The following is a 144,179-nucleotide window of genomic DNA, read 5'->3' on the forward strand; positions in this document are numbered from 1 at the left end:
TCTCCGCTGCGATACGCGGGTATATATATACAGTGGTGTGCAAAACTATTTGCCCCCTTCCTGATTTCTTATTCTTTTGCATGTTTGTCACACAAAATGTTTCTGATCATCAAACACATTTAACCATTAGTCAAATATAACACAAGTAAACACAAAATGCAGTTTTTAAATGATGGTTTTTATTATTTAGGGAGAAAAAAAATCCAAACCTACATGGCCCTGTGTGAAAAGTAATTGCCCCCTTGTTCAAAAATCACCTAACTGTGGTGTATCACACCTGAGTTCAATTTCCGTAGCCACCCCCAGGCCTGATTACTGCCACACCTGTTTCAATCAAGAAATCACTTAAATAGGAGCTGCCTGACACAGAGAAGTAGACCAAAAGCACCTCAAAAGCTAGACATCATGCCAAGATCCAAAGAAATTCAGGAACAAATGAGAACAGAAGTAATTGAGATCTATCAGCCTGGTAAAGGTTATAAAGCCATTTCTAAAGCTTTGGGACTCCAGCGAACCACAGTGAGAGCCATTATTCACAAATGGCAAAAACATGGAACAGTGGTGAACCTTCCCAGGAGTGGCCGGCTGACCAAAATTACCCCAAGAGCGCAGAGACGACTCATCCGAGAGGACACAAAAGACCCCAGGACGTCATCTAAAGAACTGCAGGCCTCACTTGCCTCAATTAAGGTCAGTGTTCACGACTCCACCATAAGAAAGAGACTGGGCAAAAACAGCCTGCATGGCAGATTTCCAAGACACAAACCACTGTTAAGCAAAAAGAACATTAGGGCTCGTCTCAATTTTGCTAAGAAACATCTCAATGATTGCCAAGACTTTTGGGAAAATACCTTGTGGACTGATGAGACAAAAGTTGAACTTTTTGGAAGGCAAATGTCCCGTTACATCTGGCGTAAAAGGAACACAGCATTTCAGAAAAAGAACAGTAAAATATGGTGGTGGTAGTGTGATGGTCTGGGGTTGTTTTGCTGCTTCAGGACCTGGAAGGCTTGCTGTGATAGATGGAACCATGAATTCTACTGTCTACCAAAAATCCTGAAGGAGAATGTCCGGCCATCGGTTCGTCAACTCAAGCTGAAGCGATCTTGGTGCTGCAACAGGACAATGACCCAAAACACACCAGCAAATCCACCTCTGAATGGCTGAAGAAAAACAAAATGAAGACTTTGGAGTGGCCTAGTCAAAGTCCTGACCTGAATCCAATTGAGATGCTATGGCATGACCTTAAAAAGGCAGTTCATGCTAGAAAACCCTCAAATAAAGCTGAATTACAACAATTCTGCAAAGATGAGTGGGCCAAAATTCCTCCAGAGCGCTGTAAAAGACTCACTGCAAGTTAGCGCAAACGCTTGATTGCAGTTATTGCTGCTAAGGGTGGCCCAACCAGTTATTAGGTTCAGGGGGCAATTACTTTTTCACACAGGGCCATGTAGGTTTGGATTTTTTTTTTCTCCCTAAATAATAAAAACCATAATTTAAAAACTGCATTTTGTGTTTACTTGTGTTATATTTGACTAATGGTTAAATGTGTTTGATGATCAGAAACATTTTGTGTGACAAACATGCAAAAGAATAAGAAATCACGAAGGGGGCAAATAGTTTTTCACACCACTGTATGTATATATATATATCCCGATCTACATATTTGAATAATTGATACTTTATTCGCCATCAATGATTGTTTTCGTAAAGCCATACTCAGTGTATTCATTAGATGAACGGTAAAAAAGTAAGAGCGAGGGGAGGATGACTTATTGAGGCATGCAGGCTGTAGTGCGCGTCGACTCTATCTGAATTGCGCGATCACATTTGAAAAAATATATCTTTTGAAGTTCTAATTAGTCCATATGTGTCAAACTCAAGGGCCGCGGGCCACATCCGGCCCGGCGTGTAATTATATCCGGCCCGCAAGATCATTTTATATACTGTATTATTGTTATTAATGGCCCGGTATATGAAGCGCTGGTAACACAATAAACTACAGATCCCATAATGCAGCGCTTCAGCTGCCTTGCCGAACACTTACCGCGTTAATCAAGTCTAGCTTATGATGCTGCAAGTTATTGCGAAGCTAGCTCACACGATGCTGGAGAGAAAAGTTGATTCTGAAAATAGAGCCTTTAAAAACCGATGGGAGGCTGAGTATATGCTTACTGAACCCGTGTGCCTCATTTGTGGAGCTAATGTGGCTGTAATTACAGAATTTAATCTAAGACGGCACTATGAGACAAAACATCAGGGTAACCTGAATGCAATGCACAAGATACAGAAAGCAGAATAATTAAATAAGAATCCGACACTTCAGCGGACGTTTTACCCGTGCACAATCACAAAGTGATTTCAAGTGAAGCTGCTTTTATGGGAGACACAAATGCACCAGTGCACCTTGCCCCACTTTCCCTGTTGCCAAGTAATGTTAAACCAAGTCGTCACTACGGTGTTCCCAAATACGCACTTTGCTGATAAACTGAGCGCACTGCGCACTGAGTTTGCACGGCGCTTTGGTGACTTTGAAGAACAAAAAAAGTCCGTCTACATGCGGCTCGAACCTTGTGCATGTTTGGTACCACATATCTGTGTGAGAAGCACTTCTCAGTGATGAAGACTAACAAAACAGCACACAGGAGTTGCCTCACTGATGAGCACCTGCAATCCATCCTGAGAATCTCCACAACACAGAACCTCACACCAAACATAAACGAACCTGTTGCCAAAAATAGATGCCAGGCGTCCAGCTCTAAAATGACATATGAGCAAAGACAACTGAATGATTTGATTTGTTATTGCTGAAAGGAACACATTTTATTTATATTTCCAGGTTTTGTTATGCAGCATGTTCATATTTGAATTTGTATAATTTTGACAGGATATATTTTTATGGAGAGCAAAATCTTTTGGGATATTTAAAATCTAAGTTTATTTTTTATATAAAATTACATAAGAGTAAAGAAATTTGAATGTTTGTTCTTTTAACGTTTACTTTATTTCTAACTTGTATAATTTAGACAGGATATATTTTTATGGAGAGCAAAATATTATAAGTTGTTTAAGGTTTGAGTTGATTTATTCACAAATAATATTCCTGTCTGTTTTTACCATTCCTATCAAAGATATTTCTGTTGACTAAATAAAAATTCCTTCTATTTAAAATTTAAATAGAACTTGAACAAATACGATAGTTCATAATATCCACGCAGACTTGCACGTAAGAGTGGGAGTCATCCGTTTTAACAAGCAGCGTATTGCACTGATACGAAATAGCTGTGTGTGTATATATGTAAATATGTATGTATATGTATATATATGTTTATATATGTGTGTGTGTATGTATGTATATATATATATGTATTTGTGTGTATATATGTGTGTGTATGTATGTATGTGTGTATGCATATGTATGTGTATATATGTAGATATATATATATGTATGTATATATGTATATATATATGTGTATATGTATAGATATGTATATATATGTTTATGTGTGTGTGTGTAAATATATATATGACAACAACACTCATCACTCACAACAGTGACAAAACAATTACATTGACAATCATGTTACGTTATTTTCAAAATGTTTCCTTTTCTTTTTCATTGCTTCTTTAACACACTACTCCGCTGCGAAGCGGGTATTTTGCTAGTTACAGATAAAATAAAATTGTCTGCATCCTTGCCATTACTACCAATTCAAGGGTAAGATCCTGCTTTTTGCTTTTTAAAGCATAAATTAGGTAAGAAATTGTTATTTTGTAATGAGTAACACCCATTAATAAATTTCAAGACACTTTTTGAGGCTAACACATGTAGGTTTTAATTGTTATCTGAAGTGCATTAGGATATATATTTGGAAATTGTGAGTGAAAATGGACTTACCATGGGTCAGATTGAAAGACTCTGGGTCAGTACCAGATTTAGACTGTAACTTTAGCAGCCTATTTACTGTGGTTTTTGTAAAGGGAGCAAAAATTATGAATTGTTCTTCTGTTTCATAGCTACAGTATTTAATGTTTTTTATATTACAATGCTTATTATGTTAGACACATATAGTCATTAAAAAACTGAAAATAAATACAGATTTTAGTTAAATGAATTATAAAAGTACAGCATTGTTAGAATAAGAAGCTATTTGATGATTCAACCATTTCAACTATCTTTTAGAAGAATGGTGACTGGCACTGTTAAGCTGAATATTGAGAAATGAAAGAATTATTTATCCTTTCCTTATATATTGTTTTATTTGGGTGTAAAATAATGTGAAAAAGTGTAAAAGTGCTCCAGGCAGCCAATAAAAAAACTAAAAAGCAGTCTAAATTAGGTTTAATGGAGTCACTGTGTACCAGACTGCTGTACTTCAATCAAGTGCTGATTAATATATCCCATCTTAATACAGCCTTTTCATGTCAGAAGCTTTTGATGAAAGCCTTAGAGAGGAAAATTAGTTTAAAAGCAGAAATTAAAATCAGAAATCACATTTACCCATACTGTTTCCTTGAAAGGCCTGTGAGCAGTTTCACTTTCTTACTTTCATTTGTAAGATCTGCTGTCGGTTTATTTTGAAAAACAAAACACTCGATCAATGGCATTTAATGGCAATTAAGTCTGAAAAGTTACAAACAATCTTGATTTAAATGAATACTTTTTTGTCAGAGTAATACAGTATTATCCTAGTTATGATAATCTGCCATTGGACATTCTTTTAAGTATTCTTTGTATGTGTTCACTATATACATTAGTAAAAGAGAACTGAAATTATATAGATTTGACAAATCTTATCTTTTCTTTGGGTGCACAATTCCAGTTTTATGCATTCATATTTATATATGTGTGTGTAAGGTTTTTCCAAGTGATTCCCTCACTTTTGAATTAAATTCAGTTTATTTTTCTGTAGCACAAATGGCAGAGGCTGAGAGCGCTTAAGAAGTTCACAGGTAAAATACAAACTTTATAACTTACTGATTACATAATATATACACATAAAGATACAGGTTTGTTTAAACTTTTAGTAAAACAAAGCAGTTCCAAACTGATTAACATATGAATCGAAGACAGCAGTACCTGTCTGTTAACATAATTATTAAGCTATGGCAGATAACAAAAGAAGACAGGAAAACACCAACTCCAGGCAACAGCACCTCTAGAGAACGATAACCCCCAGTCAGCTATAACACAAAGTCCAAAGACAAAAACACTGTCACAGTCCTGAAGAACTAGGCCAACTGGTCACCCACTCCATCTTGGGCACTCTAATATGAAGACGGAAACTTTATATCCTTTTCCGAGGCTCACGGTATTTCAGTTGTCTTTCCATTTGCAGGAAAACAAGTAGAGCAGTGGCCCCAACAGCCACAGCAGGACACTGAGACGTGGTACAGAGTAGAGAGGTGTTAGTAACAGTCCATAATTACTTATATTGTTATACTAATCACTAACAAAGATGCAATATATACAGCCAATCAGCAGCTGTAATCTGGGTATGATAGACTAAAGCAGTGTGTCTTCAGCCTAGATTTAAAAGCTGAGATAGAAGGGTCCTCTCTTACATAAGCAAGCAGTTATTCTATGGCTATGGGTCTCTGAAGCTAAGAGAAATCTTTAGTAGGCTGGCATCTTGAGCTCTTAATGTGTGCTCTGGTTTGTAAGTAATGATATGTTGAGACACGTAAGCAGTGCCTTAGCCATTTAATGTAGGAAGGTGGGTTTTGAAATCAGCCCTAAGCTGATCTGAAACAATTTAAGAACAAGAGAAACAAGGCTGTACTTTCTAGTTCTTGTGAGGATTCTTACAGCAGCATTTAAAATTAGCTGAAAGTTGCATGTAAACCTTTATTTGACATGTTAGGTTAACACATTGACTGTTGTACCATTTATTACCAGGACACTGCAGTATATGCTAAGCAGTGGACTCTATAAAAATTTGGGGAAAATTAAAAGAAATGTGTTATAAAGCAAAGTTTTATTATCAACAGTATATCTGCCAAAAATTTAAAGAAACTGTTAATTACTTTATTTTGACCAGCAACACAACCAAAAGTCTCATTTTAAATGAGAGTCCTAGAATGATGGCATCACACAGAGTGCAGCCTTAGAAGCACATGTGCTTTAAATATGTGTTTCTTTGCATTGTTTACACTTGTTTCACACAACATACTGTATTTGGTAGGTGGTGACTGTTTGCATTGAGTCCATGTAGCATTGTCCTGACAGTCGCTATCCAGATCAGTGTCAGAGCCTACAGGTTCCACATCCTCCAATTGACTGTCACTATCTTGAACACTATTATTAGCATCAAAAAATTAATCCAGCAACAAATCTAACAAGCTGGCTGCTTCTACATTGGCTGGATACTGACACACAACTTAACTCGTACCTCTTGTTCAAAATGTCAAGTTAGGTAGAATTTTAGTATCCCAGAGGGAAATTTTTATTTAGCAATAAAGTATAAAATATAAGACATTATCACACAGATGCAAGAAAATAAATCAAAAGAAAGCATTGACAGTCATTCTTATAATCACTACACAAACCCACATTATTCCCACAAGTAAAAAAAATTTGAATGTGAGCGTCAGTAGGCTTTGTGCCCTAGGAACCAAGTTACCTGAACTATTTTATAACATTTCAGTAATTATTTACCAATCTGATGCTGATCTTTCTGATCATGAAATAGTCCATTATGATAGCAATTGACAAGAAGTATTCATAATTAATTGCAGAATTATGGTATTTGAGAGTTCCTCTGGAGTGACTCTTTCTCTTGCATTATTTGGCTCAAAAACTAATCAACACATCGTCATCTCATAAAAGGCTTAAGTTTTGAGTTTGGTATTTTTCTGTCCATCCGTTTTAAAAACATATATGTACTGTATACAAAACTTCATTTGCCGAATGAGATAAGTACAATGAAATTCTTACATAAAAATCTGCTCTGTAGATTACAAAAAAAACCCAAAAAGTTCTACTTTCTTAGTCTAATTCTATGACGGAATGATATTTTTAGAATTGCATTTTTTTAAAATCCTAATTCTTTCAAGTGTATTATGGTATAGAGCTTCGGTTAAAATGCTAAACAGATAGCAATGAATTTATAAAAAGGTCAGAATTTTGTTGTTTGTATGCTAGAGTTTAGAATAATTCCAAACTTAGAAACAGCTTAAACATACTGTACACTTTCATTAAAGTACTTGCAAGTACACAGACAACATTCAGAGCTGACCATATGTGTCTCTTTATATCTGCTAAGAACTATTCCATTACATTTTTCCACAAAAGAAAAAGTAAGCCACTGAGTGTGCCAAATAGGCACACATAAATACAAAAAGAATGTAATTTTCCCTTTAAAAAATGTGCTATTAGAAATTAAATGTGGACTAAATAAAATATATTATATGCAGCCTATGCTACTGTTATGTCTGGATCTGTATTTTATCCATCCATCCATCCTCTTACGCTTAACCGAGGCCGGGTCACAGGGGCAGAAGCTTTAGTAGAGATACCCAGACTTCCCTCTCCCCGACCACTTCTTCTAGCTCTTCCGGGGGAATTCCGAGGCGTTCCCAGGCCAGCCGAGAGACATAGTCCCTCCAGTGTGTCCTGGGTTGTCCCCGGGGCCTTCTCCTGGTTAGACATGCCCGGAACACCTCACCAGGGAGGCATCCTAATCAGATGCCTGAGCCACCTCATCTGACTCCTCTTGATGCGGAGGAGCACTATTTTATGTTTAGCAGTATTTTATATTTATCTGTATTTTATGTTTTTTTATTATTATTTTTCATATTTTACATATTTTCTGTTATGTTTGTATTTGTGTGCTGTCTTATACACTGTCTATCTGTCTAATTTACTATGTTTAAAACCAGAATTACCAAAGCTTACGAAAAAGCTCGTAAATCCGGCCCACCTTAAATCCTTGTAAATGTGTCAAGAAGCCCAAGCAGCAAGCAGCCTGCTGCACCATCCCCCACACTGCTTTAGAAACTGCAAAAAACTCTCCCAACTGAAGCTTTGTTTATCAGGGAGTCAGGTAGTACCTCAAGCTGTATAGGCTGAAAAAAAATTTCTTTATTTGGAATGCATGCATTTCAGGTGTGTTCCGTGTCTACAAAGATCTACTGTCTATGTAAGTGTAGGATGACAGAAAAGTTGAACACATACCTAAAAGACAAACTTTTTAACTTATTAACGACAAAATATCGACATGAAGTGTATAATGTGTGAAGACTGAAGTCCAAATATCAAATAAGCCCTTTCACAAAAGGTACAAGTATAGCAGAACAAATGTCTACTGTGCTGGAGGAGTTAAATTTACTATATCAAGTATCTTATTGAGTTCTGTCCATGGGGGAAACCATAGGAATATGTCATACATGTGTAACGGCTGACCCCTTACCCAGCCGGCAGCTACACCTCCAAGACCTGTGGCCTGGATAATTTACTGAGGTGAATCTAACTATCAAGCCGTACCTCTAACAAAGTACACTTTTTCCCACAATCGACGGTGTAAATATAAATTCACAAAAGCAGATATGTAAAATTATACTGATTAAATGTATTAAATGAAGCAACAAGACAAATGCAAAAATAGAAAGAGACTTAAATATAAATATCCCTCCACTACATCAACAACAAGACACCACCATATATAAATACAACAAAACCCTCCCTTGCCCCTGTAACATATAACAAACAACACAAATAACAAAAATGAATGAAATACGGAAATCATCATGAACTTGAGTCCGGTTATAAAAATTGTCCTGAATACGGTTGACTGAAATAATGGTAAACGAGTCGTTTGATTTTCCCGGAACAAAATAGAACAGCCTCACCGTGGATCCTCGGTGCGTGGTGGATGATGAAGTCCGACCCCGGGGTCTCTCGTGATGAGGATATTGAAGTCACTCCGGCGAATTGAAAAACAAACTGAATGAAATGCGCGAGGTGGAATATGGCAGGTATAGATGGCTCGTGGTCATGAAATGAAAAAGTCTCCTTCTCTTCTCTTCTCTCCTATCCCTCTTCTCTTCTCCCCCCTAATGGCTTAAGGATTGAGGCTGTGGTCTTCTTCCATCATCCATTTACTGATACACACACATAAACAGCAAACGGGACAATGGAAACGAGACGCACACAGTACTGACATTTGACAACACTACCTATGTAGCCCCGCTACACATGTAAGGCATAGATACTGTAGGCATACACAAATGCACATGTGGATGCTATTGGCATTCTGTTATAATGTTTTTGATTTTCTCTAGTTCAGGCAGTAATAATCCTTTACAGAATCTGTACTACTACTTATTATAGCCAGTGAGGGATTCCCCCATGGAGAATTTTGTTTTTCCTTGCTCTAAAACTTCTTCCTTCTGATTTGATGTTTGTTGATTTAAAAGTTGTATAATAGCTCCATTCTATTTTCAGTGACTTGGGGAAGATCCGATTCCACAATTAGAAGGTTCCCTTATCTTCAAACTAAAACTCTTAACATGCAATAATATCTTGTCATAATTCACACTGTATACATAGGGAGTATGAAGACAAGGGCAACAGAAACAAACATTTCCAAAAAACCCAGATAAAATGTTGCTTCCACCACTTCATATAAAGTTTGATTTACAGTAACAGTTTGTCAAAACTCTATCATCTTGTGGAGGCTGTTTTATGTATTTGTACTGAAGGTTTCTGGGTTTGTCTGAGGATAAAATTGATAGAGGGCATTTTTACCAGACCTGATATTAGAAACCTGATTTCTGATGCAAAATTTGATTTTGTGACGAATGACCTGGAATGAGAGACTTGGGTATCAATGAAAGAGGTTTTTAAGTAATAATAAAATCCAAATTATTAAGAAATTGTGGAAAATATACTGCTTAAGTTTAGTATGGACAAGTAGGATGGTGAACGACTACTGCTGAATGATTAGCAGGGATGCTGCAGAAAAAGGGTAAAAACTGTGGGCCACCAAACAAAGTTTTGGACCAAAAAACAAAGAAGTAACAAAAGCTAGAGAAGTTATATGTAACTTGATGAATATGTATTGGTGTTTTCTTTACATATAAGTTTAAAATTATTAGATTGTCTAAATATTTTCTTGTTAAACTGATTTAGAGCAATATTTTATACATGAATATATTGAGTAATTTTTTAAATTTTAATTAAATTTCTTTTCAGTTTTGTACTAAAAAGTGTTGTGATGGAAACATTCTAATTATATTTTGTACTGTGTTCATGAATGCAAATGAAATAACTATTCACTATTAAGACAATTTCTTATGAGTTTGATTTTGAAGACCCATGGTAATCATTACTGAAACAAATAACTGGTGTTAGCTTGGCAGTGACCTTTGGAGAGGGAATGAAACCTTAACCAGACTAGGCTTTCAACATATTTCACACACTGCTATCATTTTTTTGAGGCTGGTCACCTGCTATTAAATGCAAATGTACCTTAAATCACCTTCAATGCAGGATGGTAGAATATGAATTCATAGTCATGAATGAATAGTAAGGATTGTTGGTGATATTAGACATTTCAGAAAACCCTTTAATATCCTATGAAATAAGAGTGGGTGAGCTTCAACAGTTACCAAATGCTTTGCATTCTAGTGAAACTCTGGCAATCATATATACTATCACTCATAGTGGTTTTGAACATTGAAGGTAAATATTCTCTTCAGTTTCACTCACTCAGTAAAAATGGCTTATGGATAGTACACTGTGGTAAGCCCCCGTTGGAATTCCATATTTATGGTAAGACATCTTCATACCCCAAAGTATGGAAAGAGTACTTTGAGAGGCTTATGAATGAAGAGAACGAGAGAGAGAAGAGGTTGTATGATGTGGAGACAGGGAATCAGGAAGTGCAGTGCATTAGCAAGGAGGAAGTAAGGACAGCTATGAAGAGGATGAAGAATGGAAAAGCCGTTGGTCCAATTGACATACCTGTGGAAGCATGGAGGTGTTTAGGAGAGATGGCAGTGGAGCTTTTAACCAGATTGTTTAATAGAATCTTAGAAAGTGAGAGGATACCTGAGGAGTGGAGAAGTAGAGTACTGGTGTCGATATTTAAGAATAAGGGGGATGTGCAGGATTGTAGTAACTACAAAGGCATAAAATTGATGAGCCATAGCATAAAGTTATGGAAAATAGTAGTGGAATCTAGGTTAAGTAGTGAGGTGATGACTAGTGAGCAGCAGTATGGTTTCATGCCAAGAAAGAGCACCACAGATGTGATGTTTGCTCCAAGGGTGTTGATGGAGAAGTATAGAGAAGGCCAGAAGGAGTTGCATTGCGTCATTGTGGACCTGGAGAAAGCATTTGACAGGGTGCCTCGAGAGGAGTTGAGGTTTTGTATGAGGAAGTCAGGAGTTGCAGAGAAGTATATAAGAGTTGTATAGGATATGCACGAGGGAAGTGTGACAGTCTGCGGTAGGAGTGACAGATGCATTCAAAGTGGAGGTGGGATTACATCAGGAATTGGCTCTGAGCCCTTTCTAATTTGCAATGGTGATGGGCAGTTTGATGGACGAGATTAGACAGGAGTCCCCGTGGCCTATGATGTCTGCTGATGACATTGTGATGTGTAGCAATAGTAGGGAGCAGGCTGAGGAGACCCTGGAGAGGTGGAGATATGCTATATAGAGGAGAGGAATGAAGGACAGTAGGAACAAGACAGAATACATGTTTCTAAATGAGAGGGAAGTCAGTGGAATGGTGAGGATGCAAGAAGTAGAGTTGGTAAAGGTGGATGAGTTTAAATACTTGGGATCAACAGTACAGAGTAATGGGGATTGTGGAAGAGAGGTGAAAAAGAGAGTGCAGGCAGAGTGGAATGGGTGGAGAAGAGTGTCAGGAATGATTTGTCACAGATGGATATCAGCAAGAGTGAAAGGGAAGGTCTACAGGATGGTAGTGAGACCAGCTATGTTATATGGGTTGGAGACAGTGGCACTGACCAGAAAGCAGGAGACATGGCTGGAGGTGGCAGAGTTAAAGATGCTAAGATTTGCATTGGGTGTGATGAGGATGGACAGGATTAGAAATGAGTACATTAGAGGGTGAGCTCAGATTGAATGGTTGGGAGATAAAGTCAGAGGGGCGAGATTGCGTTGGTTTGGACATGTGCAGATGAGAGAGGCTGAGTATATTGGGAGAAGGATGCTAAGGATAGAGCTGCCAGGAAAGAGAAAAAGAGGAAGGCCTAAGAGAAGGTTTATGGATGTGGTGAGAGAGAACATACAGGTGACAGGTGTAACAGAACAAGTTGCAGAGAACAGAAAGATATGGAAGAAGATAATCCGCTGTGGCAACACCTAACGGGAGCAGCTGAAAGAAAAAGAAGATCTTCATACCCCAAAGTGCAGAACCCTATTGAAATGTATACACTTCAACTCCATGTGACAGGTAAAGATGCTATCTCTTGCAGTCTTAGGATTAATATTCAACCGCCGCCCCAATAGTTAGGCCTTCATCTAACTCAAAGTTAAGGGTCCTATGAGCTCAATGGCCAGTGTCACTCTTGGTGGTGACTTTAAATAATGTCAGACAGGTCTTTATATTGCTGTAGACAACATGGTAGATTGTTTGTGTATGTTCTGAGGATAGTTCTTGGATTGGTTCCTACATTGCAAAAAATGCTAAAAGTAAAATAGCTCAGTTGGATTTATATCCACAACTTTTTTTCTTATTTTTTATTAATTCAGCTAGTGCAAAGGAATCAGAGATGCAGGAAGGCAGAATGAATGAGGAGCAGTGGTGTTTTATCTTGCTGTACCTTGCCTGTCCTTTATCTCATTTAATTGTACCGTTGAAACTCCAGCAGTGAAAGGTTTAAATGGCACACAATTTTGCAACAATCTTAGTTCAAATTCAGGCCAAGACTCAGCAACAGTATTATCTGAAATTATGGAATACCTTTTAGATTTTTAATGATTTGAAATTGTTATTACTCTGTAGCATGTCAATGTAATGTGTACTTTTGAGGTTTACATCTTGTTGTGATGTGAGATTTTGCATATAAGTTGATAAATATTTTGTATGTCTTTATTTGTAATTTAGGCAAAGCAATTTAATACATACGTTACATTGCTGAGAAGTATTCATGTTTACCCATGCCTTATAGGAATGGGTCTCTTTGAATTTTATGACAGAGTTGGGGGGAGGTGCCTTAAACAAGTTTGGATAATGTTTCCCTGAAGTCTCTCAGTCAACCCCCATAGGAAAGTCAGGCTTCCTATCTGGCAAACTTTAGCTCAACAAATGGTTTTGGGGGATGGCAGGTGTGAAGATATTCTATCCCCCTATTGGTCTGAAGTATGGCTGTTTGGAACTGGCTTGTATCAGAAGCCTTTAAGTACTATGACCTCCTATTGGCTCTAGGGGTTGGACAGAGAATCTAAAAATTTGCTTGCTTAACCCCACTCTCTTTTTTACCAAACTGATGAACTGAAAAGGACAACACAATGAAGAGCGCAGTTCTGCAGCCATATTGAGACAGGCATGCGGCCTGTTCTGAAGAAAGCCGACCACAAATGAACTAGAGACATTTTTAAATAACTAACAAGTCTGTGTGCCGCCTGAAACTACACATCACCATTTATCAGGTCGTATGGTTGCCAATATTCATATGTACTTTGCATATTGTTATTATTTTTGAATATTACCAATAATACATTGTTTAAATTGTAACTTAACTCCTGCTTGTCTTTTACTATACCTAATTGCCTGAGGTTATAGATGTAGAAGGGAAGGTGGGGAGAAGTTATATATTATAATACCTTATAAACAGTGGTAAGTCTGGGAGATTTGAGACATTCTGACAAAGGCTACTTAATAATACAAAAGGGGAAAGTAGAGCAATATTGTACTCTACCAAGACAAAACACATCTTTAAAGAGAAGAGTAAATTTCTTTTCTAGAAAATGCAAACAATAATAGTACATTTTATTTAATTGTACTTTCAAACCAATACAGGGAACATTAAAAGATAAAACCATTAACATGTAACTACACTGTAGATAGCTATTAGATGAAAACGTATACAGTACAAGCAAATTCCATCTTTTTCATAAATATTGTATGCATCAGTATGTTATTGTATAATGTTTAATCCTTTTCTGATATACACTATACTGTACTAAGAACATAGTACTGTTAATGACAAAGAATGCACTGATTTATTCAACTTGATAGTAATATTAGTATACCTGTAAACCCCCGATTCTCTAAAGAATCGCAAATTCAAGAATGGCAATCACTTTCTGTTCCCTCTGATCTTTGGAGGGATGAAAAATCATGGAGGGTGGATGCGTCCTGGTAAAGTTTTCATTTAATTAAATAAATATATTTTTACTAAAATAAACCAATTTATTAAAACTAAAATTGAATTTTAATTGTTATATCATTTAAGTCCAAAATGTCTTTGAGTTGCTGCATTAATAAGTAAAAAAAATATCAAAGTGCAAAGGTTTAAATGAAGTAAATTGGAAACAAAAAAATTCATAAAATGGTAAATTCCAAATAGTTAATCAAAAATTTCCTGTCCTTGAATCAGCTCTCCCTGGTATGGAGTAGTTAAAACCTTTACTTTAATGTCACATGAACGCCGGACTCTTGAAAAGGCAACATAAAGTTGTTCATGTCCAAATACAGGCTCAGATAGGTAAATCCCTACTTTGTCCATTGTTTGTCCTTGGGATTTGTTGATCGTCATGTTTAAATATGTCACCATGGCAACTTGTTGGCGTGCACGCTTTACCTCAAGTTTACTTTACAGGTTGTGTTGTGTTGTTTGGGCGCCACCTACTGACTCCGGAAGCCGCTGGGTTTGACTCTTGGAGGCCGGTGGGTTTGACTCTGGGGCGCTGAGGCTCTGTGCGTGTGTGCTTTCAGTGCCACCTAGTTCCCTGATGGTGACGGCTGCAGATTCGTGTGCTGAGGTGACCATGGCCACGGGTCCCGGCTTGTTAGATTTACATTAGTAAATGAAGGTTGTATATGCGGTGGTGTGCATGTTTGTGTCCGGGCGGCGGTTGTATTGTGCATAGCTTACTTCTGGCCTCTGGCATCCGTGCATATATACAACCTTCTTTTAGTAATGTAGATAATTGTGCATCTAAGCAATTAAAATCTGTCACCAGTGATTGTTTGGAAAAACAATTTGACATTCTATTCCTCTTTTAAGAGCTTTATTGTCCTTATAGAAGTACCTACTAAGAGACTAAGACATTGCACCCAGGTGCTTCAAAAGAGCCCACAGCGTAGCACTCGCCACATGTCACTGGAGAGTGGCATTAGTCAAACATCCCTTCGGTGGATATTAGCTACTCACAAATGGCACCCTTACAAACACCAGCTACTGCAGCATCTCAACGAGGATGACCCAGATCAGCGCACTGAATTTGCAGAATGGGCAAAACAAAAATTGGAACAGGACCCTCAGTTTACGCAGAAGATTTTGTTCAGTGATGAGGCAAACTTTTATGTAAATGGTGAAGTTAACAAACAAAACCACCGCTATTAGTCTGACACTAACTCACATTGGATAGATCCCTCCAAGACTGTTGGAACAAAAAAATTGATGGTATGGTGTGGTATATGGGGTACAAAGAGAGTGGGGCCATTCTTCATCAATGGAAACCTCAAGGCCGCTGGATATGCGAAATTGCTACATGATGATGTGTTTCCCTCTTTATGCATTGAAGCTGGCACGTTCCCTGAGTTTTTCCAGCAAGATGGTGCAACCCCACATTATGGGTGTCAGGTCCGAGCATTCCTAGATGAACAGTTTCCTGGAAAGTGGATTGGTCGTCCTGGGCCAGTTGAATGCCCCCCAAGGTCTCCCGATCTGACCCCCTTAGACTTTTATCTTTGGGGTCATCTGAAGGCAATTGTCTATGCTGTGAAGATACGAGATGTGCAGCACCTGAAACTACGGATACTGGAAGCCTGTGCTAGCATTTCTCCTACGGTGTTGCTATCAGTGTGTGAAGAGTGGAAGAAGAGGGTTGCATTGACAATCCAACACAATGGGCAGCACATTGAACACATTTTATAAGTGGTCAGAAACTTGTAAATAACTCATGAAAGAATAAAGTTAAGTTAAAACCAAGCACACCATTGTTTTTCTTGTGAAATTCCCAATAAGTTTGATGTGTCACATGACCCTCTTCCTATTGAAAAAACAAAAGTTGGATCCAAAATGGCCGACTTCCAAATGGCCACCATGGTCACCACCCATCTTGAAAAGTTTCTGGGGTATTTAAAATGTTAAATCTTAAATTGAAAGAAACACAGAATTAAAGATTGAGTGCATAGGCTGATGAGGCATCTGTTTGAATAATTATTTTTTTTTTATTGTGATTATTACCTACCATTACAGTCAACAGGCATGTCAACGCAAACATCCGACACTTGTGGTGTGCATAGCACAAGATTCAGCAGTTATGACATATTAATGAAATTTATCCTTACTTAAACGTTTAAGTTGTATTATTCAAGTACATTCTCATTTTTCTGACTGCTAAAGAAAAAAAAGTCATAATGTGTTGTTAGCATATAATATTTACAGAGAAAAGGAAAATGAGACCCCGGTTTGGTGCATATTCACTTAATAATTCCTTCCATTCTATGAACGCCCCACTGTGCTGTGCTAGGCTTATCTCTATTACTATACTGACAGAAAAATATAATGTTATTGCAATTATAACAATTTTAGAAAAGCTATTAGATAGATCAACTGTTCTAAATTGTCCTTGTTTATGAGTGCTTATGTCTGGAGCATTTTTGGATATCTGTTACCTGTATTTTATTTAAGGTCACTTATTTAAATTAGCTACCAACTGCATTATTGGAACTATATAAATCTATTACTTTTCACTAATCTATCTTGATTATACAAAAAAATAACGAAAACAAATACAATCTCTGTGTCAAACTACTTTTGTATATATTTTAGCCTGAGTTTTCTTCTCAATTATTGCTTCCTGCTTTGTGTTCATGCTTGTCTAATGCTAAATAGAATTAGACATACTAGTGAGCAAAGGTTCAGTATGGTCTTCTCACATGGCAGGCTCATAATCTTTTATACACACATCAAATTGAATATTTCCTGCATTTTTTTCATCTTAAAGTATCATGTTTTAATAATTATATTAGACACTTGCAGTTACCATTGTCATCAATGAAATTGCATTCTTTTGATAATCTGAAGTAATTTTTGATGTCTTTACACTCCGTAAACCTAGAACAGGCATTTTGGTTGCTAGGGTGTCTAATTACCAGTTACGTAATTTGTCACATTATGACATCCCCTTCCTTATAAATAAAGTCTTCATAAATGTTTGGTAATTTGAATATAAATTTATGTTACATAAGAATCTATTCTGATATGGTATTATTGTAGTACAGTACAAATGATCTCCACAAATTATTTCAACTCTGGTTCATTCCTTTAAACCACTGTAGAAGTGGAGAAAATGTCTTTGGTGTCATAAAGACAAAATGTTTTTGCCATTCTTACTGTAAAAATGTTCAATGGTTGATCCTGTTTCATTGCTATGCTGTTACCATCCACATCTGCTAAAGCTGATATGCAGAAGGGCTGGAAGCAAATGAACAAGGGTTCATTCACAATTTAGATGAAAGCCCCATCTTATTTACAGAGATGCACACAATATTACTCATTATTACATTAGCTGGCTTGAAGACACCAATGAGAAACAGCTCTAGAAATACAAATTGTATTTGGTAGTTTGTGGGGCTGGCAGAGAAAAGGGAAAAATTTAAAACTATGTTCACTCTCCTTATGCAAAGCTAACGATGTTACTTTTTTGATGGGATCAAAACTGGCAAAAGCCTTTCTTAGATTCAGGTTACAGTTCCATCAATGTCTTGGCTATGTGAAGAAGAAGAAGATCTAGAAAATCGGCCAAGATATGTATGGCATAGTTGACAGCACAGATAGTGTTGGTTCTTGGCTTTTGAAAAAAGATGGTCTGCTTGGTGGCACTCAGTCTACTGCTTGCTTCTGTGTGAAATTATTAACTATTTTATCTGTGATTATTCATTTACCTCTGAAGAGCTTGTGAATTGTTCTAATTTATTATTTTGCAAAAAGCTGTGCAGCAAACCATTTTTGACTGTGGCCACAGAAATTATAAACAAAATTAGACTGTGTATGAACATTTGTGTCACTTTGTAGCTATTACTTCAAACAAAACATACAAAGACAAGAATACATCGAATTAAAGTATTCCGTCAAGATGTGAATAATAAAAAAACAAAATGTCCTATAGTATACTGTATAGGTACAAAGGTGCACTAATGCTTCCGCATGTTCATTTGACAGTAATGAGCCATCTAGGATGTCTAATCATTTTGTGAAGGCCTAATGAAAAAGAATTATGAACTCTACTAAATTATGACAGAAATTACATTTATCATACTTATTTTGTAAATTGATATTACTGACATCATTAAGTTTTCTTGTCTTGTGACATACTGCAATTTCTTTCAGACAAATGACTTGGATAAATGGTTTAGTCAAGATTGTTTCTTTTGTGGTGCCTACACAGAATGATTCAACAAACTGATATTCACCTTGCCTTGGTTGCATTAAAAGCAATTGCTATTCATTTATATTAAGGCTGATGTATGGATAGCAGCATAACCATAACCATATTTTGAGTTACAGTGGGTGGCATTTTTTTTCTTTTAAAAATGCAGACATTTGTCTAGGAAAGGTTAAGCTCCCCAGCTTTCCTAAATTGCTCTACAAGAGCAGGAATCCTTAAAAAAAGAGTTTGGTGTTATATTTGATTACACGTAATAGTTTGTGAACTTTCATCAAGAGCAAGGGAGCATTACATAATGATGCCAGAAGGCTTTATAAACAAAATAACATATGCATTAAAATTCATGTTTTGTTTAGAGGGTTCTAAAGCATTTACAGTATCTGTTATGTACTGCATTGGAATCTAATTGATGTTTGTATTGCAGTAACAATCCAGCAAACAGGTAAGTGATGTGTCCCGCACATAAAGCTTTAGTGTTATCTGTAAAGTATACTACAGGTTAATGTTTTATTATGTAGAACAATAACGAGGAATCACTGTCTTACTGAGGAAAAATATATTCTACATATTCTTGTCCCCAAACTGTGTTGCAGAATCGAAAGCAAAAATTATCCCCATAGAGCAAAATCTGTTATAGAACTTCTGATCAAACTCAATGGGCTTAAAGCATTTTACAATGCTAATAACAGTGTTGTGTTTCATTAAGATTGAGTGATTTGGATATTATCCAAACACCACTCGGGTTCAGATCGGGGGGGCCATTCCTCCCAATCACGCCCTTCCAGGTCTCACTGTCATTGCCCACATGAGCATTGAAGTCTCCCAGCAAAACGAGGGAATCCCCAGAAGGTATGCCCTCTAGCAACCCCTCCAGAGACTCCAAAAAGGGTGGATACTCCAAACTGCTGTTCGGTGCATACGCACAAACAACAGTCAGGACCCGTCCCCCCACCCGAAGGCGGAGGGAGGCCACCCTCTCGTTCACCGGGGTAAACCCCAATGCACAGGCTCCGAGTCGGAGGGCAATAAGTATGCCCACACCTGCTCGGCGCCTCTCACCGGGGGCAACTCCAGAGTGGTAGAGAGTCCAGCCCCTCTCAAGGAGATTGGTTCCAGAGTCCAAGCTGTGCGTCGAGGTGAGTCAGACTATATCTAGCCGGAACCTCTCGACCTCGCGCACTAGCTCAGTCTCCTTCCCCTTCAGAGAGGTGACATTCCATGTCCCAAGAGCCAGTTTCTGTAGCCGAGGATCAGACCGCCAAGGTCCCGCCTTCGGCCACCACCCAACTCACATTGCACCCAACCTCCTTGGCCCCTCCCATAGGTGGTGAGCCCATGGGGAGGAGGACCCACGTTACCTCTTCGGGCTGTGCCCGGCCGAGCTCCATGGGTGCAGGCCCGGCCACCAGGCGCTCGCCATCGAGCCCCACCTCCAGGCCTGGCTCCAGAGGGGGGCCCCGGTGACCCGCGTCCGGGTAAGGGAAAATGTTGTCCAGAGTTTTTATTTTTCATTGGAGGTTTATTGAACCGCTCTTTGTCTCATCCCTGCAGCCTCTTATCCTTGTGTAGAAAAGCATACACACATGCAAACACAAAGACATCACTCTCAAAATGACCAAACTATGTTCAAGGATACCTAAAACATGTTAAGCCATTTAATCCTTGGCCCTTTCACCATACCTTCCATATTTAAAGTATATAGTATTTGTAGAGAAACTTTCTTGTCGTGTTTGGGGTTAAGAGTTCCACAATAACTGGCAGAAAAGTCCTTTTAATCACACTTTATCCTTGAACTTGAAGAAACAATATCGGAGCATTTATTAAGCACACAGCAAAGATGACAACTATATCAGTTGTTTGACTCCAGTCAACAGTTCCTTGGAACTGAAACAATTTCATAGGCATCTTCCTCAGTGCTTGAAGAGCCGTTGAAACCCAAAACCAGCAGTTCCATACCCTGTCTGTAAAAGAGAAAAGCCAGACTGGGAGTACCTCAAGTTGTAGTTGGTATGTAAAGTTTCTTGACATAATTTTAGACAAAAGTACTTAATGAAATTGTGTCACAGCTAGAACGTGCAGCATTGTTCATAATGGCCATTATGATTCCACTGTTACCTCCAGTGGGTCCAGAGTGCATCCCATAACTAAGCATGCCTTCTTAATTAGCTTGTTGAAGTGATGTTACTAAACCAGCCATCACAGAGTTGTTGAATATACATTATAAAGGATGTCACTTTTCCTGTAGAAATGCAAATATCAATTGGCCACCCAGGAGTGACAAAATAAAATGTAGGAATAAGTATATATATATATATATATATATATATATATATATATATCTATGTATGTATATATCCATCCATCCATTCTATTCCGCATATCCGAGGTCGGGTCGGGGGCAGCAGCTTAAGCAGAGAGGCCCAGACTTCCCTCTCCCGGCCACTTCTTCCAGCTCTTCGGGAGAATCCCAAAGGCGTTCCCAGGCCAGCCGGAGACATAGTCCCTCCAGCGTGTCCTGGGTCTTCCCGGGGCCTCCTCCCGGTTGGGCGTGCCGGAACACCTCACCAGGGAGGCGTCCAGGAGGCATCCTGATCAGATGCCGAGCCACCTCATCTGACTCCTCTCGATGCGGAGGAGCAGCGGCTCTACTCTGAGCCCCTCCCGGATGACTGAGCTTCTCACCCTATCTTTAAGGGAAAGCCCAGACACCCTGCGGAGGAAACTCATTTCAGCCGCTTGTATTAGCGATCTCGTTCTTTGGTCACTACCCATAGCTCATGACCATAGGTGAGGGTAGGAGGTAGATCGACTGGTAAATTGAGAGCTTTGCCTTACGGCTCAGCTCCTTTTCACCACGACAGACCGATGCAGAGCCGCATCACTGCGGATGCCGCACCGATCCGCCTGTCGATCTCACGCTCCATTCTTCCCTCACTCGTGAACAAGACCCGAGATACTTGAACTCCTCCACTTGGGGCAGGATCTCTCCCCAACCCTGAGAGGGCACTCCACCCTTTTCCGGCTGAGGACCATGCTCGGATTTGGAGGTGCTGATTCTCATCCCAGCCGCTTCACACTCAGCTGCGAACCGATCCAGAGAGCTGAAGATCACGGCCTGATGAAGCAAACAGGACAACATCATCTGCAAAAGCAGTGACCCAATCCTGAGTCCACCAAACCGGACCCCTTCAACACCCTGGCTGCGCCTAGAAATTCTGTCCATAAAAGTTATGAACAGAATCGGTGACAAAGGGCAGCCCTGGCGAGTCCAACTCTCACTGGAAGCGGGCTCGACTTACTGCGGCAATGCGGACCAAGCTCTGACACGGTTGTACAGAGACCGAACAGCTCTTATCAGGGGTCCGGTACCCCATACTCCCGAGCACCCCCACAGGATTCCCGAGGGACACGGTCGAATGCCTTTTCCAAGTCCACAAAACACATGTAGACCAGTCGGGCAAACTCCCATGCACCCTCCAGGACTCTGCTAAGGGTGAAGAGCTGGTCCACTGTTCCGCGACCAGGGCCGAAAACCACACTGTTCCTCCTGAATCCGAGGTTGACTATCCGACGGACCCTCCTCTCCAGAACCCCGAATAGACTTTTCCAGGGAGGCTGAGGAGTGTGATCCCTCTATAGTTGGAACACACCCTCCGGTCCCCTTTTAAAGAGGGGACCACCACCCCGGTCTGCCAATCCAGAGGCACTGTCCCGATGTCCATGCGATGTTGCAGAGGCGTGTCAACCAAGACAGTCCTACAACATCCAGAGCCTTAAGGAACTCGGGTATCTCATCCACCCGGGGCCCTGCCACCAAGGAGTTTTTGACCACCTCGGTGACTTCAGTCCCAGAGATGGGAGAGCCCACCTCAGAGTCCCCAGGCTCTGCTTCCTCGTGGAAGGCATGTTAGTGGGATTGAGGAGGTCTTGAAGTACTCCTCCCACCGACCCTAGCGTCGAGTCAGGTCAGCAGCGCACCATCCCCACCATATACGGTGTTGACACTGCACTGCTTCCCCTCCTGAGGCGCGGACGGTGGACCAGAATCTCCTCGAAGCCGTCCAAAGTCGTTCTCCATGGCCTCTCCAAACTCCTCCCATGCCCGAGTTTTGCCTCAGCAACAACGAAGCAGCGTTCGCTTGGCCTGCGGTACCTATCAGCTGCCTCCAGAGACCCACAGGACAAAAAGTCCTATAGGACTCCTTCTTCAGCTTGACGGCATCCCTCACGCGGTGTCCACCAGCGGGTTGGGATTGCCGCCACGACAGGCACCGACCACCTTGCGGCCACAGCTCCGGTCAGCCGCCTCAACAATAGAGGCACGGAACATGGCCCATTGGACTCAATGTCCCCACCTCCCTCGGGGCGTGGTTGAAGTTCTGCGGAGGTGGGAGTTGAAGCTACTTCTGACAGGGGACTCTGCCAGCCGTTCCCAGCAGACCCTCACAACACGTTTGGGCCTACCAGGTCTGACCGGCATCTTCCCCCACCATCGAAGCCAACTCACCACCAGGTGGTGATCAGTTGACAGCTCCGCCCCTCTCTTCACCCGAGTGTCCAAGACATATGGCGCAAGTCCGGCGACACGACCACAAAGTCGATCATCGACCTGAGGCCTAGGGTGTCCTGGTGCCAAGTGCACATATGAACACCCTTATGCTTGAACATGGTGTTCGTTATGGACAATCCGTGGCGAGCACAGAAGTCCAATAACAAAACACCCTCGGGTTCAGATCGGGGCCATTCCTCCCAATCACGCCCTTCCAGGTCTCACTGTCATTGCCCACGTGAGCATTGAAGTCTCCCAGCAAAACGAGGGAATCCCAGAAGGTATGCCCTCTAGCAACCCCTCCAGAGACTCCAAAAAGGGTGGATACTCCAAACTGCTGTTTGGTGCATACGCACAAACAACAGTCAGGACCCTTCCCCCACCCGGCGGAGGGAGGCCACCCTCGTCCACGGGGTAAACCCCAATGCACAGGCTCCAGTGGGGGCAATAAGTATGCCCACACCTGCTCGGCCTCTCACGGGGCAACTCCAGAGTGGTAGAGAGTCCAGCCCCTCTCAAGGAGATTGGTTCCAGAGTCCAAGCTGTGCGTCGAGGTGAGTCCGACTATATCTAGCGGAACCTCTCGACCTCGCGCACTAGCTCAGGCTCCTTCCCTTCAGAGAGGTGACATTCCGTCCCAAGAGCCAGTTTCTGTAGCCGAGGATCAGACCGCCAAGGTCCCGCCGCCACCACCCAACTCACACTGCACCCAACCTCCTTGGCCCCTCCCATAGGTGGTGAGCCCATGGGGAGGAGGACCCACGTTACCTCTTGGGCTGTGCCCGGCCGAGCCCCATGGGTGCAGGCCCGGCCACCAGGCGCCGCCATCGAGCCCCACCTCCAGGCCTGGCTCCAGAGGGGCCCGGTGACCAGCGTCGGGCAAGGGAAAGCGTTGTCCAAGTTTTATTTTCATTAGAGGTTTATTGAACCGCTCTTTGTCTCATCCCTCACCTAGGACCAGTTTGCCTTGGGTGGCCCTACCAGGGGCATAAAGCCCCGGACAACATAGCTCCTAGGATCATTGGGACACGCAAACCCCTCCACCACGATAAGGTGACGGTTCAAGGAGGAGATATATATATATATATATATATATATATATATATATATATATATATATATATATATATATATATATATATATATATATATATATACACATTTAAACATATAAGACAGGACACAAGGCAGATTAGACATACATGTAACATATAAAAGGCTTCTAATTTATCTTGGCACAGATAAACAGTTTTATGATACCAAGAATGTTGTGTGGTGTTTTGAGAACATTAGAACACTCTAGACGAGAACAGGCCATTCAGCCCAACAAAGCTTGCCAGTACTATCCACTTATGTTTTCCAAAAAAACATCAAGTCGAGTTGTAAAAGTCCCTAACGTCTTACTGTCTACCACACTACTTGGTAGCTTATTCCAAGTGTCTATCGTTCTTTGTGTAAAGAAAAACTTCCTAATGTTTGTGTCAAATTTACCCTTCACAAGTTTCCAACTGTGTCCCTGTGTTCTTGATGAACTCATTTTAAAATAACAGTCTCGATCCACTGTACTAATTCCCTTCATAATTTTAAACACTTTAGTCATGTCACCTCTTAATCTTCTCTTGCTTAAACTGTATAGGCTCAGCTCTTTTAATCTTTCCTTATAATTTAACTCCTGTAGCCCTGGAGTCAGCCTATTCGCTCTTCTCTGGACCTTTGCTTAGCACGCAGTACTCAAGATGAAGCCTCACCAGTGCATTATAAAGGTTGAGCATAACCTCCTTTGACTTGTACTCCACACACGATGCTATATAACCTAACATTCTGTTAGCCTTCTTAATGGCTTCTGAACTTGTCACTGAAAAAGTCTTCAAGATTCTAGAAATGCTTCTATTAAATAGCATGTGTTTTAGCCAATTCCGCACCAATCTACAAATTACATCCTGAAGTCCCACCTCTTTCAGTCTGGTGTCCAACCTCTTATATACCACATAATCTATATCATATGCACATCCAGAAACTTGTATAATCAATTTTGAACAGTATATCTATATATAAATAAATACAGTATATACATGTATATGTAAAAAGAATCTAAGATTGGTAGATCAAAACATAGTAAACTATCAAAACATTCAAACAGGTATTTTGACTATCCCTCTTCAAAAGCTATGTATTTTATTATATTTTCTAACAACCAATTTACTTTGGGTGAAATTTTGTACTTTCTAGTCTAGCATTGTTGCTCTTGTTGCTCAAAGTTCAAGTGAAGGGTTCTTCTTGTGTTGGAATGTACTTTTTCCCTATGTGATGAGGTCCTTTATTCATTGTTTTCTATGCTTTTTTCAGTTAGGTTCTTTGCTGTATCCTCTGCGGTCTCATAAGGAAAAGAATAACTTTTTTTCTGGCACAGGAGATTAGATGCTGAAGTTAACTTCTTGAAGTAATGGCTGCTCCTCAGCTTCCTCAGGCTGGGATCAGTCATTGAAACAAAACTTGGCTTAGCTCAGCATTCAGGTCTACAAACAGGAGAGGTTGTCAGCTTTTAGGTCCTAAGGGAGGGATCGGCGCATCAGCTTTTTGGTTTCAGAAAGAGGTTGTTTAAGAGAAAGCATGCTGATTTAGAAATGAATGTAGGTTGTTTTAAATGAATATCTTATGATTGGATTAAAGTCAGTTTCAGTCATTTTCAAAAAATGTAATCCTCACAGTGCTGTCAGCTTTGTCCATATAACAATAAGCCATATGGAGCAGACAAATAATTGCATCTTTCACTCCAGTCTTTGTTTGATAGGTAGGAGGTTATTCACACTAGGGCTCATATAGTCCAGGACCAACTCCTCAAAGGTCTTAATAATGTGAGATGTAAAATCTTTCTGGTCTGTAGTCACTAGATAAAGAGGTGCCTGTCGTCTTCAGAACTGGGACAGTACACAATGTTTTCTGAAACAGCATTCTGGAGTCTCAGTGACAGACTGAACCTGGCATTACGTTCTCAAGGATTGACTCCCACAGCTTTTCCTGTATGTGGCCATCTCATAAGGGGGCTCAATTACAACAGGAAAAGTGATCCAGGAAAATCTGATCCTGAGTAGCATGTGAGAGGATATAAAATAGATACTGTGGTGGACGGCCGGGGCCCTTGCACGGCTGGGACGCCTCCATGCTGGAATGACCGGGGGAGCAAGCGTGGAGAGAGAGAGTTACCTCCCCTGGAGTGCTAGATGGCAGCCCCCCAAGGTTGCAGTGGTGCCTAGAAGTCCCGCAGGGCTTCATGGGACATGGAATTTGGTGCAGCCCTGTTGGGATCCATGGGTGCCACCAGGGGGTGCTGCAGCTGCTGCTGAGCCTTGGAGAGCAGCTCTTCCGCCACACCCGGAAGTGCTGCCGGAATTAGGTCAACGAGCACCTGGAGCACCATCCGGAATGAGGGAGATGAAGCTTGCCGAGGAGGAGTGGAGGAAAAGAGGGAGGAAACGAATATAAAGAGAAGACAAGAAAGAGAGTGTGGTGATTTTGGGACTGTGTTGTGCTTGTGCGAGACGGGGAAGATATTTCCCACAAGTGAAAAGAAAAATAAAATCTGTGTGCTTGGACTTATGCCTCCTGCTTCTGTCTGTGTCGGATTGGCGCAGTTGGAGCACCCTTTATCGACCACAGTACATATAAATGAAATTAACTTTTGGTTTTGCAAAATAATTAAGGAGAAGGAAAGGTTAAATCTTTATGCCAGTAATTTTAATAGAAAATTATTACTGTGAGGAAGGTGAAAAAATCTGCATAATTTAAGTATATTGTATTGTTTAATTAATTTTCCATATTTCAGTATGGCTACTACTTGTACAATAACTTTTATGATCTCCAACCACCTTCTTTCAACCTAAATTATATAAATTTTTAAAGACTTTATAGTATTGCACACAAGTGTTATTCTAAAAGCTGTCACAATGTTTTGTGTTATTGTGCAAAGTACACTATGCTGCTGTTACATATAATGCTATGGTAATGTTATATTATACTGATATTATGTCATATACCTGTATTATGCTGCTTATTATGTCAATGGCTATGACACCAACACTAATAACTAGAAACTACATATTATCTTAATTTTTCAGCATACTAGCTAAGCATTGAATCCACTGATCAATATTAAGACTGTGGAAAGGCATTGTCTGTACAGATTTGTACTTTCTTCAAGTCATTTGTCCATTCTAGAATGCGGACAGGACAGCATGGAGTATGGGGAGAAAAGAAGTTTGTGCTCTTTTGCTAGAGCAAATTTTATTTTTATGACTGAAGCCTGTTTCAGCAGAGAAGGAATGTGTGCAACTGAAGGCCTAGACAAAAAGGAAAACTGTGACTGCCTATCATGTCATGTCACTCTTAAGAAAGGCAGTGGTACAAACTAAAATGCAATTCAATTGGTGACTATACTTTATAACAACAGGGGTGATCATACTTAACTTTGTAAGCATGACAGACAGAAGGAGATCTAAACAGAAATAGGATAGTGCTTGGAATATTAGACAAAGAAAATTAAATCTTGTTTTGTAGTTTTGCCATGCAGATATAAACATGCAATGTTAGTTAGTCAGAAGAGTTTCAGAGATAAATTATTTTCTTATGATTAGAGTGAACTTGTTAAATCAGAAAACAAGGAGAACTATTTATTGAAAAAAGTATTATCCGTTTTGAGAGAATGCACATGAGCTAACACTGCAGGTGTACTGTGGTGCCTGCCTGTGTTGAAATAAATTGAACATTCTTATTCAAAGGAATATCTGAAGATACTCATGGAATATTTTAATATATAATTACTTTATCTTTTCAAGAAACATCTTTTCTCACTATTCATTTCCACAGTGTGCATTCACAAACTGACAATTGTATTGTGGGTTTTCAAAATATGCGCTTAAGTATTCTAAATGAGACCACAACATAATGATCTTTAGATCAAAGAAGAAAAGTATAAATTAAAGAATGAAGTACAATGTGGAAAGCCTGTTTATAACTAATATTGTTCTTCATTCCTTGCTAAGCTCCTAAAACATCTTGTGACTGACAGGCTTACACCAATGAAAATAACAATCAAATTGTACATTGACAACTAAGCAAGATGCTGGAAAATAAACCTTGAAATAACAAATCAACAAAAAAATGTTAAACAGAAGCATTGGTGGTCATCTGAAATCAAAGAAATGAAAGAAAGACTTATCCTTTAGTCTTAGTTCTGAAGAACATTCTTCTAAGACTGACTACCATTTTAGAATATGAAGAAAATTGTAAAGATGCTACACCTTTGTTAATATTTATGTTATATATGTTAGACTTGCACTGACCAGTTTCTCTCAGTGTGGAAACTAAACATTGATGGAAGAGATAAAGATTGGGCCTGGATAGATAGATAGATAGATAGATACATAAGGGAGAAATTTGGCTTTTTACAGAAGCTCTTTAAAGACATAAATACATAAATACGAGGTGTGGCAGAAAAGTAATGAGACTGATTTTTTATTTACCAAAGTTTTTATTGTTTTCAAACATCAATGTTATCCCCTTCAAAGTAGTTCCCTTGGGCAACTACACACCAATGGAGACGTTGTTCCCACTGTTGGTAGCAGCACTGGAAGTCTTCAACCGGTATGGTCTTCAGCATGTCCGTTACACTCTTTTGGATGTTTTCTAAAGTCCCGAAATGACGTCCATTGAGGACATTTTTCAGTTTAGGAAAAAGGAAAAAGTCACACGGACTGAGGTCAGGTGAATAAGGGGGCTGGGGAACCACAGGAATGCCTTTTGAGGTCAAAAATTCTGTTATACAGAGGGCAGTTTTTCGGCACCATTTTGGCACAGACCTTTCGCATGTGCAAATGTTCAGTCAAAATTTGATGAACGGTAAATCTGTTCAAATTTAATTGTTCACTCAACATTCATTAATGTTAAACGACGGTCTGATCTCACAAGAGTGTTCACGCGTTCGATGTTTTCATTGGTTTTCGTAGTTGAAGTCCTCCCTGAACGGTGTTCATCTTCAACGTGTTTTCTGCCTTCCAAAAATGATTTGTGCCAGCGAAAAACTTGAGCTCAGGATAAAGAATATTCCCCATAGGCCTGTTTTAACTTTTCAAACGTCACACTTGCTGTTTAATGGCACAACGTTGCTCCAAATTCTGCTGTTCCATTTTGCATGATGCACAACCAAAAACACAACTTCGCTAATAGCAGTCACAAAAATCACGTAGTTAACGGAAGGAGTTGAAACTCGCACTGAGCTATGGGAGGGTACTGATACACGTGCTCTATCAAGGACAACAGCGCAGCCTTGCCAGTTCGCTTGCAGTGTTGCCAGTCTCATTACTTTTCTGCCACACCTCGTAGGTTGTAGCGGTGCTAGTAGAGTTTGAAACTCCAGTCCCTGCATTGGCTCTGATTGGTCATCTGCTGAGGGTGCAGGGGCTGCTGGGTCAAAGGAGGTCAGCACGACTTTCGAAAAGGGGCCAGTTACTAAAAGGAAGACCGGTATTTTGTATTTTGTGTTTCAAGTTCCTGTCTGTCTGCATACTGTTGGGTTACCTGTGCTTATTCGTTTTGTCCTGGATCGTTTCTTGGTTAGGGTCTGGATTGTCTGCCGTCTGCCTGTGTACATGAGAGTTGTATGTGGATTTATGGCCATCCTGTGAAGAAAAGAGCGCTCCTGAACTCGTCCACCCATCTTCACCATTTTAGGAACTACCGGTAGGACTATCTTTACATTCCCATTCAACATGCAGATCTCTGGACTATCTATCTTCATCATTACATTTCATCCGTTGCCATTTTTCATCGACTTTTCTGTGTGTGTTTTGTTGTATTTAATGTATAATTGGCGCAAGGGGAAAAGGGGTGTTATCGTTGTTTTCATTTATTTCATTTGATTTCATTACATTCTTTATTTGCTATTTTATTTCTGTTGGCTTTTTGTCTCCGTTTGTGAGTACGTGTGGGTCGGGCCAAGGCTGGCTGCGTACCTGGAATCTCCACCATAAAAATAAATAAATCACTGTCTTCTCAACGTTGTGAATCTTAGCAGCACCCGACCGCTACAGGTCGATAAATAAATATACACACTTGCTATGGTCTGAATGCACATCAGAATGACTAAAAAGCAAGAAAATTAAAAAGAGAGAAAACTTCTGACTTGGTAGTCCCAGTGAGGCATTATGCAGGTGTATTGGTATAAAGGAGCTCCATTAGTATTTCTTGACTCACTTCTGCTGAATCATTTATTGGCTTGAAGGTCCTCAGTGTAAGCGTGTCATGGAGAAAATGTGTAGGATTGTTCATAATGGCTCTGTTTTAATCCTCTCCTTCGCTATGACCTCCAGGGTGTCCAGAGTGTGTCCTATATCTGAGCTTACCCTTTTAATTAGCTTGTTGATTTGGTAGGCCTCTCTTGAAGTGATGTTACAATCCCAGCACACCACAGTGTAGAAAATCTTACTGGCTGTCACAGAGTTGTATAAGATGTGAAGGATGCCACTTCCTTTGACATAGAAGCTCTTCGGAGCAGCAAAAGTCAGTAACCAGCTCCTTGGTTTTGCTGATTTTAAGATGCAGACAATTCAATTTGCACCAAGAAACAAATTTCTCCACCTGTCTCCTATACTGTATCTCGTCCCCTTTATCAATACACCCCATAAATGTAGAATCTTCTGTCAGTTTCTGCAAGTGACATGACCTGGTGTTATATTTATATAATATGGCAGCTTAAGAAGAAGAATGGGGCCAGGGATAGTAACATGTGAGATGGTAACTTGAGCAAACCTTGATAAGATACTTTACTGAATCCCGCATGGTTCAACTCTAGGTCTGATGTTAGTTTATCTTGAATTTTTATCTTTAGGTAAGATCAAATAGAAGTAACATATATACATTGCTTAATTTGGAGTCACTTCACTTTTATCTTTCCTGTGGCCTATTGTGTAAGGTATTTAATCCATAAAACTGGCATTTCAACTCATTTAACTTTATAAAAGAGCAACACTGAAAGTCACATACAATACAAAACAATTTATTTATGTGTAGCCCAAAATCACACAAGGAGTGCCCCAATGGACTTTAACAGACCCTACCCGTTCTAGACAGAAAAAGATCTAAGAAGACAAGGAAAAACTCCCCCCCAAAAAATTACCTTGTAGGGGAACAAAATGGAAGAAACCTTGGGAAAGGCAGTTCAAAGAGAAACCCCTTTCCAGATAGGTTGTGCGTGCAGTGGATGTTGAAAAAAGGGGGTAAATACGATACAATACACAGAAGAGAGCACAAGTAGTCCTCAATACAATGTACATATGCAATAAATATAATACAAGTACAGAGAAAATTCAACAGTAGATGATATCACACAATATGATTTGGATTTGTTCAGAGTTCTGGAGACCTCGGCCATCAAGTTGCCTCCCCCATTCCACAGCTGAGATAGCGCTGGGCCAGCCAATCCAATGAAAGGACCCCTCTACCTGACGATTCCTGTGATCCTCCATCACAGACGACTTTACCTTAGGCAGGCAGAACAACTTGGCAGTAGGGCAGTGGTACCAAGTACCACATTTGAGTAACGAGAAGAGAAACAGAATAGGTGAGGGTTAGTAACAAATGATAACTATCATATTACTTATGTTTTAGTGTTAATCACATGTGGTCCAATGGCCAAAATATGTGTAATCTATTCTACTACATATGTTTACTTGTTATAGAAAATGCCCTGGATTGAAAATGTTCTTTGTTTTCAATGACTTCTAGCTTGGGGGTGCGGGGGTTTGGAGTTAGATAGGATGGCGGATAGTACTGATAGATTTATTGTACCAAACATGTTAAGTAGGATTTTTTTTTGTGACTGGTTTTTGTTGTTGTTGTTGTTAACTGTCGCCATTGTGGCTTTGAGCCAGCACTGTAAATGAAGTGATCTTTCCACAGCACACTCACTTCCCAAAATGAACCTGACTTATTTAAGGAGCTCGCAGTCCCTGTTGAAGACAGGCACTATATAAAAATAAATTATATAGTTAATAGATAACATGTTTGGTTACTGCTGGTAACTTACAAAGTTGTTTCCCTCATTAGTTCTAAGTGAGCTAAAATGCTTAAGCACTGGCCCTCTTACATTTGCAAATACCAGCCTTGTCAGATACTCTGTGATTCCCACTTTGTAATACTCTTTTCCCACATATGTTGGTGGTGCTCTATCTATCCATTCATCCATTATCCAACCTGCTATATCCTAACTACAGGGTCATGGGGGACTGCTGGAGCCAATCCCAGCCAACACAGGGCATAAGGCATGAAACAAACCCCGGGCAGGGTGGTAGCCCACCACAGGGCACACATACACACACCAAGCACAATTTAGGATTGCCAATGCACCTAACCTGCATGTCTTTGGACTGTGGGAGGAAACTGGAGTACCCGGGGGGAACCCACGCAGACATGGGGAGAACATGCAAATTACAAGCAGGGAAAACCCGGGAAGTGAATCCGGGACTCCTAACAGCAAGGCAGCAGCATTACCACTGCACCACCGTGTCACCCACTCCATCTATCCTAATCTTTCAAATCTAAAGAAACGACTCATACAAGTATAATCTCTTGGAATGTTTAACTGCAATGTTTTCATCTGTATGTTTCTGAACTTCCTACTGTCAAGTTAGACACTACTGAAATTACTATTACTGGTATACAGTACTCAATTGTTAGTTTGAAAGCCCTTCACATGATGGTTCTTTTGGAATTTTCTGTATTTTGTTTAGCATAGCTCATCGGTTTCTAAACATTTTAATCTGTTTTATCTTGGTAGAGTAATATATATTGCTCTACTTTCCCCTATTGTATTATTAATATAGCCTTAGAATGCCTAATCTCACAGACTTACCACTGTATATAACTTATCCCCACCTTCCGTTCTATATCTATAACCTCAAGCAATTAGATGTAGTAAAAAGACAAAAACACGAATACCTCTCACCACTTGGTTTGCCTAAATTATAAATAAAGACATACAAAACATTTATCAAGTTATAGGCAAAATCCCACATCACAACACTCCACCCCGATGAATGTTTTGTACAATGTCTTTATAAACAATGTCTTTAAATTGATTAAAGAGTCTGATGCATAACTTGTGCATAGATTGGCAGTATTTGCTCTCCCAGTTTTAAAAGTTGTCCTTGACCATTTGTCCATTACATATCTTCTTTATTTCAAAGACAATCTGAAGAACTTGGAAGCGCTCCTGATGACTTGTATCTGCTCCGGCTTGCTTCAACTGTTTCTTTAGCTTTCTGCAGTCTTCATATGTCATCAGATCTGGTGGTTCAAAATGAGACAAGTCCACACCTTCCACTAAACTAGCCCACTACAGTTTAGTCTATTGTGTGAATTTTTAATCTATGCTTGTTTTGTGTCTAACTGCTAATTAGACCCATGTCCCAAACTATCTCTTTAAGCATAAGCAGTTGTACAATTGACATCAAAATTTGAAAGGTAACATGCCACAGGTGCCAGTACAACCACTTCTGCCCAAGTGAGAGCACATGTGCCACTGCATAAACTGTTCACAAACCAACATTTGTGGCCCCTCTGCACACATTTGGGGTTGATTTAGTTGCCTCTTGTGCTTTCCTACCCATGGTGCAACTCTTGACTGCCATCAGCCTTTACCAGTATGGGCTGGCATTACAACCATAAGACATCAAAGCTAAGCAACTCTCATCATTCCCCCCATAGGCCACCCCTAGAGTTGTTTGCTCACCATATGTATACTCGTCGTGCTAAACACCTCGGTTCAGAATTGACCCACTGCTCCTTTGCCTGTACCACAGCTGACAATCTCAGCAGTTCTTCCGTATTTTTCCAATTAGACTATACCTAAACATCGGAGCCCATATGACTTGCAAATGTACCAGCTGCACCTGCTTTCTTGAAAAGTGCATAAATCTGAGGACCCAAATAAGAAAATCAATACCATACTGTGATCCAAGAAAATTATTATTATGATAGAGACAGCAGAGCCATACATAAACAAATAACAATGGCCATATAATAAAAAAAACAGTATTTTATTGTTTCCATTCAAGCATATTTCACACACAATTTCTACTAAAAAAGCAGAAAGCAAAAATATTGTTAATAAAATAATAGTTATCATTCAGGGCGGCACGGTGGCGCAGTGGTAGCGCTGCTGCCTCGCAGTTAGGAGACCCGGGTTCGCTTCCCGGGTCCTCCCTGCGTGGAGTTTGCATGTTCTCCCCGTGTCTGCGTGGGTTTCCTCCCACAATCCAAAGACATGCAGATTAGGTGGATTGGCGATTCTAAATTGGCCCTAGTATGTGCTTGGTGTGTGGGTGTGTTTGTGTGTGTCCTGCGGTGGGTTGGCACCCTGCCCAGGATTGGTTCCTGCCTTGTGCCCTGTGTTGGCTGGGATTGGCTCCGGCAGACCCCCGTGACCCTGTATTCGGATTCAGCGGGTTAGACAATGGATGGATGGATGGATAGTTATCATTCAAAATGGGAAATAGATTTCTAAGGTATGTCACTGCCAGTGCAAATGCCTATTGTAAACTTTAATAAAGCAGAGAGCAATATAGGCACAGTATAAAGATATCATATCAAAGGACAGTGTGAATGGTCATTTAACTTTACCATTTGATTTATTGTGCTACATACAAAATAAGTAGTCAAATAAATGAATTAATCAGTGCCATTTAATTACCTTGTCTCAAATAACATTATTTTTTAAATAACTTTTTTCAGACAAGCTTCACCCTTAATAATGCATTCCTCTAAATGAGCATGCAAATTGTTCAGTTTAATCTTGGTTTCCACTTAAAATTTCAATAAACTGAGCACTAATGTTGAGTCCCATAGCTTAATTAGTACTAAAAATGTATACATTATTTTTATTTGTGTACAAATAATACAATAAATCTTGATGAATATTTCAGAGAACAGTCCAGTCTGAAATGCCTAATGCTACCAGCTGATGTACTGAACACTTTAGTCCAGAAAATTTCCCCCTTTGATATATTCTGGTGTTCATACAGTTCTCATTTGTCTAACAAACACATCCTTCACACTATCAGTATGGTTGAAACTTATCCAATGCCACTTTAAAATAATGTTAAAAATAGTGTTAAGCCAAAAGAGCGTTAAACCAAATGCAAAATCTTCTTTGTATCTCTGTTACAGATTAAGTGTAGTTTTAACGTAGGCCACAATAATGAGTATGCGTTGAGGCACTAACTAGTTGCACTTGACCACTCAAACTGTATTTAGCATAACACAATGACACAAAACTTTATATACCCTCACCATATTATCTCATCTACCACAACACCCTGAAAATTGTCACATCCTTGTGCCTCACCATTTATTTTCATTTTGATATTTCAGACTAGTGCCGCAGTTCCTTCCCCTCACAGGCTTTTTTTGTCATTTCATCCTCTCTCTCCCCCTTACATTTTTTGTGTTCTTGCTTGTCAGTCATCTAATTTTAACTGATTCACTGGTTTTGATTATTTGTATTATATTTTCATCCGACAGAAATTAAGGTTTCTGTAAGGTGTCAATGGCATTGCTTATATGATTGAAATTGCATACTACTGCAATAAATGGTGCACTAAATAAGTATATAAATATACTACTTGCCTCAAAATTCACACTTAGAAAGATCTGGTAAATTTTTACAACACAATCATGAGGCAACCCATCACTGTTGTAACCCATATTTTAAGAAACATTGGCCTAGATATTTGATATGACTCTGACAGAATGCAATCATTTTAGTCAATTCATTTTATTCTGGTACCCCAACGGCACTTCTGCATTTAGACTTGGGGAAGAGGCCTCATACAACATTAAAGATGACACTACCATAGACTGATTCTGTGATTAAATCAGTTACGGAAGGATAGCCCTTCAAATAACATCACTGTAGTTTATAACATTTGCCTGGACCAATTTCAACTATATATTGCAAATTGCTCTTGAAAGAAATTTGCAGCCATGCTTTGATTTTAAAATTTTAAGTAGACTGTTCAGCCAAGAAGTTTGCTTTACACATGGTAATACAGTGATACCTTGAGATACGAGTTTAATTCGTTCCTTGACCAAGCTTGTAAGTCAAAATGCTTGTATCTCAAATCAATTTTCCCCATTGAAATGAATTGAAATGAGATTAATTCGTGCCAGCCCCCAAAAAACCTCCCCAATTTTTTGTTGATTTTAAAATAAGGAAAATGAATTTATAATGAACAAATACTGTATACAAACAAAATAAAACCTAATACATAAAAGAGAATCTAAAGAAATAAATAGATATTGGCGAAGCCGATTTGCGTATTGTAAGATTTTTTCTTTAGCTTCACTTTTGCTTAACTTAATTTTCTTCTTCACTAGTTTTTTTCTTTTTTGCCATGCTTTGGTCACTTTCATTCGCAGGGCGTTTCAATAGAAACCTATCCATGGAGCTTCGTTTAGTCCTCCCCTCTAGAATGTTTTTGAAATGAGTTAGGCAAGTGTCATTAAATAGCACCGCTGCATGATGAGTTTCTTTTTAATAAAATCGAGCGTTAGGCAAGTGTCGTGAAATAGAGCCACTGCATGAACAGTTTCTTTTCAATAAAGTTAACCGTTAGGCAAGTGTCATTAAAAAGCGCCACTGCATGAACAGTTTTTTTTTTCAATAAAGTCGAGCATTAGGCAAGTGTCATGAAATAGCACCGCTGCATGATGAGTTTCTTTTCAATAAAGTCAAGTGTTAGGCAAGTGTCATTAAATATACAATATGGCTCGTATTTCGAATTTTGGCTTTCGTTTCTTTTTTTTAACATTTGTCCTTCTGCATAAGTTTGTCAGTATTATTTAAATGTCTAAGTAAGGTTTCCAGCCATGAAAGAACATAAAAATAAAACAAATTGAAAGCACCATTGTGATATACTGTACACTTCACAAGGGACAAGTATGCAGTACTTTACTTCCTGGTTGAAAACTTTGCTCTTCATCTCCACTGGACTAAGTCAACTCCATACTGAAATCTTGGAAAAAGAAAATTCTCCCACATCATTACAGGAGTGACTGGTACTCAATCAGAGAGCATACTGTAGAACTAGCTCCTTAATAAAGAAATAAGAAAAGTGAGTGATGGTCAGACTAGACTGCTGGTTTGCACAGAGGATGGTAGGCTCTATTGATCTCAGAGGGATAACAAAAGTACCTTACTTTTCAGCATACAGCCAGCTGTCTTTAATACACAAAGAAATACCTTGGAAAAAAGGCAGAATGGGACTGAAACATATATTTTAAAAGAAACCTTGGTTGCTGCTAGCTGTTTTGAGCTATAATATGATATTTGTGTAGTAGTTCATTTACACTAGAAGAAAGGATCAGATACTGTGCATTCTATATACTACCAAAACATATGACACATTCTGTTTAAGGCAGATATTTTCTGACATATAAAAGTTAACAATATCTTATTATAATTTTCTAGCAGATCTTAGAAAATGAGAGTTGATCACATGTTATATTTAGCTCACTGCTGTATCCTCCAACATGCATTCTGCAATACTAGAGACAGAGAATGACTGAGGATGGGCTGTTTGAGCAATTAAAACTAATAACTTTTTCTGTGTCTTGTTGAAATGTGTTTGATTCCATAACATGATTAGACAATTCTGCTTTTAGGTTCTTATGCCAGTTCAGACTTGGAATTCTTAGCAGGTTGAAATCAACTTTGAATTATTTTTTTAGTCATCTTTGGCATTGCTGAATACAAAAGGATATACATAGGCGACGCTCAAGCCACAATGCTGCTGACTTGCAAATTTGTCTTACTGTCCTCTGTGCTCTTTTGAACATGGCATAAACCATAAATAGGATGGTTTCTGACTTTTAAATGCAAAACCTTTATTTGATTACTTCACAAGTAAATTGACTTTTTGGTGAAATTTACTTATTCTGGGACATGGGGCTATGAGAGCCATTCACTATGACCATTTTTCCTTAGGTTGCCTGCAAGTAATCAAAGAGACTTGCCAGTCATTCAGTGAATTATAGGAACAAAGAAATGAATATTAATGACAGACTTGTGGACGTGATAATTGATAAAAATGTGCAGGACCAAGTGAGACGTGTACTAATAAAGAACAATGAAGGATAGAGGATTAAACAGTGATAAAGGTGGGACTAGAACCAAGAGGCTCCTGTTAGAGGTGCTTACATCTGTGATATTCTGCAACTGCTACATACAAGAACTAAGATCTCTCTTTCCAATTGTTTCATGCATCATAGTTTTTTCAAAATTAAACTAACATTTTGTTGAGGTTAGGGTCGATAGAGCGATACATTAGTGAAAATAATTTTTCCATTAGATTTTCTGTAAACAGCCAGTAATTTCTTGTGACTCAGTCAAGCCAATCAGAGACATGTAGCTTTATATATCTATTCTGTATATATAAAATCCTAAGCCTAAAAGTGCAACGATTTTATGTCATGTTTTTTTGTCACGCTTTAAATCTGGCTTTTTTTAAAACCTACATATACTGTATATGTTTAGTATCATTCTTTTCAGAATTGATTGAACTTTAATGTGATATTGTTAGATTTTCAGATTCTTATTCCATTTTTAAATTATAAATTAAAAAATATCAAGAACTCACGTCCCGTGAGACAAGACTTAACCAAGTGTGCTAAGAGATTTAACCACACTCAGGGCTGGAAATAAAAGACAAAGAGTAGGACAGCTGCTGTAAAGGCTTTTAAATGTTTGAAGCGTCATGCAAAATGCAGATCATGCGGCATGGCGGTGGCAGCAGCAGCAATCCAGCAGCTGATCGAGCAAAGAGGAGGTAAAAAAAAAGCTGTATTTGTTTCCCATTGTCTGTGTTGGGCTGGTGCCCTGCCCAGGGATTTGTTCCTGCCTTGCACCCTGTGTTGGCTGGGATTGGCTCCAGCTGACCCCCATAACCCTGTTAGGATTTAGCGGGTTGGACAATGACTGACTGACTGACTGACAGTTTACAATTGTATCACCATTTAAGAGAGGGTTTCGGAGGTGCAACGGTGCTTCCTTGGGGTTCATTCAACCCCCCCTCATCACAATGTGAGCAGCAGACTGGCCGCAACTAGGGGTTGGGTGCCAAAGGCGCCAAAGGGACTTGTACCCCTAGTACTATATATACCTATAACATCAAGATGCTTGTCTTCCCTTTGGTATTGAACGTAACACTTCCCTGGAACTTAGCTGTATGTTGTTCCTACAGGTGTAGTGCACAGCCTTGATCCAAAAATGGGCTTTTGTATACCTGTCATTGGGCATGGATCAATTTAACAAGCATGGAATCATCTCATCAAGAAACCTTTTTCATAGAAGCATAATGATATTTCTTCTAAGGTGTCCTTATCTAACTGTTCCAATATTTGAGTGAAAACTACTTAACCATACTAGTACACCAGCTTTTCTCTCAGAAGGTAGACATTTTGAAGACAGCTACACAATATTTTTTAATCTAAACTAGAGGTTTGAATTTTTATTTTGTGGAATCCATTCAGATTATTTATGTAGTTTTAACACTGATCAATTATTTATTTCTTACATTTTTTAATTAACTTAGATCTGTTTCTTTACCTTAAAAGCAAACCAAAAATGAAGGTGTTGTCTTTCATTCATTCATTCATTTGTTTTACTATTTAAGACAAAGAAAGACTATTTTACTAATTTGTTTTATACTCTTTACTACCATAATGTTTTCTTCAAAGATTATTCAAATTATTCTTTGCAGTAATTCTGAAACAAGGATCATATAAACAATGTGAAACAATGACTATATACTTCTAGTTCTTGAGTTTCTGCATTGAATTCAAGTCATATTTAAAATATCAATTTCAGTTTTTTTCATAAAATGCACTTAATTCAATTCAGAAGTTGCCAATCTGTCAATTCAATGAATGCTTAAACTGTAAAAGAATTTAAATCGAGGATGAAGATTCAACTATTTCAGGACAGCCTAATATTGTTAACGAAATTAATATTACGTAACTAAATATTTTCATCTTCATTGTGGGTATTATTTTTTTTACAGTGCCTTATTTTATTCTTATTATTGCCCTTATGTTGTAGCTAATGCTACTCAAATTTGACATTTCTCTCTCTTTTTTTTTCTTGGTTATAGGACTTTGGAATGAATAGGAAGTAAATCACATCACCTGGAACAGTTGCCATTTTAAAATCATTATATGATTCCAGTATAATCTCAGTGACTTCATCTGCACAATAGGTTCTGTGGAATGTCCAGGGTGATGCTTGGTCATTGGTGAGTTTAGGTCAGCTATGTTTAGGTTTTATATATTGCCAAGAATTATGAACCCCTACAGATTTATTTTCTGCAGTAACTTTCTTCTGTTGAAGTTTTTATTTTTACTCTTAATAGTTGCCAATTTTGATTCCTTTATTTTAATTTGTTTACTTTTCCTTACCAAAACCATTGGGATGCTTTAATTGACAGTAAATGTGAATAGCTGACATTGTCTACAGGTATAGACAAATGTACAATGGGTATATTGTGCCTATTCCCATTTTGTTTTATTATGAGTACGTTATATTTATTTTTCTTCCTTTTTTTAAAATGTTATTGATTTTTTTGAAATCACACAACATTCCATACAAATAGATCAATTTTTACAAAAATAGGATATAAAACAAATCAACCCCCACCCCTGAGAAAGAGAGCATGGTCAGCAGAGTAAAATGTAAAACTAGTAAAAATATATAATATATAGTAAAAATAGATGAATTAATAAGTGAATAAAGATAAATGAAGAAGAAAAAGAAAAGGGGAGAGAATCTGCTTCCTTCGTGCTTTAAAAGCTTACTCTAAAATGTTATTGATTAGATCTTGCCAGGTTTTGGAAATGTTCTGCACACATCCTCTAAGTGATAATTTGATTTTTCCCCCATTTCAAATAGCATATAACATCAGTTACCCACTGACTTAAAAGAGGAGAGTTAGGATTCTTCCAGTTGAGCAATTACAGTTTGTTTGTCCTTCTCCACTTTAAGCCTATCTGGGAGTACACCAAACACAGCTGTTAATGGGTTAGGAGGGATTGTGACACCAAGGCTGTCTGATAGGCATTTAAACATTTTGGTCCAGAATGATGTTAATTTGGTACAGGCCCAAAACTTGTGACCCAGTGAGACTGGAACTTGATTGCAGCGTTCGCAGGTTGGATATTGCCCTAGAAACATTTTGGACAATTTTAAATGAGACAGATGTGCTCGATATATAATTTTGAGTTGAATAATTGTATGCTTTGCACGTATGGAGCTCGAATGAATTCTCTGCATTGCTACCTTCCACTCCTTTTCTGAGATATTGAGTGAAAGATCCTTTTTTTCTTCCTACATCGTGCTCAGCTCAGTGTAGCTGTGTTTTGTCCCAAATTAGTTCTGCAGCTTTTAGTTTGCTTCATAGAACAGTTCAGACAATAGTGTGACATGAGTTCAAATAATTCCACAGCCAAAGTTTTAGTAAAAACTCAAAGAAAACATTTTAAACATAAAAATAGACAAAAAATTATAGAAAGTAAGGGAAAAGGTCTTATTTAAAGAATTTATCATTTATCTTGTTTCTTTTCTCTCTAGGTTTGGTCAAACAGTCATACTTTCAAATGTTCATATTAAAAACGGTAAGCACAGTCAGCAAAACTGTATACCAATCTCCTATTTGCAAACTTATTTAACAGTCCATGCTAGCAGTGAGACTATTTTCTAACTGGCTAAATTAACCGACAGTTTTACAGATATAGCAAAGAAAGTTCTATTTCATATTAACATACAGGTGTAAAAGACAATGCCATAAACTGTAAGAAACTGATGTTCTTTTAAAATTAAGCAGACACTTAAGTGAATTTAACATTAATGTTATCTTTCTAAGACTGGCTCTTATACTCAGTATGAATTATTGAGCGAGTATCAGTGTGTGAATGACTATGTCCTATGATAGACTTACACTGCCAGAATAAGCCCTAGTTTTCTACCATCCTGAAGTATTTGAAGCAAGTTCAGGAAATGCCAAGATAGATTAATGTTTTTTTATTACTTTTTACACATCTACAGGTATATAAAACTGAAAGACTGTCTGTTGAGAACAGAGCTATCCATCTATCCACCTTTAGTTCTGACAGTGTCTTTTCCATTTTGATGTCTCTACAAGATGAAATCTGTCCATGCAGTCCTAAATACAAGACAGAATATAATTCTTTTTCGCCAAGATCTTTTCTTGTATGAGACCTGGAAACATTTTAAAGCTGTGAGTCCACATGTTGTATGGGCCAGCCATCACATAAGAAATACAAGCCCTGAAATGAACAGAACATTTATATATCGCAAGCAAAATAAAGATGGATGATTCATATATTTCCAAATACACTATTTTTGTACATTCAGTAATGCAATGATAAAATTTCTACATTTGGGGGATCTGTGTGTATCATACTGTGCTGTACTCATGTATGTAGCTGACTTAAATAAAATTTTGTTCAAATTTTAATTCCTGTACCACTTTTTGTAAGATGTAACTTGTAGGTTGTGAGTCTGCTTTAAGGAAGTATGATTTAATCAATTCACAGTATCAATTAGAATTATTGAATAACAAAAACATTAATTAAAATACTGACATATGAAAGACATTAATATGCACTTTAGCAATATGCTCTGCACATTGTTTTTTTATAGCAATAATACCTTGTTTATTAAACAAATACACATTCTACCTTGCTATTTTGATATTGCACATGATTCTTAAATAATACTAGAAATATCATGTGCATGTAGTGGATTAAAAGAAAATAGCAGGAGAGAGATCAAATCATATGGTTAAAACTGCATATGTTAGGTGTGTCAGTCACACACAGCACAGAGTCTTCATTTGTAAATTCACTGGATTAAAGATCAAACAGGACATCCTTGCAGCAGACCTAACTTGTGATCTGGGGAGCTGAGCAGTGTTCTAGTTAGCCACTGGAGACCTCTGTAACAGACAGTGTCTTTTATATGTATGCTGCAGTCTGGGATGTACACTATACCTAGAGACTGGAAGATCTCATTTTAAGCTTTTCAAGGGAAGACGGGAAATGAAATTCATTCATGATTTCATTCTTGAAATACCTCTACATTAAACTCCTCATTTCTGGTGTGCTTTCTTCTCCTTGAAAATTATTGTAAGTAGTCCAATGTTGAAGTTACACCTGAACTGGGTTTCATTTTTGCAGTTTGCAGCTGCAACAGTGCAGTTAGATAATACACAAGTACAAGAACTATTTCTCCATCAGGTATCATTGAGGGCAGCACGGTGGTGCAGTGGGTAGCGCTGCTGCCTCGCATTTAGGAGACCCAGGTTTGCTTCCTGGGTCCTCCCTGCGTGTAGTTTGCATGTTCTCCCCATGTCTGTGTGGGTTTCCTCCCACAGTCCAAGGACATGCAAGTTAGGTGCATTGGCGGTTCTAAATTGTCCCTAGTGTGTGCTTGGTGTGTGTGTGCGCCCTGTGGTGGGCTGGGATTTGTTTCCTGCCTTGTGTCCTTTGTTTGATGTGATTGGCTCCAGCAGACCCCCATGACCCTGTAGTTAGGATATAGCGGGTTGGATGATGGATGGTATCATTGTAAAGTCCATACAATAGTCTGCAACCACCTTGTTATTGTCCCAACTGATTTTAGTCACATTAAGCCCAATGGAAAGGCACTTAAATCAGAGAGTTTTCACATTTAAAAGTGTTAACATTCCACAATCATTTCTAAACTTGGCAATCGAAACACTAGCTATCATACATCATCAGGCATCACTTCATATTATTCAGTTTAATCCAATTATACAATCAGAATTTGAAAGGGATTGATTCATATTCAGATCTTTTAATCTCCTCTATTCTAAGGATATGCAGCTTCAAAGCAAGGTGTGAATTCAAAAAAAAAAAAAAATCAGTGTGTCATTGAAGAAAGCACAGTATTAAGAGAGGAAAAGGGTTTCATATTAAATGTCATGGGTGAGACATGCCATGCACATTAGGAACATTCTACGGCAGTTCAAAGTATTATTTCACATAAATCATTTGCCTGAAAAGAGGATGAACACATATCCAACTAAAACAGTAAGTTGCTATGTGTGTCTCCTGTAAATACAGAACGTCTGGTACTGCAACTGTCCTTGTTGTTGGATTTACTGCAAACATTTATTTCAAACATAGTTAGTAGATTTCAAAAATCTATAGTAGGAATCATAATTGGAGGGATGGAAAATGCCATGGAGGGTGCAAAAAAAATTCATAGTAGTACCGTATCCTCCATACATAATGAATGTAACTCTTTGAGATATTTTTTGTGAATAAAAAAGGGCAATCTAATCAAGGTCAAGAAGACAGAAAACTGAGCTTCCAGTTTGGTTGGTTAACATTATGTTATTAAACATTAATCATTTTGTAAAGCACTTTGAGCTACATTTTTTTTATGAAAATGTGCTATATAAATAAATGTTGTTGTTGTTGTAAACACTATGACAGTAATATGAATACTACTTAATCTTGGAATACATGCTGCAGAAATATTACGCCATTAGCTTGTACAAATTGTATTTGGAATCAGCAAACACAAACAATTCCACCTAGACTGTAGAGTAACATGCGTACATGAAAGAATTAGGTGAAGCAGAGATCATCCTTCAAACAGTTAATCAATCCATCAGCCTTTTTTTACATTGAATCATTAACAACATGCAGCATTACACTGTCTTTTATAGGGCTTACACATTCCAGTACTTTAGCATTTACAATAAATTTACAGTAACTGTACAGTGAAAAAGGAAACAAATAATAATTTATTAACAAAAACCCATATGCCAAAGTAGGAAATTAAAAGGATTTGCCTAAAAGGCAATTAAGATCAAGCAGCCCCAATACACCATCCAGCAATCCAAAATAGAAACAAAGTCCACAAAAACTGGAATATCACTTGAAAAGCAAATACTTACAGAAATCCAACACTCAGTGACAACCTAAGGGAAGCCATCTCATCCACCAGAATATAAAGATGGAGGTCGGTCGCTCAGATGTGATGTCATATTAATCCTGCCTCTTCTAGCTTCACCCACAGAACACAAGGAAATATATAAAACTAAAGAGATTGTACATAAATAATAAATAAACATTACAGAAATACCATAAAAATATTGAGGTAAGCATTCAAAAATAGCTAAAACACTTGGGAACAAACCCTGGCTAAAACATAGCATTGGGTACTACAGCAGCCACTCACACTTATCTCAAAGGTAAAGTCCAGTTCTTTTTTATTAGGTCATGGCAAGAGGGCATATATCCAATTTTATAATCCCAAAAGTTTTGTTTTGCTCTAGTTGTTTGGAATCAGCATTTTCAGTGCTGTGATAGCCTTGTCAACTCATTGCACGGGCTGAAGTCCGTCAACTCTTATGGAGCTGAAGGTGGAACAACAAGTAAACGTTTTTAAAAGGGGCCTTTTGAAGACGCTTATGAATGAGCTGATCCACCTAGATTTAGGGGCTTACCTGGACAGCATCATCCACATAGTATAAATTATCAGCAAAAATTGTGATTGCATTTTTAAAAAACTCTGCACAGCATAGAGCACAGTAATGACAGACATCAAATCAGCACTTCAGGAATGAACCTGGCTGCACAGATAAACTTTTCATGGATAGTTTATGGATCATAAATCTCTAGCATTTTTAAACTGCGTAAAGGCCAAACCCATTCATGTTTAAAGGGCACTTGAGTGTATAATTTCTAAAAAACAAAACACAACAAGTGATTTCCTGCCTCAGAATTTTTGTTCATACAAAACAGCACACAGATATTGAACAGCAAGTTATTATTCCAATAACAGTAATATTTTCTCTTAAAGGTTCATAACTCAAAATGTCATGTCACAATTTTTTCCCAGTTTCAGCTTTGAGTCTTTGTTGAGCCATTGCTAAATTTTGAAGTGAGATGATTTTGTGGTTACTGGACTGTGGCGCTCAACTGGTGGCTCATGATTTCTGAAGACATAATTCATGAATTTAAAGGTGAAGAAGTCCATAGTTGATTCATATTTCAAATACCTCATCAACTGGCTGCTTATATCTCAAAGGGTCATGTTCCCATCCAGTGAATTTTACAATAATATCTCTATTGGTACTTCAGTACCATCAGTCACATTGCTGGAAAGACCACTATAAGGAATGGCAGTCTGTCACAGCACACAAACATACCTTCATGTACACCAAAACATTTGGGACCTTGACCTTAACCTTACATGCATGTTTTTGGGATAACATAAGACTAATTTACATTCATAATAACAATGACTTATTGGAAATGAATTGTATTGTTGTAATTTTTATTTATTTATGTATAAAAGAAAGCAGTTTAACATAGAGCCCAATAAAGAGACATAATTAGGTAGTTGAGAAAAATGACCAAAAGATCTGCACCGTAAACCAGTAGATTATCATGTACATTTGTTACCTCGACTCACTATATAACCCTAAACAAGCACCATAATCTCATTGTGCTCTAAATGTAAATAAAATAGTGTGTAAACAGGTGTATAGATTCTCTGGAGTTGTACAGGGCCTTGCAACTAATTTTGATAAAAAAGTCATATAAAACAAATAAATCAAACATTGAATTTTAAATCTAGAATAAAGATTTAATCTCACAAATGAAACCAGAAAATGGAAACTAAGGAAGTATAATGCCGACAGCCTGAGGACTAGCATGTGTGGGACAAGATGCAAAGAGCAAACTTAAAGGAAATAAATATGCCCTTAGAAAGGATTGAAGAGCTAAAATGTTGTAAATTTATTCAGTCGCTTAATAATGAGAAGAATTTGTAAGAAACACTTGATGTAGTTGGTAGCCATACAGTAGAATTTTAAGAGTAGATGTGATATTTTCCTCTTGCTTGTTAACAGTCATTATCTTAGCAGCATAATTCTAAACAAGCTGCATTTTGTTTAAATTGCAGTTTTGAAACTCACACAACAAAGCATTACTAGTCCTACCAGGATGCTATAAATACAAGAATCTGGCATTTGCCCTATGCAATAAACACAGATGGTCTGAGAAGAGCGTTATTTCTATAATATAAAATAAAGTTTCCACCAGACTGATTTTTAACACCTCTATACAAACTGAAGCGAATGTGGTACACTTTAAAAATAAATAAACAAACAAACAAACAAATAAATAAATAATAGAAGATGGATCTTGTGAATCTGGGAAAAAAGTTAAGCAAAATAATGAGGCATATCAGAATATCAAAGGTCAATCTAAAACACTTCAAAACTAAATATGGTTCAATTTTTGCCAGAGCCAATATGTATATGAAACAACAATAAATAAGAGATGAACATTTTAAGTATATAAATATTTTTATATTATGACAGACAACAAAAAGTACACACCAGCTAAAGGTAAAGATAGCAGCTACAGTCCCAGTGAGGCATTTTAAAAGCATACTGCTATAGTTATGAAGGAGCTCCAGGTGCGTTTCTTGACACACTGCTGAATAATTTGTAAGCTGAAAGTATTCAATGCTAGTGTGTCAAAGTGAGGATGTGCTGCATTGCTCATAATGACAATCTATTTTGTCTTCATTCTGTATCTTCTACTACCTCCATGGTGTCCAAAGTGTGTCCTATAACGGAGGCTGACTTCTTCATTAGCTTCTTGATTTGGTGGACCTCTCTTGAAGTGATGATACCAGCTCTGAACACCACAGCCTAGAAATTTGCACTGATCAACACAGAGTGGTAGAATATGTAAAGGATGTCATTACCTATATGAAATATTATTTAATACAAACTAATATGAATTCATTAATTTTATATATATCAAATATTATTTATTAGGTATTTTTACTAGGTATTTGTGAAGACCGTATTTCTGTAGTAAATTGTGTGCAAGGTGTGATTAATTGATGATACTGTTATGAAATGATTTGACAGTTATGATCAATTTCCATATTTTGTTGATTTGTTGCTCTTTAATCAAGTAATTCAGACTTTGCTGTGTTGTGCTTTATGAATGCCAATGAATGAGCTCTGTATATTGACACTAACTTGCTTCTGTTATCCTTGACACTGTTATACAAATCAAACAAAGTTACAAAATATAGGCAGGAGACCTCTTCATGAAAAGGACAGATGTTACATTTTTGTTTATTAAATATTTTTGTAGCTAGTCATACTAAAAATCAGCATTGATAACAGAATGTAAACGGTAGTGTAGCTGTGTAAAAAATTGTTCAAAATTATACTATATTTAAGTTCAAGCTATGCAGACTAAGGAAAAATTACCATTAACTTTAACCAAAAGGATTTGACTCTTACAGGTAGCATGTGTTTGTTTATGAATTGCATTTTACAATATCACATAGTCAGAAATGGAGCCCTATTCAGCTTGTGGTTGCGAAGAGCAGGGTTAATGTAAAATGTCAGAGAAATGAAAATAATTCAGTTTATAGTGTAACTGAAAGATCATGTGTGTTTTTATTTGCTGTAGGAACAGTGGCTTACAGAGCCACACTTGAGGACTTTCATAATGTCCCATTCACCTAAACATTATTTAGTGGCTTATGCTTAGTTTGTTTGCTTTTCCTAAATTTACAGTTACAAGAATCATTTCACTTACAGCAGCTTGCTCAACTTCAGGCAGCAGGAGAAGTGAATTGTTGTGGCAGAGGTTCATGCAAGCAGCTGGCGTGATGATGATTTCACCTGCATGTATGACGTTTCCAGCATTCAGTTAGCTGGTACTGGGGTCTCTTTATCTGATGTGTAAAACAGGAAAAATATACAATTTACAAGTTCAAATAACCTTACTCAAGATAAGTTTGAAAGAGTAAATTAATAAATATTTGAAGTCTCTACATAGAAAGTGTCTCTGTTTTAAGGTAGATAGATGAATCTGAAAATTCTCAAATGTATTTTGAGTTTGAGCTTGAATTTGAGTTTCTCCAAATTCCAAAACCTGTACAGCAGTTTCATTCAAAACATCTCATCAAAAGCTGAACATTCCTGGCAGTTTTTTACTTGAAAACTAAGTGTACCAAATTTCAACATAATTGGTCCACTGGCAAACAAATTATGACGATAGACAGACATTATGACGAGAGTCAAAGCTTTTTGCATTTAATTTTATTGATTGTTCACATGGCTCTAAAATAATAATAAACAGCATTCCCTGCCTCAATCCCATAAAGAACCCATGTATTAGTAAATACTATTCTCCAACCATAATTGTTACTGCAGTTGGAAACCGCAGGAGGGATAAGCAAAGATATTTACTAGTTACATTTGAATCTTAGTTTTCAATGATTTCTGTTTTTCTTTAGAAAAAATGCTTGCGTCTAAGACAGGGGTTCTCAACGTCGGTCCTGGGGACCCCCTGTCGCTACAGGTTTTGGTTCCAACCAGCTTCTGTTTTTAATTGAACTCCTGGGCTAATTAAGTGAACTGATATTTCCCAAGTTCTGTTTTTAAGGAACAATATATTAATTAGAAAAAAAAAAAAAAGTTTGCTAAAAAATATATATATATTAAAATGTACCAAGCAGTTATATAGGAATAATGTATTTTTTTCCTTTTTAACAGAACTTTCATCTCGATTTTCATTCTACTTTTCTAGGTGTTCTAATTGTTTAATTAATCCATTATTTACTAATTAGTGGGTCTGACTCTAAAGTAGCTGCAGCCTTTGATTATTCAGTGTTGTTTGCCTGGGTGTCTGCTCTGCTCATTTTAAGTTGTCATTATTAAGATACAATGAAGGGGGAAAAACTGCACAGAGAAAGGGCAAAGTATAATGAAATCAACAAAAGAGAGTTAAGCATTTCAATCTAGAGCAAAAGCAGAAATATTTATAAATGTCTTATAAATGTAAAAATCATGCTGCTATGCTTTTCTGAATGTCGAATTAAAGAAAATAAAAAATGCCAGCTAATTAAATGAGATCAGTGCTATCAGGTGTTGTCACTGATTAGAAATCTGGTTGGAAAAAAAACCTGCAGCCACAGGGGGTCCCCAGGATCAACGTTGAGAACCCCTGGTCTAAGAAAACCATATTATTGAATATAAAATAAACATCATATACCTGCTCATATGAACATACTCTTTGTCATCACTTTTTGGAATCAAAATATAAAGTCAGTGAATTAAAATTATCCAGGAGATGGCCTGGACAGCTTGTTCTCCATTTGGTTTAACTGTTTATTTGGCACCTTTCTCATCTCAGCATCTGGTTTCATGATATCTGTACCAGATCTCAAATTATTTTTATATAGTATCAAAACTGATGTCTGGTATGTTGATGCGTAGTCTGCATGTCTGTATACAGAAAGGTATCAAACATATGTTGCAATGGTAAACTTTCCATATCTATGTCCTTGTCAGTCTTTTTAAAGGTTTGGACAAATTTTCTTTTGCAACTGGATGATGAGGAGCAGAGCAGAAGGTTTTGGATTCATCTGAAGTGGATTCAAAGAGAATCTGTTTGAAGTTTGATCTGATGCGAATAACCTCTGGGCATTGGGAATTTTCATTAACTTCAATCACAAACATAGAATCTTTGAATGGCTCTACAAAATCAATATGTACATATTGCTATGGTGATAAGTGTATTAACACTTGTTCCACAGGTGTAAAGGTTCTTGTTGAGATGTAGTCTAAATACGCTGAAATCCAGTATAGTTGTATTTCAAGTCATCAATCTGTTTTTCAATACATATAATTATGGGCAAGGGTCACAGTTCCTAGGTATTCTTTAAGCAATGACTATCACTTTACACCATTCTGGCATGCCTTAAAAGAAAACTACTATGTTTGTGTACTTTTTGTAGACTAAAGCTCAGCACTTAACACTGTTGTACCATCAAAGACGTTCACCAGGTTTCCAGACAAGTTAGTCACCACCCTCTGCATATGCAGATTGGTAAGCCCTGCTATACTAATTGTTCAACTAAAACTATATAAGCAAACACTGTTCCAAATCCTTGATTAAATATTCTGTTGACTCCACAATTGCAGACCTGATAAAACAGTTTAAAGAAATTAGGTTTGCCATCTGATATAAAGGTGTCCGTCAACAGGCTTACCTAATGATAATTAAACTGAAAGTCTGGTCATAGACTTTAGGAAACAGAAGTAAGACCACACTGCAATCTACAATACTGTGGAGAGAGTCCGCAACTTTAACTTTCTTGGACTGACTCAACACTGAATGATCTGATGTGGGCACAGCATAACTCAGCTATAATCAAGAAGGCTTACCAATGATTTTACATCCTCATTTGTCTGAGGAAAACCCAAATGTATCAAACTATGCTCACCAACGTCTAAAAGTACTCAGAGAACTCCATATATTGTAATGTTTCTAAACTGTTTTGGGGCTCCCCCTAACGGGACAACAAGCATCCCGAAGTGTGTTCACTGTGTCCATAGAAGACAGCCTATTGGTTGCTGGGGCAACTGCAGTCTCCCAGCACTGTAGCAGCTTGCTACGAAAACAAATCCAAAAAGATCGAGGTCGCACTATGAGCACCTGCTGTCCATGGATGATGCAAGGAACATTATAAATGCAGGGAACAGTATTACTTGGCCACTATGCTGGCCATGACCAGTGTCAGATCCCGCTACAATAAATAATAAATAACCATTCTGTTCCTGTTTCAATTTGAATAAAGTTGGTTTTGCAAAAGTACTGAGACTCAGCCTCATGTTTTTGGGTACAGGACAGGGACTTACATGTCACATACATATATATATATATATATATATATATATATATATATATATATATATATACTCTATATACACTCACCACTCACTGTATGGCATCCAGGTATGGCACTTGCTTAGCTTAGGGCCACTGAGCATTAAACAATTACTTTTCAACCTTCTAATTCTGTTAGATAATAGATTAGCACCCACACCAATAGATTCACGGATGATTTGTATCCACAGGTCATAAGGGTACTTATCAGCCACTTTGTTGTGAATTTGTTGAAAGTGTGTGTTCATTCAGCATTGTTCTTCTTTGATTCTTGCACAGTTTTTCAACATTGTAGGCTTGTCTGTAGTGTTTTGTTCATTGTTTTACTGACATTTAAGCTCTCATTCTAAACTCCTGTGGTGAGGATGATCATAATCATGAGAACATCATCAAGACAGTACTGTATATTGGGAAAGATCAAAAGATGACAGCTGCTGAAACTATACTAAGCAAAATAATTATGATGAAATAGTGTCTTGGGCTAGACTAGTCTTTGTGAAAAGTGTTAGACAAGCAGAAGATATCATCAGTACATAGTAGTGGATAATAGACAGTATGGAATACCACATTAAGTTTGATTTTTTAAAATCCAGACATATGTTGGCATTACCAGCTTTACCCTTTTTTTTAGGTGTGTTCACATATGTAACGTGAGATACACCTCTTGCAGTAGCCATGTTTGTTTGAATTGTCCATCCATGTTAAACAACTTGACCACCATGTGCCAATTTTATAGAAATTTTGACACACTTATTCTTCAAAGAAATTCCTCAGGACAGGTCAATTTTCATTGAGATATCTCAAACAGAGAAATTTGATAATCACCTAATTGAAAAGTATCGGCTAATCTGCAAACTAGTCAGTCTTAAAACAGAAAAACATTCTGTGCCACTTCAACTATGAATTATTTTACTGATTCAAATTTACCTGAAGGGCAGTTACATCAACTTGTATATTGTTTGTTATTTCCACTTTTTCTAGTCCACCAGTTATTTGGATACCCACTGTAGGTGAGACTGACGTCACGGAGGATGCTTGCATATAAACAGTTCATACAGCAGTACCCTTCTCCCGTTAAACATAAAAGTTCAAAAAAAGAAAAGTCACTTCTCTAGTAATTATTGGAAGAGAAAGCAATTATGCACACGTACATAATATGATTGATTGAACTAATATAATCTGCAGATTATTGTAAAGAATTAATGTTATCAACCTGCACATAAATGATGTTTGAACTAATTAATTACACAGGAATAGTGCAACTCCCCTAAGTGACATAAACCTAGTATGAGTTTAAAAAGGAACTTGTGGTTGACATGTGAACAAAAGATCAGGCATTCAAGGACTGCAGAGTTATACAGTTTCTATGGTGCACAAAAACACAAATTGTTCTGGCAATACCAAGGACAGGGCAAGAGTACAGTTAATGCGTCCTGAAAGAGTCCCTTAGTGGTATAGTGTACAATAGACTCAACAGAGGTTATAGTTTATTATTGCCCAAAGACCCGCTTTTGCTTCTGTGCACCTTCTGACTGGAATTAAAATCTTTAAGATAAATGTGACAGTTACTGTATTATTCATGTTATGAAATAAATCAGTTCCTTTCCAAGATCTTATTTATATAATTTCAACGAATCACTGGATTTTAACCAATATTAATAGCTAGATGGGGAACTTATTTTGTTGCTTTTCTTCTTGCATAGGGTAATATAGATGTTTATTTTACACTAGTGTTGGTCATTTTGTATTAATAAATCTTACATTTTTCAAGTTTTATAACTCTAGCTCCCACTTGGGCTTGCAACTGCCACTTGTGATTTTACTGTTTTTGAAATGGCAATTTTTTCTTGAAAAATGTTTTTGTAATTATGCTTGTCAATGCAACAGTCTTTAGACAGTGTTTCCACAGATGTCAATTCAGTTATTTAATCCCAGTGCCACTCCAAATTATTTCTCCTTATTTCCCCAGCCTTTCTTGTCCCCTCTTTTTTTCAGCACATATAGATCTAACTGCTGTGTTTTTCTGTTGCAATTCAATAGTATGTTAATATAACCTTTGATAGAAACATTTTAAAGGGAGCCACAGAAATGTTAGCACTGTTGCTTCATATATCTAACATTCTGAGTCCAATTGTTGCTTCTGCTCATTGTCCATATACATTTTATACAACCTCCCAGTATCTTCATGGGTTTTCCTCCCACATCCCCAGAACCATTCAGGTTAGTTCAAGTGGTATCTCTAAACTGACCCCAGTGTGAGTATTCCTTGAGCTGAAGAGTTTCACCTCCAACCATTTGCAAATTATTAATCATTTGCTCCTTACAATTGTATGATTATTTTCAGTAACATCATGCATTTCAAAGCCAGGCCATCTGTTCTTAATTCTGCTTCACTCTTAGATTATACTGAGTCAGTCTCCCTTTTGTTTTGGCAGTGTTCAAATAATTTCTGCAATTACGCCACATGCTCTTCTATTATTTCACATTTTGCATAGTTTTGTTTACAAAATCGAAATCTATCAGCAATTACTAATGGATTAAATTTAAGCTTTTTTATTACAAACAAAGACACCAGAATGTATTTTTGATACTTGTCTTTCAAATGACAAATAAGTGCACAGCTAACTGAATGTATTTGCACATATTAAGGTATGAAATTATAACTTTTTATATTTCATTTCTTTCATAGCACAATAACACTTTCACACGGAGCCCTGTAAGTGTCAGGAAAAAAAAATCCATTTGAACGATTTATTAATCCATTTGAACAACTTATCAACTTGTTTGAACTAATTAGTAACTCGTTTGAACAAATTATTAACTTGTTAGAATAAATTATTATCTCATTGCATTAATGGTCTATACAGTAGAATATCACATTTTCATTGAGATGAATTAACTGTCTTCTTAAATTCACCTACTGTAAGTTTTACTTTTTTTTTTCATCAGTTTTGACATTTTGTTAAATTGTTGCGTTCTATTAATTGGTTAAGGCAAAGCATTTACTATCAGGTATTTTTGACTGGCACTGGCCTGAGTTTTAAGAACAATTAAAGAGTGTCTAAACCCTATCAGTTAGTTTTAGTCCATTTACTTGATTTTTGTTTTCATATGCAATGACTAAAAACAGTCTCAAAGTACATGCTATGTAACATTGCCCCCTCATCCTCAAGGTAAAGGCATTTATGTTAAATTAACTCAGATTCATACACTTTTAAAATGTCCATCGTCTGTAATATTTTGTGGCTTTAAAACAATATAGTCTTGCTGTAAATAAATAAACACTTGCATAGGCTATTGTAACACATATTGCACAAATCAAAATGTATGCTAAGTACAGTGCATTCCAGTTTTCCTAATCCTTTGTTTACATAAAGCCTTGTATAGTAACTACCAGAAAAATCAGACTAAACTATAGAATAAGGAACTGATGTGGAAACATGCCAGTCCACCCAAAAATGTAGTCGATTCCCATGGCCTGCTGAACCACCAATCTTTTGGCTTGTCGTAAACCAACTACACTTAATCTGTGCTGCTTAAACCCCTCAAAAGTCTTTGTGAAAAAACACACTTAACATCAGACTTTCTTGGACACAAAACAGTCATGGTTACTTGTTTATTAATTCAAAAGATTGTACTAACAATCTCTACACCGGAAAGTAATTACAGAATGAATACCTCAGATTTTGTAGACTACAGTACTCCCTACTCTGTCTGATGATTTAGTAAAAAAGAAAAACTGGACATTGTCAAGTGCTATAGTTGATTGAAAACTTTTTATTCTTTCTACATTAGCATGTGTTTATATCATTTGATTTCTTTTGTGTATTTGCAGATACTCTTCCATTATTTCTAGGGACCCAAGATATGCAACACATCATGGTGTGATACGCTCTCATGCGAGTGTGTGATCATGGTTACACAGTAAAATGGTCAACTGGTGTGTGTGTTTGTGGGGCTTCACTGTGTACTGGTCTCAAAATCATGACAGCCATTTTGAAACACCATATATAACCTGGGTTGACAGATTATTGGCTTGTCTGATTTGTTTTGTTTGTTTGTTTTTTTTTTTTTTGAGGAAGAATGCAAACACTCTTGTCACTTTTGGCATAAATTTCCTTGGTTATTATAAAGTACATCTTTCCTTTTATTTCTGAGGTCATTTTCTTTGTTTGGAATTGCTACCTATTCAATTTTCATTTCAGGATTGTATATTTTGGTTGCTGTTCATTTAGGAGCCATTGATATATTCACGTGCCCACACTACGATGTTAGAATCAGGGGTGAAGTAAGATTAATGTAGTTCACCTGTTAGACTCCTATTTTTCAGTTTAGCATCATCTTTTACAGTTTTCTGCCATAGTTTGTCCAGATTTTTTGTTTTTGCATAAGGCCAAACCAGCATCTCATCAACACATTTGTAAACTCATTTAATTCTTTATTTTAAGTGTCCCTTTTGTCATATGAGTATATGGGTATGTTTTCTGCTGTTTAAAGTAAATGAAAGTGATTTAACAACTCTTATTTAGATGACATATCCATTTTCTATTCTTACAAAGTACATTTGTTCAGCTCCTCCGCACATCTCTATGCTGAATCCTTTTAATCCAGTTTGATGGTTCTTTGGAGCTGGAACGGGTATCACCCTTTAAAGGAACATTTATTTGTTACTGGTTACACACACATTCTCACTCACACTTGGTCATATTGAGATTATAATAACTGGAGGACTCCAAGAAAACATATGACCAGGGCAAGAATCAAATCCAGGTCTTTGAAGTTATGAGGTGGCTGTGCTAACAACTATGCCACTGAGCTCATGAAGTGATAGAAAGGAGTCAGGACTGACAAAAATGTGTCATGGCATTAAAAGACACTGTCAAAACCAGCAGAACACCCAAAACCTGCATTATATGTAGTAAATGCCTTTTATGTAAGAGCTTCAAAAAGGACAGGCACATACACATATTTGTTCACTGCAAATTGAAAACTTTAATCAAATCTTACTTACTCTAGGGTGGGAATATTTTCAAGAAAGTGATGAGCTCATTGATTTGCTCTGCTACCCGTAATGATTGTTGTAAACATGAAAAGGATTAGACAGGTGTCTGGCCTTCCCTGGAGTTCTCATTTAGATTGGGATCTTGGCTAGGTAAACGCCTTTTTTTTTGGAATCAATCCTGTGACCTTCATATCCAAAGACAGCAGCATTAACCACTCATACAAGAAGCCAAGCTGACAGCAGTGATTATGCTCAGTGAAAAAATAAGCAGTGCGTTTTATTAATTGTCATTTACAACAAAGCATAGAGAGGCAGCATTTCTAGCAGTCTCCTCTACAGCATTCAATTCAAAAGCTTCAAGGGTGAAGAATTTCTATTGCCTTGGTCCTCTTGGTAGTATTATTTTTATTAATTTTTTGGAAGCAATACGCCTTTTCATCTTCTGCTCATAATAAATTGTGCACTTTACGCTTCGCCTGGGGAAACATTTGGTTTTATAGATTTTTAGAAAAGAATATTTAAATTAAAAATTTAAGTACAGTTTAAATGATTAAGGGAACCAATCTTCTGTTGGTAATTTCATAAGCTTATTTGTTCAAAATTCATCCCTTGGTAGTGACTGGGCAGCCCTATTCCTATATATGTCTTCATAAACAGATGATTATTGCATGCGTGCCAAACGATTTAGAGGAACCCCAACTGTGTGGGGTGACCCCAAACGCTTTCTCTCATATTGTTAGTGGAAGATTGAGGAGAGCTGGTTTACAGATGACTATATCATAATTTATATCTTTCAATGATGGAGGCTTTATCTTGTGCTAACTTAAGCAAGACAAAATGCTGAACATAATGAAACTGGAAGTGTGCTAATTGACATCTAATGGAGCAGTCTCCCAGGCAGGCAGCAGAAGTGTTGGAGAAAGAGCAAAACTGTTTGGAAGAGAGTCCATTTTGTGCACTGCTTTACAACAGTGCCAAGGTTACCTTTAAATGTTTAAATGTTTGGGGGTTTTTTTTTCCGAAAATGTAAACCACCTTTAAAAAAAGTTATTATGTAAATATTGCTAGAAAGTTATAATTCTCACTTTACGTTATTTTCACTGTTATAAATAAATAATTGTATATTATATATTGAGTTGAAACTGGAGAGGTGGAGGTATACACTGGAAAGAAGGGAAATGAGAATCACTTGAAGTAAGACGGAGTACATGTGTGTAAATGAGAGGGAAGGTGGTGGATGGATGTGACTGCAAGGAGCAGTGGTGGTGAAGGTAGATGAATTTAAACACTTGTGTTCAGCAGTCCAAAGCAGCAGAGAGTGCAGCAGAGAGGTGAAGATGAGAAGGCAGGCAGGGTGGACTGAGTGGAGAAGAGTGACAGGAGTGATTTATGATAGAAGAGTAATTGCAAGAGTGAAAGGGAATTTCTACAAAACAGTAGAGAGCAGCTGTGTGCATGGTATAGTGACGGTGGCACTGGCAAAAAGACAGGAGGCAGAGCTAAAGATGCTGCTATTTTCACTTGGAATAAGGACAGTAGACAGGATTAGAAATGAGTATATTAGAGGAACAACACAGGTATGAGAAAAGCTGGATTGAGATGGTTTGGGTACATGCAGAGGAGAGATGAGGGGTACATTAGGAAAAGAATGCTGAGGATGGAACCGCGAGGCAAGAGGATAAAAGGAATGCCACAGAGCAGAGGAGGATTATGGATGTGGTGAGGGAGAACAAGAAGGCAGTCAGTGTGGCAGAAAATGATGTAAAAAAAAGGAGTAGACAGAGACAGATGATCCACTGTGGTGACCCCTAAATGGGAGCAAGAAAAAAGAAAAAGATACAATCTAATATATAAAGCAGAGTCGATGTATGTTTGTTTGTCTGCCATACAAATCTGCACCGGGCGTCCAATCTCCACCAAACTGGGCATGGGGCTCCTTTGTGACCAGGAGGAGGTAATGGGGTATGTTTGGTTGGGAAAAATGTTTGGGGTGAAGCACATGGCACCTTTTTAACTGACAGTTCCACACACGTCCCCGAGAAGGGCTGCTGATGCAAAACCAGATGAATCATCTCAAGAAAGGGAAGCCAACAGGAGAAGGGCTGCTGATGCAAGACCGGATGAATTATCTCAAGAAAGGGAAACCAGGCTGTTTGCCAAAAGAGAAGGGCTGGTGATGCAAAAGCGGATGAAACATCTGAAGAAAGTGAAGGCAGGCTGTCTGCCCAGATGTAGAATTGGAAGGTCCACTTCCGATGCCAGAAAAAAGTCTATTTCAAGGGGGTCTGAAATGCCAAAGCAGACAGAATCCAGACTGGAGGAACAAAGGAGTAGAACTGCTACGTCACCAGCCAATGAAACTCCCGAATAAACACAATCCCATCTGGTGTACCAAAGAATTACATCTACTACTTAAACAGCCTATGAAACATCTGAACAAAGGGAAACCAGGCTGTCTGCTAACAGGAGAAGGGCTGCTGATGCAAGAGTGGATGAAACATCTCAAGAAAGGGAAACCAGGCTGTCTGCCAACAGGCAAAGGGCTGCTGATGCAAAACATAGACAAATGTAGCATGATTTACAAAATCTGGTTTTCACATATAACCGACAGGTTGCATATCATGAACATCCTGTCGCTGTTATTGGCTGAATGGATCATATCTGTGTTCATTGTAGAGTTCTAAAATGGAAAGGAGAGCCACCGGGATTGTGTTACTCAAATGGAAAGGTGAAACTGCCATCTCTACTTCGTCCACATGAACCTCCACACTCTTTGATGTCAGGATCAACACCAATTTCAAAGCATTTCTTGAACAACATCAGGAAGCCATATTGCTGACTACCTGTGCACTTGCTAGCCCATTTAAATTATGGGAAAAATACAAAACAGGTCTTAGTGAAGACATTTTAATACAGCTTAGAAGACAGAATCCTGCTGTGACAGTTGACTTTTGTAAAGAGATATATAACACAGCTCTGACGCTTTTAGAAGACCTGTGCCGCTCAATGGCAGGGAAATCCTTACACGTCCTTGGGTTGCCATCTCCTATCCGAGACTCGGGTGACAACCAACTGTCTTCTGAAATCTTACGCGAAACAAACTATAGATTCAAAAATCTTGAAAAATACATCTCTGAAAATGAGCCACAGCTGGTGACAGATCAAAGAGTTGCTTACAATACCATATTGAATCTCATACATAAAAACAAAGGATATATCGTTTTCCTTCATGCACCTGGTGGAACTGGAAAAACATTCCTCGTCAACCTGATTTTGGCCAAGATTTGTCAGCAAAGTAAGATTGCACTGGCAGTGGCATCTTCAGGTGTTGCTTCCACTCTCCTTCAATGAGGTGAACAGCACATTCAGCATTGAAGCTGCCACTAAACTTGGCTCATAGTGACAGTCCTGTATGCAACATTAGCAAAGAATCAGGACAAGCCAAAGTGCTTCAAAACTGCAGCGTGATCATTTGGGATGAGTGCACAATGGCTCATAGAAAAGCTCTAGAGGCTCTTGACCAAACACTACAAGACCTACGTTCAAACAACTCTTTGATGGGAGGAACTGTTGTTGTTTTAGCTGGTGACTTCTGGCAGACACTTCCCGTTATTCGAAAATCAACACCTGCTGATGAGCTGAATGCATGTCTTAAAGCATCGCCTGTGGAAATATATCAGAAACATTATGCTCACAACAAACATGAGAGTTCATTTGTGTCATGACACCTTTGCTGAATCATTCTCTAAACAATTGCTTATGCTAGGAGATGGGAAGGTTCCTATAGACAGTACCACCGGGCTGATTGAATTTGAAAGATCCTTTTGCAATATCATTGTAAGTGTTCAGGAGCTACAAGAAAAGGTTTTCCGCAATATTCAAGTGAATTATAAAACACATGAATGGCTATCTCAAAGAGCTATTTTAGCTCCCAAGAATGACAGTGTGAACAAAATAAATATTCACATCCAGCAGATAATTCCAGGCAGCCCTGAAATTACAAATCTATCGACACTGTCATAGACCCTGTTCAAGCTGTGTTTTTTCCAACAGAGTTTCTGAATTCTCTGGAACCAGCAGAACTTCCCCCGCACAATTTTTGCCTTAAAACTGGAGCACCTATCATGCTACTTTGCAATCTTGATCCTCCAAAACTGTGTAATGGGATTCGCCTTTGTGTCAAGACTCTCTATCCAAATATTATTGAAGCAACTATCATAACAGGTTGCACAAGACATGAAAATGTTTTCATACCAAGAATTCCGCTGATTCCGAATGATTTACACTTTGATTTCAAACGGCTGCAATTTCCTGTTCGTTTTGCTTTTGCTATGTCAATTAATAAGGCTCAAGGGCAATGACTGCAAGGTGCAGGCATCAATTTGGAAAATCCATGCTTTTCGCACGGACAACTCTACATAGCATATTCTAGAGCGGGCAATCCTCAGAATTTGTTCATTTTCGTACCAGAAGGGAAAACAAAAAATAGTGTATCCAGAGGCTCTGGAATAATCACTTGTATTACCTATTACAATAAAATGTGAATCAGAAAACTGTTTGTTCTATTTCTATGTTGTGTTTCTTTCATTTGTGAAATTCATTATACTTTCCCGGGCATCACCAGGTACTCCTGCTAGTGTGTGTATATTTACAGTATATACACACTATATAGTGATGTTGCCACAGTCATATTCTTTCAACATTTAATCCACAACTTTCCTATTGTTTTGTTTTAAAATTCTAGAAAGAAGTCTTTTGTACTGTGAATCGAGAAACTATTCACACCCCTTCACTTTCTGCACACTATATTGTATTGTTCAAGATTAAACCAAATTTTAAAAATGTGCTGTAACCACAATAGAATCTGACGCAATAGAAATTGTTTGTGATGGCCTATGGGTAGCTCAAACATGCACAGCACAGTACTCTGCAGTTAGTCTAGTTGAAGCCAAGGTCAAATGAACATCCCGGGCAATGCCGGGTACTCCTGCTAGTGTGTATATATTTACAGTACATGCACACAATATAGTGATGTTGCCACAGTCATATTCTTTCAACATTTAATCTGCAACTTCCCTATTGTTTTGTTTTAAAATTCTAGAAAGAAATCTTTTGTACTGTGGATCCAGAAAGTATTCACACCCCTTCACTTTCTGCACACTATATAGTATTGTTCAAGATTAAATCAAATTTTAAAAACACGCTGTAACCGCAATAGAATCTGATGCAATAGAAATTGTTTGTGATGGCTTATGGGTAGCTCAAACGTGCACAGCACAGCACTCTGCAGTTATTCTAGTTGAAGCCAAGGTCAAATGAACATGGCTTGTCCACTGCGAGACAATTAAAGAATGCACTGTAGTGAGATTTCTTTTGGCAGAGGGAGGGAAAGCTACTGAGGTTGGCTCAATATGGAAGTGAAAGCATCATATCTCAACAAAATGTTTATGAATGGGTAGAAAAATTTAAAGCGAGAAGAGCAAGTGTCACTGCTGAAACTCGATCTATTTGACCATCAAAATCACACTCTGGTCCACATCAATATAGGGAATGCCCTCATCACAGAAAACCAATGGATTACGTTATCTGCTGTTGCTGTACATTTGGACACCATCTATGGATCTGCACATGCCTTAGTGCATGATGACTTGGAATAATTTAAAGCTTGCATAAAAGCTGTACACAAACAGCTTACTAATTTGCAAAAGCAACAGCACATGAAGGTTGGGGCCCAAATCAGTCTTGGTGTCAGCTGTAGTTTGAAGTTTTCAGCATCCCCCTTAGAGCCCTGACTACCATGCAACTATCTCATCTTTGGTTCACTTAAAGAGTCTCTATGTAGTTGCAGGTTCACCTCTGATGATAAAGTTATGAAAGCAATGCAGACCTGGATTCATGAGCAGTTGAAAAGGTTCTTCTCCCTGGGAATGAAGAAGGTAGTGGAACGATACAAGACATGCATCGACTTGCAGGGAGATAATGTGGAGAAGTGGTAGAACTGTCAAGTTCATCTGATTACAGTTACTGGTATTAAAGGGTAGGTTGCCTTTACTTTTAGATTCTCCCTCACACATTTAAAGTTAAATGGATACATTTGCTTTTTTCAATTAACCTATACTCAGTAACCTATAATGAAAAAGTGAAAACATAAAAGTTTTGAAAATGTATTACAGTATATGAGCAACAGATTTCAGTTTTTGATTTGTAAGTATTTAGCCCCTTAATTCACAGCATTATAGAAACCCCTTTGGCAGCAATTACAGAAAGTAAAGGAGTCTGAATACTTTCTGAATCCACTGTACACACACACACACACACACACAAAATTCTTAGGCACTTTATATAGTTTAAAAAATATTTGTCTTAGAGAGTTCTTTTTTATGTTCTGGACTATGTGTCCATAGAAAAGAGAGTATTTTGGAGTCCCTAACATTCCTTTTGCAAAAAGTGAAACAATACAATAACATATTTGAATGCCATTACATTAATGTCATTATTAATGCAAAGTGCAAAATATGGGAGATCTTTGCCGACATATAGCTGATTGCTTATTTAAGCAAATACAGCATAACAAATAGGTCCTGTCAGATCATGAGTGAGGAATCTCAGTGTTGTGGCCACCCAGGAACACCAAATAAATGTAGAAAATTGTACATGGATGTAAGAAAAATAATTGATTGAGTGATGTTAAGTTTTGCCTTTGACGATATCAATATTTGATTAAATAATTTGGTAAAGCTCTTGTTTTATTTTCCTTACCTTTCTCTATAGGTGGGGTTTCCAGCTGTTAGACTTAGATCAAGGTAACACAAGAACACTTATTTTAAGAAACCGAAAAAAAAAACAATTTATTGATAATCACATGGATTATGGAAATATGATAATTGCATATATTTGTTTACATGTAAGAGAGGACACAAGACATGGCAGACAAACCTATACCACAGAGTAGGGGGGCTGTTTTCACGGTATTTAGAGTTCTAGTTTATCTTGGCACAGATAAACAGTTTTATGATACCAAGTACTTAAGGATGATGTCTGATGTTGTGTGAAGTTGACCACTGCTGCACCAGGTTCAATTGGAGAATTGCTAGCCCATTTAAATTATGGGAAAAATACAAAACAGGTCTTAGTGAAGACATTTTAATACAGCTTAGAAGACAGAATCCTGCTGTGACAATTGACTTCTGAGATGGAGAGCTGTGATGCTGCCTTTCTCAGCTTGCTGTCAGTTTCTTTGCTGTGCCCTCTGCAACCTCTTAGGGAAAAGCATTACCCTACCTGGAAAAAGAATGTACAGTAGGTGCTGAAATCCTTTTCTTGAAGTAATGCTGCTTCTCAGTACTCTCAGACAGGGCTCGGACACTGGCACAAAGCTTGGTTTGGCAGAATGGATCTTAGAGCCAGTTCAGGGTGTCTAACCCCAAGACTGTACGGAACAATAGCTTCCAAACCAAAGAAAGTTTGTGAGCTTCTTTCTCTGCAAAGAGAGAATGGCTTCACCCCCCGACGACAGCAGACTGTCAGCCTTCATCTCACAAAACAAAACACACCTTTAGCTTCTTTGTAAATCTGATTTTGACTCACTAGCTTGATATGTGTCAGAGGGAATAGGTAATTTCTTAATATTTCCATCCATTATCCAGCCCGCTATATCCTAACTACAGGGTCACGGGTGTCTGCTGGAGCCAAGCCCAGCCAACACAGGGCGCAAGGCAGGAAACAAACCCTAGGCAGGGCGCGCACACACCCACACACCAAGCACACACTAGGGACAATTTAGAATCAGCAATGCACCTAGCTTGCATGTCTTTGGACTGTTGGAGGAAACCGGAACACCCGGAAGAAACCCACACAAACATGGGGAGAACATACAAACTCCACGCAGCGAGGACCCAGGAAGCAAACCCAGGTCTCCTTACTGCGACGCATTTCTTAATATTTCTAGGGTAAAACTAGATTAATCCCCAATAACAATTTTGGATTCAAGTCTATATTTCTCTATTTTATTGTCACTATGTCACACCTATTTATAGATTGTATAGTTATGTGTTTCAAAGGCTTACTGAAGCTAAATTCCAACATTTGTTTCAAGTGGATATTGAAAGATGGCCCACTTATTTTTAACTTGAGTAATCAGTGTCATTGAAATGAACATTCTCTTTAAAGTTATAATTCTTTGTTTCAGAAATAGAATTTAGCTGAACCTTTGTTTAAGTGTAGTAAGAATCAGCTTTTTCAGAAAAAAACAGCTGTTTCAGGAACCTTTAGTTGGGTGGTCTTACTTCATCCAATTTTCAGTTTTACACTTGGTTGGTAATAAGTTTGGATTTTGGAATTCTATAATGAATCCCAAATCACCTGTGCTATACCTTTATTGTACAGTTTCCTGTTTTCTATATGCTGCTCTCTCTGAATTCTGCAACAAATCTAATGACAATTTAATGGCCCACAAAGCACTGACAATCTGATATTAAAAGAGACTATACCTTACCTGTCAATTGTATTTTTATTTTGTAAATTGAAAATGTGTTTGCATTGTTTGAATGTTGTGGTCTTTTTCTGTTTAATCTTTGTTTTATATTACTTTATTTAACAATTATGAATTTTGAATTACATATTTTGACTGTGTTTCATTCACCATTGCAGCAAATGGCTTCAGAACTACCTTTTCTCAGGAAGTCTCAACTGAATTCATCATCTGAATTTTCATTTTTCTTATGGAAAAACCAGCATATATTGACATAAAGAAAACAAAATCAAATAAAAATGCATACTTTTGTACTCTAATTACTAGACATTACTTTGAGATTGATTAGTCCCTTAGTTTTTATAGCCATACAGTGCATCCTTCAACAATTAACCATTTTCTGAATTACAAATGAAATTTGATTTACTCCTTCATTATTAATATTTGCTGCTAGATATATAAAAGATATTTATCTTTTCATTCCAGATGGTTAGATCAAGGTTTTGAACAACTCTGATCTAAGTTCAGCTTGTCACAAAAACACTTCTTTCACTACATTCAAGTCAGACACTTCACTAGAGGATATGTAACTCACTTTCCCCCCTAATTCCATTACCTTACAGGAGTAAGTAATTATGTCTAAATTGGACCATAAGCGTGAAAAGACACATACTTAGATAATCTGAACCAGGATCTCTCACTTCTATTTTCAAACAATAAATTGAGATCAACATTACAGAAAAAAAAAGTCCTCTTCAATTTGTGCTAATCACAAGGTAATTTATAGGTTTATAGCATCATTATTGTCAAGGCCAAAATTGTACCTCAAACACGGTGGCACAGTGATAGTGACAAACTAGCTCCCCATCCAGAGATTGTTCCTGCCTAATGCAAGATGCTTGCTGCACCGTGTGAGACTTTCGATGAAATACTTTATTGCAGCAGTATTGTCTCTTTCCTTCCTTTTCTTTCTCCAAGTACCCAATTGCTACACAATTAGCTCAGTAATAGACGTTAAGCCATCTGTAAGCTTAGAACTCCGATTCTTCAAAACTTTTAAGGAACACTGAAATATCTTTGTAGTACATGTTTAATTATTCTATCCATCTATCCTTCCAGTGTCACGCCAGCCCAGGCAAGAATACAGCGTGAATCAGGAACAATCCCTGAACAGGGGACCAGCTCCTTGCTAGCGCTGTGACACTGTGTTCTCACATGTTTAATTATTAAAAATATAGATTATTTAAATGATGTTAACATTTTATCAGTATAATAAAATAAACATTTTTGCTGCATTTCATATGTAAATGCACGCTTTATAAAGTGGCGCATGTTGTGCAATATTAAAACTGTATCGCAAGTTTACAGTGAGGTAATTGTACTTATAAGTACAAACAGTTCTACAAGGAGCACTTGATGGACTGATTGAGTGCATTTATAGTTCTTGGGATGAAACTGTTTCTGAACTGTGAGGTCAGTACAGGAAAGGCTCTGAAGCGTTTTCCGTATGAGAGCAGTTCAAATAGGCAGCATGGCTGAGGCAGCGTGTGCTTGATGCTGTATACCGATAACTCTCTTTATGATCACAGCTGCTGTACAGTGATATAAATACTCCGACTGGTGCAGTGAGAATAATATGGAAAAAGATGATCTGCTGTGGCAACCCCTAACGGGAGCAGCTGAAAGAAGATGACGGTGCAGCGAGAGTAACAATGCTATAGCAGCTATGGTATTTGGAATAGTTTGGCAATTCCGTGGACCATTATATTCTTACAGGTTAATTACAATCACATTCCTTAAACTAATAAACAATATGTGGTTAATTTCATTGTATATGATAAAGCCACATCAGGATTGTGGATCTAAAAAAGAAAGGGAAACCACACTGGAACAAAAGCACTGCTTTGACGCTGGGTGCCGCCAGTTTGCAAAAACGAGCTGAGAAATTGTATACGCCAGGGTTTGAGCTAGCGTGAAAATGTGTGTGGATTTACAGCAAGTTTAGGTTTTATACATTGCGATTTGAGCATGGAAACAGGAGTACACAACATTTTTGTGCGTATGCACCATTTATACATGTGGCCCCCCGGTGTCCCAGCAATCCTGGATCCCAAACTACTTTTAAAGGGCCAAGCAATCTATTTAGACACCTAATCAGCATCATAGGGAGCAGGGATACATTTATTAGATATTTAGTCCCCCTGTTGCTATCTGGGAGCATGGGGGACACAAGGCATTTTTCCATAATCTCCCAGTATCTCAGACTGGTCTCTCGGGAGCATCTACTGTATCTCTGGAGCACCTCAGTGAACAGTTGCCTATTGTTACTAGCCACGATAGCATTGGAAGTATGTCAGCCACCAGGGCATCTTACTGCCTGACTCTTGTCCTGACAGTGCTTTTGAAATTATATTCTCTGTATATACTGTAGATAGTTGATGATGTAATGCACCTGTTCTTCCAGCATATACTGTTGTGCAGCTTTTTCAAATAAAAGAACATTTGTGTAAAAGTGCTAAACCTAAGAACATTCAAACTCCTCAAAGAGAGCACCCTTGATGTGATAGCCAGTCTTCTTGTTGTGAGGCAGCACTGCTACCACAGTGCTACTGTGCTGTCTCCCCATATGTGATTACTGTGAACTTAATGTATTGTTTCAATATTGTTCAAGTTTATATTTCAAAAATTCAGTTACTTATATTGAGAAGCTATATGTACGGGAGATTAATAGACATACAGAGCATGGATGGTTTGCAGACATTCTTGTTGTTGCTGTTTTTGTTGAGGAGCATTTGTGAAATTTGTGGGCAACTTTTTCTGAATTAACAGTATGCCTTACAGATAGTTTTGGTTGGCACTTATGGGTCATTTTGTAACTTTTTAATACTTAAATATAAAGGATGTTTTTTGTTTTTTCATCTGCAAAGTAATAATATTTAATGTGATTGAAAGTATCCCTGTCACTGCTTGTAAGAATTAAGCAATGTGTATGGAGAATGGAACAGAAAGGAAGAGGGGAACAAGGCAGTGTTAGCAATGACAATGGCCAGTGAGACAGTGAGAAATTAATTAATCTTCCTTTATCTTCATTTAAAGGCATGATAGTTGGTATCTAAAAGTTTAATCCACAACTGAAAAGACGAGTAAATTAATAAATTAAATCCATTATGGTAAATTGTTGTTTGATGCAGCCAGGGGCTCTTGAGACAGCACGAAATTGGCAAAAGCTTAGAAGCATCTGAAATTTACTCCACTGAAAATAAGAGGCACACAGCAGGCAATAATAAGGCTTGGGAAAGAGCAGAGCAAAGCATAAGGTATGCAAAAGTGTAATTAACAGTGTATAAAGACCATTAATGGGCCAACACAGTGGGTAGTACTGCTGTCTCATGGATTCAGCATCCAGGTTTCAAATTCAGCAGCCAGATGATGTCTGTGTGGAGTTTGCATGTGCTGTCTTTGGCTAAATATTTTTTTTTCCTCCAAACCCCCAAATATTTGTAGAATATGCCAATTGTCAGTTGTGTGGGTGTGAGCATGCTGACGCACTATCAATAATTGTATCCAGCCTTGCACCTGTAGGCTCTAGTCTGTTGTGACCTTCAATTGGATTAAGTAAGTTTGAGAAGGTTATATTATGATACAAATGCTTATAGATGCATAGCACATAACCATTTACTTTACATTTTATTATTTAAAACTATTTAAAAAATTATAAAAATGAAGGCAGTCTAATATCAGTCTAGATTAATGCTTACATTTACTGATGCTCAGTATATTGATGCTAACATCTGCAAGAAATGCAATTTATTATCATGATCACATACACCACAGTGTGGTGTGCTGTGGTTTTTATTCCATTTTTCAGATGTAACAACTGGTGAGAAAGTCCAGGGAAGAGCCACTGGACTTATTCCAGGAAAGTAGTATATCAGCTAGGAGGGTAAGACTAAGAAAATCTAAGAAGAAGAGAGTGTTAACATGTTAGAAATGCTTTAAATTTGTAAGGAAGTGTACTATAAATGGAGTAAATGTAATCTTTTCTATACAAAAAGACAGAGTTTTACATGGAGGCTAATTAAGGGCACATTTTGTATAAATGTTAAAACGACTTAACAAAAAATATATTTGAAAGCAGCACTATGAACTATGCATACATGATTCACTGATTGATACTTTTGTGCATCTGCTTGGCCCTTTGAATATAACTTTAAGTTAAGTGAAAATGTCTGGCTTCTTTAGAGCCATGAATCACAAACACACTTTTCTTTTCTGAGGATTTTATACACAGTTTTAAAGACACATCACATTTTGACAACACTGGAAAACATCATTTCACCTTTATATTTGCCCAGTTTGAAATTCCCAAAGTCTGCCGCAGCATTGTATTAGCTTTCATTTTTATTTGCCTCTTTGACAGTGAGCCTCATTTTGCCAAGCTTTTCATGATGCAATGAAATATTCTTTGACTGATTGCCTCTCTCTGCATAATGGGCTAAGAATAGCAATAGAGTTTTAACAGAAAGATGGATATTAAACAGTTAAAGCACAATGGAATGAAGCAAGTCATATTCTAAGACAAGCAGCATTTCACATATTGCATTTGTTGTTTGATACCTTTTTGAAATGAGAATGCTACTTTATTCTGGAGTGATATTTGCATGTGTGTTATTTACATTTGCAGAAGAGGCTTAAGAGTGGAGGTCACTGATTCTTTTCCAAATGTCATCATGGTAGGTGGGCAAAGGTGCAGTTTTGTACCTTTCATGGGGACTGGTTAGGCTGTTTTCCCAACATATACTCTTCATCTAACACTGAGCTGTTTTCATATGGGTTCATCTAAGAATGTATATGGATTAAACTATTATCCTTTGTCAAAACAAGATCAGTTCAACACATACTTTCTATATACATTTACAAAGACCAACATTAAGTTACCCTTCAGTTCTCACTCTTGATACTTGGCCACCATACACAATTTTTGGACTATCTAAATATTTCTCTTACTACAGGGTCTAATGTACAGATTTATCAGGACCACTATCCGCTCATATATTGTTTAGTGTTGTATGACTGCTTCTTGTTACCTGTACTGCTTTGTGGAGTGAATCCTCTCACACTCACATCATACAAACCCAGGGCTTTATTTTTCATACTCTTCCTTAACAATTCTAAGATGGATCAAAGCTGCATAGCCGTGCAACCTCTGCTAGGAGTTGAATTATTTCTTGCAAGATCATATTATTCTCCTGTTGTCAAGGAAATTGTAGGTGTAGAAAATGAATGAAAATAACTGCTTAGCAACACCTTTAGTAGATGCGTGCCTTTACATATTTGTGTGCCGATTTTTTTATAATAATAAAACAAAAAATCATATGTTTTCTGGGTAATTACTGGTGAAAGAAGCAGGCTTGATTCACATTGAACAGCAATCTCCACTTTGCAGCCGCTGTAGGTTATTGTGTGATTGCAGGATCAGTTTCAGTAACTGGTTCCAGTGTAATGGGAAAACAGGGTAATATGTGACAATTCATTCAAAATAAAGGAAAAGCTTGGTGAACCATGATGCTGTTGTTTCATTTAAGTAAGGATTATCTGTCTTCTTTGTTATGGTAGTTATGTCTCTGCTATGTTAAATAAAATCAGCTAATGTTAACACCAGCACAATGTATGAGTTGTTCAATTGCTTAACCCGGGCTCAGTTGGGTGGAGATGGCGCTAGACTGGTGCCAAAACCTTGGCCTCCACAGGCTTAGTTCTAATCTTACTGCATACTTCTTCTCCTTCTGTTGCTATTCCCATTCTTATATGGATACTCTATGTTTTGTTTTTATTAATAAGTCTTCTCTAATAGAAAGCCTCTCAAATAAACTGATTTTAAATCAGCCCTGCACTGTTGTCCTTTTTTGAAAGCAATGCCTCTCTTTTTTATCCTAACTGCAAAAATGTCTGTTTCATGTATGCATTTTAAGAAGGACAGTTGACATTCACTAATGTGTAGCATCATCATATCATCTGAAATAAAAGTAACAATTTTAACCCAGAAACAGTCTTTTTCTCTTGTTATGGCTTAATTTTTAAGTTTTAAGTTAACAAAAATCTAAAAGTGAGTGAAGTCTATATATTCAAAATTGTATCTGCTAATTCAACAATCTAATGTAAACAGTCTTTGTAAGTGAGAAGCTTACAAACATATTAAAACCTATTAGTTAAAAGTATTTTTTATTGTGCTTTTCTTCTTGCGTTGGCTGCAATGGTACAGTTGGCTGAGTTTTTTTAAAGGTGTTTCGTGTTTCTATGAACATTGTTTCAGAAAAAAAACACGTCAGTCCAGTCATGGCCACTGTAATTAATCTGTGCTCTCTGTCCACATCCATTTAAAAAGGTATTTTCTTCCCTATGTTCAAACAAAGAAAAATCTGACTATTAAAACACTACCTCTGTATTTTACATTTTTTATACACACTTCTCACCTAGATACAATAGTGCTTTAAGAACACCTCATGGAATTTACCCTACTTGTTCACAGATCAATAAATACAAAGCCACGCTCAAGTGGTAACCATATAATTAACAAACTTTATACATTAGCAATATGCATGCCTTATTAACATAATAAGCATTGACTATAAATCTAAAAGATTCATCATTAAATTTAGATAAGATGGAAATGCCACCCATCAGCAAACATCTGTTTAATTTTTAGCTTCTTACAATAGTGCACCTTTTCATAGGATTACCTTCATGACCAGCAGCCTGTTCAAGGCAAAAACTAACCATGGACAGAACCTTGCATAGATTTGTAAATGTATACTTGTATTTACTGTGTAACATATTATGTGTACAGCAACCCTCGCAAGGTCAGGGACTGAGATGTTATAAAATTAACAAGTCAGAAAAACGAATGTATGCATTCATGAAAAACCTGTCCAGTGAAATCTATCTATCTATCTATCTATCTATCTATCTATCTATCTATCTATCTATCTATCTATCTATCTATCTATCTATCTATCTATCTGTCTGTCTGTCTGTCTATCTATCTATCTTATCCTGCCAACTATACTAAAATTACTATCTATCTATTTGAATTATTTGCCATTTGTTATTTATCTATTAGACTCAGCACCAGAATGATTTTATTTTCAAACTTGAGCAGGTTGGGGCCCACTTACTTGGTAAAAAATGAACAAGAAGGAATATTGGCTTTCCTCCTACTATGGCAACAACTGACATCTTTTTCAATATATCTCAGGACTTTCAAGTAAAGTGAATATTCATTAAATAATGAAGCAAGACTAATGAAAAGATCAATAAAAATAAATAGTTGATTACAAGTCTCTTTAACTCTCAATGAAATTTTTGGAGCAAGTATTTCCAGATTTCAACTAGTAAAATTTCAGCTAAAATTCAAAAACTGTAAACCATCTACCCAAGTACAATTGTTCATTTGAATATGGTTTGAACTGAAGAGGCAAGTAAATGGAGGAATTATAGTGTATTGAGTTAGACATAAAATGAACTGTCAGCTGTATGTCATAAATTCTAACATCAGATTTATTAAGTGGCCAGATGTCATAAGATATATTTGCTCAATTATTTTACTACCTGAGACTCCATTACCATTATCCACAGGAATATTCTATTTTATGTTGTCTCTACTCTACAAAGTAAAGCCATGGAGTAATACCTAAGGAAGATTTTTTACTCATCATTTTTTGTTTTGATGCATATTTCTTTACATTCACATACTGACTACCGACCACAGTAAAAGCTAACTACCCTTTACATCTCATCAACACATTGTTTAAACAAGAAAGGTGTACAATCCTCTTCTACAAATTATATCCATGTATTGTGGGTAAGGGTATACAAGTTCAGTAGAGAACAGAATTATATTTTTAAGAAGGCTTTACTTGACAAGACTAAAACTTACATGTTAATAAAATATCTTATGACCTATTGAGCAATCTATAATGATTTATATCAACAATATTTTTTAATAAAAAAAATTTGCTGTATAAAACAAATCCAAAAGTTGATTGTGTTTATAAAAAACAAATTTTAAACTCATGTGTTCTGCTCAACAAAGCTATCACGTGCTTGTACACAATAATTATGATCATCAAATTAGCTCTTGGAAGCATCTTACTTTCATAGTTTTAATGGACTCTAAACATCTTTAATATTTGGAAGTTGCTAAAAGGCCAAACCATATGCAGATTTAAAGGATATATTTCAGATACCAATAACTGGGTGCCCTGCCTTATAAATTTGACCATAGACAGCAGTAACATGAGGCAGGTCTTATCATTCCATAGGAAAAAAATTGTGACACCACAAGTCCTTTATTTTTAAAGGATTCTGGAAATATACCAAGATCAGCCACTTTTAATGATGTCACCCATAGCAGTGTCCAGTAAAACCAAACTAATGTCTCGGGAAGATGCAAAATACTTTCTGACTTCTAAAATGGCTGAATCCAAGTAAATTAATATCACGATTCAAGGTCTCAAAAAACCCAAAAAGACTTAGAAACCAAACAAACTGCATGGAGAAAAATGAATAAAGTACACAAATAATAACGAAGGCATCCTAAATGCCTGAATAAATTAACCAGGAAGGCCAACTATTTAAAGGACTGAGCCCAGATTCACTGGATAAATTATCAGAAAATGGGACAATGGCAAAATCTGAGGAGATTACAGCTAATGCTGCCCATCTTTCCCATACCATGTTGTACTGAACCTCCTTAAGTCATTCGCTCATTCAACCAAAATATACTCAAGGACGAATCTTGGGTTCTTTTTGATGACTGCATTCCGATTATGTAATTCCTCTATGGCAGCCATCTTCATTCTAGCCATTTATATAGACACACTGGTTATGATATTATTATTATAACATTATTAATATATTTTGTATATAGCTCTGTAACTTGCACTTATGTAATATTATACAATGTTTTATGACCTGTATGTCTGTCCTATTTAAATCTGTTAACATTATCTTGAAAACTGAAAAGTAATGAGTTCTAAATATTAAGTTCTGATATTGTAACCATTTATTTCTGTGTTACAAAAATGAAGGTAATGACAGGAATGTGAACCCTTGACAATAATGAAAAGCAATTGTGAAGAGACAGTCAACAACCATTGTCTCTTCAAGTGGAATTTTTTTGTTAAAATAGAGCACAGAATGATTTTTACTTTTAAAAACCAAACAACACTATTTAGTTGGGTCCAGCCATTCAGAGTGCATTAAGTATGTCCAGGTTGTACACTTCAAAGTCACCAGTTCATTGGGATCATTTGATTTATTTTATTGTAATTGAAAAAAATGTTATTTGATACAGAGTGGAGCCCACTGTGGGCAACAAATGTTTGAAATTTAGGCTATGTGTGACTGCCTAACATTCGTGTCTATAACTGTGAGTCTGAATTCAGAATTCATTCTTTGCATATTCAATGGCAAATAACAGCTTGCAGTTCCATTGTTTTCAGGATTCATTTACTAGCTGTTTTAAGTTTAATTCAACTCAATACAACACTTACCCTTTAGTAATAATTTAGATTTGAAATAAAACACTAAAATGTATACAAACCTAATGTTTTTACATAGTGTTTCTCTTCAGCTGTGTTGTTATCAGTCTTACCTGTTCAACCACATTTCCCCATCTATTGGTCCAGTAATGACGGAGAGAGAAACGTGAGAGAGAGAAACACTCTGCTGCCTACATTCTTGGAGTGAAGTGGCACACGCTTAAATAAACACTTGGACAACTGTGCTCACCCCTCTCTTTGCCTCTCGTTGCTCCCACTGCTCTGTGCTCCTTTCCTAATGGTTTCATATAAATTGAAACTCCATAAATCTTGATTTTCTAATGAATTGATCAGAGTGGTCAGCAGATATTTAAGTGTTCTCGATATTGATTGTTACCTCCAAGGAGACACAGCGCAGTCAAGGATTAGTTTGCTAGCGGTGGTTTTGTGTACTTACACTTTTTTCTTAAAACCTTGAGGAATCCTTGAGAATCCTTATCCCTATTCTGTGCCATGGGAACCTAGCCTATATCTGTGGCTTTGAGCACAACACAAGAACCAGCTCTAGACAGGGCACTATGTGCTTTTCTACTGGCTCTGTACCTCCTCTGCCATTGCATATATTAATAGGTAAAACTGGCAATATTTCACAAATAGTAGATGTATGTCTTATCCTTGAATTTATCAGAGTTTGTTCCTCACTGTGTTATTTGACTATTTTTTTCAATCGTTTTATGATAATTCTTGTTTTGTATTTGAGATGTGCAGTTGTAATCATAAATTATTTAGTTTTCTCATGCTGCATGACCTCTGCTCAGTTGTTTCTAACCTTCTAGTGTTCTATTGTGCTCGTATTCTCATGCTTCGCCCCTAACGCTTCATGCATGCAAACCATTTTGTTTACATATATTATTTATGCAATTACATCACAAGCAGTAGCTTGCCTGACACAAAATAAGATAATGATGATATGAATCTGTGCAACATCCTAAGCTGCTGTGTCACACTGCCTATTACATACAAATAACTGACACAATAACTGAACACCTACATAAATTGCTCTTATTACTTTATGGACCAAGTTAAGTCAACAGAACACTTTTATTGCTCATTGACATGCATTTTTCAAATGCCAAAACACTGTTCTTCCATTGAAAATTTCCAAACTTTTTCTTTATTATTTTTATTGATTTTAATTTGAAGCAAATAGCATTCAATATAGTCAAGTCAAACTCAACAAACCAAAATTCAACCCCCGCCCATGCATTTCTTTTCTGAAATATTAAGCAAAAGATCCTTACCCCATTGTACTCAAGAAACTTTGAAAGGAAGGGACTTTAAAATATTTTTATATATTGTACAGATGCTAAGAGAGATCAATATTTCTTCTGGAATAGAAATAGATGGGAGGTGAGGAAAATTGGTCCAGTTCCATTTAGCAAATTTCTAATTTGAAAATAGTTGAAAAATTATGTTGTTGAGAAGTTAAATTTGAAGTGTAATTGTTCACTGAATGAAAAGATATTATCTCTGTACAAATCTGTAAGTGTTTTAATCCTGGGTATTTTTTAAACATTAAATACTGTGTACGTTTGACATGGTGGAAAATGGTGGTTGTCATGTAGAGGTGCAACAGATAAAGGCCTCTCTGTCTTAAACTGCTTCCTACATTAGTTTCATATACTGAGTGAAAGAAGGGCAGCTGGATTATTAGTGTATTGACGATAATTTGTATTTACTGGGGCAGAACGCAGTGAATATAAAGAAGTACTGCAAGATTTTAATTCTATTCCAGACCAGTCTTGTGTATATTCATCAATTTGTGTCAATGTTCAAATCTTTATAGCTTTAATATTTGCTGCTCAGTGATAAAATTGCGAGGTAGTGCCATGCCACCTTCTGCCTTAGGTCATTGTAGAGTTGCCCTTTGGATGCGTGGATGTTTTGAATTCCAAATAAGTAAGGTTATGATTGAATTTAATTTCTCAAAAAAATATTTGTTACATATATATATGAATGCTTTGAAACAAAAAAGAAGCTTGGGAAGGATGTTAATCTTAACAATATTGATTCTCCCTGCTAATGTGAGATGGAGGGTTGACCATCTCTTTACATCTTGTTTCATTTTTTCCATGCAGACAGAAAAATGTTGTTGAAAAAGAGCTTTATATTTACTTGTGATATTTACCCCTAGATTTTTAAACTGATATCCTATAATAAATGTGAAGGTGTACAGTCTAATATTATGTTCTGGAGAGTTCCCTAGAAAAACAAACACACTTTTATTCAAATTAATGTGAGTCCAGTTATGTTTTGAAAATCTGCTAGTGCTTTTAGGACTGCTGGCACAAAATTTTCTGGATCAGATATATACAGTACCATATCATCTGCATATAGTGATACTTACTGTTCAAGTCCTTTTCTGATAATCCCCTTTATCTCTGATGCATTTCAAAAGTAAACAGCTAATGGCTCAATGGTGATTGCAAAGAGCAGTGGCGATAGGGGGCATCCTTCTCACCATGTTCTATTTTGAAGTAGTCTGAAATACTACTAATACAGTTGTTAACACATCCTGAGGTTTCAGGACTAGTATAGTTTGATCCATGCACATTTGTTTGAGCCAAACCCAAATTTGTGCAATATGATGAATAGGTAATCCCATCAAACATATCAAATGTCTTTTCTATGTCCAAAGGTAATAATATCTCTGCAGTATTAGATTTAATGGGTGGATATATTTCATTAAACAAGCATAGAAGATTAGAAGCTAAGTGTTGAGAGCATGCACTAATACCACACAATGAACGTGTCTATTTTTACTAAATCCGGTATGGTCATGTGATATTATAGATGGAGCACTTTCTCATTTCTTCTGGCTAGATCACTGGAGTATCTAAACGTCATTATTCAGAAGTAAAAATTTTCAGACTTAATGTCTGAAAAATTTTTTTTTTCTTTTTATTACTATTTAATTTAATATTGTTTCTTTGTATCAGTATACTGCTGCTGGATTATGTGAATTTCCCCTTGGGATTAATAAAGTATCTATCTATCTATCTATCTATCTATCTATCTATCTATCTATCTATCTATCTATCTATCTATCTATCTACTGTATGTTTTGATGATGTTGGTAGAAAACATTAACTCAGGTGCCAATTGGGGATGTCACATAACAGTAATCTTAATTGTGTTTGTACTATACTTAGCTCTAAGTTGCAGGTGTTTGTAGGAAGGCTTAAGCAAAATTAAGCCGTCTTGGAGGTTTATATGCAGTGATCAGAGAGACTAGGAAGAGAGGAGAAGACCCATGCAGAGGTTTATTGATAAAGGTAAGACTGTCCAATCCATGCAAAGTTTCTCTATTTTGTTTCTACTCCCATATGTGCATATCAGATTGATTGTCTACTTAAAGTTAAATATAAATTACAGCAGGGTCTAAATGTGTCATACAGTGCACTGGCCATCCTCAGTGGTTGGTCCCAGCCTTGCTCCTAGTATTATTAGGATAGGCTCTGGCTCTCCACAGCTCAGAAATGAAGCTGTTGTGCTTAGGAAAAGGGAAGATATACAATCATTAATTTATACTTGTAGTGTAAAGCTTAAAATATGGATGATTGCCTGGTTAAAACTAATAAACAATTATTCAAATTTTAAATAAATGACACACATATTTTTCATTTAATGGGGAGTAAAAATATCATCCTCTTTAACAACTATTTTTGGAATATGAATATGAAATTTGTCTAAAAGAACAATACTGGCCACAATACTGAAGAATTAAGTGGGTTTGATAATACACTGATAACCTCTCGAACACAGTTTTCTTAGTAAATAATATATCGTTTTGTGAATTGTGAGCTAGAAATTGAAATGCAGTAAATTGAAATAAAGTGTCCTGTGATATACTAGTGCCTTGTGTAGGGCTGGCTCCTAACTTGCTCCCTTTAATAAATAGATTAATGGATGAATTGAAAGATTTATATGCAAGAACAAGTGGCCTAGTTTTCTTGTAGCTATTTATTTCCACTAATGTGATAGTGCTTTGTCCTGCTAATTGCTTGGTCAATGACAGCTGGGCTCACTGCTGCTCCCTACTTAAGAAAACTTTGAAAGCTGTTGTACAAGCATTGTCACAAGTATTAGCCCTAGTGTGCAGTCCTCCTCTTGTGAAGACCTACTAGTGTAAAGACCGGTAAGTGCACTTGTGCATGTCAACCGAGCAAGGACACCAGACAAAGCAACAGACACTCCAACTTGAATAAAGTACCTTTATACTTTCCTGCCGTTTCACTAGTAGTGGTGAAGGGACAGGTATTTTTACATCAAAGTGCCTGAAATTCACCCCTCTGGGTAATGAATGTAATTTCACTTCCTTTGAATTTCATGCTATTGCTGTCTCCCTTCCAATTAACAAGATTATTATTGTTCTTTGTCTCCCTCCAGGTTTTCTTGGGATCTTCCTTAATGAGCTGAATGGACTTCTGTCTTCCCCCAGATGACAGCAGCCCACTTCTGATTCTCAGGGACCTAGACATCCACCTGGAGAGCTATCCTGCTACTGACTTTCTCACTCTTCTCTCCTCATTCAGCATTACACAGCTCCACACCCCACCCACTCACAAGGCTAGCAATCTGCTTGACCTTGTTCTGTCAAGCAACTGCACTGCCACAAATGTAACTGCCACATTCATTCAGTTCTCTCTGCTGCTTCCTTCTTCTGACTGATTCCTCCCTTCCACTGTATCCTTCCACTGTCATCTCTGTGACAGACCTGGCTGTCTGGCTTTCCAAAGTATTCTGCAACCAACTAACCAACCTCAGGACAGCCAAAAAGAAAGGGAGGAAGTCCAAGGCTCAGACTGACCTGGTTAAGTATGAGTCCCTTTTTACATCCTTTTCTTTTGCCACCATCAATGCTAAGGTAATTGTTCTATCAGACTAATATTAACAGCACTACTGACACACACTCTCTGTTGCCTGTTTTCACTTCCCTTCTTAACCCTCCTTCACCTCCTTCTCAAACCTCCTTATCTGCTGATGACTTTGGCACCTTTTTTCAGGATGGGGTGGGTGCTGTCAGCAGTCAGTTCTCACTCTTGTTAGCACATCATTATGCATCCTTCCAAGCAACACCCAACGTTCTCTTCATTCTCTCCACTGTCTGCCACTGATGTTTCCGACCTCCTCTCCAATCACCCCACTACCTGTCCACTTGATCCTATTCCCTCACATCACCTTCAGGGCATTTCTTCTTAAATCATTCTTGCAATTACATACATCATTGTAACACCTCTCTCAGCTCAAGTACATTTCCTACCATGTTCAAACACTCTCTGATAATCCCACTTTCAAAAAACAACAACACTTAATCCATCCAAATTTAACAACTACAGGCTTGTCTCTTTCTTTTCCTTTCTTTCCTTTGTGTTTCTAACCAGAACTCATCCATCCTTGTACAAAATTAATTATTCAATACCATTCAGTCCAGCTTCAAGAGGAATCTCTTGACTGAGACGGCTCTACTCACGGTGACTGACCAGCCTCACTGTGCTAGAGCTACCAACATGTCATAAGTCCTGATTCTGCTAGATCTCTCCTCTGCCTTTGACATCCTTCTTTCCACCCTCTCTGATACTGGCATCATTGGGACTACTCTCAGATGGTATGAGTCCTACATCTTGGCACATCAGACATGCAGTGGTGTACCCCAAGGATCAGTGCTGGGTCCTCTATTCTTTTCTCTGTACACCTACTCATTGGGCTCCACCTTCCAAACCCATGGGTTCTCTTATCACTGCTTTGCTGATGATACACAGCTGTATCTGGCGTTTCCTCCGGAGGAGAATATGGTATTAGCTAGAGTCTATGCATGTCTTACTTATATCTCAGCCTGGATGAATGACCACCATCTACAGCTCAACCTTGCAAAAACTGAGCTTCGTGTGAGTTTAACTCCCTATCTCTGTACAACTTGGCTCACATTCGCTAACACCTGCCAAGTCAGTAAGCGACCTTGCAGTAGTGATTGATGAGCAGCTTTCTTTTTCTGACCACATTTCTACTGTATCTTGTTCATACAGGTTCACACTGCATGCACTTAAAATCCTCAAAATCAAACCTTATCTGACAGAGCATGCAGCACAACTTCTGGTCCAGGCTTTGGTCTTGTCACGTCTGGACTACTGCATCTCGCTTCTGGCAGGAGTTACCCACATGTGCTATAAAGCCACTGCAGATGATACAGAATGTATAAATTGCATTTAACCAGCTAAAATGGGCACATGTCACTCCTCTCTTCATGTCACTACATTGGCTCCCTGTAGCACTCAGGTCTGCTAGGGAACAGCCTCTGGTGATGCCACCACTACATAGCATCAAGTCTAAATCCAGACTTGTTTCCTGTGTAGTTCCTAGTTGATGGAATGAGTTGCTCACCTCCATCCATACTGCTAACTCCCTTATATATTTAAGAAGTGATTGAAAACCTATCTCTTCTATGAATATCTGTCAAATTGATGAAGGAAAAAAACTTTGCTCTGTGAAACTTTATATTCTTGGTAAATGTGTTTAATTTTAATTGCTTTATTGTTTGTAATCTATGATTGTAAATGTATTATTTATTACATCTTTTCACTTGTGGCAATCAACTTCTATTACCCGTCCTATTACACTTGCTGAACAAACAGGCCCTAGCCTAATGTTACTTGATTGTTTGCCTCTTTTGTAAGTCGCTTTCAATAAAAGTGTCTGTAAAGAAATCAAATATAAATGTAAATGAAAAGGAAGTGTGCACTAGGCCGCACTCAGTTCATTCAGCTTAAAACTTTCACATCCCAACCCACCGTTGTTGCTTCAGGTGTGCCCCAGGGCTCTGTCCTGGGGCCTCTTCTTTTTATTATTTACCTTCTTCCCCTTGGCAATATCTTTCGTAAACATAACATTAATTTTCACTGTTATGCTGATGACACCCAGCTCTACCTTGCTAGTAAACCCACCTCTTCCTTTCCACCATCTTTGCTTATTGACTGTATTGCTGAAATTAAATCCTGCTTTTCTTCGAATTTTCTTAAATTAAAAAGTGACAAAACTAAGGTTCTCCTCATTGGCTCAAAATCATTATTATCCAAAGCCGATAATCTTTCTCTTGTGATTGATAACTCAGTTGTTTCTCCATCACCTCAGATCAAGAGTCTGGGTGTCATCCTCGACAGTACTCTATCTTTCCAATCTCACATTAATAACATCAGACAGTCTGCTTATTTCCACCTACGTTATATTAATACGTAATATTAATCCCTCATTCCCTATACCACTGCCATTCTTGTTCACAGTTGCGTTACTTCTTGTCTGGACTATTGCAATTCACTCCTCTTTGGTCTCTCTAATAAATCTCTCCATAAGCTTCAGCTAGTCCAGAATTCTGCAGCTTGCATCATTACTCAAACTTCATCTATTCACCACATTACTCTGGTCTTGCAGCAGCTTCATTGGCTCCCAATTAAGTTTCTAATTGATTTTAAAATTCTGCTATTAACCTTTAAGGCCATTCATAACCTTGCCCCTCCATATCTGTCCAACCTTCTTCATGTTGCCATTCCCTCCCGTAACCTTAGATTCTCTTCTTCCATCCACCTGACCGTCTAACCTCCATGGGGAGCAAAGCATTCAGCTGTTCTACACCCAAACACTGGAATTCATTACCTGCTGAGATTAGATATATCAAATAATTTTCAACCTTCAAATGTAAACTTAAAACGCATCTGTTTAAAATGACTTTTTCTTTATGATTACAGTGGCTTTGTTTGGTTTTAATTTTTATATCTTCTGTTTTTTCTGATGATTTAAGTTGTTCATAATGTGTCTTTTTATTTATTTATTTATTGTTTGTTCGGTGTCCTTGAGTTCTCAGAAAGGCACCTTGTATAAATACAATGTATCATTAGTATTATTATTACTAGTGTCTTTGTCTGCCACCATTTACTAACTATATGTTTTACATTTTTCTACCGAAAATAAACCAAAACAGAAAAGGGAAACAACCTTTGCATACAGCTAGAGTATGTTGACTGTATTCTTCATCTTTATAACAATCTAGTTTCAGAGTGAAGGCAAAAGATTGGTAAATGGGCCAATGAATTTGGTAGTCTGCAAGGCTGGGATTTATGCAGTCCATTTTCACCTACCTAACACTTGTCTTCAAAGGCATGATGATGCTAACATTTCTTGCCGAGACAACGATTTAAAGTTAAAATATTATTCATACCGATAACAAAGTCTATATTTCTCTTTTTAACTGTCATTCGCTAACAAAGTTGTGTTGCTAAACAAGCTCATTACTAAAAATAAAGTAGACTTTCTATTTCTTGGTGAAACCTGGCAACAGCCTAATGACTGTATACACCTGAACACATTTATTCCCACTGGCTACAGATACTTCACAAAGCCCAGAGTGTATTGTAAGGATGGTGGTCTTACTATTGTTTTACTGTCAGTAACAGGTATTATCCTTTTAGTGGCTACATCTTTTGAATTTTTTAGCTATAAAACTTGACAGTGTTGTTCCAGTTTTGTTTATCTTGATTTAACACCTTACAAAATCTGACATCAATATTATGTCTGAATTTACTAAATGGTTATTGATATATTTTTCTGTCTACTTGAGAATTCTTCTTTTAGGCAACTTAAATATTCATATGAATTCTCCCTGCTGTTCACTAAACATTTCAAATTTTGTCTATACTGGACTGCTTTGATTTCCTTCAGTATGTTGATTTTCCTACTCATACACAGAGATATACAGTATGCTAGGCATTATTTTTTTTTTTGCTGGTATAAACCTTTCACATCACTCTGGTTTCATCATAGATATATCAAACCACAAGTTTATTAAATTTACTCTTGCATTTACTATCTCAATATAATAAAAGAAAAAGTCTGCTTCTCTTATTTTTGTGTTTTGAATTACTGGAATTTATTCAAAATAAAAAACATGGTATATAAGAACAATTACAGTTCTGATGTATGTGTGTGCTTGGGATCTTTGTTTCACCTATCAGATGGGACAGTGGAACTATGAAGAGATCTATACAGGTTACGAACAAGGTTCATAATTTCTGAAAGCCTACATTAGATTGGACTTTTACTTTCCTATAGAAAAATGCACATAACTTATGAATTCTGATCTATCAATTAATGTAGTCAACATGTATAAGTTGTTCAGCTTTTTATTAAGTATCTAGAGTCTGTGTGATGGTGGCATTCATTTGCTTACAGCTAGTCAACACTAGATATCCCACACAGTTCCAGTGTGTGTGTGTGTGTGTGTGTTTCTGCGTATGTGCGTGTGTGTGTGAAGCTGCCCTGAACTTGCCAACTGAATTTAGTAAGAGAAACCTATAACAGCTTAGAAAGTATCCATCACAAGGTAATTACTTTCAATTACAGTGATATCAATAACCAGAATATATTAGCCGGCTTTATCCAACCACTAAGTTATAATCAACAGTTCCCAGAATCAAAGTAGATCTATTTATGGTTTGGATCTTGTTGACTCCAGTTGTAGATAATGTTTTCTTCCAATCCTTCTGGGTAACATTTGTCTAGTAGGACTTAGTAGGATGTTCAGTGTGCTTTTTCTTTCTTTTTTCAGAAGCACTCTTCCCTTTCTTCACCTTGGTTGCACATTGTGGTTGTGGGTGGTTTAACAGTTTCTCTTTGAGTTTTCAAAAACTGTGTTCCTTGTTTGCTAGCATATAATTTTCTTGTGTTTGCAATGGGTTATAAAGGAAGGAGTAGATGTTTTGCCATTGGTTTCTTGAGTGCACTTAAGCCCAACCTTTTGGCTGAAAATTTGTGAAATGTCTGTCAAAGTTATTAATTGTTTATTTATGGCTCTGTGTTCACAGACAAAGTGTTTAAGTGGTGCAGCATGGACACATCCCTGGGTGTCATGTTTTCTGTGACCAGATAAGACTAATTCTAAAAAGGCACTGCAGGGAAAGAACTGACACTTCAGCTGAAGTTAAGAGTGTCTGAAAGTGGACTTTTAAGCAAAAGCCTGTGTGCCATAGCAAAGAAAAATGGGTAATGCCAGTCTGTCCAATATGTTTACTTGTCCACGTGACCCAGCATCAACATCACAGCTCAAAATCTGTCTTTCTGTTCTTTCAGTATATATTTCTTGCATTGTACACAGTTTTCTTGCTTCTGGTCTGGGATGTGTCTCTTTCAGAATTGCTATTGTAACTCCTATTCTCAAAAATCCTTCCTATGACTTTGCAGTTCTCAGTAATTACAGAATTGTCCTTCTCTTTCAAAGATTCTTGCGAATAACTACAACATTTCTTTCAATAGCACATTTTAAAAAAAGGCAACTCAAAGTGCTCTTCAAGAAGTTAAAGGAAAAAAATTGGAAATAAATAAGTATACGAATGAACAAATGAAAAATCAAAAATAGTAAAGAACAAAGAAAGTAGTGTGAAGGTGATGGTCTCTCAAATACAGGCATACTGTATATGTCTAATAATAAATTACAGGAACCTTAGTGCTGTTTTTGATACAGCTAATCATAACATGCTATTCTTCCATCTGCAATTTCACCTTTGAAATTTGCGATACTGCTTTATCCAGGTTCAGGTTGTTACTTACTGATAGGATATACTTCATATGTATTGGGAAAACAAGTTTCACACTTATTCGGTTTCTCAAGACATTCCATAAGGCTCTGTTTTAGATCCTTTTTTGTTTACCATCTACTTGCTTGGGCTCTATTATCCATCAACTTGGTCTGCAATCTCATTTTTACATGGATGACACCTAAATATATCTAAGCAGCCATCCCACTGGTCCCCTTCCACTTTCTTCTCTGATAAATTGCCTCAAGGATATTAAGCACTGGATGGCAACTCATTTTCTTATGTTAAATAAAGATAAGACAGAGATCATGTTGATAGGGTTTGAGGCTGCTCTTTTAAAGGTCAGTGATTTTTCTCTCAATTTACATGGAACTACAATTAATCTTTCTGATGCAGTTCATAATATAGGGGTTATTTTTGATTCCATACTTTCTTTCCAGACGCATATTAACTCCTTAACTGAAGCCTCATTCTATTAAGTACATAATGTTGCCCTTCGCCACTCTTCACTTACTTTCCATGATACAGAAAACTTAATTCATGCCTTTATTACCCAATGTCTGGTTTACTGTATTTCATTATATACTGGTCTCCCTGTCAAATCTCTCAATAAACTGCAATATATCCAAAACTCAGCAGCAAGGCTACTCACTCGCAGATATTACTCCTGTTCTTTTCCATTTACAATGCCTTCCTGTACTCATTTGTGTTCAATTTAAACTCCTCACACTTACATTCAAAGAACTTAATGTGCTTGTTGCTTCTTACCTTTCTGATCTTACTCAATCTTAAAACACCAACTCCTACCCTTAGGTCCTTTGGATCAGATCTTCTTTCTGCCCCCCTCACAACACTATCTACTGTTGGTGTCCAGTCATTCAGTGTGGCTGCTCTCAAACTGTGAAGCACTCTTCCTTCAGTCTCTCTTAGCAACTGCACAAACTTTTGCTCTTTCAAGTCTAATCTTATCTATTCACCCAACATTACCATTCCTTTATTAAGAACTAACAGCTTATTTTCTTTTTTTGCTTGTACATTTTAGATGTTTTAAGTTATTTATAATCTCTATTTTTATTGTGTCATCTGGATTTATTAACTCATTTTTGTAATGTTACCTTCGGTTTTATATAGTGCACTACAGTATATGGCTAAAACATTATCATCATTATTATTATTATAATTATATTAATATATTATGATATTAATAATAATATGGAAGAGTTTTTACTTTTGCTCTTTTTAAAGGAAATAATTTGGACTATCAGTTTTTAATGTACAGTAGTTTGCAGGCATAGTGTATCACTAGTAAAATAATATGCTGTGCATGTAGTCTGAATTTTGTTCTATAGAACAGATCATTAAGCAGAACACTGAATATTCCTTTTTAGGAATTTCAACACATGTACTAGTAGTTGTTACAGGAAGAATGAAGTCAATGGTGGTCTTATACAATTGGCTGCTCTTAACATGCACCTTCTAATTCTTATCATGGATTGCACAGACATAGCTGGCTGATGCATCATATTTATTTATGAAACAGTAATTGAATAATTCTCCAAATTGTATTAGACAAGAATGTAGAATACAGAATGTAAAATTCTTTATTGTCATTATGCATACAATACAATACAATTTATTTTCTTGCATAGCCCAAAATCACACAAGAAGTGCTGCAATGGGCTTAAACAGGCCCTGCCTCTTGGCAGCCCCCCAGCCTTGACTCTCTAAGAAGACAAGAAAAAACTCCCAAAAAAAACCTTGTAAGGAAAAAATGGAAGAAACCTTGGGAAAGGCGTTTCAATTAGAGACCCCTTTCCAGATAGGTTGGGCGTGCAGTCAAAAAGAAGCAGATCAATACAATACAGTACAATACACAGAGCAAATCCCTAATACAGTATAAAAATAAAAAAAATTAGAAGTACAGAGTAGAATTTAACAGTAGATGATATCACATAATATGATTTGGATTAGCTTAGAGTCCTGGGGACCTCATTCATCAAGCTGCCTCCCTCCTTTGGCTATTCCACAGCTGAAATAGCATTAACCCGATGAAAGGACCCCTCTTTCCCACGATTCCTGTGATCCTCCATCAGGGATGACTTTACCTTAGGCAGGCAAAACAACTTGGCAGGTGGGCCGTGGCACCAAGTACCACATTTGAGTACCAAGAGGAGAGATACACTTAACAAAAATTTTTGTTCTTAGGACTCGGCTTCAAGGCAGAATACTTACAATACACAATACACTATAAATAATAAAATAAACCTAATAAGTATAAAAGACAGCAGCAATAAAATATCATCAAGTCCAGACTTTTCCTGAGGTAGTACGCCTGCAGAGACCAGTGATCTGTGTGCGTGGGTCTGCAGGGAAGGATTACAAGGGAAAGTGTGTGTGCATGTCTACAGGAAGGCAGGTTAGGGGTAGATGTAGATGTATGTGTGTGTATGAGCAGGGGCAGATGGACTTCACAGCTCTGGGGAAAAAGCTGTCTTTAGTGTGCTGGTGCGTGTTTTTATGTTTCTGTACCGCTTTCCCGAAGGCAGTGGTACAAATAGTCCATTTCCCGGATAGGTGAGATCCGCAGCTATACATTTGGTCCTCTTCTGCACCCTTCCAGCATATACAGAGTCCAGGTTTAGGAGAGGACTTCCTACGATCCCCTGTGCCAAGTCTTTCCTGTCCTGTGCTGTGCAACTGCCATACTGCACTTTCATACTGTGACAGAGAATGCTTTCTATAGCAGATCTGTAGAAGTTGCTGAGCAGTCGAGAGGAGAATCCGGCACGTCACATCTTCTTGAGGAAGAAGAGTCTTTGTTGGGCCTTCTTTACCAGGTGAGATGTGTTTAAAGACCAGGTCAGATCCGATGTAATGTGGATACCCAAGAACTTAATATTGTCCACACACATTACAGCCTCCTCATGTATGAATATAGGAGCATGTTATGTTCTTCTGGACCTCCTATAGTCCACAATTACCTCTTTGGTCTTGCTGGTGTTTAAGATGAGGTTGTTGGCTGAGCACCATAGTGCTAGGTGTTACATTTCCTCTCTGTAGTGAAGCTCATCATTGTCTGATATGAGACCCACCATGGTTGTATCATCTGCAAACTTCACAACCATATTTGTGGCATGGATGGTAGAGCAATCATGTGTAAATAACGTGAAGAATGCTGGGCTGAGCACACAACCCTGTGATGTACCTGTGTTCAGAACCAGTGTGGCTGATGTACGATCTCCAATTCTAACCACCTGAGGAGGTCAATTGATTAACTTTTTAAACACTGTTCATTTGCTACAGACATTTGTTTGCTTTTATTATTTAGAAAAATTGTATATTGTATATATATCTGAGTATACTACATCTTCAATATCAGCTTTAAAAATGTTCATGCTACTTTGCCAGCCAATTAGTTATATTTTATGTAAAAAAAAAAAAAAAAAAAGCTAGCCATTATCAGACAAGATAAATAATTGAAAATGAAAACCTGGCATTGATATACAACTGAGTTCATCCAGTAAACTAAGCTCCATGGCCGTCTTTAATTCTGGCTCAAGGTGCTTACTAAACTTTGAACAACTGGTTCAAAATTTAGTTCAAGACCACAGAAAAATAATTGCGTTCTCATCTCTAATTTTCTTTGATTCATATCAGTATAAATAATAATACTAATAATTTTTTACATTTATATAGAACTTTTCTTACTACTCATACCGCTCTCCACGCAGGGAGAACCCGGGTCTCCTAACTGTGAGGCAGTGGCACTACCACTGTGCCACCATGCCACTACAAACTATGTTGTATTAGAATATGTGATTCACTATTGGATCATTAAATTAAATTTATATTTCAGATCAAAAGGCAGCTATGAATGGGTAAAATTGAGGGAGCTCTAATTCCTTTTCGTTATAGACTTTTTATTTTTCATTGTATTTATTTACTTGCTTTTAATTATTGTTCGACTTGAAAATGTCATTGCATACATTCCAGATCAGCCTTGCCTTATAACATCCGAACAGCAACTCTGCGGTAAAATTGTTTGGTGCAAATATTTTGATATTTTAGTCTTGCATTTGTTAGTTGTGTTGTGATTTTATGTTGATACATTACTCTGGTGTTTTACATGATTCAGTCTGAGACAGACTGATTTGGCGGTTTCTACTCATCACTCACAAGGCAACTTTAAACCTTTGGGACTGAGAACCATTTTTTTTCTTTATGTGGCTACAGGACAGCGGCAGTGGAGACTGATGTATGTTTGGTATCGTATTGCAATTGCAAGGTTGAAAAATGAAGTGGGGCCAAAGAAAAAGGAAAAGTGCCAGATTATCTAGGGATTATTCTGTCTCTGAAATGAAGCCGACAGATGACAAGCTTGAAAAAGAAATTGAGCAAATTAAAATGTTAAAATGGGTCAAGAATGAAGGAAGACAAACCTTTCAGAAGTCATATAAATCTTTCAATTCACTGTCGTATGCAAGTGGGATAACAGAATGCATCATTGTATTTACTTTAAATATATGTTTTTAATATAAGTCATATAGATATATGACATACAATACATATATAATATACATATATTTTATATCATTATTATTATCATATACAGTAAGTGTTAAATAAATAAAATTTGATTAAATTTGATCAAGTTGAACAGCAAGCAAAACTTTTCTTGAAAATAATAAATTTCCAAAGCTGTTAGCTTATGCCAGGAAAGGAAAATAGGACTTCCAAACAGATACAAAGTTTGACAAGCATAGCTTACAATTGATAAAAAAGTAACAGTTGGAACATTGGAAAGGCAGGCATGAGACATGGACATCTTATACCTCATCCAGTGACTGATGTAAGTGAGCTTTTAAGATCCTAAGACATCTTTTGTTAAAGAATTCAAAAGGGAGGACAACAGAGATGTTAGTTAGGCATACATAAATCAAATGACATTGCTAGGTATCACATCTGCCTGCCTGGTCTAACTAGGGACAAGAGTAGTAGACAGCACAACTGTTCTTCAATGTAATGGGACCAGGTTGTCAAATCACATAGATAGGAGTGAACTAATATTACCATTATTCTTTGCCCAAATTAAGCCTTTTTGTGTACACCCAATCAGAGATCTGGATGACAAGTACATCTTTATAGCGGTCCAGTGCCGCTAACATTCACACTGTTGAGAAGATGGTGATTTATTTCTTTTTATGGTGGAGATTCCAGGGATGCACCTAGCCTTGGCCCGACCCGCATGCACTCACAGAGACAAAAACAAAGCAAACTGGTTATCAAACAACAATTAATGAATGTAACGGAAACAAATTAAATAAATGAAAACAACAATACCACCCCTGTTCCGCTTACGGTGATATTACATTAAATACACAAGCACAAACAAAGCACACACAGCAATTTCCATGAAAATGAACAGTTGAAATGAAATGATGAAGATAGATAGTCCAGAGATCTGCATGTTGAATGGGAATGTAATGACAGTCACACCAGTAGTTCCTGAAATGGTGAAGATGGGTGGACAGGTTCAGAAGCACTCCTTTCCTTGCAGGATGGCCATGAATCCACTTACAGTCCTCAAGTACACAGCCAGATGTCAGACAATCCAGACCCCAACAACGAAACAAAACGATTAAGTACAGGTAACCCAACAGAAGGCAGAAAGATAGAAACTTGGAACACAAATTACAAAAAACTCTTCCTTTTGGTCACTGGCCCCTTTTTAAAAGCTGCACTGACCTCCTTTGACCCCAACAGCTCCTGCATCCGTGACAGAAGACCAATCAGAGCCACTGTAGGGACTGCTGGGAGTTGAAGTTTCAAATTCAAGTAGTACCGCTACATCTTCATTCATAGTAACTGAATATTTCGGACTGAAACTTGGAATGGGAAAACCTTATTAGTATAAAAATGAGATACCACAGTGAACAGTGGCAATGGTAAACAGAATGGCGTGATGTACTATATGATAGTACAAAGGAGAGACTTAGATCAAGCCAGTTGGACTCTAATGCCATTCTGAAATGTTGCACAGTTTATTCAAACTTTTATTTATATAGCACATTTTCACACAAGAGTGTAACTCAAAATGCTTTGCAAATACCAAAATAAAAATTACAACTAGAAAAAGTGTATGAAAAATTAAAATGGATGAATCCCTAATGGATATAAATGTAAATGAAATTTCAATTGAATTCAAGCAGTATGTAAATCTTTAATGGTCATGATCGAAAAACTCATTGTCTAATTTCATCATATATGGTCTGTTCAGATGGACAGATAAACAAAAACTCCAGCCAAGGTAGGAGCTAGGGACAATAATCGTATAAGGGCCCTAAGGCCAAAAGACCACCCTGCACCACCTTGGTATACTAAAATACTTAATTATGATAAGGTTATCACCTTTAAGAATGAAGTCTGTTACAACCCATTGTTTGTGTTTGGAACTGTATTTATATCAGAAAGTAGTTGCTAAAGTAAGTAAGTTTAAGGTTAGAAGTCTCTCAATTATAGATGCTGTGGTGTAAGAGTGAACCAAAAACTACATTGAGGGGTTCATCATGAGATTTTGTATCAGGGCCACAGATTGCAGTGTCATAGTGGTGTTCAGCTCTTCCAAAATTACTTTAAAGAATACAAATGAGAAGAGCACTGTGAAGTGTTTGGTCCAAAAGGCATGTGTGTGTGCAGATAAATACCTGTACATCAGTAACTGTAAAAAAAAGCCCTTGAATATGTTGTTAAAGAGAACAATTATTCGGAAATCACTGCCAAGTAGTGAAAAGGAATACTATAACTGCAACAGTTTATAAAATTAAAAAAAAAAACTATAGCAGGTCCAATAGTGCTACTTTTCAGTTAGGCAATGTGGCACTTGACTGAGGCTATAATTGCTTCAGTGGTAAAATGTAGTTAGGATTGGCAAGCAGTATGTTTGGAGGGAGAATGGGTCTCTGCAAATTTAGCAACAACTGTAGCTTTTCACTTCTCTTGAAAAGCAGTTCTGATTGTCTATTTAGTATCAGTTTGTTAGGAAGGACTTTTTCCATAAGCATCCTTAATACATTATTATGTATTTCTAGAAAACTCCAAATTTGTATTCATCTGCAAAGCCTTGCATATTTGCTATACACTTGTGAACAAACTCACTGGGAGGTGTTGATTGAATATTATTTATGAAACAAACACAGTCTATGACGCTGAAAAATTAAGATGTTCCCAACGCCACTGTGTGATAGAAATCTATGGCACTGAGCATCCCAGCCACGTACTTGCATTTCATAGCATAGGCATTGCAGAATCAGTGTTTCGTTACACTTGTCACTCTAGTCCCTCAGGTCTATTACCACAAGATAAGTTTCAAAGCTTTGACTGCAATGATTTTGGACCATGGAACTGCTACCTGAGGAAAGGGGAAAGCTGTAGGGGGTAGTGACTAAAGTTAAAACATAGTTAGCCAAAAGCTTCATTGAAAGAGAATAAGAACACATTTCTAAAACACTTTCGCTTTAAAGACATTTTGCTTACAGCATTTTGCAATGTTAACCCCATCTATACAATTGCTTAAAGTCTTTATAAAGTATTAAGACCACCAGTTACACTTCCATCTATCCGCTCCTTATATATATGTATTTGCAAGTACTATATGTACTGTAAATCGTTTTTTGTGCTATGATATTTAGTCTTATGACTGACTGTTGAGAAGACAGTGAGCATTTTATATATCCTAAAGAGAAGGCAACTATGCTACTCATCAGCCTCTGCAGTGTGACCAATTAAGATGGACTCCACTGTGCACATGTAAGTGTTTGTGAGAACACATAGAAGAATGTAAGCTGACCTCAGACGTCTGAGGAAGGAGTGGCATGGGTGAACTTTTTTGACAAGTGGCAAAATATACTGTGTCCATTTTAGTTCGTCAGTAATAGTGACTCCAAGAAAATTACAGCAGCTCACTCTGTCTACAGCCCTTCTCTTCGATATACAGTGCCTTCAGAAAGTATTCAGACCCTTTCACTTTTTTTTGTATTTTGTTAAGTTGCAGCCTAGAGCTAAATCATTTTTTTCTCAAAACAAATAACACTCAATATCCCATAATGAAAAAGTAAAAACAGGATTTTACGAATTTCTAAAAATTATTAAAAATAAAAACTTCTATACTTTGTTTGGAGCCCAACTATTGTCAGTTTATTTCACTGGGCATGATTAGGAAAGGCACAAACCTGTCCATAGAAGGTCTCATAATTGACAATGCGTATCAGTGTAAAACCTAAGCCATGAGGTTGAAGGAAATGCTTGCAGAAATTAGAGACAGGATTGTGTCAAGGCACAGATCTAGAGAAAGCTACAAAAATGTTTGCAGTATTCAAGGTTCCAAAGAACACAATGGCCTTAATTTATAAATGGAATAAGTTTGGAACAACCATGACTCTTGCTTAAGCTGACTGCCCAGCAAAACCAAGCAATTATGGGAAAGGATCCATGATAAAAAAAAGAGACCAAAAGCTCAATGGTCACTGTGGCTAAGCTCCAAACTACCTGTGAGGAGATGGGAGAAAGACAACTAACACTGCAATACTCCACCGATCTGGCCTTTATGGCAGAATGGCCAAACAACATATGAAAGCCCACTAGGAGTTTGCTAAAAGGTATCTAAAGCACTTTAAGACTATGAGACACAAGATTCTTTGGTCTGATGAAACCAAGATTGAAATGTTTGGCCTTAATTCTAAGCATCACGTCTGAGAGAAACCAGTCACTGCTCATCACCTGTGCAATACCATTCCAACAGTGAGGCATGGGGGTTGTAGCATCATGCGGTAGGCATGTTTTTCAGTTCCAGGGTCTGGAAGACTATTCAGGGCTCAGGAAAAGCTGAACAGAGCAAATTACAGAGATATTCGTTATGAAAACCTATGGAGTGCTCTGGGCCTCAGACTGGGCCAAATTTTCGTCTTCTAACAGGATGATGACCTTTTGTACAAATCCAGGTGTGTGAGAAACCTATCACATCATACCCAATTAGATTCCAGGCTGTAATTTCTATCAAAGGTGCTTATACTAAGTACTAAGTAAAGGGTGACATTGTGTCTATGTGATAGTTAAGTTTTTCTGTTTTGACAAATTTGCAAAAAATTTCTAAAATCTTCATTTCACTTTTTCATTCTCAGGTATTGAGTGCTTGCTTAATGTGGAAAAAAAATTAATGTAAACAATTTTAGCAGAAGACTGCAACATAACAACATTTAAAGAAATTGAAAGGGTCTGAAAAAATTCTGTAGACACTGTAGATGTCAGTATGGTCTGCCTTCTTCTTCCTGAAGTCTACGATCACCTCCTTTACAGAACAGTACAGAAGGGACCTCAGTCCACTTCTCTGTGAAGTGCCTGTGTTGACAGTCAGTGTGGAGGATGTGACACTGCCAATTCATACATGCTGAATGAATCCAAAATTCATTTGTAGTGGGAGCCATAAATTGTGGGGTTTCGTGGTCATCTTTGCTGGTAAAAAAATGTTAAACACTGAGCTATGCTCTATAAATATGTGCCATATTTGACATTGCCAAAAGGTTTGCTGTGTCTCCCAGCACAGTCTCAAGACCATGGAGGAGATTCTAGGAGACAGGCAGTTACTCTAGGAGAGCTGGAAAGGACCGTAGAAGATCCTTAACCCATCAGCAGGACCGGTATCTGCTCCTTTGGGCAAGGAGGAACAAGATGAGCACTGCCAGAGCCCTACAAAATGACCTCCAGCAGACCACTGGTGTGAATGACTCTGACCAGACAATCAGAGACAGACTTCATGAGGGTGCCCTGAGGTCCCAACGTCCTCTAGTGGGCCCTGTGTTCACTGCCCGGCACCAGAATTGGCAGGTCCATCACTGGCACCCTGTGCTTTTTGCAGATGAGAGCAGGTTCATCCTGAGCACATGTGACAGGCGTGAAAGGGTCTGGAGAAGCCGTGGAGAATGTTATAGCAGCATGACCGGTTTTGTGGTGGGTCAGAGATGGTCTGGGCAAGTATATCCATAGAGGGACGCACAGACCTCTACTGCCTAGACAGCGGCACCTTGACTGCCATTAGGTATCGGGATGAAATCCCTGGACCCATTGTCTGTTGGTCCTGGGTTCCTCCTGGGGCACGACAATGCCCAGCCTCATGTTGTTAGAGTATTCAGGCAGTTCCTGGCGGATGAAGGAATTGATACCATTGACTGGCCCCCACTCTTGCCTGACCTAAATTCAATAGAACACTTCTGGGACATTATGCTTCAGTCCATCCAACGCTGCCAGGTTGCACCTCAGAGTGACTACAGATCTGGGAGAAGATCCCCCAGGACAACATCTGTCATCTCATTAGGAGCATGACCCCCCGATGTTGTCAGCCATGCATACATGCACGTGGGGGCCATACAAACTACCGAACATGATTTTGAGTTACTGCAATGAATTTTCGGCAAAATGGACTAGCCTGCCGCATCATTTTTCTACTTTGATTTTCGGGGTGTCTTTGAATTCAGCCCTCTGTAGGTTGATAATTTTAATTTCCATCAAACGATGTGGCATACTTTTGTTACTAACACATTACCCAGTCCATATCAGTATAGATATCCAGCATGATTTTTTTTCCCATTGAGATCTGATATGTTTTTCAAAGTGTTCCTTTAATTTTTTTATATATTTTTTTATATATATTTTGCTGGGCTCCATGTTAACTGTAATAGGTTTCAGCAATTCATGCATTATGAATAGAGTATGTAAAGCAGAAAAATGTTTAAGCTTGGCAGTTAAATATTGCTCATTTTTCACTAAGATATTGAAAAATGGAGAGGCCAGTAAATTTAAGTTATTACCTACAGAGACAACTTTATAAAGAGCATACATTTGCTGACAAAAAACACAAAATATAGACATGCCATAATAATATTAAAAATAAATAGTTTCTACATATTTATGTTGGCATTTTGTAAACTAGCTAAGTTCTAAGTACAAGTATATTCTTAGAATCGCTGAGGTCTGCAGCGTCCTCATCACATTGCTGTCAATGTTTCTTCACAGCCTAACTTCATTTTTTTATAAGTTGATGAAAATCATATTAGAGCATTATTCATTTCTCCCAATCACCTTTTTTTAAATACTTCAGTAATTATTATGTGTAAAGTGTCAGTAAAATGCATAATTTCATTTAGGTGACTTTATTAATTATTTTAATATAATTCAGATCGCAAAGCCTAAAAGAACAAGCACTTTAAATGTTCAAAACTGGTGACAAGTCGACTAGTAACTATGGAGGCACAGCAGGGGGAACAGAACTCTATGCCACAGAAAAGACTAACTGTCGGAATTCTGAGACTTCATTGTTAATGTTGGGAAATGAAGCAAAAATAATCTACTGTCACTTTCATAACATGTGATGGTATAGTTCATTTGTAATCTCCTCACATACTGTAAGAAAATGTTTGTATTAATATTGCTTACATATGTTAAAGTAAATAAAAGCCTTAAATTAACATTCATTATTAATTTCAGTTCCTTAACAGAACATGTCAGATTTAATCATTAGCTGTTATTAATCTTTTCTCTTTCTTTCTTTTTCTGTCTTCCTCTTCATCTCTTATATATTTATATGTTTTAATTTTCAATGTTATGGAAAATCACAAATGCATCACTACAATCTCTTTTTTACCAAGAAGAGCATAAATTCACCAAGAAGTGCAGTCTCATTGATCAAACGCTGGCAAGTTTCTTTTTTATGCATGTTGTACACAATAAGAAGGATTTTTCATCACAAATATAACAACTAAATTCCTTGAACCTTAAAGAATCTGAATCTTTCTGAGAAATGGCTCCTACATTATCCTTAGTGTTTAAGCTCAAGTATTCCATACATTATATTTAAGTATGTTGAGTGGCTTAGTAGATATTACATTGGTATTTAACCAGAAGCTAGTTACTGATCAATTGGTGTTAGTAGTGTCAAGACAAGTTAGTGCTCCATAACTATTGGTGTAGGAGACACAAAAACATGGAGAAAGCTTTGAACATATGAGTTTGGTTCACTGAGAGCAGAATCAATGCCCTGTTAAAGTGCTAACCCATCACTATACATTCATGCAGTATTGTGTGTGCACACATTTAAATGGACAACAGAGCTTGGTAATACTGTGTCTTTAGGGCTCTCTAGAGGATGCCATGGCTTTGTGGTTCCAGGGATTTTTGAAAAGGTAAGCTGCCCCTGTTGTATACCCATGAAGGTATGCTTGCTAGGGGGTTATTTTTTGTGAATACTTTTTCACTGTTGATGATTTGTTACATTTGTCTGGCATCGGTCTAATCTGAACTACAATGGCATACAACAAAGCCTTCCTTTACAATATATAGAAATTAACATTCACCTGTTCTTTATCAAACTTGCAGTTTAAGGCTAGGATTACCAGAAGCTAAACTGACCATACTGAGAGCAAAGGGAGCACTCTCCCAGGTCAGGACACCAGTCTATCAGAATTCACACTACATACAAACTCAAGCTCACTTATACAGGGCCAACCTACAGTTGATAATTAACCTAACAAACACTGAAATGCAGGACAAAGAGAACTGAAGCACCAGGAAAGATATGACAAACAACAGGAAGACAACACAGGAAGTGCTGATGTGGCCATTATTTGAACTCAGAACTCTTAAGCTATGGAGTAACAGCACAAACCAGTAGCCTTCCTGAAGTCAATATTACACTGTTTAAATTGTAACCTGACATTTTGAAGCTGGCACAAACAAATTCTGATTTACAGTAAGTCAGAGGCTATCCTGGCAGCAATGGTTGCAAGTCTGGAAACAGACAGCCCTTGACAAAGCACCAGTCCTTTGAAGGAACTACACATTCACACACATAAAGGGGCAATTTGGAATTATTATTATTAACTGAAGCTGCATATCTTTGGAGATGCAGAAGAAAAAAGCTATGTAGACACAGGAAGAGCACCATAAAGACAAAGACCAGGCATGGAATTCTGGATTCATGATGTAGCAGTGCTTTTCCAGTTTGGTGTTTTTTTTTATTTTGTTTTATTTCTATTAGGTATAAGCGTAATATCTATAGCATTTTTGTAGTGATATTCAGCAAACAATAGCTTTCTGAAATGCTTCTCAGTTTTTATGAAATGTGTAGTGTAAACCATACCTGTGGAAACAGGATTCAATAAAAGACAGCATTACTCTCCAATGGATATCTTTTATAATCGTTCACAGAAATGTTTCATGTTTCAGTTGCTAAAGAATAAGTCATATATCCTGAGAACCAAGCTTTGCTTACAGAGACTACAGTGGGCATTCTATCACAATCTATGATTTATTACTATGTTTATTATGGGAATATTTGTTATATTTCTCTGAAATGATCATTTGAAATGAGTTTAGCAAAATGCAGTACAGTTAAGTTGATGAAGTGAAAAATGCATGAAGTAATATATATTTAAACATGACTAAATTAGATCTGACAGAGAGCTTAGGCCAGCATTAATAATTAATACCATCCATTCTATAAAAAGTTAGCCAGTAATAACAATTAAATCAAACAGTTAAGATGAATAGTCAAAAGTAAAAATCTTACCTTACTTTCAAAGTTATTTTCCAGTTTCATGCTTTCTATGATTTTGTAATATAAAGTCAACATCATATTACATATAACTGGTTACTTAATATTAGCCTCTTTGTCTTTCCCCAAAACCTTTATGAGTTTAAAATAAAATAGAGACATGCCTCTCCTAAAGTAAGCAGTTAAATCTTTAGCAGAAAAGGCACAGTAGCAAGATGAGTACAGCATTTGGTTAAGACTAAATAGCAGTTAAGATTACAGAGAATATAATGATATCTAAGATGCCATTATCAAGTCTATAATAACATCATTTTAACTCCACGCTCTTCATAACTTCTTTTGTCAGTATTAGAAGCTTTAAACATCACCCACTGATCTTCTTCGGCAGAGAAAGCGAGTGAAATGCTGATTGAATGTCTTATTTTCATGTGCAATATAAGTCTAATTGAGCTTTGAGGAAAACTTCAAATCAATGTGCTTTGCTGTTTTCTTCTACGCTGATCTTTCGTTTTAAATGGTGTTTTACCCTGAGCTGCTGGATGACCCGCTATATAGAAATTATATATTTTCACCATGGAAATTGGAATGCATCATTTAAAGCTACCCAGACATAAGCATAAATATATAACATGTCAAATTATCATTTAGATGGAATATTAGACTATACCTGAAATCATTTAAAGACATCTTAAAGGTTTATCAGTGCCTCTCTAAATCGTTTGTATACAAAGACATTGTCAAACGAAGCTGAGAGGACTTGAAAGGAAGCTGTCTTTAATACATTTTCCGATGTCCAGGACTTCTTTAATTCACACTTTGCCTTTTTGAAAAGTAATTTTCTTTGCTCCTGTGGCTAGTGTGGGATGGCCATTTGTATTATATATCAGATCTATCGTACTTAGGAGGAATAGATTTTTCAAAATAAGAAGTAAGTCAGATTTTCCCTTGAACTGCCAGGCTGTCAAGTTGACAACCTGACAGAAAGATGTGTTTTGATTATATAGATCTTGTTTAGTTCTATAATGAAGAAAAACCTGGGGGTGAAGAGGAAGATGTATTTCTGTGTGTTTCAAGCTTCAAGTTTCAGTGATCGCATCTTTCTTTGCCTGCCTGTTTGACAGGATGTTTGTCTTTCTGTGCATGTCCCAGTGACAACAAAGGTGTTGATCTTTTAATGCCCTCGAGACAATGATTACATTATTTATTTATTTCCAGACACAGCTACAGTGCACATTCTTATGACAATGGTTCCTTCTTTCTTTGTACAGCTTGATTACAAAAACATATTTTGCATGTCCTGTGACATTTCCTTGCTTTGCATGCCTATCTGACTTTTCCACCCATATTTGCAGGGTATTTGTGATCCTGGATCTGGGAAATTTGACAACCGTACTGACAGTGCAAAGAAATGAAAATTAATGTTGCCAAAGTTAAAAAAGAATGCCTGTATGTCTATATTCTTTTTGATCTCACAGGCCTTTTGTACCATTTTTACATTTAATCTGTGATGTGGAATCTTGATCTTTACCCTTGTGCCTTTATAATTTGCTATCCTGTTCCCTTTAATGTATTGGCACATATGCACATTCAATAAATTATAAGAGTTGCCTTTTATTGTTATGGCTCTTTAAAGCATCCTGTGATGACGCTTGCATTTAAAAGTATTAAATAAATTAAAGTCTGATTGAATGCTATATTGATTTTTATTTTGAAGTTGCTGACAATGTTTTGAAGTTTTTTTTTTTTTATAAACGAGATGAATTGTTATACAGTTTTAAATCTGAATATGTACAGAAGGAACTGATTGTGCAGTTATTTAAATAACTGAAATACAAAAATACAATACAAATAATTACTTCTGTTTTTTTTTATTGATGTATAGGCTTCAACCTGAATATGTTTATTAAACCACTACCACTAGTAAAATATAAATAGTTAAAAATACAAAATCAGAAACTGTAGATGATATGATTTGCAAACATGTAACAACATTTTCTTTTTTTCACTTTCATTATTTGGAATGCTTAACCACACTGTAGATATTTGCTTCATCATCTCTGTTATCTATAAAGCACAACCTCTCTTTGCTTGTTTGCTGTTTTTGAACAGCTATTTTTTTTCAGGACTTGAAATTTGTCACACAGGAGTTTCTCACCATTTGTCAGGTCTTTGACAGATAACTTTCAGCTTGGCCCACCTAACAGTGTCTATGGATTGGAACAAATGGTAAGAAATCCTACAGTGACATCTTGACTGAGAAACGGTGCCACACTGGGTGTGATACTTGCTTTTCAACCTGAAATCTGGGTTCAGTTCCAGCATCTTCCATGTAAAATTTTTTTAACCAGGCACTACATGGCCCCAAGTCATCCACAGTGATGTTATATTTGGAGTTATCTATTGCAATTTGGAACGCCAAATCTGATCTCACACTATTATTCCACCATTGAAACCTTCCTGACACTGTTTTTTGTGTCATATGTAAACTAGACACAATGGGTCTCATTCGTGAAATGTTTGTAAATTAACAAACACATTTGTGCGCAAAAAGCAGTTTTACTTAAATCTTACACCACATTCACAAACCATGAGTAAAGCCTTAATTGTTTTAATATCCTGCATAAGTTCATAAATACCAATCAATTGTAAATGCACATTGTCAGTTCATTACCATAATTCCCACTCATCAAATATACAATACAATTGATTTTTGCATAGCCCAAAATCACACAAGAAGTGCCGCAAAGGGCTTTAACAGGCCCTGCCTCTTGACAGCCCCCCAGCCTTGACTCTCTAAGAAGACAAGGAAAAACTCCCAAAAAAAAAAACCCAGTAGGGAAAAAATGGAAGAAACCTCGGAAAAAGCAGTTCAAAGAGAGACCCCTTTCCAGGTAGGTTGGCCGTGCAGTGGGTGTCAAAAAGAAGGGGGTCAATACAATACAATACACAGAACAGAACAAAATAAAACCTCAATACAGTATAAAAATAAAAATTTTAGAAGTATGTAGCAGAATTTAACAATGGATGACATCACATAATATGATTTGATTTGTTTAGAGTCCTGGAGACCTCAGCCATCAAGCTGCCTCCCCCATTTGGCCAGTGCTAGGTCAGCCAATCCAATGAAAGGACCCCTCTACCACATGATTCCTGCGATCCTCTATCAGGGATGACTTTACAAAACAACTTGGCAGGTGGGCCGTGGCACCAAGTACCACATTTGAGTACCGGGAAGAAAAACAGAATGGGTGAGGGTTAGTAACAAATTATAACTATCATGTTACTTATGTTTTATTGCTAACTAGCAGACCTCGTGCACTTCTCTGCAGTTGCTGTACTTGGAATAATTATGTACCTACATCATGCGGTTCGGTGCAGTCGCTGTAGATGGAATAATTATTTACCTACATCGGACTTATAGAGCTTCTTTAAATACAACATTTTTGGTTTGTCCTCCTGGAGCCAAAATACATAAATTTTTCCTATGACTAATTCGTGAACATGCTACATAAAGCTGGCCATGTGAAAAGCAAGAAGTACGTAAATCAACACCTGCAAGAGAGAAAGTTTGACCTTGAGCTTTGTTTATTGTTAATGCAAAGCAAAGTTTTATAGGGAATTGAAGTCTTTTAAATTGAAATGGATAATCATTGCTAGAGATCATTGGAATTCGAGGAATAAACACCTTTTGACCTTTTGCACAGCCAGTTAGTATTGAGGCCTCAATAATGTTTGATTGCAATGCTATTACTCTCAAGCGGGTCCATGCAGTCTTGTAAAACTTGAGCTAGAAGAGTCCCTTTCTTCACGTTACAGACAGAGCTTCATTGTAAGTTTAGGTTTAAAGGCAACTTGAAAGCTGAATGAGCAGTTTTTCCCGCCTCCAATAACGTGGCAGCTATGCCTGAGAACGCTACAGCTATTGCAACTTTACTGTCTGATCTGATTTTAGCCAATATTAAATTAATTAAGAAGGTTTTACGTGTGCCTCCTGGTGAATCAAGAAAAAATATTTTTCTGTGACTCTTATGTACACTTTCCAATATTTCATCATAAACTCTTTTCTGATCACTCACTAAAAGGTTTTCATTTTCTTGTTCATAAAATAGAGGGCTGTGAATATCATATGTTGTTTGTGTAGTATAGTCAGTACGAAAGGAAGTGCTAGTATGAAGGTGTGGTGCGGGAAGACCATAATCCTGAAGAGTTTTTCCAGACACAGACTGTAATTTGTGTTGTAACGTTATTAATACTTCATTATACATAATGTCGTTGTATGTGATGTTAAGATCAGGAAAAAGTCTTTGTTCTCGATGATAAATATCTTCTGTTAAAATGTTGCGATATTTTACCCATATACCAAATGGATCTGATAGATTACAAAAATCCAACATTACTACAAACAAATCCCTTAATATATTTGGCGAATCTGGCAGAGAAGCTTGTTCAAGAGTAGTGTCCCAATGCGAGTCATCTTCTAAGAGGCCTAAAGTGCGACATGCTGCTTGGAAAGTAGGATATTCTTGTCCAGCAACATGTTGTATGTGCCTGAGCGACGTGGGCCCTCTAACATTGTATAGCAGGAGGCGTAAATTAAAACACTCTGTATTATTAGGATGAACAACATACACACGATCAAGAGCATTGGTTTTTCTAATATCTGGAAATCCTTGTACTGGTGACCCTTGTTTTCTTCTTTGAAATGTTTTCCTGTTCCATGTATAGTAACTTGGTATTTAGTTGTATAATAAAGTTTTAGCAAAATCATCTTTCAAACATAATTCGAAAAATGCTGTAAGTGTGGTAATAGGTGGTTCAATAATACGTTGTAAAACATTGGTAGTCGTAAAGTAGACACGCTGACCATTTTCTAGGTGAACTGCCAAATGTGTCACAGGAGGATATCTCTCATGAATAGGGAAAGATAAAATCCTCCACACAGCTTCAGAAGAACTTATGCAACGCCCTGATTGATACTGGTACAGTTCGTCATTTTCTTTGTTAACAATAGCAAATGTTGCTTGATCTGTACCTTTGTTTACATATTTACAAATGTATTTAATTGATTTAACAGAATTGCAAAACTTAACGTTAATGTGAGCGTTAAAAGTCTTGCATAAAAGAGGACAATATGGTACTACCCAACGATTGTCAACAGTAATCTCTGTTCCACCTATCTTAATTTCAACAACTGATCCTCCCTCTTCAGGGGCCTCATGTATAACGCTGTGCGTAGAACTCGCACTATAACATGGCGTAAGCACAAAAGCCGAAATGTGCTTACGCACAGAAAAATTCAGATGCAGGAATCTGTGCGTACTCCAACTTCCACGTTCTTCCGCTACATAAATCCCGACCAGCGTGAAAACTAACGCTCGTGCACGCGCTTTATGTAACGCCCCCTACTCCTCCCAGAATTACGCCTATTTGAATATGCAAATCAATATAAATCGCCCTTAAGCGCAGCCTTCTGTGAAAAGATAATAGGAAAAGCACGGGGGAAAATATAAGAATTTCAGCGAATACCAAGTGGAGGCAAAGGAAAAGCATACTATTTGTTCAAATAAACCGTAGTATAATCAAAAGGAAGTTGATCGAGTGACATAGCGTGTTGGAGAAACTTGAAAGCTCACATTCACAAAATCGCACAGTGCCGGAAATAAAAAAGAAGTCACATATCAAAGTCGCCGTCAAAAGCCGAGTTGTAGCCCACTGTCTGAGTGTCATATGAAAGTTTATTAGGTACAGAGAAAAAGGCACACAGTGGGGAAAAAGCACGAAATGTCAACTTCAATCTCGACATTTCCACTTTAATCACGTAGTTTATTTTGTCATTAAAGTAGAACATCATAAACTTCATCTTAAAATCATTTAATTAACCAGTTTCTCAAATCACATCGTAATTAAAGTAGCACGTTAAATGCTTTGTTTTGTATTTGATCTTCTAATCGTATGTGATCTATGTGTGTGAATCACTACTTGCTTCTTAAACCGGCTCTCTTCCTCCAACTGGACACAGAATCAATTACATTCGTGATATTACAGCTCTCTGAATAACTCAAACACTGAGATGTATACGTGATATCATTTTCATGATGATAGGAGTTAAAGCACGTTATTAAACATGTGTTTCACTTCGATGAAATAATTTATTGCAGCAGTACTCAGGGGCTGCTCTAGGCTTGTGGAGGCACTTGGCAGAGGAAGAATCGGTGGCTCCTTCGCCTGCCCGTCAGTAAGGTAGCTTATGCACGGTGGATGGCCATGTCCGTTGCAGACACTGCTTAGCCGCCTCGTGCTCATGACACAAGCATTTAACTTTTGCCGAAATTTGTTGCTGCGTTTTTAGCTGTGTTGTTATTTTCTCTTTCTGATTTATATTCAATATATATTGGCGTAGCCGTCACTGCAGTCAGTGCTTTTCTTTCCAAAAGTAACCGATCGCCATACAATCAGCTCTGTAATAGACGTTAAGCCATCTGTAAGCTTAGCGCCGATTCTTCAAAACGTGTGAAGAACATTGAAATATCTTTGTAGTACATGTTTAATTATTCTATCCTTAACGACACTCCCAGTGAAGAATATAGATTATTTAAATGAAGTTAAAGTTTTATCTGTATAATTTAATAAACATATTTTGCTGCATTTCATCTTAAAAATGATATCGTCATCATATGTAAATACGCTTTATAAAGTGGCTCAGGTTGTGCGATATTATAATTAGTGCAAGTTAACAGTGGGGTGATTGTATTTATAAGTACAAACAGTTCCACAAGGTGCAATTGATTGAGTGCATTTAAAGTTCTTGGGATGAGACTGTTTCTGAACCGCGAGGTCTGTACAGGAATTGCTTTAAAAAGTTCTGCAGTGGCTGAAACAGCGTGTCCATGAAGCTGTATATAATTCTCTTTCCGATCAGCTGCGGCTGTGATTCACACTCAGATACAGTGATATAAATACTCCGAGTCGTGCAGTGAGAGTAATATGGAAAAAGATGATCAGCTGTGGCAACTCCTAACGGGAGGAGCTGAAAGAAGAAGAAGAAAAATAAGAAGAGGAATGTGCAGTGAGAGTAACAACGCTAAATCAGTTATGGTATTTGGAATACTATGGCTGTTCCCTGGACCATTATATTGTTAGAAGTTAATTACAATCAGATGCGTTACACTAATAAACAATATGCAGTTAGTTTCGGTGTATTTATAAAGCCGCGTCATGAAAATAAGGAGTAATCACACAGGAACAGTAGCACTGCTTTGACGCTGGGTGCCGCCAGTCTGCAAAACCGAGCGGAGAACTTGCGTACGACAAGCCATGAGGTACCGTCGAAAAGTGCGTGGCTTTACGCCAAGTGTAGGTTTTATACATCACGATTTGAACGTGGAAAAGTTCTTATGCAACATTTCTGTGCGTACGCACCGTTTATACATGAGGCCCCAGGTGATCGTCTTTTGTATGTAGGATACCCATCTTGTCTGGTTATTGTGTGACTTACAAAAGACCTAGGATATCTCTTAGTGCACTTGTCATTTTTCATGCAAGGAGATTTAAGATTTAGTGAGACGCATGGTCCATGAACCATATTAGATTTGATGATAGAAAATAGTAATGGATCTTGATGTTTGTCAGGGAATTCTGCACTGATGATTAAGTCTATCTGATTAGGAGTATTTTTTTGTTCCAACCACAGGAGAATGTGTACATGAGGCAAGCCTCGTTTCTGCCACTCAATGCAATACATATAGAAGGTACATGTGCCAAAGATTTTTCATTTTGTTAACAGATTAATTCGTTTTTTAACTTTTAATTGAAAAATTCTACTAATAATGTCATGTCTGTCATGAGCCTGTTGGCCCTGTAATAACGTATCAGTTATTTCTGGCCATTTTGGATTAGTTGTGAAAGTAATAAAAAAATCCGGTCTGCCAAATTTCCTGAACTGGATACAATGCTGCTTTAGAGTTAATGTGCCGTTAAGTATTCCATGTAATATGTGGCTCAAAGATGGTTGAGAAATCCCAGACCAATCTGCAATCTCCCACTGAAATGTCCCTATAGACACAAAGCCAAGTTGACAGGATTTGTAGATGTATGGCTTCTTGTTGTTGCTCTTTCCAGAATAGGATCCACAATAGTGTGTGTTTTATCTTGGTAGAGTAATATATGTATTGCTCTACTTTCCCCTATTGTATTATTAATATGTAGCCTTAGAATGCCTAATCTCACAAACTTACCACTGTATATAACTTATCCCCACCTTCCCTTCTATATATATAACCTCAGGCAATTAGATGTAGTAAAAAGACAAGCAGGAGTTAAGTTACACATAAAATAATGTATTACTGATAATATTCATAAATAATAACAAAATGCAAAGTACATTTGAATATTGGCAACCATACAACCTGATAAAATGGTGATGTGTAATTCAGGTGGCACACAGACTTGCAGTTACTTAAAATGTCTCTAGTGTCACAAGAACGAGACATGGACAGATAAAGAGTTGGGGCAGCCACCCGTATAATATAGTATCCTGGCTGCAAAAGGTCGTTTTGTCAAAATAATTAGCACTGAAGTGCATTCAACCGAGTCCAGTACAAGACTGAGGAAACAAAGGAAAAGGGGCAGGTTTTAAAGGGGGAGACAGGAAGTGAGGTCATATGGATCTGGCATGTGGTCTTCCACCATTGGTTCGTAGCCGGAGGTGACATCAGTGGGACTGGAGCTGGTGTGGCCGACTTCCATTGGCTCAGTCCCGGAAGTGATGTCAGGAGAGCCAGGTGAAATCCCCCGGGGATGGTCTACAGGCAAGGGAGAAAAAGAGTCAGTGCACTCTGCCACACCCCGGCATGCCTCCGAACTGCCTTCACTCAAGCCCTTTAGCTGCCTCCCATGCGCACGTGTGTGACACTAGTTAAAGCATCGTTGGTGCTCAGCTTTCAGCCACATGTCTGTTCAATATGGCTGCTGAGCTGTGCTCTTCAATGTGTTGTCTTCATCATCACAGGTTAGCAAGAGAGATGCTTCTTCCATCATATGTCAGTCAGAGAGAGATGCTTCTTCATCATATGTGGGTCAGTCATAGAAAGAGAATGTGGTTGAGCAAGTACATTTATAGATGTTCTCTCCAATTCCTAGAACCAATAGGACATCATGGTACTTAAAGGCCTCTGAGACAAGCCAATTCCAAACAGCCATATCTCAGACCAATGGGAGCAATAGTACATTTAACACCTGCAACACCCCCAAGACCATATGTTAAGCTAACCTGGCTTTGTGTGGGGGATCAAACTGGTTTAAGATACATCCCCCCAAATCCTGTCATAAAATTACAAAGAGACAGTCGTAAAAGGGTGGGGGGCAAACACAAATACCTCTCACCACTTGGTTTGCCTAAATTATAAATAAAGACATACAAAACATTTATCAAGTTCTATGTAAAATCTCACATCACAACACTCCACCCCGATGAATGTTTTGTACAATGTCTTTATAAACAATGTCTTTAAATTGTTTAAAGAGTCTGATGCATAACTTGTGCATTGATTGGCAGTATTTGCTCTCCCAGTGTTAAAAGTTGTCCGTGACCATTTGTCCATTACATATCTTCTTTATTTCAAAGACAATCTGAAGAACTTGGAAGCGCTCCTGATGACTTGTATCTGCTCCAGCTTCTTCAACTCTTTCTGCAGTCTTCATATGTCATCAGATCTGGTGGTTCAAAATGAGACAAGTCCACACCTTCCACTAAACTAGCCCACTACAATTTAGTCTATTGTGTGAATTTTTAATCTGTGCTTGTTCTATGTCTAACTGCTAATTAGACGCCTGTCCCAAACTGTCTGCTTAAGCATATGCAGCTGTACAATTAACATCAAAATTTGAAAGGGTAACATGCCACAGGTGCCAGTACAACCACTTCTGCCCAAGTGACAGCACATGTGCCACTGCATAAACTGTTCACAAACCAACATTTGTGGCCCCTCTGCACACATTTGGGGTTGACTTAGTTGCCTCTTGTGCTTTCCTACCCATGGTGCAACTCTTGACTGCCATCAGCCTTTACCAGTATAGGCTGGCATCACCACCATGAGACATCAAAGCTATGCAACTCTCATCATTCCCCCCGTAGGCCACCCCTAGAGTTGTTTGCTCACCATATGCATACTCATTGTGCTAAACACCTCAGGTTCAGAATTGGCCCACTGGTCCTGTGCCTGTACCACAGCCAACAATCACACCAGGCCTTCCATATTTTCCCAATTAGACTATACCTAAACATCGGAGCCCATATGTCTTGCAAATGTATCAGCTGCACCTGCTTTCCTGAAAAGTTCACCAATTTTCTTAGTATACATTTTCCTTAATAGTATTAATTATATAATTATCCCACTTAATTAATTAATACCCAGAATGTATACTTTATGAGCCAAAATAATCCCCTTATTTTGGCATTCCTAACTGGTTTGTTCAGTTTCCACCCCTTGGAATATAAATTTGCTGCATAATGAACAAACCTTTCCTTTTAAACTATAGCTATTGTGACTAGTCCTATTATTGCATGACTTGTGGACTTGTTACTCACTTAAACCCCAGTAAGTGTCTTTTCTTGCTGTCTCTTCAGTTCTTCTTCATGCCTTTGTCTTTAGTCTTTGCTTGTTGTCTTTGTCATTTCCTCTTTCTTTTGTTTTTTTCATTCCACTATGTAGGCAGGTCTGCAAAATGGAAGGTGACAAAGCAGTTTCTGTCCATCTCATTTTCTTGGCTGTCGACCTGGTGCCAAAACTCAAACTTTGCTTCCAGGCATTCATTGGAACAGCTTGGCACTAGTGCCACGCCACTCCAATGTGCCAATGGTAACCCGATCTCCTGCATGGATTTTACTCTGCTAATTGCCTTCACTATTTATTACCTGCACCAAACCAAAGTCCATAAAACCTTACAATAGAAGTAGCACTATTGCAAAGGCCAGAAAATTGAAACAGAAATAACTGTTTTCCTTTCCTGTCTTCCTGCTACCCTTCTATTTTTTTCATTGCCTGTGTGTCCTTTTTATTGTATGGTAACTGCTACCTGAAAGTGTGGGCTGAAGCCTCTCCAGAACCCAAGTTCTAAATCCAGCATCTCTAAAACTGACCTGTGTTTTTACTAAAGACCAGCTCACTTTTCTCCATTTTATTGCATGGAGATTCATAGGCTGTCTTTTTGAACAACTGGTCAGTCAGGTTTCGAATTACTGAACCTAAGTGTGTGTGCTTTTTAATTACTGCTGGCCCTAGCACAGCTGTTAGGACCTCACACCCCTGTGCATTCCTGGCTTGCTAGCTGAGCTTCCTGCTGCACCATCCCCATCCTTTGTTCTTTGGCTTGTCCTGTTTCATTCAAACCAACTCCTAAACTGGTGCACTTTCTTTCCAACTCAGCCATTCTTGCACTAGCACATTCAGACCTTTCACACACAAGCACTTGAATTCCTTTCATTTCCATTGTTCTTTGTTTAAATTCCACACTTTCTTTACTCAGTATCAATATGCCAATATCCAGTTCATGCCCTCTAGTCAACAATTGCCATTCACACTCACCAGCTCCTCTGCCTTCTATCTGATCTCTTTGTCCTAAATCAAATTTCAGTGCAGCACTGGTTACCTTTCCTAACAGTGGTGAAATATCTATCAGTGTAGCATGCTCTTTAAATACTGGACAGGCCTCAGAATTACTGGAGATTGTGGTGCAGTGGAGAATAAAGGAAGAAAACACCCTTGCTGTTTTCCTTCCTTTCATCTCTCTCCTTTTCCTCACACTCACATTCCCACTCTTTATCTGAGCACACATCTGTCTCATGTAAGTCACCCACCCATGTTTTAGGGTTCCAGTCCGATCTGGTTACTATTGCCCTAACTTTCACCATGGGTGGTTTACATTTCTTTTTTCCACTTCTTTCACTGCTTTCTACTTTAGCAGGGATGTTCTACATGCTAACACTTCACAATTATCACACCAACTGTTACATCTTTCAAAACTCTCACTCAACATTCCATAACTTTCACTTTCATTCACTTTGCTATTTTCTTCCTTATCATGATCTTCCTTATTACCAATAATACAAGCTAGTAAACCTCTTATAACAGCAGCTGTCTTCTTTAAACCTGATCTCTGTTTTCTTGCTTTTAATCCTTCCAGCCCCATTCCATTTTGTGGCACACTCAGCTCAGCTTCTGCTTTCTCTACCTGAACTACAGGTTTCCTAGCTTTAGCCTGCTTCCCTCTGCCACTCCACTGGAAGATGGCTGACTTTAAAATGAACTTAGGCATTTCTAAGTCTACAATTTACTCTAATACAATTTGCCAAATTCGTTATGGGTTGGCCTACTTTTGCCCCTGTAAGCAAACATACACATACATACACAAAGATTCTAAACGAATAAGTACCGTATGAATAATGAATGCATGTCCCATCACTCCCTAGCACTTTAACCACTTAAATGCCGTATGAATGACGCATGCATCTTTCACCACTCCCTAGCACTTTAATTAGGGACTCACTACCACCAGTACTAACAAACATGCGGGTGTCCTTGTGACACACATGAAGTCTCTACACTTTGTTGGTTATATTCCATTCAGCAACCAAACAATGTTTTACTTCCACCGCATTTGTACACTGGGTGCCCTAAAATTCACATACATAAACAAACACATACATCAAAACAGTATTTGCAAACAGGGTGCAAAACTTGGTTACCCAAAATCCTGCCGACACGCCAATTGTTTTATCTTGGTAGAGTAATATATGTATTGCTCTACTTTCCCCTATTGTATTATTAATATGTAGCTTTAGAATGCCTAATCTCACAAACTTACCACTGTATATAACTTATCCCCACCTTCCCTTCTACAGTAATCCCTCGCTATATCGCGCTTCGACTTTCGCGGCTTCACTCTATCGCGGATTTTAAATGTAAGCACATCTAAATATATATCACAGATTTTTCGCTGGTTCGCGCTTTCTGGACAATGGGTCTTTTAATTTAGGTTACATGCTTCCTCAGTTTGATTGCCCAGTTGATTTCATACAAGGGACGCTATTGGCGGATGGCTTAGAAGCTACCCAATCAGAGCATGTATTACATATTAACTAAAACTCCTCAATGCTAAAAGATATGCTTCCCGCGTAGTGCTTGTTTTGTTTGCTTCTCTCTGTCTCTCTCACTCTCTCTGCCTGACGGAGGGGGTGTGAGCAGAGGGGCTGTTTACACAGTGGCTGTTTGCCTAGAAGATAGGACGCTCCTCTACAAAATGCCGCTTTATCGTGGTGCTTCTGTATACTTAAAAGTATGTATTGATTTTTTGTTTGTTTTTCTTAGTGAGCGCTCTCTCTGACATTATCTGCTCTTCACGATGCTCCTTTGAAGATAAGATATGTTTGCATTCTTTTAATTGTGAGAAAGAACTGCCATCTCTGTCTTGTAATGAAGCACAGTTTAAACGTTTGACTAAAGGGTGTTATTTCATGTCTAGAGGGCTCTAATAATGTTAACAGTGTGGGAGAGTTTATAAGGGCTTAAAATATATAAAAATAACCATACAAACATATGGTTTCTACTTCGCGGAAATTCATTTATCGCGGCAGAGTCTGGAACGGATTAACCGCGATAAACGAGGGTTGACTGTATATCTATAACCTCAGGCAATTAGATGTAGTAAAAAGACAAGCAGGAGTTAAGTTACACATAAAATAATGTATTACTGATAATATTCATAAATAATAACAAAATGCAAAGTACATTTGAATATTGGCAACCATACAACCTGATAAAATGGTGATGTGTAATTCAGGTGGCACACAGACTTGCAGTTACTTAAAATGTCTCTAGTTAAAGCATCGTTGGTGCTCAGCTTTCAGCCACATGTCTGTTCAATATGGCTGCTGAGCTGTGCTCTTCAATGTGTTGTCTTCATCATCACAGGTTAGCAAGAGAGATGCTTCTTCCATCATATGTCAGTCAGAGAGAGATGCTTCTTCATCATATGTGGGTCAGTCAGAGAGAGAGAATGTGGTTGAGCAAGTACATTTATAGATGTTCTCTCCAATTCCTAGAACCAATAGGACATCATGGTACTTAAAGGCCTCTGAGACAAGCCAATTCCAAACAGCCATATCTCAGACCAATGGGAGCAATGGTACATTTAACACCTGCAACCCCCCCAAGACCATATGTTAAGCTAACCTGGCTTTGTGTGGGGGATCAAACTGGTTTAAGACACATCCCCCCAAATCCTGTCATAAAATTACAAAGAGACAGTCGTAAAAAGGGTTGGGGGTTGTGCAAACACAAATACCTCTCACCACTTGGTTTGCCTAAATTATAAATAAAGACATACAAAACATTTATCAAGTTATATGTAAAATATCACATCACAACAGTGTGTAAATGCACCAAAATGGATCAGGGTGGTCTAAAATGAATAATCAACAATTCATTACTCTCTTCCAACACATAAGAGTAATCCCAGAATCTGCGCTCTTTCCTCAGTGCACCCTGGGCTAAATCATGCAGTAGTGCAAGATCAGCCATTGTTACGTTCAATCAACTCAGGTTCAAATCGATGCTGTTTGATAGGAAAATACACTCAATTAGGTACAGAACTGTGTGATGTGTTTACTGAGAAACAAAACAAGAAACCTGTGTTGTTAAATAATCATCAGACTAGTAGCTAATTTGACAGAGATTTCTTTAAAGGATGTGATATCTTGTAATCTGTAATTTGTAAATTGATATTTATTTTAGTTTTTTCATTTAAAATGTGATATATGCAATATCATCCATCCATTTTCCAACCCGCTGAATCTGAACACAGGGTAATGGGGGTCTGCTGGAGCCAATCCCAGCCAACACAGGGCACAAGGCAGGAACCAATCCTGGGCAGGGTGCCAACCCACTGCAGGACACACACAAACACACCAAGCACACACTAGGGCCAATTTAGAATCGCCAAACCACCTAACCAGCATGTCTTTGGACTGTGGGAGGAAACCAGAGCACCCGGAGGAAACCCACGTAGACACGGGGAGAACATGCAAACTCCAAAAAGGGAGGACCCGGGAAGTGAACCCAGGTCTCCTAACTGCGAGGCAGCAGCACTCGCCACCCTATACTGTGTCATGCTTTTTATTATTTACGCAAACACTACGCTTTGTCCTAACCATGTGTAAGATCCATTCATTTTTACAAACAGATGGTCCTTACTAAAACATTGATTAATTCTGGATTTTCCCTCTAATAACGCTTTACGAACAAATTTGTTGTGCTTACATTTCATGATTGAGACCCAATGAGACTGTGAGTTATAATGTTTAGTATTATTTATTATTATTATTATTTATTATTTGGTATTAATTATGTTGTTAGAATTAAGTGCAGCATTTGACACCATTGACCATTCTATTTTACTGCACAGGCTAGAAAACGATGTTGGGCTTACAGGCCCCATGCTCGCTTGGTTTAGTTCTTATTTATCAAATCGATTCCAATATGTACAGAAATGTGCTGACAGTACTCCATCATTATACACAGAAGTTCAATATGGTGTCCCGCAGGGCTCAGTACTGGGACCTTTACTGTTTTCACTTTACTTGCTTCCACTTGGATCTCTCATTAGGAAACATAATGTTAATTTTCACTCGTATGCAGATGATACCCAGTTATACCTTTCATTTAAATCAAATGAAGTTTCTCCGATGTTGTCTTTAATTAGTTGTGTTAGTGAATTAAAGGAGTGGATGAATGAGAACTACTTGTCTTTAAATACAGATAAAACAGAGATGTTAATTGTTGGAGGGAATGACGTTGATCACAGCAATATTTTGTCATCATTTAACTCAGTTGGAATCCCAATTAATTTTACTGAATCAGCCTGCAATCTAGGAGTTATCTTTGATTCTAGCATGTCATTTAAAGCACTTATTACAACGTTGTCCAAAACATGTTTCTTCCATCTTAAAAATGCCAAGTTGTTTGCCTGCCTGTGGTAAAGTCATCCCTGATGGAGGATCACAGGAATCATGGGAAAAAGGGGTCCTTTCATCGGATTGGCTGGTCAAGCAACATTTCAGCTGTGAAATGGCCAAATGGGGAGGCAGCTTGATGGATGAGGTCTCCAGAACTCTAAAAATATCCAAATCTTATTATGTGATGTCATCTACTGTTCAATTCTGCTCCGTACTTCTAAAATTTTAATTTTTTTGCTGCATTTAGGATTGTTCTGTTCTCTGTATTGTATTGAGCTCCTTCCTTTGACACCCACTGCACGCCCAACCTACCTGGAAAGGGGTCTCTCTTTGAACTGCCTTTCCCAAGGTTTCTTCCATTTTTCCCTACAAGGTTTTTTTGGGAGTTTTTCATTGTCTTCTCAGAGAGTCAAGGCTGGGGGGCTGTCAAAAGGCAGGGCCTGTTAAAGCCCATTGCGGCACTTCTTGTGTGATTTTGGGCTATACAAAAATAAACTGTATTGTATTTTATTGTATTGTATTATATTATTGGTAATTATTTTTTACATTTTCACCTGGTCACTTTCTAACCTAGGGAGCACTGGATAACTCACCTACTATACTATAAATCTACTCTATCTATACTAATAAAAGGCAAAGCCCTCACTCACTCACTCACTCACTCACTCACTCACTCACTCACTCACTCACTCACTGACTCATCACTAATTCTCCAACTTCCCGTGTAGGTAGAAGGCTGAAATTTGGCAGGCTCATTCCTTACAGCTTACTTACAAAAGTTGGGCAGGTTTCATTTCAAAATTCTACGCCTAATGGTCATAACTGGAAGGTATTTTTCTCCATTAACTGTAATGGAGTTGAGCTGGAAAGACGTGGGGGGCGGAGTTTCGTGTGGCATCATCACGCCTCCCACGTAATCACGTGAACTGACTGTCAACGCAGTGCGTAGAAAACCAGGAAGACCTCCAAAAAGCGCTTCAGAAAACATGCATTATATAATTGAGAAGGCAGCAAAACAATAAGAAGCGAGCGAGTGACATATACTACCATATTCATGAGTGCTGCTACCTCGGAAAGAAAGCAAGGTGTAAACCTAAACTTTAAATTAAGTTCATAGACAGGCTACCGCTGGCGTTTCACATGCCCACAGGTAATGCGGGATACAAGTTTAATGAGAGGACGCAGGATATAAACGAGAGTTTTGATCACTTTGTAACTAAGTTAAAATTGTAGGTGAAGGGGTGTGCTTATGCAAATTCCGAGAGACTGTGTTTGTGGGGGATTGACAGTTAAGCTGAGCTCCGCGGCTAACGCCGTCTTCCGAAGCAACTTTGTCAGACTGCCACCAAATACTCACAGAAAAATCCACAAGTTAATACACACGCTGTCTCTAGAGTTTCTCCACACTGAATCCTCCAGGCACTACTTACAAAAGGTCACATTGACAATCGTGTTACGTTATTTTTAAAATCTTTCCTTTTCTTAGCACAAGCACAGCTGAAAAGCTTCGATGCATGTGCTCCATAACGCATTAAAAAATAATGCATTTAATCACACTTTGCATTACAAGCAAAGGGGAGCTTTTGTCAATGCATGATTTCCTGGTACACCGATTACATTGATCAGCGCATCCCTCGCACCACCTTAGTTTGAGAAGAAGTATGAAAAAATATGAGGTTAACACAGAAAAACAGATCACCAATTCAAGCTTTATGAATAATCGATTCGCCATCAATAATTGTTTTGGTAAAGCCATCCTCCTTCCATTTTATAATTTTTCTGCCACTAGCCATGATTAAATGAACGGTAAAAAAGTAAGAGCAAAGCGAGGGTGACTTATTTAGGCAGGCATATATACCGTATGACAGCAACACTCATGACAATGTCAACCATGTTACGTTATTATTAAAATGTTTCCTTTTCTTTTTCATTAGTTCTTTAACACACTACTTCTCCACTGCGAGGCGCGGGTATTTTGCTATATATATATATATGAATGACCTCCAAAGAGTGCTGAGACTTTTGATATCATGAACGTGTCTGCAAAAACTGGGGTCTCCTGCCCAGCAAAGTCGAGCAGCGCAGCGCGCATAGCTGTGCCGGCCTTTGAGATGCTGACTGCACTTCTGCCTTAAGTCAAAGTGAGCACTTTTAATTTTTTTCATCCTCCCCCTGCGCTATAGCCCAGACAAGTGCAAACACGGGACCCCTTTTCTACACCACGTCAAAATAATATTAAGGCGATTCACACTTTCTTTTGCACATATACGATTATGAGGTCCTCAGCTCGGATTATGAAGACACGCACACGAGTGGAGGACTGACAGTGCCATCACAGCCGATTAATGGCGGGATGTCTCACCAGTCTACACAAGACCCACCGCGACTGTCCCCAAAAGGCGATCATAACGTCAGCGAACACATCTCTCTATACTATATAAAAGAAAAAGGCAACTTTCCTTTCTTTACACCTTTTTTCCTTTTATCCCAAACCAAAGCCTTTCTCTCTTAACACTGCAGAGGACACAAAACTAATTTTCTTTAAATGCCGGTAAGGCACATTACCAGAGGCACAAATTTGAACGTTCACATAGAAAATGTAATTTCAATGTACCTGTACTTCTTAAAACGTTAATGTTTTACTGTTTAATAACTTATAGACTATAATTTATTATTTTTCCCTTGCACTCAGTGACCAAACCTATACACACACATATAGACACATACAAACATACACACAAATATATGTATGTGTATATATATACACACACACACACACATACATACATACATACATACATACACACATATATATAATTTGTGTGTGTGTATGTATGTATGTGTGTGTATATATGATGTAGAAAGGTATGTATGTTTATATATATATATATGTATATGTAGATATGTATATACTGTAGATATGTAGATATGAAGATATGTATGTGTATATATATGTATACATATATATATATATATATGTATGTATGTATGTATGTGTGTGTGTGTGTGTGTGTATATATATGACAGCAGCAATCAAGCTGTGAGAAAACAGTAAAAAGGAGGCGTGTCAGACATCGTGGTACATTTTCTGATGCAGCTACCGAAAACAACTTCGTGACGCTGCCGCCAAATACACAAAACAATTACTTTGACAATCATGTTACATTATTTTTAAAATGTTTCCTTTTCTTTTTCATAACTTCTTTAACACATGCCATCGCTGCGAAGCGCGGGTATTTTGCTATATATATATATATATATATCACAGCGACACTCATAACAGTGACAAAACAATTACATTGACAATCATGTTACGTTATTTTCAAAATGTTTCCTTTTCTTTCTCTTTCCTTCTTTAACACACTACTTCTCCGCTGCCAAGCGTGGGTATATATATATAGATAGATAGAGATATATATATATATAGATAGATATGAGAACAACATATATATATATATATATATATATATATATATAGATAGATAGATAGAGATATATATAGATAGATAGATATGAGAACAAATATATATATATATATATATATATATATAGATAGATAGATAGATAGATATATATAGATAGATATGAGAACAACACTCATATCAATGACAAAACAATTACATTAACAACCATGTTACATTATTTTTAAAATTTTTCCTTTTCTTTTCGTACCTTCTTTAACACACTACTTCTCCGCTGCGAAGCGCGGGTATTCTGCTAGTATAAAATAAAAGCCTAAAAGTGCGACGATTTTATGTGATGTTTTTATGTCACATTTTTTGTCATGCTTTAAATCAGGCTTATTTTAAAATGTACATATATATGTTTGGTATCATTCTTTATAGAATTGTCAAACTTTAATGTGATGTTGTTAGATTTTAAGATTCTTATTCCATTTTTAAATTATAAACTAAAATATCAAAAACTTGCATCCCATGAGACAAGATTGTCCCAACAGATTTAACCACACCTGGGGCTGGAAATAAAAGACAAAGAGTGGATGACAAAGACAGCTGCTATACAGGCTTTTAAATGTTCGACGTGGCGTGCAAGATGTACATCAAGCAGTAGTGGCGGCGGTGGAAGCAGCAGCAAGCCAGCGGCTGATTGAGCAAAGAGGAGGTTATAAAAAAAACTGTATTTGTTTCCCATTGTATCATCGTTTAAGAGGGGGTTTTGGGGGAGCGACCACGTCTCCTTGGGGTGCGTTCAGCCCCCCTCTTCACAACAAAAGCGGCAGAGACAAGAAGTGGCTGGTGCATAGTGCAGGCAAGGGGTGGTTGGCAAGCGAAGCAAGCAGAGGTAAGCCCCCTAGTTTATGGGAGTGGTGGCTCTGAGGCTAAGGATCTGCACTGGTGTCCCGAAAGTTGCCAGTTCGAACCCCCGTCACTGCCAAAAAGAGATCCTACTCTGCTGGGCCCATGAGCAAGGCCCTTAACCTTCATTTGCTCCAGGGGTGCTGTACAATGGCTGACCCTGCGCTTTGACCCCAAGGGGCATGCAAAAAACTTTCCTTTGGGATTAATAAAGTATAAAAAATATATATATATATATATATATATATATATATGTATACACAAAACATACAGAAGAAACACTATTATTAAATTAACAAGTAAAGTGTGTAGTGAGACATTATTCCATAGACACACTTTTAAGGGTTAATTTAACACTATAAGAAGTAATTTAATAATATCAGTTTTTCCAAGAAATGTTTTGATTTTTATCTAGGAATATACTAACAAAATTATATCAATATCTTGATGAACATAACATTCCCTTGAAAAGCCATCATGGAATTAATGTTCTCCTCTTTACACCAGCTGATGAAGCAGTATTCTAGTATTAGCAGAAGATCATGGACAATTCCCAGCCCAATTTGCTGCCTACAATTAAAATTCAAAGAGCTATTTTGCAAGTCTGACAATTTCTTGCAATGGGATCTTTTTTTTTTTTTGATCCACAGATGCATTGGCTGAGATGAAATAGAGAGGAATCTTTGCATTCTGACAAGTTTCTAAGCAGGGGACGGAGATTATTAAGATTTGTATTCAGTACCTTTTAATTGAAATGTCTTAATTATTGGTTTTATTTCATTTAATTCTTCTAAAAAACACTTTGTTAAGTTTTGGTTTATGGTATTATATTGTGGTAGGTAGAATCCTATGAATAATTAGATAAAAATGAATACTTTGGAAGTAATAACAGGCTGAGACCATCAATTCCATCCAGTTCCTTAACGTTCAGTATTACCTCCTAAATTGAAATGGTCATGAGGATTACAAGAAATACAAACCCTATCACCTAAAGTGTTTCCTGATCCTGCCCCATCATCAGCACTGTATTAGAGAATACAGAAGTTCAGTCAGGCTACTACACTAGCAGGAGAGACAAAGATCAAGAGAGAAAGAGGTCAATTTTTGTCTGAAAATTACTATTACAAAGGCCATGAACTAAAAATAAATATATAAATAAAAACAATAAAAATAGCCATTACATTTTCAAACAACAAAGTATATTTTTGAAATATTTGAAATGGTTTGAATCTACTTGTGAAAACTTAAAAACACCTGCTGTTTCAAAATGTAATTTCAACGCATTGGCCAATTTGTAAATGCAGAAAGATAGAAATTTATTTGTCCCAAAGGGGAAAATGTAGCTTTTAAATGAACTCAATGAATTTAAAAAATAATAAATACACACTAGAGCTATTAAATAAATGATTAAGGATACAAAGAGTAGTTACAATGAGCCATTTTAAAGGTGTATTGAAATAGGTATGAAGGAGCCCCAGTAGCATATCTTGACATGTATTTACTGAAATGAAGCAAATAAAAAATCATCGGTTAAGTAATGACTTATATGAAAAGAAAAGGAATACACTTGTTAAAATGAAATGGTAAGCATGCATCAGTAAAAAACCATGATGTTATAAATGTCTTGGACATTAATTAAATATCATTTAAAGCCATGTCACAAGAGACAGCTTTTCCAGAGATTTTCAGTCATGGTTTACATTTACATGTTAGCAAGTCAGAGGCAGTTGTGACGTGCTTCCATAATGGTCGGTCATCTAGTCTGATGTACGCAACAACTCATTTCAACTAGTCCATGACACACCTATACAATGGTTTTATCTTTAATAGTAGGGGTTGCTCAGTGTGCATGAGAGTTGATAACCAATAAATGCTTATCCGAATATACAATACACTGAAGACAGTGATTGGGAATAAGGAGCCTTGGTGATTTGAACCTTACAAACAGGAGAGTGTTTTACACGCCATGACAGAACGGAAAAAAAAAACAAGAAAAAGAGCTGAGATTGTGGCTGAACTCACAGTACTTGTTAACCCTTCGTGCAGCAGCAGTTTCGTCAGACAGCACAATATTGACTGTCAGAAAAATGTGTGGAAATTCAGCACTGCAGGATTTGAAAAAGAAATTTTAACTTGGCTGATTATAGCAGGTTGGATAATGGACGGATGGATGATTATCAGTTTTGCCATTGGCAATACCAGTAACTAATCAAACAAGTCAGCAAGACTCTTACTTTATTTACGATTATTTATTTACCTTACCATTCTCTCTGTTCTCACAGGTGGGTGTCAGGCCTTTAGACTTATATCAAGATAACTGGAGTACACTTGTTTTTAAGGAACAGAATAATACAATTTATTAGTAAACACAAGGATTATAGAAGTATGATAAATACATACATATACTGACATATCAGGCTGGACTCAGACACACTAGACAGACAAACATATAACATATAGGCTGGCTGTTTACTGGTATTTAGTGTTGTCTTTATAGATGATGTCCAATGTTGTGTTGAGTTGTTGCTTTGTTGTTATTTTGTGTTCAAGTGAAGGGATTCTTCCTACATTTGACTGCACTCTTTTTGTTTGCTTCATAAACTTTTGTTTTTAGTGTTCTGTGATGCTGCTTTATTAGCTTGCTTTCTGCTGTTAGGACCTTTGCTATGCCATCTGTAACTTAGGAGAAAGCATTACTCTTACTGGCACAATGGTTTAGATGCTTAAGTTCCCATCTTGAAGTGCAGTCTGTTTCTCATCCTTCAGACTGGCTTACCGTTTAGCTTGACAAACTGGATCTCAGCTCTCAGGTTCATAAAAAGAAGAGTTTGTTGGCTCTCCAAGGAAAAGTGACTTTTTAGTTTTCAGAAGGTCGCTTTACATATTTCTCCCTCCCTGACAGAATCCCAGAGAGGGTACCCAGTATCCAGTGAATATCCCAGAGAGTTTCTTCCTTCTACATCCTTTGAAAGATGAAGTGCATGCGGTTTTAAAGGAAGATTGAACCTTCTTCTGATTTGATTAAATTCACTTTCCATTACAAAACCAGTGTCTTCTAATAGGCAAGTTCTTCTCTCCATTCTCGTTGCCATCTCTTGAATTATAGTTCTTTAGACTTACTTGAGTCCATTTCATGTCTTCTAGGTCAAGTGATCTGCAGTGGGGCCTCAGGAATGATACAATTTCATCTCTGATTTACACTGTTATCAGATGAAGTTCAGACAGATCCTGGTACAAGCTGGAGCTCAGTCACTTATTCTGGAATGCAAGTGGGGGAAGGCGCAGCTGGATACTTGCACCATGGTTATATCTACTTTCTTAACAAGCCTTGTGTGTCACTCAAGCTTTGCAGAATTTGCATGTCCACTATGTCTTATAGCACGCAGTCGGTAAATTTGACATGCCTGGTGATTTTCCGTTGTATAAATTGACATGGTCCAATGATGGGATTAGCAACTGATATCAGCAAGTCTAACATAGCCTGCAACCAGAAGTCACATGACGTGACATCAGCTTAAGTTATTACTTTTATTTTTTGCCTCTCTCCTAATCTGGGATCCTGAGTAGATTTGTCATATGGTGGGTGCGGCAGTGCACTGTATCAGCGCGTGTTCCTAACCTCTCTAAACCTCCTAACCTGCACTCCTCATGAATTATCTGGATTTCTCTAAATAGTGGTGTAACATTTTAGGAATGTGCTCTAGGAGGACAGTGAAAGATCCAGTCCCTTATGAAAAACAAACAACTGTAATGACGATTCATTGATGAAAGACATAAGTGGGGTGGGTAATCATACAACAACAGGTGATTTTCTATCCTATAGTGCATTTTACAATATTTACTTGCTCTGTCCTGTTTAAGAAAGTCTTTTTTTCGTTTTTCAATTGTGTCCAACAACACTTTTTGATTTAAGCTTCCTCATTGTTTTCTTTCATATGTGAGTACTCTATATCATATTTAGGGTGAAAAATACTTTCAATCCTAGTTAGCACTTATCAGGTATTTTCAATAACAGAGACAGACTAAAATTGTTAATGTTTGTATACATTGTACTTGTCCTAACAAAAAAAATGGGGCCACTAAAAATCACCACAAATTAAACTATAGTGATGTGGGAAATTCCACCAGTTCATGTTTTGACATCAAAAACTGGATGGAAAACACTATTTCCGAAGCAATGACAGATCCTGCCATTAATGTTAACTAGGTTATGATCTGGTAAATTTTGAATTGCATTGTTGTTATTCTCAAAGGGAGTCAATGTGTATGAGCTATGCGTAAGTAACTATAATGTACTAAATACACATCTGTTTTTTAATTTTCTGTTAGTGATGTTTCCCAACAGGTGCATGTTTTGGAAAAAAATAAATGAAAACAATGATGATGTGATCTTGACAGCTTTAATTGTGTAGTACCTCCAGAACTGCTACCTAATTCCTAAAAATGACGATACATCTTTATAAAAAGAGAGTAAAAGGGAGAGGAGGAGTAGTGATAATCAGTGTTAGCAAAGGTGAACATTATAAACATCTTTACAACTGGTGATAGAAGGAAAGGTTTCGACAGCAGTGGAAGAATTACAATTCTTAGAAGGAAATCTGTCTTAATTTGATAACATCTTTGGAGCTCCAGGTGGCAATTGCCTAATAAGATCAAATCTCTTGAGGCCTCATTGTTTTCTTTGCATCTAATTTGCATCTACAATTATTTAAGCTGGCATTCATTTCCACATTTCACAAACACACTGCTGGAGAGTATTATCTGGACTTAAATGTATAGTTTTTTGAGTATGTACTGTATAATGTATAGAATATAGCTGTTTAATTGATAACTAATTACAGTATTTTATGTTTTGTAAAAAATTAACATGTGGTTCACTATTACTATATGTGATATGTGAATTTTTTGTTTGTGAAACCCCAAAATGTTGTTGTGACCTATTTTTTGGCAGCCTAGTGATGTTCTGATCTGGCTCTTTTGTGCAATTAGTGGTCTGTAAAAGCTTTTGTGTTGCTTTGCTCAAAATGCTTTCTATCTGGTGGGGTGGCTGACTCAACTGCCAGCTTCAAGCACTGTGACAAAATCATGAAATTCTCACAGCTTGAGATGGATCATTCCCGTCTATAACCAGGCCCAAATTATGTTTAGGAGTAGTCATTACTATACCGTATTTATTGGTAGACTAGTCCCGCCCCAGAATCACAGGAAAAGGTGATTCGCTACAGGGAATTTCTTTAGCGATCCCCCATGGCTGATGAAACATTGGGCGGTTTTATATTATCGGATTTCCCCATGTATACAAATAATACTGGTTTTTACTTTCACCCATTGTCGTGGAAGTACATATTGGTGATCAATAATGGAACTGTTGCTGCTGGAATTAAAAAGGACTTCAACCTTAAATCCATTAAGTATCACTACTCCCGTATACAACATCATCAGGGGGTTTATAAGTGCACGCAACTCCCCCTTCTCCCTCCAATCATTCAACGCCACGGGGACCTGGGAACAGGCTCTGGTTTGTCAGGAAGAGGCATATTTTGTGGGACGTAATCCTTTTTTTTTTTTTTTTACCGTGTCCTGTTCGGCTGTGAAGCAATCAGAATTGATGTCTGAATGCTGGCGACTAGCCTTACAGTTTTTCTCTCAGGTGGAGCGTTACAGCTTCTGCTGACGTCACGCCTGATACCAAAACTTTATTAAAAATATTTTCAGATGTTTTTAAAATTCGAACCGGACACGGAGACAAAAGTGAAAGAAAAAAAAGAGAGAGAAGGAAGGGGAAAGGGGGGTTTTCGTATAGAATAAACAATAAATGAACCAGAATCCGCTTCTAGACCTGCAGAAAGAGAGGGGGGGAAAAAAAAACCACAAGACAAAAACATTGCTGCATCAGCAAAAGTAAAAATGTTTGCTGACAATCATACAGTAATTATTACTAAGGCATTTAGGGCCAACCACAACCTTAGGTCATGTGCTGAAGATGTCCAAGTCATACTTATGAAATCACCATGTGAGCACCTGTGTGTGTACGCACGCTTGTATGTGTAAGGTTTCTCTATAGGAGCATCCAATAGTTAGTGTGAAGGGCCACAGACCTGCCCCCAAAAACGTGCGGAAGATGGAGGGAGTTCCAAGCCCAGAGATCCAGAGGTCACCCCAGAGCGCTGAGACCCCAGGGAGGCCGTCACCAGAAAAGCCCCAACCCCCACTCGAGAGGTGCAGAGGATCACCCCGGGGGGCCACAACCAGCAGCCGGCAGAGTCCCGGGAGATATCAACGGCAAGCCCTCAGGCCTGCCCGCAGGCGCTCACCCCCGAGTCGGCCGGGCCCGGAACCCAGCAGCCCGGGACCCAAGGGCGACCCACCCCGCCGAGGACCCAACAGAGCCTAGGGAACCAGGCAACCACCGGGAGCGACCAGACAGATGCTTAAGGCAGGGGGAGGGTAGGCAAAGATGTTGTAGTATTGCCAGATGTCCCAGGAGAGGGGAGGAGTCCAAAACGTGGGACGTAATCCTTATAGCGTCCGCTAAAGGACCGTTTTGCTCTCCCAGATTGTGAGGCTATGTTAGATGTTTCTATGATCTCAAAGAGCTCATCCATGTTCTCAAAAGTCTCCCCAGACCGGCTGAGTGAAATGCTAATGAAGGTTAGTGAGCAAAAGAAAGCAGATGACCCTGCCATGCAATTAAAAGGCCTTAGCCAAACTGCCACCTTTTTCCAGAGAGCAAAGTCTTGCTCCTGGGTTAGCCACTCTGGGTCGAATGTGCAGTTTTTTATCCTTCTCATTTGCTGGTCTGGGAATGTCCCACATTTATCTAGGGTCTTAACCCTAATTGGGGGGGACAGCTCTCTCCTCAAAGAGAGGATAATAAGCTCTTTTCGCTTCTCCCATAGGAACCAACCTACTGTGTGTCTCTCCCAGACACTCCCTTTTGTTTTTTCCACTAGCCCAGACATTTCTGATGGGAGCAGAGCCTGCACTTCCAAACCATGGGTTGAACCCCCCACCTGGAACTCTGGCCCAGTACTCTACCACCTGATTATCCGTCAGGTCCTGTCCAATTTTCTTTAGGGCTTGTATCCTGCCAACTATGTCACTGTGATAAGAATGACACAGATACATCAAAAAAGATTTGGGGTAGCCACCCATATATTATGCTCTAGCTGCAAAAGGTTAATATTATGAGTTATCTTCAAGTTGAAGTCCAAAACAGAACTGGCTTTAGTTTCGAAAAATGGCGGCTTTAAAGGTTGTGACAAGAAGTGATGTCATCTGGACCAGGACCGGAAGTGAAGTCATTGAGACCGGAAGTGACGTCAGCCGGAGCATCGGTACTGGAAGTGACATCTTTGGGACTGGAAGTGGCATCACCAGTGGCGCCGGTGCTGGAAGTGACGTCATCAGTGACACCGGCACCTAGTGGGATTTCCCAAGGATAGTCTGCAGAGTTAGTGCAGCTCACCATCCCTTGGATTGGCATGGTACTACTATTATTTAAGCCATCTAGCTGCCTCCCATGCACATGTGTGTGACAAGGTGCTGATCTAATGACTATTCTGTAGGCAAGCACTTTGGATTTTAACATAACATATGTTGCTACAGGAAGCAAATGTAGTGATCTGAAAACACAAATGACAGGTGCCTGCTTCAGCAGGTTGAACCCTAGACATGCTGCTAAATTTTGAATTTCTGTAGCAGCTTGGTGACACATGTAGGTACCCCTGCCAGCAGAGACTTTCAGTAGTCCAACCGTGACAGAATCAAAGCCTGGATCAGGGGTTGTGCTGCATACTTTGTCAGATATGGTCTGATCTTGCGGATATTACGCAGAGTGTATCTTTCAGGCTGAGAGTCCGTAGCAACATGGTCTGTGACATTCCAGTGAAAAATAATAAGAAGAAGCAGACAAAGAAGAAGAAGAAAGAACAGCTAATTCAACAATGAGGTTAATTAGAATTATAAAGACTCACTGATTTTGAAACTGGTTAAAACAAAAACCTGCCAACACATGGGGCTGAATTTGAGAAAAATTGTTACAGAGGCAGTTATGTCACCTGAATAATATAACTGCATGCAGAAAAAAATGTTGCATCATTGTTTTTTATATTTTCAAAAAAGCTGTATTTTTATTCCACAGTCCTATACATAACAAAAGATAAAATAAAAAGTCCCAAAAGAACACAAACTCTGAATGTCCTTGTAGGTCTATTGATCAGTCTGACAGCCAGGATGCACCTGAAGTTGCTGTAACACAGTAGAATTGGGTTCAAAGGTTTTAGATTTTGGTTATCTAACCAGGTATTCTTGTACTTCTTTCCTCACTTAATGGTCAGAAGAATAACAGTACATTCACTTTGTGCCAAAAAAGCAAAATACTCCAAGCGGTTCTTATAGGGTGTTTAATGCTACACATTGCAAAATACATATTATATTTAGAATTTAGCATCCCAGAGGATAAACATTCCATATTTTTAGTAATTTTAAGGTGGGACTGAGGGACTGGCGTTGTGTAGATAAAAACGTCTCTCAAAATTGTGTCCACACCTTATTAATGACTGTTGCATATATTTGGGGTCTGGCACATTCAGCATGATATTATATGAATTACTTCAGACATTATTGGAGGATACAATCGGTGCAAACGTGCTGTTCATCTTGTTCATTTAAGTAAATCCCCATTACACCATCTTCTGAGTGTCCTGATTTATTTTCCAAAAAAGTGCTATTTGGCAGTCCTTTGCCTTCTTATGATGCATTAACAATAATCACTGCCACAATCAATTACATCAAAAGGTAATCTGCACTGCCATCCTGCCACCATACTGTTTCTAAAAGCACAATACAAACTCTGACCAAATCAAAAGGACATATAATGCACAGCTGCTTTTGTATCTTTTGCACATGTGCAATAATTCATATTTTACTAATACATACATAAAAATGACCAGTTTGTTTTTTGGTACATTAATTTAGATGCATCATAACCTTTAATAATTTGATTAAATTTTTTTCCTTTGATACTTTTCTCTTTCAGGCCACTTAAGACTGAAGGTAGACTGGTGACAATCCTGTGGAGATGTGCCAAGGTTTAATTAGAAATCATTATTTGCATTAATGCCTTTGCGGAAGTAGTTGCTACCAGTAAGCAGATTGTTTTTCTTTTTCTTTCTAATGAAGATTTTATTGTGAGATAAAATAAAACAAAGCCAATATAAACTGAAATAATTCATTTTAATTAGCACATAAAAGAAAACCAAAACGGTAACAAACTCTCTGCCCTCCAACCCTGATTGACTCCCCACTTTATGAATACATTTGGTTGTTGTGTTTTGAAATTTTGTTGATTATTTCATTGGTGTGAGTGTCATTCTGTCCATTCTTGAATTTTTCATAAATACAGTAGCTGCACTGCCAATGCTCATGTTGAAACTCTAAAATCCTATTTAGAAAATGCTAATGATGATATTCTAGTTTGTTTTCTAACATGAAAGAACCCCTATGACTGCTTCAAGCAGTGATATTGAACACTGATAACCAAGCCTGAATCGTTGGGTCTCTCTTTCAGCTTGAATTTGACCATATTAACATATTCTTTTTTCCTTGAAAAATCCACTCCTGCTTCCATTATTGACATCATTGAATATTGATGCCTAAGAGTAAATTGCTGTCTCCCTCTTCTTCAGACATACAGACAGTAACAAGGGGAAAATGGCAGCCTGACAACCACATTCTTTTACTTTGTGTGGTTAAAAAGGTCATAGATAAATCTGAAAGTAAATGTTGGTGTTCAAGTTATACTAAGTAATTAAAAAATGTAATACATAAATTGAAGTAAGAAGTACACAGCTTGTATCAATTTCCACATGGAGAAAGTAGGGTAATGTACCGTGTTAGCCTTTATGGTTGTAATGAGAAGTCAAGCGATATGACGCCTTTTATTGTCTAACTAAAAGGATTATAATATGCAAGCTTTTGAGGCAACTCAGGCCCCTTCTACAGGCAAGATGTAATTTACACATTGCACATTGATTACATCTTGCCTGAAGAAAGGGCCTGAGTTGCCTCGAAAGCTTGCATGTTGTAATCTTTTTAGTTAGCCAGTAAAAGGTGTAATTTTGTGTGATTTCTCATCACATCGAGAAAGGAGAAGAAGACGGATGTGGAAGGAGCAGGCCAGAGCACAGTAGTACAATGCAGGAAGGTTGCTCACAATATATTAAAATGCAAGAATAAACTTTTTTTTTTTTTATTTGTTTGTGTAATATGAAGTTGCTCATACACATTTTAGACTGTTCTGTAGCTGAATGTGAAAGAACTGATGGCATGTGGGACTTGAGAGCATATGAATCACCATTTCAAAAAAAAATTAAATGGTTCAAGTATGTTTTTTTATCAAAATGGTGGCACAAAATGATACACAACTGACAGCAGATACATACTGAATCATATGATTCTTTTCCTGAATAGTGCCTCACTTCATTCTAAGAGATCTGCCTCTGTATCAGACAGTTCACACACTTTTGTGAATAACAGCATCATGCATCATTAGTCACGACCGAAAGTATCCGTTGATGAACAGTTATTTCCATCATCCTGTCAATCAGTACATGGCACGCAAACCCAAAAAGTCTGGCATCAAATTTTGGATAGCTACTGATTTAAAAAGCAAATATATACTGAATACAATTCCATATTTGGAGAAAGATCCTATGTGACCACCTCTGTCAGAGACTGTGGTGATGCAACTTGTTTAGCCCTTCACAAGCCAAAAGTCATGTATTAGCCAGGGTGTGTTTCCTAGTTTATGTTTACTTTCCAATTTTGTACTGCCTTTATATTTTGAATAATATTTCTCTCATTTTTTTGCATTATTTCAGTTAGTTTTGCTTTTTTTTTGCATTATTTCTCTTTATATATCCTACCAATTTCTGAGCTTTTTAGATAACACCCCAGGTGGCAGGGCCACCATGATGTCACTGCTGCAGTGTCCTCCATAACTCGACCAGAAAGATAAGTCCACCAGTAGAGTATTGAGTGTGGTGAGAAGTGTATTGTAAGTATTCTTTTTTTTTTCTTAATTTTTCTGATTTCTGGATTTTCTTACTTCCTTATTGGATTTGCATTTGAATTTGTGTATTTGGACTTGTTTGCTTTCACACTGTCTTGTAGGCACATTTGTTTTTGCTCTTTTGAGCATTTTTGCCACTTTCTTCTTTTTATTAATGAACTTTCAATTAATGAATATTCCTTACTGTCCTTTTTGCTTACAATTTAAGAAGATTCATCACTGTCCTTTTGGCTTATAGGTTCTATTGTTTTTTCATCCTTCTTGGGCATTCTTAGACATTTGTATTAGTTTGAACTTTAAAAGCAGGCTCCCCATTGTTATGCCTATGTACGCCAAATCCTGTTTGGGGAAAAGTTTGTGGATTTGCCACCTTGGGGTGAGCCTCTTCTGGCCATTTTGGTGTCTTTATTTTCAGACTTTTTTACCTTGTCTCAAACTTCAACGTATAACACAAAAGCAGAAATGTAATAGCTGATAATTTTATTTCACAAAAAACAAGCTTCCTCAGTAATGTAAACAAACAACACAGAAGCTACTACTCTCTGCAAAAGGAAACACACCAGGGGAACTGCTGTAAACAGTGATGATGACGACTGGACAAGCTACACTCACTGTCTACTTGTACTAGCTGAGAACGAATGCCTGCTATCCCAGCACCATGCAACGCATTGTCAGCATCAACACAGGTAGAAACAAAGGAGAAACCAGAAACAGTGACAGACTACAGTCGTATCAATGCATACATGTTGCTACTCATTATGTTTCTCATTTTTTGCAATCATCTTGGCACTCCATTATGGACTTGGCATGGCAGATTGACAAATATTACATGGTGGATTTTTTTGGGTTCCCTCTAGTAAATGACAGACCAAAACAGTGTCAGGTGTCAAGGCATATATGCAATAAAACAAAGGAAAATGAATTTAATTAATTTCCATTGTTTAGTGTGCAGGAGCTGCTCATAAAAGCTGTCTAAAATCTGTGTTGATTGCTGATGTGGACTCTTTTGTAATCCAAAAACATGTCACTTGCTGTTCACGTAACTAATCCTCAGAAGTATGTGAGTCTATTTGTATGTGTAAACTCTTTCCACAGAAAAAAATGGTTTTCACTTAGTTTGTTACTTTAGGTGCTTAGCTGATAGAAATGTATTTTTGTATATCAACTTTCTGTCTGTTGATGTTTGAGCTTGGGTTTTTAACTTATTGACAGCAACATGTAAATTAAATGATTTTTTTTTACTGTGGTTATATTCTTGAATAAAAGTGCACGTGTTTATTTGATATTTGGACTAAAGTCTTCATACATTATACACTTCACATTATTATTAGTATAACATGGAAAATGTTTCTGCTTTAGGGATGTGTTCAGCATTTCTTCCCTCACACTTCCTTTCATCCTACACTTACACAGATCATTGTAGACACAGAACACACATGAAATGTATGTGTTCCAAATAACGATATATTATTCACCCAATACAACTCCATGTACTTCACATGCAGATAAAGAGCGATGAGCTGAGAGAACTTTTTGCCCAAGTTGAGCTGTGGTGGTGGGGGGATGGGATAGCAGGCTATTTGCTGCTTGTGCTGATAGACACATTTGCAAAACAAAAGACGCTGATGGAGAGGTGCAAAGATATTTAAAGTGGCTCGGGATTACAAATTTTTTTGTAGGCTTCAGGGATTCTAGTATTAAGGAGAGAAGAAGAATGAGGAAATACAATGAAAGGAGGAAGAGAAAGAAGGAATGATGGAGAGGCCCTGCAAATCTAAGACCTCTTTTGCCTCCCATTTTCAGTTGCTTGAAATAAAGTACTCTTCGGTTTGAATAATATCAGCTCTTAGATGTATTTAGAAAATAGAAATCTTTACAATTATAAACCATTAACCTTATGGCTGCTCAGTCAAATTACTAACTGGTGTTCCATTAACTAAAAGAAATATATACTTTCGCAAAGCCTAAGACTACAGTCACAAAAAAAAGTATATACTAGAGAATGACATTAAAGCCTTTATTTGACTGTCCCAAAGTCTTGGAGCAGAAAGTTTGTTCACTTTGTCCATAGATTGACTCACAGAAACTGAATAAAATTACAATTAAGAATTATCCACTTCTCTTTTCTACTAAATCAGGTTGCCAGTTCAACAAAATTAGGTTTGACAAGAGCTAATTATAATATTTGGGGGTATAAAGAGTGGAAAAAAGCATTGCTTACTGCAACACACCCTATTACAACCATCACAAGGATGATAGCCCTGAAAAGGATGATACATTATTGCTATTATCTGATAAAACTGAATTCCTTACTCCACCTGAAAATTTCTAAAATATGATTTTAGTGGATGATCTAAAATATTTAGTTAAATAAACATCACACTGATTAGCTGTTACTTCTGGTGGCCAACTATGAAAAAAGGTATAATGAAATATATTCTCACTTTTCATCATTGTAACTAAAACAAGGCTATTTCTGTGTTTACGTGGTATTTTACAATAACTACCTTCTTTAGAAAGGCCATTGGAAGAAATTTCTTTTGTCCAAAGATGTCACCACAATTTTGTTTGCTGTGAACCAATGATCCAAATTTAGGCATTTAAGAAAATACCTTCACTTCAGGAATTCACAAATATTTTATTCAGAATTATTTTAGGCTATATGTCTTCCTTGAAACTATTTTTTAGGACAGAGATCTTTGGCATTGTAAAATCATAATAATAAAATTAACCATTTAATTGAATTTTACTTCCAGGAACCATCTGCAGAGTAATGAACAAACAGGAAGAACTGATTAAGATTGTAATGCTTTGTGGAACATTATCAGACCGATTAAGTCAATAATTTACTAATGACTCAATTTTGAGGAAACTTTTTGAGTACCACTTACACAGGACATTCCCTGTTTAAATTAGTTTATAGATTGCATTCACCTCTTCTTTTAATGCTGTCTATGCAAACATTTGTACTAAGTTTAAAAATGTATTTTCTGAGTTTTCTTCAAAAGTGGCAAATATCTCAGGAAAATGTGTTGAAGGTGACAAACACTGCCCAAACCTTTCCAGATACAAAGAGGGGATTAGCTCCTGGCTACAACGTAGGGCAGATGGTATGTCTCATAGTGTCAGATATCCAAACTGACAGGTCCTTCTTGGAAACTCACCCGTCAATATACTGAGCCCTACAAAAATCATTAGGAAACTAAGTTTTCTAAATAGTTGGCCCTTTCAGCCCAGTTCAAAATTGTACATTTCACAGACTAAAACCTGTTTCACTTTCACCTTAATCTAAACCAACACCCCCTCCACAGCAATTAAGTTTAATGAAAATTTGGAGTTCAAGTAAAATTACTGACTGTAAAAAAATTTTGGTTTAGCATCCAGTGTTTGTTAAATTGGAAGGATTTGGTCCAAATAATAGTCCTTGAGTACTTGCTTCAGTTGTGCACACCCCTTGGCTATAATGATTATTTCTTATCAACTGGGATCTGTTATAAATCTTTTTATTTTGGCATTTTGTACCTTTTTAGTAATTTATTTGTTTTATAATTTTCTTTCTTTACACTTTGCACTCAGAGTGTTAGTTAGCCAGAAAAATGTAACAGATTTCCCCGTAAATAGACGGATACAATAGCATATAGTCTTTTAACTATATATCCTGATGTATGTCATGTATGTAAGTGTGTGATAGTGAATAGACTCTTAAAGAAGTGTAATAAGATAATTATGCCTTTCATAGAACATATGAAGAACTTTTCATTTTTTGCATTTATCAGTTTTTCTGTTTATTTTTGTGTGAACTGTTTTTGCTTTTCATTTAACTTAAACTGTTTTTATGAAGCACGTTGAATCTGCAGCATTCTGGAAATCCTGGACAAAGGTTGCTACTCCTCCATACTTTCAAATTGTTTATAGCTCCTCATTAACAGAGTGCTTTCTCTCCATGAGTTGGTTAATCATTAAATTCATTTTAAGTTATGTGAGAAAGGAGCCATGTGGTAGTTGCTCATCAATCAATCAATCAATCAACATTTATTTATATAGCACATATTCATACAACAAAATGTAGCTCAAAGTGCTTTACAAAATGAATATAAAAATAGAAGACACAATAAAAAATAAACATAAGTCAACATTAATTAACATAGAATAAGTAAGGTCCGATGGCCAGGGTGGACAGAAAAAAAAAAAAAACTCCAAAAGCTGGAGAAAAAAAATAAAATCTGTAAGGGTTCTAGACCACGAGACCGCCCAGTCCCCTCTGGGCAATCTACCTAACATAAGTCAAACAGTCCTCTTTGTATTTAGGATTTTCATGGAAGGACCTGATGATGGTCACGTAGACTTCTGGCTTTCAGTCCATCAATGTTGTGATGACTTCAGGGTTGATATGAGAGGTTTTTTTTCTCAGGATTTACCTTTAACCTTGGGTTCTTCTATTTTTGCAGCCATAGGTGGTATATTCAATATATACTGTTAATAAGTAATAATAATGGTTATGTAGTAACAGTACAATATCTAATTTATAAAGCTAAATGTGTGTTTATGCATGTGTTTGTCTATAACATTAAACTCCACCAAATTTTGCCAAGAATATTGATTTATACAGGGGTACACCACAGGCTATGTTTCATTCTATTAGTACTTTTTAAATACCAAGTGGTGTGGTGGGCTGGCACCCTGCCCAGGGCTTGTTTCCTGCCTTGCACCCTGTGCTGGCTGGGATTTGCTCCAGCACACCCACGTGACCCTGTGTTAGGATATAGCGGGTTGGATAATGGATAGATGGAATTACCAAGTGGTATGTATTTATTGGAATTAATTTTTGCAATTGTTCAGTCACTGCATAACCACAATGGGAACCACAAGTTACGCTCTTACTGATTAGTTTTAGTATTTTATGTGAACAGTCATGTGTAAGGAATCTTAAATTGACTTGGCATGTAATTGTAGGCTGATGGCCCATTATTTTAGCATAGCTTACATTTATTATAACTGCTGAACAAATCTGTTCATATAGCAACAACGTAGTTTTTTTTTTTTTTTAATTACAGTGCAACAACCTTTATTAGCTGTATACTCAATCTGTTTTTATCCTTGATATCCTAATAGGAGAATGATCCATGTTGATTGTTGTCATTAGCGGATTAAATCATGGGTCTGCCCTTGCACTGTCATTTTATTCTGGATTGTATTCTTCTTCTTCTTTTGGCTGCTCCCATTAGCGGTTTATCTGTTTCCATATTTTCCTGTCCTCTGTATCTTGCTTTGTCACATCCACCAACTGCATGTCCTCTCTCACCACATCCATAAACCTTATCTTAGGCCTTCCTCTTTTCCTCTTGCCTGGCAGCTCTATCCTTAATATCCTTCTCCAAATATATCCAGCATCGCTCTTCTGCACATATCCAAACCAATGCAATCTCGCCTCTCTGACTTTGTCTCCCAACAATCCAACCTGAGCCAACATGTAGTTGATAAATTTAAGAAGGCAACGTTTATGAAGAATTTGGTTAGATATTGGAACAGCTTAGCTATTAGGTAAACAAAAATGCTGGAGAAACTCCAAGTCATTAGACCAGAAAATTAGAGCAGATGTTCCCTAATCAGCTACAATACATATCTGATATTGAAACTTGGTCAGATTTTGTCAAAGGCATCAATGTGTACTTGTGCTGACATGAATTGTTGGATTGCTTGTGGTCTTGTGAACTACATATTGAAAGTTTTAATTTAATTATTGGAATTTTATTTATTAAATATTGTTTGTTAATTGTTTTGCTTATAATCTTCTACAGGTACTGTATGTAACAAGCCTTGAATGAAATGGCAATCATGTGAAATTTGTTTGCAGGAGACCACCATAGATGTTTCTTAACACAGGAAGTGTACTTAAATACGGTCTGGCAGAGGGAGAAGATAGTTTTTGTCAAGTATAGTGTGGGATTGAAGTCAATAAAGGAGGAAACTTTGATGCTAAACTCAAGTTTGAAGATTTAGAAGAGTGTTACTTTGACTGTAAATATCTGGTAGTTTCAATAAGTGCAAAATAACATCTGAGGAGGGACTGGTCAGAGATATGTTTAACTGTCCCCCCAATACTGGATGAAACTGATGACCCTTATGGTCTTCCTGTTTGTGGGATGTATGTATTATATATTTGTTTATATATATATATATACACAGTGGAACCTCGGTTCACGAACATCTCGGAACACGTACAAATCGGTTTACGACCAAAAAGTTCACCAAACTTTCGTATCTGTTCACGACCACAGACTCGGTATACGAACAAACCTTTCGGTTTGTGCACACCAATGATTTCCGTACGTGTTCAGTCTCTCCCTTTGCATTCCCTGTGCAGTGAGCGAGAGAGAGAGACAGAGACACACACACACACGTGCACACACGAGTGAGAGAGACATACACATACATTCACACACACACACACACGAGGGAGAGAGAGAGATAGAGACACGGCTGGACGTATAAGGCCAAGATGGCAGTTAAAGAATGCACCAGGCTTGTTTTTAAAGAGACAGATTCAAGCATTGTTGTAACCTCATTGAATTTAATGAAGACTTTTTTCTATTGAATTTTAACCTCCACTTCACTTCTGTTTGCAGCGATCAGTTCGTAGCATGCATTGTTGCAATGTTACTTTTCTTGGTGGTTTATTAAATTATGGATTTTTCAAATGTTCATTTTTTTCCCTGTGCTTAAAACTCATTAAAAAAAGTGTTTTTAGTGAGCGGTTCGTAGTGCTATAGCGCAAACTCTTGCAGTGTTAGTTTTCTCTGTTGTTCAAGGTTTTCTCAGTGTTATTCAATGTTTTTACATTTACCTTACAATTATACTGTGCATTCTATGGTTTAATTGACTATATTTGTGCTTAAAAATCTTTAAAAAAATATATTTACATACAGTTCGTACGGTCTGGAACGGATTCATTGTATTTACATGCAATCCTATGGGGGGAAATTACTTCGGTTCACGACCAAATCGGTTTATAACCAGAGTTTTGGAAAGAATTATGGTCGTGAACCGAGGTTACACTGTACTTGTTTGTTAAATTATAATGGTTATATTTATGTTTCTTCTCTTTCTTCTTTCTATAAATACCACAAATGTTACAGTTACTATTGTACATAGTGTTATTTGAAGGGAATCTGGTTGATGAGGGGTCCTGTTAAAGAATAATGTAACTAGCTTAAAGGAATAATTGTCTAGAGTAACAGGAAAATGCAATTAAAGACAAACCATTGTGATGGAGTGACAGTTTGAAAAGAATATATACACTCTGAGTATGAACTTTGACCCATTCTACAGCCATGCTTCCATGATTTTTGTGTTCAGATTTATTGTTTCAGTTAACAGATTGTTAAAAACAGGTATTGAGAAGACATGGGAATGAAACTTTACAAATTTATTTAGATTGTATGGTCTTATATCCCCAGATGCAAGTCATCCAGTAGAATGTCTTACGAAAATGGCCACACATCACCTACCGAAATTTTTAATTACTTTATCTTCTTTGTTGAGTCCTTGCCTGCTCATTGGATGTTGAGGAAAAAGTAGGCTGTTATTGCTATCAAAGAAATGTTTTGTAACTACAAATTGGAAAATGATGTAATTTATTTTGCTTTCAGCATTACTATACACATAATTTAAGAGTATGAGCTAGTAATTAACATTATGTGGATTTTAACCTCCCACCCATTTTCAAACCCCATTACATACTTCAGATTCTAATGCATAGGCGTAATGTTAATTTTGATAAAAAAAAGTTGCTTATGATGCCTTTTGATAGCTTTAGCATATAATCTCTTCTTGTGTAACTTAATTTTTCTAACATGTTTTTGACATAAAAAATGTCTAGAATTGGTAGGTATTGTGGAGTCCTGCCAATTTTAAGTGTTAAAATACAAGAACTTTTTAAAATATTTTTTAGGATATTTGTCACCTTGTTTAAGTCAACTCAGATAACTAAACCACAGCAGATAATGTGTTTTTCAGTCAGCACTAGCAGTCCACATGTATATTCTCAAAGGTACAAGGAAGACAAATAAATAAAATGTAAACACTCGGCTTTCTTTAATGTATGTTCTCTCTGGTGCCTAAGACAAGCATTTTTCTATGTGGAAATCTCACTTTCTCTGTCTGGACTTGGCAGGACACATACTGAGTGGGCAGTGGTAGTTTACTGTGTGGTACATTATTTCCTAAAGACCAAATTAAACTTTGGGAGTTGCACATGGACTTTTGGTTTATAAGGATTCCTTTAAAAATTTAAGTGAAAGATGAAAAACTGCAGTAACTCTACATACAGTAACTTCCAGAGGTTCTGTGATGCGGACATCTTGTCTGTTAAATACACTTTAAGAAAAAGGGCTATGATGTAAAAATAGAAGAGGAAGATAATGCTTATGCAGTATACACCTGTTAAATTTTAAACAAAATATAGTTAAAAGGACAGTGTGTTTTACCGATAATGCAATGTCAGAGAATTGCAGTTTAATATCTGTGATTTCATTATCGTGTTCACACCTTTTGGATTGGGAAAAGTGGAATGGTAAGATTAAAGCCAGAACAACAATGATCAAAAATATGTTCAGAACGAGTGTCAAGTGTGAAATACAGTGTTAGATGATTGAGACAACAAATTATTTAGAAAGAAATAAATAATTTGGGACATTGGACATATAGAAGAAGAAAGCACACTGAAGGGAAAAGCATGAGAATGAAAGCTTGTGATACATTCACAGAGTACAAGACACCAAGACAGAAACTAATTTATGTCTTAAAAAATAAGAGATCAGCTTTGCTGAGAAAAAAATAAAAATAGAAAACACATTGACTTTTGTAATGTTGGAGAATGTGAAAACTGGACAAGAAAGAAGAAGACACTTTGTTTTTGTCTGTTCCTATCTCTGTGTTTGACTTTGTGCTTACTCTTAAGTGACTATACACAATGCCTTTGGCTATTTTATACTGCAGTATTTATATATGAAGTTGGACCCATCACATCAGCTACAGCAGTGCATTAGCAATGATTTAAAGAGCCACATTCCTTTTTTACAAAAACCTTGGCCATTTATCTGCTGTGTGTGCGCACAAATCTGGAAAGTGTGTCATTTGTCAATATGAACATCCACATAAAATACCATATAAATCTATGCGCAGAACATCATTATAGTCTCATAAGTTATTGGTAAAATAATGGAATAGCTTGACAGTACACATTTAAAGAACAAAGTCAGTCAGGACACTGAGAGTGTAGCTGAAGCGCATGTGGTAAGTGGCCCTGGCACCAGTGAACGGAAAGCCTGGTTATGATTTATTTTTTTGAAAAAAAAAAAATAGAAAAATGTCATTTACTATGAGTTTTAAATTAAATTGTTTAAATATCTTTGTTATTCATAATGGTTTCAAACATTGTACATTAACAATAAGAGGATGCATCCTGATTGATTCATGCATAGATGAACAGTTGACATCACTCTGGCATCCCCGATTGCAGTAAAGCTTTTTGTGCATGAAAAGTCATCAATTCATATTAACTATACAATAACAACTGATCAAATCAGTTCACTTGATACCAAAGCAGCTTTACCTTAACCAGGTGAGAAATGTATGTGGCTGTGATGTGGGTGTAAAATAACGTTTTACTTATGTCAAACGGCAGAAGGCTTTCCTCAAGGAGTTCCTCAAGGCTCTGGATGTTGTAGGACTGTCTTGGTTGACACGTCTCTGCAACATCGCATGGACATCGGAGACAGTACCTCTGGATTGGCAGACCGGGGTGGTCCCCCTCTTTAAAAAGGGGGACTGGAGGGTGTGTTCCAACTACAGAGGGATCACACTCTTTAGCCTGCCTGGAAAAGTCTATTCTGGAGTTCTGGAGATCAGGGTCCGTCAGATAGTCGAACCTCGGATTCAGGAGGAACAGTGTGGTTTTCGTCCTGGTCGCGGAACAGTGGACCAGCACTACACCCTTAGCAGAGTCCTGGAGAGTGCATGGGAGTTTGCCCAACCAGTCTACATGTGTTTTGTGGACTTGGAAAAGGCATTCGACCGTGTCCCTCAGGGAATCCTGTGGGGGGTGCTCTGGGAATATGGGATATCAGACCCCCTGATAAGAGCTGTTCGGTCCTTGTACAACCGGTGTCAGAGCTTGGTCCGCATTGCCGGCAGTAAGTTGTGCCCATTTCCAGTGAGAGTTGGACTCCGCCAGGGCTGCCCTTTGTCACCGATTCTGTTCATAACTTTTATGGTCAGAATTTCTAGGCACAGTCAGGGTGTTGAAGGAGTCCAGTTTGGTGGACTCAGGATTGGGTCGCTGCTTTTTGCAGATGATGTTGTCCTGTTTGCTTCATCAGGTCGTGATCTTCAGCTCTCTCTGGATCGGTTTGCAGCTGACTGTGAAGCAGCTGGGATGAGACCTCCACCATGGTCCTCAGCCGAAAAAGGGTGGAGTGCCCTCTCAGGGTTGGGGGAGAGATCCTACCCCAAGTGGAGGAGTTCAAGTATCTCGGGGTCTTGTTCACGAGTGAGGGAAGAATGGAGCGTGAGATCGACAGGCGGATCAGTGTGGCATCCGCAGTGATGCGGGCTCTGCATCTGTCTGTCGTGGTGAAAAAAGAGCTGAGCCGTAAGGCAAAGCTCTCAATTTACCAGTCGATCTACGTTCCTACCCTCACCTATGGTCATGAGCTATGGGTAGTGACCGAAAGAACGAGATTGCGAATACAAGCGGCTGAAATGAGTTTCCTTCGCAGGGTGTCTGGGCTTTTCCTTAAAGATAGGGTGAGAAGCTCAGTCATCCGGGAGGGGCTCAGAATAGAGCAGCTGCTCCTGCACATCGAGAGGAGTCAGGTAAGGTGGCTCGGGCATCTGATCAGGATACCTCCTGGACGCCTCCCTGGTGAGGTGTTTCGAGCATGTCCAACCTGAGGAGGCCCCGGGGAAGACACGCTGGAGGGACTATGTCTCCTGGCTGGCCTAGGAACGCCTTGGGATTCTCCCGGAAGAGCTGGAAGAAGTGGCCGGGGAGAGGGAAGACTGGGCCTCTCTGCTCAAGCTGCCCCCGCGACCCGATCCAGAATAAGCGGAAGAGAATGGTTGGATGAATGGATGGCAGAAGGCTTTGAAGACAGCATCGCCCAAAAAAGTGAGAAAATACATACAATCATTGATAAAGACACAGCATTAAAATAATGAATTAGATGAAAGGTGGTACTTACAATACTTCAGTAATTCTTAGAAAAAACTATTGGCCTTACTTTATAGTTTTCAAATGGTCTTACGTTGCAGAATGTGTTGTTTCATCTACTTAATTATTACTGTGCAGTACTGGGGGCTAAGGAACAGAATCAAGAAAAAAAATCTCATTTATGCTTGAATTTACCATAAATGATGAAGCAAATCGTAATAAATAGTAGAGATAGTTTAGACATCTTTCCAGTTAAACTTCACAGTATGAATTATTAATCTGATATGCTTTGGTGAGAGTCCATATTATCTGATAGAGAGAGAGAGATTAGGAGCATGCACTGACACATCGCATTGCCGCACCCACCACATGACAAACCAACTCAGGATCCCAGATTAGTTTAGCAGATGCTAGATTTACTGACATCTTTTGTCCCAGTAGTTGCACCTGTTACTTTGCATGATTTACATTAAAGTATTCTAGTTCATCAAATGACTAAAGGTTTAGACGGGCTAATATAGTGCTTCTCAGATCAAATTTCAGATAACTTCAGACATGCTACAATAAATAACATGCATAATAAAATTCTGTTTGCATCCTCTGAAATAACAAAAGTCTGATTAAAAATTTCTTATTAGTCATTGTTGTTAAACTTCACTACACTGAGATTTTTTGACATTTTTGAAAGCGCAAGTAAGAAAGAAAAGAAACAAGAGTTGTACTGTTCATATTGTAGGGCCAACACCAAGTGTCAGAATGGATGCCATTATATGGCTCTTTTTGATGGTTTGATATCCTTAAAAGGACCGCTGGCCTTCGTTATACTAGGTGGAATTTTGTTTGAATTTGCAGGCTTACAATTTTTATAGGCATCTCTGCTAGCTCAAACTATGGGTGACTCAAAGCTGACTGATGCCACCTGTCACTGCTGTTACTATATTAAATTGTTTTGTATTTATACAGTTGGTTGAAAAATTGTATGGTCTCTAAATCTGACATTTTATTTTTAATGGCAGAAGGAATATAACACTGTGCTATGTCCAAAAAAAAAAACGGGGAATCAAAACACTATATAAAACACAATTTCCAAACTTAATCCTCAAGATGATGTTGATCTATTTAGGGTGTCCAAAATTTCACTTAGTCACTATTAGTTCACTTTGCTAACACTGAACTGCTTGCCACCTGCTGGTATACAAAGTGGAGTTGGTGACCTCACTTACTTTAATGAAATCTTTAGCACAAGGATGAGCAGTTTATGGTGTGCCTAATGCCTTCATCAATACTTAACATCACAAGCTCCAAAACAAAAAAAGTACAAAATTAAACTAGAAAAATGGGGAAAAGTCAAAAATGCCTTGAAACATTTCTAATTTTAGACATCCTCATTAATCAAACATAACCACATTGAATGTGGTGGATTACATATTCCCTAATTTAATTACCCTGGAAAAACACGTGGAGAAAAGATTATAAAAAATGCATCCATAATAAAGGTACAGGTGTATTCAGAGATTAAATGTAAGTCTAAGACCAGGAGGGTTCATTTGATTGTAGAAGTTACTTAGTTTTCCAAGGTTACCTGTTTAAAAGTGCTCAGGGATTGGATCGACTCTAAAATAAGGTGTAAGTCTCCGTCTGAGACAAAGGGGGAAACAAAGACAAAGACACAGTCAATTTAGCACCGAACATTGTGACTGTTGTGCCATGGAATTATTATCATCACTCGGCATAGCCAAGAGATTTGTGCTTCAATGCCTTTACACACATATATGGTCAATGTTTGCAATATTTAGCTTAAATTTATACTTATGCATTAAAGTATTTCATTTGTACTAGGAATAGCCTGTTGCTTAATTCATTCTTTTTATGGTAAATGGATGTTTGACAAATAAGACAAAGCCCATTTCAAATGTAAATATTCACACATTTACTGCAAAGTAAGTCAGATCAAAGGTCAAGCACAAGACTCTTAATAATAATAATAATAATAATACATTTTATTTATATAGCGTCTTTCCCATGCTCAAGGCACCTACAGAATATTAGAAAGATTGGCAGGGTATAAGTATATAGCATTGTACAAACCAAATAAATAAATAAAGATTACGACAGTGAATTCAAAGACAAAACAAATACTCTTAGACAGAAGGTGACACAAACTTAAATGCTTAATTAAGCCAAACTAAAATAGTTCCTATTGTTATGGCATTTTAAACTGATTTAAAACACACATTTTCTCAAATACCATTGAAATTTGTTGATGATGTTGTACAGATTGCTGTCTGACATTAAA

Source organism: Polypterus senegalus, chromosome 10, assembly GCF_016835505.1.
Source record: "Polypterus senegalus isolate Bchr_013 chromosome 10, ASM1683550v1, whole genome shotgun sequence".
In the NCBI taxonomy this organism is placed as follows: domain Eukaryota; kingdom Metazoa; phylum Chordata; class Cladistia; order Polypteriformes; family Polypteridae; genus Polypterus; species Polypterus senegalus.